This window comes from Hemitrygon akajei, chromosome 9 (genome assembly GCF_048418815.1).
Source record: "Hemitrygon akajei chromosome 9, sHemAka1.3, whole genome shotgun sequence".
Taxonomy (NCBI): domain Eukaryota; kingdom Metazoa; phylum Chordata; class Chondrichthyes; order Myliobatiformes; family Dasyatidae; genus Hemitrygon; species Hemitrygon akajei.
This window is the reverse complement of record NC_133132.1, coordinates 46,928,535-47,072,713: the sequence shown is the minus strand read 5'-3', so window position 1 is coordinate 47,072,713 and position 144,179 is coordinate 46,928,535. Positions and strand designations below refer to the sequence as shown.

At 46.0% G+C, this 144,179-nt stretch overlaps 1 protein-coding gene across 1 annotated transcript; it reads left to right on the top strand.

The window, feature by feature from the left end:
• The first annotated feature begins 28,233 nt into the window (after positions 1 to 28,233).
• Positions 28,234 to 142,015, top strand: mettl24 (methyltransferase like 24). Its single transcript, XM_073055903.1, has 5 exons — positions 28,234 to 28,757; positions 56,630 to 56,728; positions 82,369 to 82,508; positions 96,295 to 96,523; positions 139,698 to 142,015. Exons 1-5 carry the CDS (start codon positions 28,464 to 28,466, stop codon positions 140,016 to 140,018), a joined length of 1,083 nt encoding a protein of 360 aa, XP_072912004.1. The 5' UTR covers positions 28,234 to 28,463; the 3' UTR covers positions 140,019 to 142,015.
• The last annotated feature ends 2,164 nt before the right edge of the window (positions 142,016 to 144,179 follow it).

Sequence of the window (144,179 nt, the reverse complement as noted above, 5' to 3'; positions counted from 1 at the left end):
CATAGAAAGAATTCCTTTCAACTCCATGAGATCTAGTTCACTGGCTACTTCATCACAGATACTATAAGGAACCGGGATGGGCTTTAAATCCTTGGGTGGTATTTTCATTTAACACTATGTTACCCTTGATATGTTTGACTTTTTCAATGCCATCCTTCAGTACTGTGGCACCATCCAATACCTTCCTTAATTCGCTTTTAGTTGGCTCTTTCGCAGGGATTGTGGCATGCAAATGGTGGATAGATTTCCAATCAAGTTGGCATTGTCTCAGCCAATCATGACCTCACAATGCTGGTCCTGCTGCTTTTACTACGTACAAGCCCAATGTAGCTTGTTGTTAGTATGTTTCATTGTTACAAATCTAATTCCCACGGGAGTTATCTTTTCTCTTAGTTGGGTATATGTAGACTTCAGTCCAGTATCTTTGAAATTCCATTCAAAGTCATTTTGTGGAATGTCTGGAACAGCTGAGCCAGTATCCAATTCCATTTTAATTAATTTGCTGTTCACTCCTGGTGTAAGCCATATTGCTCGTCTCATGTTAGTTCTCACATTGTAGATCTTAAGGCTACACAGTGCTGTGTCACTCTCATCAATATCGGATCTTTCATGAACAACCTGCACATTAGTGCTCTTTCTGAAAATAGCAACTGGACTTTTTATCTTGTTCTCTCCCCTGTGCAGTCTATTTACTTTTGTCTGCCCAACATGCTCTTTGTATGTGTCCGACTTTATTGTATTTCTGCAAGTTTCACCTGCTTTGGTCTGGTGTATTTGAGCCCTTGCACAATGGTAACGCAATTTGCCTGTTCCTGTTTAGTCGGTGAAATTTTGTTCATGCTCACTTTTATCCCTGACTGCAACTCAGTTGCGTCTCTATCTGCTGCTTCCATTGATGCAACCATTTCAATTGCTCTTTTAAATGTAAATTGTGCTTCAGTTAGGAGTTATTTTGGATGCGTTATTGTAAGATTCCACAGACTAAATGATCTCTCAGTGTATCATTAAGCCCATCATTGAACTGATAATGGTCAGACAACTTCTTCAATTCAGCCATATACACTGAAATGGACTCTTCTTGCTTTTGATTCTGCTTAAGAAACCTAACACATTCTGCCATCCACAATTGTTTTGCTTCTAAATGTTCCTGCATTACTTTCACTGTATCAGTAAAGCTCATTTCAGCTGGTTTAGTTGGAGCAGTCAAACTTCTAAGCAAACTATATGCCTTTAAACCCAATGGACTCAGCAAAATTGACACTTGCCTCTTACAGGCTATTTCATTTGCTTCAAAATACTACTCAGTTTACTCAGTATACAACACCCATTTATCTCTTGTACAATTGAACACATCTATCTTTCTGATGTTGTCGGCCATTTCTGCTTTTTAAAAAATTATAGATTATCATTACCTAGTACTCACTATTTGTGATCCCATGAATTTATCTGTTTTCCGCCTATTTTTTTATCTCAACCGTCTTGCTGAGCCTTTTTTTTAAACAAACTGCACTTTCAATGCATTTCAACAGGTAGGCAGTTGTCTCGGATTCTTTTTAAAACTTACTCATAACCACTGTTGTGTTTCGTAACTCTAGAGCAAGAAGCTAATTGAAAGCAAAAACACGGAGCCAAGAACAATACGTCTTTTCATTTTCATGTTCAGCGAAGCATGCACTTATGAAATGGGGGGCAAGTTGATGTAAGCCGTTCACGTACTTCATACATATAACCCGTAATTAATTATTTAACAACAAAGAATGCTTAATCAAACAATGTATTTACAATATTACTGAAATATTAAATACATATCACTATCTATCTCTACTTTAAATACACCCAGTGACTCAGTCTGCATAGCCCTCTGTGGCAACAAATTCCACAGACTTACCATCCCCTGGCAGAAGAAATTCCTTCTCACCTAACTCTTAAAGTGACATTCCTTTATTCTGAGACTATGCCTTCAGATCCTGGACTCTCCCATTCGATTTCTATAAGGAAATAAATAAATACAGGAAGCATCCTCTCCACGTCCACTTTATCCAGGCCTTTCAATATTCAGTATGTTTAATGAGATCCTCCTTCATCCTTCTGTACTCCATTATGGCAGTGACACAGTAGCGTAGTGGTTAGCACAATGCTTCACAGTACCAGCGACTCATGTTCGATTCCCGCCACGGCCTGTATGGAGTTTGTAAGTTCACCCTGTGACCACGTGGGCTTCCTCTGGGTGTTCGGGTTTCCAAAGACGTACCAGTTGGAGGGTTAATTGGTCATCGTAAATTGTTCCCTCGTACGCTAAGCCTTTAGACCTCCTCTGGACCCTCTGCAGGGCCAGCAAATCCTTCCTTAGGTTGGGGGCCCAAAATTGCTCGCAATATTCTAAACATGTTTAATGTGCTGTACCTTTTAGATTTCAGGAACAGTGGGTGGTTCGTATGTAGAGACCATGGATTTTTTTACTCCGCTGATTCAGAGCAAAATGTGGTCTCTACAGTCCTGCACTCTCCCACCCTATGTCAACATTGGTCCGTACGTGGGGAAAAAGCAGCTTCTGACACCAGCATCTAGAGCTGTAAGTGGGAGTCCCAGCAATGCAGCTGGGAAATTTAAATTCGGTGATGACATAAATCTGCAATTATAAAGCTGTTATCCATTATGGTTAAAATATAGTAAACTCCTATCTACTTCATTAATAACCTTCAGTAGAGCACATCAGGTGTCATTACCAATCAAGGCTGTGTGCGACCCAGATCCACAGCAATCTGGCTGGCTCTGAAATAGACTCTCACCAGCTCCAACATGCTCCCAGACCCAGTCTGATTTTGATATCTTGCGACAAACCTTCATGACACAGGTGTCTTTGGAACAAGGGCGAGAAGAAAAACCTGGTGGTCTGGGCGTCTGAACATCTGCTGCTCTTCCTCACTGCTGACGATAACAATTTTGTTGGCAGAATTTCAGACGGTGACGAGCAGGCGTACAGGAGTGAGATATATCATCTAGTCGAGTGGCGTTGGGGCAACAACCTTGTTCTCAATGTCAGTAAGACCGAGGAACTGATTGTGGACTTCAGGAAGGGTAGGACGAGGGAAGACGTGCCAGTCCTTATAGGGGGATCAGAAGTGGAAAGGGTGAACAATATTAAAGTTCCAGGGTGTCAGTATCTCTGAGAATCTAATCAGATCCCAACATATCGATGCAGTTACAAGGAAGGCAGGACGGCAGGTGTAGTTCATCAGGAGTTTGAGGCGATTCAGTACGTCACCAAAAACAGTCGCAAGTTCTTACAGTTGTTCTAACTGGCTGCATTACCGTCCAGAATGGTGGGGAAGGGGCCACCAAACAGGACCGAAGCAAGCTGCAGAGAGTTGTAAACTTACAAGCCTCCCCTCTGTAGTATCCAGGACATCTTCAAGGAGCGATGCCTCAAAAAGGCAGTGTCCAGAACTAAGGATCCCCATTACCCAGGACATGCCCTCTTTGCATTGTTACCATCAGGGAGGGGTACTGGAGCCTGAAAGCACACTCACTCAACGATTCATGAATAGCTTCTTCCCCCCTGCAATCCGATTTCTGAATGGGCATTGAACCCATGGACTACTTATTTAATTGCACTACTTATTTAGTTTAACTATTATATGTGTATGAATAGAGAGAGAGAGAGATACTGATTAACATATATACTTACTGTAATTCATAACTTTTTTTAATGTATTGCATTGTACCGCTGCTGCAAAGTCAACAAATTTCACGAAATATGCTGCTGATATTAAACCTGATTCTGATTCTGGTGGGAGAAGGAAAATCACCTAATGCCATGCATCAACCAACTCAACCCCTGCGAACTTCGATTAAGTCACACTTTGAGGACACTGAAATTCAATTCATGTGAAGAAATGAACAAAGCAAACTGCTTTCTCTCCACCTGGCCGACTCCTGGCTGGCTGCCCTGGTTCTACTTTCTGTAAATAAAGTCATCCATAACACTGCTGCTGCCACCTGCCCTTACCCGTCCAGCTGTTCACTCTTCAGCCCTGTCCCTCCTAACCTGCACTGCTCCTTGATTAAACAATGCCTTTAAAACTTGCATCCTTGCTTTCCAATTGTTCCGTGGGCTTGAATTTCCCAATCTTTTTAATCTTATGCAGCACAGAAACCGTTCAAGATATCAGCAATTCTGCCCTCTTGAACTGGCTTAAAAATAATCACACTGCATTACCTCTGATAACAATATCTTTGCTTGCCAAAGCCCAGTCTGGAATCTCCTCCCTGAACCTCTGTCTCTCTACCTCTTTCCTAATTAAGATGCTCCTTAAATTACAACTCTTCGAACGATATTTGGTAAGTTATTCTGTTAGCTACAGTTCCAATTTTTTATTACACTCCTAAAGCTCAAAGTGAACGTTATTCTCAAAGTACACATATGTCACCATATACAACTATGAGAGTCAGTTTCCTGTGGGCATACTCAGCAAATCTATAGAATCGCAACTATGAGGATTGATGAAAGATCAAGCAGAGTGCAGAAGACAACAAACTGTGCAAATGCAAATATAAATAGATAGCAATAACATGAGATAACAAGATAAAGAGTCCTTAAAGTGAGATCATTGGTTGTGAGAGCATCTCAATGGATGGGCAAGTAAGTATAGTTGCCCTCTTTGTTCAAGAGCCTGATGGTTGTGGGGTAGTAGCTGTTCTTGGACCTGGTAGTGTGATTCCTGAGGTTCTTGTACCTTTTACATGATGGTAGCAGTGGAAAAAAAAGAGCTTGGCCTGGGTGGTGAGGATCACTGATGAAGGATGTTACTTTCCTACAACAGCACTTCATGTAGATGTGCTCAGTGATGAGGACGGTTTTACCGGTGATGGACTGGACTATATCCATACTTTTTGTAGGATTTTCTGTGCAAGGGCATTGGTGTTTCCATACCAGGCTGTGATCTAACCAGTCAATACACTCTCCACTACACATCTGTAGAAGTTTGTCGAAGTTTTAGATGTCAGGTTATTGTTATAAAATCATGGAATATTCAGCACAGAACCAGTCCCTTTGGCCCACTGAGTTCATGCTAACCATGAAACACCCATTAACTCTAATCTTCCACTTTTTTTTATTCACTCTACATTCCCATCAACTTCCCCTAGGCTCTGCTACCCATCTATGCACTAGGGATAATTTACAGTGACCAGTTAACCCACCAGCCCCCATACTTTTGGGAAGTGGAAGGAAACGGGTGAAACCAGAAGAAACCCATAAGAGATAGGAGCATGATTAGGCCATTTGGCCCATCAAGTGTGTTCTGCCATCTCATCATGGCTGATACGCTTTGCCTCTCAAACCCTTTCTCCTGCCTTCTCCCCTGATAAATCACGAAGCTATCAACCTCCACCTTCAATACAACCCATGTGGTCACAGGGAGAGTTCCACACAGACGGGTCTGGGGGGTCAGAAGCTGGAGGAGGTCTAGAGACTCGGTTTTTCAGCTATCCCAAGAGGTTAATTAAACAGATGAAAAGACTAGCAAAGTGCAGATCTACTATAATTCAGCCTGGCTTTCCTTTCCCAGTGCTTCTCTGATTCAATAAGGAGGATGAGAAGGCAATAATATAATGATCAGTGGTTGGAGTGAATTTTACTAAAACCACCCGATTGTGAAGCTGGCTTATAGACAAGTGGGATTTATTGCCCAATCCTGCTGAAATGCAGGCAGCTGGAGAATGAGGGTGAGCAAAGTCTGCTCGCATGAAGTATACTAATTATTTATTGCGTGCTTCTGATGTATAATACATCTGAGCTCCTTTCCTGAAACATGCTTGTGCAGTCTGGGAATAGATCTGCGGCAAAGGCTTTCCAGCTGATCAGTGTGTAGCTAAGCCTTCAGGCACACCGCGAGTTTCTCTTTTCCCTGACTGATGGAGGTGCACACGGGGTTGAGAATGTAATCTTCACCCATCTGAGATGCCCTGTGCTCATTCACATTGTTTTATCAGTTTATAGTACCCAACAGGACATTTTACTTACATTGCCTGGAGCTGAAGTTAGGTTCACGGAGCCGTTCGGCTTCCCTCTGAGTAAAATACCAAACGGAGTTGTCAATTGATCAAAACCGATTGACATGACTCTGCAGGTCCAAGACTTTGATGACTATAAAGTGCTTTGCTAACAGTTAGTCTTCTCACTTCCTATCATCTGATTTGTCTTTTGTCTTACACCTTACTCCTTCGGCCAAGCTCTGTTTAGAAAACTGACACAACTCCACTCTTCCCCGAGTTCTGGGGAATAATCGCTGGCCCAGAATGATAACTGGTTTATTTTCCCACAGATGTGTGATTGGTTGAGTTAGTGTCATGGAGTTGTAGAGAGACACAACATAGGAACTGGCTTTGTAGTCCATCAACTGCAAACCAACCACAGAAAACACAAACACAAGGAAATCTGCAGATGCTGGAAATTCAAACAACAACACACACAAAATGCTGGTGGAACACAGCAGGCCAGGCAGCATCTATAAGGAGAAGCGCTGTCGACGTCTCGGGCCGAGACCCTTCGTCAGGACACATTTACACTAATCCTTCACTAATCCCATTTTTATTCTCCTGACACGTTTATCAATTTTGCCCGCCTCACCCCCGAGGTTCTCCCATTCACCCACACGCTTGGGGAAAGTTACAGCTGTCCAATTACCTACCAATCTTGGTGCCTTTGGGGATGTAGGAGGTAACCGGACCATCTAGAGCAGGTGTTGCCAACCTTTTTTATGCCATGGAAACATACCATTAACCGAGGGGTCTGTAGATCGAGAGGAATCCGACACAGTCACAGAGAGAACATGCAAACCCCATGTAGACGTCGCCTTTGGTTTAATTAACCCTAGGACTCTGGCACTGTGAGCAGCAGATCCAACAGCTGTGTCACCGGGCCACCTTGAAGCATTTCTGTTTTGGTTACTACGTATAAAATAGTATCCAGGTATTAATGCACGTATCGTGTAGACGATCCGCCTTTGCAGTTCCAAGTGGTTATTTTGAGTCGGGGCATAACAATTGCAGATGCTGCTGATCTGGAGCAAAATCTGAGAATTCTGGAAATACTCGTCAGGATAAGCAGCGTCTGTGAAGTGAGAAGCAGAGAGATGTTTCAGGTTGATGGTTCTTCATGTGTTCTGATGGAGGGTCATTGGCTTGAAACCCTGGTTCTCTGTCAATACCTTATCTCCTGAGTACGCCTTGCTTTTTCTGTTTTGGAGTTGCATTTATTTTGAGGGCCTCTCTCTTTCCTGTGGATTTTGCCACTAAGAGGGGTAAAAGGGCCAATGTCTGAGGAAAGCCAAGCTCGTCTCCAAACAGCACCTAAGATTAACTCGTGCATCTACAGCTCTTCCTTTAACATCACTGGCTGTATTCCTGCAACTCCCACTCTTGTAGAGGCATCTCCACTGCAGACTGCTGTCGCTTGGGGAGAAACCATCACCTCCATCTGTACTAGAAGGAAGCTGTACTTGTAGCTTATAGACACAAGGAGTTACTGCAGATGCTGGAAATCTAGAGCAACACACACAATGAGCTGGCCAATGGAAGGGGATAAACAGTCGATGTTTTGGACCAAGACCTTTCACCAGGACTGGAAAGGAAGGGGGGAAAGGAGTCAAAATTAAGAAGGTGGGGGGGGGGGAAGCGAGGAAGAAATACAAGGTGGCAGGTGAGAGGTGAAAGCAGGAGAGGAGGAGGGGGTGAAGTAAAGAGCTGGGAAGTTGAGAGGTGAAAGAGATAAAGGGCTGGAGAAGGGGGAATCTGACAGGAGAGGACAGAAGACCAGGGGAAAAAATGAAAGGGGGTTGGAGCACCAGAGGGAGGTGATGGGTGGGTAAGAAGAGGAGGGGTGAGATGGAAACAAGAATGGGGAATGGTGAAGGAGAGGAGGAGGGCAATGACCAGAAGTTTGAGAAATAGATGTTCATTCCATCCAGTAGGACACTCCACGTAGCTGCACCAGCATCATCTCCATCCTGAGAATTTATATTTTATATATATTTCAGAAGTGGTAAGGATTTGTCACATACACAGCCCAAGGTGGATTCATTCAATAAACAGCTTGCATATTGACCTATCAAGCGGAGCTGTTGAAACCATTGAACTTGTTTTAATCAGATGGGAATGGAGAGGTTGACTGCAGTTCTAATGCAGTGGTAGAATTATCACTGTCCAGAGATAACCCTTCTGCCATGAATTGTGCTTTTCTAGTTGGGCATCGGTGCTTCACACTAAAAGGAAAAAGAAGCTCCAGGTGATTAACTTGCATGCACTCACAGTGGCCCCCTTGCTCTAACAATCTCTATACAAACTCTCTCTGCTGAAAGTTTCAAATGGTTGTAGTGCAATGGGGAACGACATTAGACTCTGAATTGGATGAACAGAAATCCTACCTCACTATATTTCTCTGTAGCTTTGTTTGAATTTGTTATCAGGGTCAAACCACTGGCCAAGAATTATTTTAACATGAGAAGCATTTTGTCTCTATGATCTCATTTTTGCAAACGTTCACAAGCAAATACTCACAGTCAATTCAAACGGTGGCGTTGACTCATAAAACGAACTGATAAAGTTCATCTGCTAACTGTGGATTAAATTTAATGCTTAACTTGTTTCCACTGGGATGAGTTGCTAAACTTCCCAGATCAGCCTTGCATCAGTTCATTGCAAGAAGTGCCATTTCCCACTTCCGACGCTGGACCTTGGGCTCATCTGTACAGAGACATGCTCAGTTCTAGATTCACGATTGCTTAATGTCATTTTCAGCACACAAATGTGAATGAGAAGAAAATAATCGTCACTGACCTAATCTTTGTCATAGACTCCTCGCCACGGAATCTTGCAGGAGAGAAAAGGGGCCTTCAGTTCAGCAGGTCTGGGATGATAGTTTTCTAATGTTTTGTTCTCTCCAGACTCTTCTCAACTTCCCTGCAGATTCCACCAGTCGCTGAAACACCAGGGCCAATTAATCTACCAGCCTTCACATCTTTGAGATGCGGGAGGCTACTGGAGCACGTGGAGAAACTCGGTGCAAACGCCGTACGGACAGGGTCAAACCTGGGTCACTGGAGCTGTACCACTGTGCTGCCCAATCTCACCTCTTGTCCATAAGGAACCTCAACCCAAGCAGGAACATTTCAAGCACACTGTGAGGACCACTCGCGAACTCTCAAGCGCAGGAATCACAGAGACTGCGGCAATTCAAACAAAACTGAAGAGTTATTACATAAATTAACCCGAAAAACTAACAGGAGCTCAGACAAGCCGTGCAGAATCTTGATGAACAGAAATCACTGATGATAGACGGAAGAACTTGGTCTGAATTTCACCCAACAAGGAACAACGTCCCAACAGAGAGAGGTTGGCACACCACCCCTGAAATACACCCTGGAGCATGTAGGAATTCCGGACGTTGAAAATAACATGCTAATTAAATTATACCAAATTAAAGAAAAGCAATTAACACAAAGAGCTTAATAATCCCCATGATCCCAAATGCAACACCTGCAAAACGTTGAAAAGCCAGAGCTAGTCCTAAGTCAAACAATTAGACACAAAAGATAAACAAGCCAAGGACAAAGCATATCCACAAGCAGACTCTGAGCAAACGCAGACCACACAGTAACTGACAAAATAAATCTTAAAAAAACGACCCCTGGTTGTGACACATACACAGGCATAAGAGATTCTGCAAAAGCTGGAAATCTTGGGTAAAGTGCTGGAGGAACTCGGCTGGCCAAGCATCATCTATAAAGGGCTAGTGTTTCGGGCTGAGGCCCTTCTTTAGGACTGGAATGGAAGGGAGTAGATGCCAGAATAACAATGTTGGGAGGGGAGGGGAAGAGTACAAGCTGACAGGTGATTGGTGAGACCAGGTGAGTGGGGGGGGGGGGTAGATGGGTAGGGGAGTAGGATGAGAACTGGGAGTGATAGGTTAAAGGTAAAGGGCTGAAGAACAAGAAGGAATCTGTTAGGAGAGGATAGTGGACCATGGGAAAAAGGGAAGGGGGTGCAATTTGTTAGTGATGCCCAAAGCATAATCCCACTCCTGCATTCTTATGAGCAGAGTGTGTTTAGAGAATGAGATGCAAAGCAGAAGATACTGCCTACTCTGCCAGTAATAACTTTCTGTCAGTGGTTTGCTGGGCACTGTACATAGCAGTGCCACAAAGGTCACACCACAGTGTGTGCATTGTTGAGACATTTTCAACAGGCCATAATTTTGTGGATGAAAGAATGATACTGTTCATTGTCACTTGGATCAAAAGATTCCCTTCCCACTGTTTAATTAATGAGGCTTGTCTTCCCAACTCCATGGTTACTGATGACAATGATTACTGGCTGCTGTTAGATAAAAGAGAGGCTGTTGTGGAGAGGAGAGGAGTGGGTGCAGTAATTGTAGCTGTGATATGAAGCTGATAAGAAGCCACCCAGCTGTAGGAGAAAGCTGAACAATTATCAGTGCCCTGTGTGAATTATGTAATTCTCAGAAATAACTTAACCAAATCTGTTTTAATTAATAAACTGCTGCTTGATGTGTTTGTTGGCTCAGCAAGAGAATTATAGGTTTACAAAGCTGCAGCCTTTTCAAATATGAATCCCAAAGTATCCGCAGTGCTCAAGGTAAAGTCAAAGTGTGTCTGGTGTGCACCTGCCAGTGAAGAAACCTGGTAGTGATGACAGCCATTCAGGTCAGTAAGGCTGAAATAACAACAGGCAGAGCTCACACTGTAGTTATGTTCAGTCTGTTCCAATTTACAACAGGCCTCCAGTGACTGTGGTGAGACAATGTTGACTTAAACCTGTCCCTTTCCCGGAGACACAAGAGGACTGCAGATGCCAGAATCTCAACTTGAAACAGTTGTTGTTTTCGCTTGAGACCTTTCATCCAGACTGATCTTTTTTAGTAGTCTCTGAAGCTGTTTTGTCACAGTCTGGGGTTTCTGTGATCTGACCCGAAACACCTATGCATTGTCCTCCACAGACGCTGCCTGACCTGCGGAGCTCCTTCAGTGTTTAGCTGTTCTTTTCCTATGTTGGATTTGGAAAGGTCAGGTCCAGGCCAGGGCGTGGCGGCGGGGTCCAGGCCCGGAGTGTATCGAAGCGGCAGGGCCCAGGTCCTAGGCCAAGGAGCCACCTGAGGTTTGAATGATTTAAACTTCAGGCCTGATGGACTGAAAGGCAGGGTGTTGGGACAAGAGGCGAGCGTTGGCCCAGTTCGGCTCACTGCTCCGTGATGTTTTCTCCACTCTTTGCTGCACTCAGGCTGAGGTAGTGGGCCTGATCCAGGCTTCGTGCCTGCGGGCTCCGTGATATTTACTCAGTTATGTGATGAACTAAGGTTGAAGCTGTGGGCCTGTTCCAGACTTCGTGTCTGTGGGCACCGCGACATTTACTCAGTTATGTGATGAACTAAGGTTGAAGCTGTGGGCCTGTTCCAGACTTCGTGTCTGTGGGCACCGCGACATTTACTCAGTTATGTGATGAACTAAGGTTGAAGCTGTGGGCCTGTTCCAGACTTCGTGTCTGTGGGCACCGCGACATTTACTCAGTTATGTGATGAACCGAGGCTGAGGCTGTGGGCCTGCTCTGGCTGCTCCAGGCTTCATGTCTGAGGACTCACTTTTGTTCTAAATGCTATTTGCCTACTTTTATTGTTTGCACGATTTGTTTTTTTCTTCTCCCTCTGCACATTGGGCGTTTGTTGGTCTTTTTTAAAAAATGGGTTCTTTTGGGTTTTTTGTTTTGTGGCTGCCTGTAAGGCGACGAATTTCAATTTGATAATACATGCACTTTGACCTTTGCACTTTGATCAGTATACCACTTCCCTCACTTGGGACCTTGAAAGGTTCAGGCCTATTTAAAGATATAATCAATTAATTGAATAAAAATCAGTGTTTAGAACCACCATCAATCCTCAGGTACATTTATACAATATCAGCAGCATTAACAATGGAGGAAAATAAATTTGGCCAGAATGTCACTGTGGTGAACTACATATACCTGTCTGGACACGCCCCCCACCCCCGCTGACTGCTCCTGTGGCTCCTCCCACGGACCCCGGTATAAAGGCGATTGAGGCCTGAGCCCTGCCCTCAGTCTCCAGGATGTAGTATGGTAGTCAATTGCTGCTTGTTCTTTCTTCCAGTCAATAAAAGCCGATATCTCGCCTCACGTCTCAGAGAGTTATTGATGGTGCATCAATCACTGAGGCAGCTAATCCAGTTATCTTGGACTGGGCTTCCAATGCATTTCTAGAGAAGTGGAGAAGGCTATTTACGACATCCATCTCTGTTCTCTGTTCAATGAGCAGATTCTAAAACAAACTGCAAGGCTTGCATGTATAATTAAATATTTTAATGAGGCTAGATGCTCTCATTTTAACGGTGATCTTCTTTATAACCACCAGGTTTTCTAAGCCTTGAGAAACACTGCAGCTGCAAAGAGGAGAGAAAGGTGGGTCTGTGAGGTAGAAGTTTATTCAGCACTGATTGTGGACTAGGAGAAACAAGGTATTTCTACTGAGGCAAACACGAGGAAATCTGCAGATGCTGGAAATCCCAACAACACACACAAAATGCTGGTGGAACACAGCAGGCCAGGCAGCATCTATAGGGAGAAGCACTGTCGACGTTTCGGGCCGAGACCCTTCGTCAGGACCTTCTACTGAGGCCCATGGTTTAACAGTAAACTGAACTTCCATCACCAATAACCCATCAGATCTCCAGCAACCACCATCTGATCACCAAGCAACCTGTGATCACACCACCAATACAATCAGACCTTATCACAGATACCCAACTTCACCTCTTCCCCCCAAGTGCTCCTGGCCCGCCTTCTTTCAACACAGCTTGAGCTGTGAGATTTCCCATCTGACAGGATGGATTTTGAGAATCCACTGTTCGGGAAGGTGTCAACCTTTTCTCCCCACTTCCGAGCTAATGTTCAGCTCAATATTCCAGTTCAGTGGCTTGTTGATTCCCTGCAACGAGCAGAGGGTGGGAAGGGCCCACTTGCGTTTTTAGTTTTGTTTTCAGCAGGGCTGAGGTCTGTGCACAAGAACAAGGCACTTTAATATGGGAGTCAGCGTTTCCCCCAAGGTAGGAGAAACTGTTCTTCAAAAGCAGCTGGGTTTCATTTGAGTGGGAGATTAAATAAGCACCCATATTTCTTCCTAGTAACAAAGCCCATCTCCCAGCTATCTACCGCTAATCCCATAGCCCTGATTCAATCACTCTACCTCCCACCACCAACCACTGCCCCTCCCATGATCGCTCTCTGTCAACTTCATCCTCTGCCTAGTCACATCTGACCTGACCTAAGTAAATCAAAACTGGTTTTATCTCTGTTCCCTGTACTTCCTGCTATCTCATTTAGCTCACTGAGGAAGATTGGGGAAACCTTACTTAAAATAACATGAAGTCTTTCTCATATCATTCCTGGGTGCACTTCAATATCTCTTTTTGAGTATGTTGCCCAAGTAATGTTATGTCCATCTGTTGAAGCTTTATTTCAATATATTTCCCCCCTTGCAGTCCTTTCAAAACAGAATCAATGCTACAACATTTGTCAGGTTACAATCAACAGCACCTAACCCCATCATCCCCTTCGACAGGCAGATAAAACATCACTTCTGTAAACTGGAACCTGCTTAAAGTGAGCCTGCTCTTTTTTCAACACAGCACATTGGTACATTTTCCTCCCGCACATCCCCAATCACAATATTCATCCCTCCAGTTTCGTAGATCTTACCGTTGTGGCTTTGAGAAAATGCCCTTTCAACAATTCACATGCTTCTGCTTTTTACATTGCAGACTGGTCTAGTGAGACAGCGCACATTAAAGGACTGCTTCTCATAACACTGATGAATTGTCCCATTAGGATGTGGACAGGCTGGAGGAGCTGACAGGCCTGTGGCAGATGAAATTAATGCAAGAAATGTGAGGTTTGCATTTTGATTGGAAGAAAGAGGAGAGGCAGAAGAGGCTAAAGAACGTGTGTTAAAGGGTTGCAGGAGCAGAGGAAGCCGGGGGTATGAATGCACGCGACATTGAAAGTAGAAGGGCAGATGTGGGACTGCAAACACGAGGAAATCTGCAGATGCTGGAAATTCAAGCAACACACACAAAATGCTGGTGGAACACAGCAGGCCAGGCAGCATCTATAGGGAGAAGCACTGTCGACATTTTGAGCCAAGACCCTTCATCAGGACTAACTGAAAGGAGAGATAGTAAGAGATTTGAAAATGGGAGGGGGAAGGGGAGATCCGAAATGATAGGAGAAGACCGGAGGGGGTGGGGTGAAGCTGAGAGCCGGAAAGTTGATTGGCAAAAGGGATATAGAGCTGGAGAAGGGAAAGGATCATGGGACGGGAGGCCTAGGGAGAAAGAAAGAGGGAGGGGAACACCAGAGGGAGATGGAGAATAGGTAAGGAGTGATAGTGAGAGGGGCAGAGGGAGAAAAAAGGGGAAGAAACAATAAATAAATAAATAAGGGGTGGGGTAAGAAGGGGAGGAGGGGCATTAACAGAAGTTAGAGAAATCAATGTTCATGCCATCAGGTTGGAGGCTACCCAGACGGAATATAAGGTGTTGTTACTCCAACCTGAGTGTGGCTTCATCTTGACAGTAGAGGAGGTCATAGATAGACATATCAGAATAGGAATGGTACGTGGAATTGTGTGGCCACTGGGAGATCCTGCTTTCTCTGGCGGACAGAGCGTAGGTGTTCAGTGAAACGGTCTCCCAGTCTGCGTCGGGTCTCACTGATATATAGAAGTCTGCATCGGGAGCACCAGATGCAGTATACCACACCAGCCGACTCACAGGTGAAGTGTCACCTCACCTGGAAGGACTGTCTGGGGCCCTGAATGGCGGTGAGGGAGGAAGTGTAAGGGCAGGTGTAGCACTTGTTCCGCTTACAAGGATAAGTGCCAGGAGGGAGATCAGTGGGAAGGGATAGGGGGGATGAATGGACAAGGGAGCCACGTAGGGAGCGATCCCTGCGGAAAGCAGAAAGAGGTGTGGAGGGAAAGATGTACTTGGTAGTGGGATCCCGTTGGAGGTAAGGGCAGATTAAGACAATGGTTACTAAAGGCATATATAATTCTGGGCTTTGTCACTGAGGCAGAGGGGCTGAAAACAGGCCTGTCATGGTGAACCTTTTCAAACAGATTCTAATCACCACATTATGGGAAAGGTATAAGGGCATTGGAAAAGAGTTATGAACATTGTTCTTGGGATGAAGAATTACAGTTACCAGAATCAATTCAAGAGGCTGGGACTGTATTCTTTAAAAGGGCGGAGGGAAAATTTGATAAGACTGGATAAAACTATGAGGCATCTAAATAAAGAGGAAACTGGGGGGCTGTTCCCATTGGTGGACGGGGTCAAGAGGCAGATGCCATGGATGTAAATAAGTAGCAATGGAATTAATGGTGTGTGGTTGGAATGTGGAGAAGTATAGCCTTCGGATGTGACGCAGGTAATTTCTGTTATGGAAGGAGTTGAATAAATATGAGGAAAAATTTGCAAGGTTACAGTAAAGTGATTAGGGATGGAACAAGTGAGTTGCCCTGGGAGAGAGCAAACACGAGGAAATCTGCAGATGCTGGAAATTCAAACAACAACAACACACACAAAATGATGGTGGAACACAGCAGGCCAGGCAGCATCTATAGGGAGAAGCGCTGTCGACGTTTCAGGCCGAGACCGAGTCCTGGCGAAGGGTCTCGGACCGAAACGTCGACTGTACTTCTTCCTATAGATGCTGCCTGGCCTGCTGCGTTCCTGATGCACCATCAATAACTCTAGGAGACTGGAAGTGAACGATAGGCTTTTATTAACAGCGAGAAAGGGAACTCGACCTTGTTGGAGACTGAGGGAGGAGCAGTGCCCCCAATCGCCTTTATACGGGGGGTCTGTGGGAGGAGCCACAGGAGCAGTCAGCAGGGGGTGGGGGGCATGTCCAGACAGGTATACATAGTTTACCACAGTTCCACCAGCATTTTGTGTGTGTTGCTTGCCCTGGGAGAGAACTACGATGGCCTGAATGGCCCCCTGTGTGAGTTCTTCTATTCTATCATCCTGTATATGCCTCATTCAAGATCCAAACTTTGTGCTTCTTGGGTTTGCATCTCTTGAAGACAGGTGTGTCATCAACTGCACCTCAACAGCTTCATTGAATCATGGTGGGATACTGTGGACAGCTAGGCCCTTTGGCCAATTATTCTGTGCCAACTTTCAGTACACATTTTGCACTCATCATAACCTGACCCATTTTATTCCCCACACATTCCCATCAACGCCTCCGTATAAACTACATCTCACCAATACTCTAGTAGTCACTTACACAGGAACAAGCCCTATGGCCCACGATGTAAATTAGTAATCAAATGGCCAACTAAACGAATCCCGTCTGCCTACACAATGTCTAAATCCTTCCACTTCCCTCACGTTCACACAACTACCTAAATGTCTCTTAAAATTCCCTAATGTGTGTCAGGTGGAGATGCGTCTCTACCAAAGGAGGTGTAAGGCTCTCCTTCCCTCCGCTAGCCTCCAGGTCACCCTTGGGCAAGGTGTAGCCCCTACTTAGCCCCCTGATCAGGGTCACGTGAAGCCATGTGAGCAGGTGGTGGATGGCTGTATGAGCAGCTGGTGTACATCACAAGTCCTGGTTATGCCACCACAGACACCAGGCAGACAATCTCTGGTGAGTATTGACAATGGCTGGGGTCACCCGTCTTGTAAAAACACTGACCAGAAGAAGACAATGGCAAACCACTTCTGTCGAAGAATTTGCCAAGAACAGTCAATACTGTTCCGTCAAGGTCACGGAAAGACCGTGATTGCACGTGTCATACGACACGGCACGTAACGAACTAACTAACGCACCTGCCCCTACTGCCACCCCAGGCACCATCACTCTGTGTAAAAAAAACTTACCCCTCACATCTCCTTTGAATTCACCCCCTCTCACCTCAGATGCATTCTCTCTGGTACTAGACATCTGAACCCCAGGAAAAAGCCACTGTCTGTCTACTCTGTCTATTCTTCTCACAATCTTATCAGATCGCTACCTTGTCTCTATCAGATCTCCCCTCAGCTTCCACTGCTCCAGAGAAAACAGCCAAGTTTGTCCAAACTCCCGTTATAGCACAAGCCCTTTAATCTAAGCAGCATCCTGGTAAATCTCTTCTGCACCCTTGCCAAACCCTCAGTATCCTTCCTATAATAGGACGGCCAGACTCTATGTAATGTGGCTGAACTAGAGTTTAATAAAGCTGCAACATAACCTCCAAATTTTTGAACTCAGTGCCTTGACTAAAAGGGTCAGTAAGCCATATGCCTTTGTATCCACCATATCAGCCTGTTTAGTCATTTTCAGGGAGCTGTGAACATGCACCCAAGACCCCTCTGCTCATCAAAACTGTTAAGAGTTTTGCCCTTACTGTCTCTTTACATCTGACCTGCCAAGGTGCAAATTTACTAACCTGCCCACCTATTTTCATCCAGGTCATTTATATACATCACAAATAGAATAGGTAACAGTACAAATCCCTGTGGAACTCCGCTAATCACAGACCTCCAGCTACAGTAAGTCCCTTCGACCACTACCCAAGCCAGTTCTGAATCCAAATGGACAATTCACCATGGATCCCATGCATCAATCTTCTGGGTGAGCCTCCCTTGAGGGACCTTGTCAGACACCTCACTACAATTCATGTAGACAACATCCACAGCTCTGCCTTCATCAATCACCCTCATCACCTCGTCGAAAAACTCAATCAATCTGGCAAGACGCGACCTGCCCCGCGCAAATCCATGCTGGCCCTCCCTAATTAGGCCATGGTTGTCCAAATGCTTGTAAATCCTACCCCTAAGAATTCTCTCCACTAACTTCCCTACCATGAGGTGAGACTCACATGTCTATAGTTTCCAGGGTTATCCACTGTTACCTTCTTGAATAATGGAGCAATATTAGTTACTGGCTTGTCCTCCGGGACCTCACTGTGGCTAGAGAGGACATGATGGTATTGGTCGAGGCCCCAGCAATCTCATCTCTTACCTCTCTCAATAACCTAGGGTATATCCTATAAGGGCCTGGTTCTCTTTAAGAGACCCAACACTACCTTCTCCTTTACCTTGAAATGCCCTGGTGTATCCTTACACTTGGCACTGATCCCTCTATCCTCTATGTCCTTCTCCTTAGTAGATACTGAAGTACAGTACTCATGAAGGACATTACCACATCAAATCTTCCCCCCTTTATCTCTGAGTGGTCCCGCCCTCTCCCTCGTTAACCTCTTGCTCGTTGATGTATGGATAGAATTCTTTAGGATTCTCTTTAATCCTGCTTGCCAAAGGACTTCTCATGGACCCCCCCCCGACATTCCTAATTCCCTTTTCGAGTTCTTTTCTGCCTTCGTTATAAACCTCAAGGGCTCTGTTTGCTTCTAGCTTCCTGACTTGTACATACTTTTCCTTTTTCTTCTTGACTAAGTTCATCCTCTCTCTCGACATCCAAGGTTCTCTTACCTTGCCATCATTGTCCTTCCTTCTGACTGGAACATAACTGCACTGTACTTTGTGCAATTAGTCTGTAAACTCCCTCCACGCGTCAGATATGGACTTGCCCAAAACAGCTGTTCTCAGTAAACTCTCTCTAGTTCCTGCCTAATGCTCTCGTAATTTGCCCTGCTCCAAATTAATAAACTCCTGCTTATCCTGCTTAAGGTCCATACTTATCCTCATATATAGGAATCTTAAAACTTATGGAATTATCAAGTCAAGTCAAGTCACTTTTATTGTCATTTCGACCATAACTGCTGGTACAGTACATAGTAAAAATGAGACAATGTTTTTCAGGACCATGGTGTTACATGACACAGTACAAAAACTAGACTGAACTATGTAAAAAACAACACAGAAAAAAAACACTAGACTACAGACCTACCCAGGACTGCATAAAGTGCATAAAACAGTGCAGGCATTACAATAAATAATAAACAAGACAATAGGGCAGTAAGGTGTCAGTCCAGGCTCTGGGTATTGAGGAGTCTGATAGCTTGGGGGAAGAAACTGTTGCATAGTCTAGTCGTGAGAGCCCGAATGCTTCGGAGCCTTTCCCAGATGGCAGGAGGGAGAAGAGTTTGTATGAGGGGTGCGTGGGGTCCTTCATAATGCTGTTTGCTTTGCGGATGCAGCATGTAGTGTAAATGTCGGTAACGGCGGGAAGAGAGACCCCACTTTTCCCTAATTGTTCATCCACTGAAAGGTTGGTCACTTGGCCAGGCTCATTGCCCAACACGTCCTCTTGTTGGACTATCTACATACTGATTTAAGAAGCCCTCCTGGATGCACCTAACAAAATATGCCCCATCTAAACCTCTTGCACTCAGGAAGTCCCAGTTTATATTTGGGAAGTTGAAGTCCCCCATGACAACAACCCTATTGTTTTTACAGCCTTCATTAATCTGCCTGCATATCTGTTCCTCAATGTCCCGGTGACTGGGGGTGAGGGGTGGGGGAGGTATCTCTAGTACAATCTCATCAGAGTGATTGCACCTTTCCCGTTTTTCAGTTCTACCCATATAGACTCAGCTGTCTCCATTACGTCCCTTCAGAGGGCAGCTGTTATATTATCCCTGAATAGTAACACAACCACCTCCCCCACACCCCCTTTACCCCCTTCTCTATCTTTTCTAAAACATTTAAACTTTGGGACGTTAAGCATCCATTCCTCATCCTCTCTCAGCTAAGTCTCTGTAATGGCCGCGACATCACGGTTCCATGTACTGATCCATGCTCTAAGTTCATCACCTTTACCCATAGTACTCCTGGCGTTAAAATACACACACTTCAGACTATGCCTAATTAACCCAGAAATCTGCACAATTTTAGGACGGTGGGGGGGGGGGGGGGGGGAGGATTGAAATAACCACACAGACAGCACCAGAGGTCAGGATTGAACCTGGGTTACCTGGTCTGCAAGGCAGCCGTGCTACTGTAACGCCCCTCAAACGCAATGGGATTCGCAGGCTAGCAAGAGTGTGAATGTGGCTGCCCTTGCCCTTCTGGTCTACAGTCCCTCAAGGGGAGGAAGAGCAGAGCCACACACACTCTATGGTCACTACATTCAGATCAAGGGAAAACTTGGGCCCTCACCCTCCTACACGTGGGGCAAGTTAGACAACTTGCCCGTACAACCTGCTTGATGCCCCAGATCACTTACAATGTTTTCCTTCCCCATGGGATCAAGAGCAACGAGACAGAAGGAAAATGCCAACAGCAATGGAAGAAAACGTAACCTTCAGTATTAAGGGCAAACTGTCGAAGTACGCGGGGGACAGAGGAGCAGGATGTTGGGCTGATAAAGTGAGAGGGACACTAATGCCGACAGAGTTCTGTACACAGACATTTGCGAGCTATTTCCAGATTTTAAATTATATGCAACTGCTGCAACTAGAAATTATAAAACATAAATAATGCATCTTAATGGATTGGTTCTTGCTTCTGTGCTTGCCAGATTGAGGAGGTAATGTTCCTGTTATAGTTATCTTCAGCAGATTTATTCCCTGCCTCCCGCTTTTCAGTGCTGAAGCATATCAATCATTACTCGTTATGGTATGTGCAGAATAATTAAAGTGGGCATTGTGATGAAGTGGCAGAAAAGGGCAAGGAAGATTCTCAATCTGAGGAAGAATAATGGAGACTGGAACTGATTAGACTGTCAAGGGAGATCAGGCAATTGCAAGGTCACGGTCCACGAATGCAAAGCCAAGCTCGCAAAACCCACTGTAGCACCTTTAGTGAACAAGGTGACAAAACTTTGGAGTCAAGTCTTCATAGACCCTCACAACATGAAAACAGGTCCTTCAGACCAATTCAGCCGTACCAATTGAGATACGCATCTAACCTAGTCCCATTCACCAATATTTGGCCCATATCCTAATCAACATTTCCTAACCATGCACTTGCCCAAAAATATCTTTTAAATGTTGTTATTGTACCTGCCTCAACCACTTCCTCCGGCAGTTTGTTCTTATATATGGACCACCTTCTGCATGAAGAAGCTGCCCTTTAAGTTTGTGTAACCTCTCACCTTAAAAACCCTCATGTTTTTGAAAGAACAAAAAAAAACCCCACTATGCATTCGCCCTATCTATGCCTCTAGGTCCCCCTTCGGTCTCTGCACTCCGAGAAATGAAATCCTAACCTGCCTAAATTCCTTAGACAACTCAGGCCCCTGAGACCTCTGCACATTCTCATAAATCTTTCTGCACCCTTTCCAGCATAATGACTTCTTTCCAATAATAGAGGAACCAAATCTGCACAGAATACTCTAGGTGTAGCCTCATCAGCATCTTGACAGCCTGTCCACTGAGGCAAAGAAGAGAATTTATCACTTGCAAAACAAAGGAATAAAGGTTTTCAACCTACCTGCTCCATCATCCAATAGTGAAGGTCTCCCATGAAATACTAGAAAATCTGGGGCCACCCGTCAATGAAGGCAAACACTAATAATGAAATTCACCGTTGCTTCGGTACACCACCTGTAACTTTGGCCATGTAAGGCAAGGAATGCTTGAAGATGAAGGCCTTAAACCTGGCACAAGACTCGTAGTCTACAGAGCAGTAGCGATCCCTGCATCTCTGTACATTTCTCAGTCTGGGATTACTGGAGAGATAACAATGATGTTATAGTCCCAAACTCCTCCATGTCTAATATCTAGATAACAAACTGATCCCAGTGTCCTTACCTAGTTTGACATCCTCAACAGAGAAGTGGTAATTATACTTTATTGACTCTGTTAGGCAGGCCACCTCATTCACGTGCCTTATTCCAGACTTCTGAAACAGCATGCTACTCTTTGGCAAGAACTTTCAAACCGGACCGGAAAGGTGATTTAAGGATATTCTCAAAGCCCTCTAAAAGAAATTAACACCTAACTGATGGCTGGGAATGCACAATGCACAACTGCACAAACTGGAGACGGCGTAACCAGTGTGATATTGAGAATCATAAACAGGCGACATTATCCAGGCACCGGCAGTTCAGAGCAACACACACGCGAGAAGCTGGAGGAACTCAGCAGGTCAGGCAGCATCTTTTGGAAATGAAGAAACACGGTCGACGTTCCGGGCCGATATCCTGAGAAGTTTGAGTTCGTTAATCCGGAGAATGCAGAAGTCCATCACAGCACCTCCTGCCCCACCCATAGCAGAATCTGAGAGTCCAGCACGAGGACACACAGAATTCCAGCCGATGGAAGCTGTGAAAAGCTGTAATGGTTCTGCTAAATCAGTCTGGCTTCGTAAGTAGGGTAATATGTCCACTGGGTGGCAGGGTGGAGATAGGTCTCTACCAAAGGAGGTGTAAGTCGCTCCCACCCTCCATTAGCCTGCTGGTCACCCTTGGGTAAGGTGTGGCACCTGCTTAGCCCCCCGATCAGGGTCACGTGAAGCTACGGGAGCAAGTGGTGGATGGTCGTATGAGCAGCCGGTGTGTATCACAAGTCCTGGTTATGCGACCACCGACGCCAGGCAGACAATCCCTGAAGAGTATTGATAATGGCTGGGGGTCACCCATCTTGTAACGATATTGCCCAGAAGAAGGCAAACCACGGTCAAAGACTATAATCACCCTCGTCATACGACATGGCACATAATGATGATAATGAATATGTCCACAGGACGCCAGCAGAACTGATTTTAAGTAAATCCATCCAAAAATCTGCAAACTCACCCCCTCTTTATAAAAAGATATTTTAAATTGGTCAAATACTGGGATACATTTTCACCGAGAAGTTTCTATATTGGAAGGAATTTTCTGCCTGAAAAACATCTTTGTGCATTCCAAGCAACACAAAATAACTTCTAATCATTGAGCTGCCAACTGAGTTGGTTTGTTTGGATGCTCCTAGCTCGCTGGACTTCATTTGTCAGCCCCAAGGGAAACTCTGACCTCTTTGATCTGCTCTTCAATGTTGTGTCTACTGAGGGAGAAAGCCAACTCAAACTTTGTTCGGTTCCCAGTTCTAGAAGAATGGAAAGTTCAATGGCTATATTGAAAAGAAAGTATTTTAATGTTCAAGCACAAAATAAACAGCCTAAAATAAAAGAGGAAGACCGGCAAGACTGGGAGCATTGGCTTTGTCCCGTTAGACTAACCCTAGTGATCCCTGTCACTACTCTAAACATGCTGCTTGGAAGTGAGAAGGCGGTTATGCATATTTACCCTCTGCAATATATTTTATGGCCTGCCCTGACAGAACGTCTCAGACTTGAAATGTTCATTCGCTTTCTTTCTCCAGGACATGGTGGTTAGCGCAACTCCTTTACGGCTCAGGGCGTTTCGGAGTTCCGAGTTCAATTCCGGCGCCGTCTGTAAGGAGTTTGTATGTTCTCCCCAGCGACCATGTGGGTTTCCTCCAGGTGCTCTGGTTCCCCCCCCCCCACAGTCCAAAGACGTACCGGTTGGTAGGATAACTGATCATTGTAACTGGTCCTGTGATTAGGCTGGGGTTGAACAGATGGGTTGCTGGGCTGGAGGGGCCCATTCGGTGCGGTTTGTCTAAATAAAAATAAATAAATAGAACAAAAGCTACCTGACCTGCTGATGATTCCATAATTTCTTTTGCTTTGTTTTGGATAGTTAACATTGCCAGGTTTCTCTAATCATTTATTACTTTATAAGTCTTCCATTAGCACATTTTAGAACCCCAACAACAATTGGGATAAAGGATCTTTTCTCTGGATGGAGGCACCACCGGGTTGGGCACTAATTGAAAATTCACAGTTTCCTCAGCCTTTCTGTGAACACCCCACCAACGTTGGAACTGTGTGTCTGTTTCCACCCAGCCCCCCACCAGAGGGGTATTGTTTACTCCTGGTTATACGTCTCACTGCTACCCCAGTGTCAGGAACACCACGGGTGAACAATCGAAAATCCCCAAAACTGGAAGTGTTGGAAACACCCAGCAACAGATCAGGCAGCATCCACAGAAAGACAAATAGGCTGAATCTGAAATACACTGTCACCCTGCGCAGCTCTCTCTCTCTCTCTGCAACTTAGGAGATTCAAAGATTGAAAACACACTTATTATCAAAGAATGTATAAATTATACAACCTTGAGATTGGCCTGCTTACAGGCAGCCTAAAAGCAGGAAACCCGAATAACCAAAAACCCCTGTGCAGAGGAAGAGAGAGAAAAAACACACACGTGTGTCACGCAAACCACAGAAGCAAGCAACCAAAGCAGATTGAGTTCCCAGATCCGCTCCTGGAGCAGCCTGAGTAGGCCCAAGCCTCAATCCCAGTTCATCATACCAGCAGGGCAAAAACGCACGGTGCCGGATAAAGCTAACTTATCATCTCAGTTCTGATGATGGGCGAGCAGCTGTGGCACAGGTCAACTCAAGCAGCACAAAACTGTATTTGAGCCCTTTAAAATGGAGACATTTCTGCAACAGTCTACGGATATTCACGAACAACAAGGGTTAGGGAAATGGAAGGCAGAAGCCAACAGGTGATCATAGAGAGACAGTGATTGGGAGCAGGAAAGGAATAAATGGTAGTTGTCAGGTTACACAATTGAGAACTCGGTTGGCTACAGAATGAAACAGGAAATGAGAGGTCGAACAAGACCTGAAGAGATTGGCAGCAAGCACAAAATGGAATCACAAAAGTATTCCATGGGCACACAGGCAGGGAAAGGATTGTAAAAAGAGGAAGTGGGGATGACCAGAAATCAAGAAGAACACCTACTCTTGGAGGCAAAGGGGATGATTAAGGCTTTAAGTGAGTACTTGACATCAGCTGTTTCTCATCAGAAACACCTGTTTCTCATTGGCTTTCAGCCTTAAGTTGTGTGTCACATCTCCTTCGTTGCAAAGAGGTCCAATATTAACGTCACCTTATCAGTTCTGATGTCAGATCACCACACTGCCACTCTTTCCACCAGCACTCAGCTTTTTCTTTAAGTCTGGGTTCCAAACATCTCTTACTGTCACGCTGGGCGTTGGCGACAACTGAAACCAGATGTGGAGCACCAACAGGCTCCCGTGCAGAGACAGAAGCAAGAGTTTATACGTGGGAATTCCAACAGAACATCGCCGGCTCGACCGAGCAACGCCACGAGATAAAACATTCTCAGAACTAGGACCCCGCAACAAGCGCTGATCGTGAGCCTGCTATAAGTGGTCACAGAACACGGAAAACCCGTGCCAGTCAAAATCAATTTAACAAGATTAAACAGTAAACACCATGAATTAACGACTCTCAATATGACAACAACTAACAATTCAGGTGCTCATAGAAACCTTCCGAGCCCAATGCTATCTGGCTCCCCGCACAGGCCAGCTCATTAACTCACAACCTGTGCACATTTGGGTAACGCACGGTGACCAAGTAAGCTTCCAAATCATTTTCAGGATTGTGGGAGAAAGCCGGAGTGCCTGCGGGAAACCCATGGGGGTCACACGGAAGTGCGTGCGGACTCGACCCAAACAGAACCGGCAGAGTTCAAACTTGGGTCCCTGTGACTTGGAGGCAGTATCACTACCAGCCACACCACTGTGTTCCACCCCCCCCCCCCCACACACACACAGGGTGACACAGGGGCTACAACAGCTTGTTTCTCAGATCAACATCTGAGAAAGGGATTTGCGGGCCAATGCTGACCTGACCTGCAAATATCCAGCGAGGAGACTCAGTAAAGGCTGTAGTACTTGAAGCTATCCCAAGAGGGCATCTGTTCCTAATATTTTTGATCTCCTAGGAGGGCATCACTTTGTAGTTATTTTAACAAGCTGAACTTTCACCCTCCCAGTGGACCACAACCTTGCCGTGGTTTGGAGGCTTGCGTGCCTCAATGGCCCAGAGAGCTACGTCGGCTTTGTGCTTTGGCTCTTGGCAGGGTCACCCATGCCAAACAGGTCAAAGGGTAAGAGGCCCGACTAAGAGTGGTCCACCGGTCCTCCAGGCTCGGGAGTTCAGCTCAAGGCTGACGGTCCTGCTGGTCAAACAAAATTGTTATGGGAACAGCAATGGAGAATCCTGCTACATCCCAGTTTCACCTGCTACTTCCATGACTGACAGTAGTGAAAACTGAGAGGAAGCTACTGACACGATGAGGGAAGCCCTGAAACACCACCAGAGATGGAGGACTTTCTCGCTGCCCTAAATGCCACTGGCATAACCGGCTGTAAGTAATTAAGTTTTCAAATTACAGGGTAGGAAAGCATCCTTTGCAGATTTTTAATGTTTTGATTGTTGACCTCCTTTAGAGGACGTCAAGTAGCGAAGTAATTTGTGCACTTTCAGGTTGATTAGTTATCAGGAAATACTGCAGCTCTCAACAGTAAGAGGTAGCAGACTGAGGATGGAATCCAGGTCACGGGAACTGCGAGACGGCAGTACTACCTACGTGCCAACGCGCTACTCATTTTACCGGTTCAGCTTTTGAACCCCCCCCCCCCTCCCCACAACAAAAGCACAAAATCTTTCAATACTGCCTTCAAGCAGGGGCATTTATCCTTTGCCCCAACGAGAAGCCGTCAGGCACTTAGACACTAGGCTGACCATACTCTCAAGGCCTGCAGCTTTGGGTCTTCTGCAGCTCACGTGGCTGGTGGCCAAGTCTACGTGGGGACACCATGTGGTCATGAGGTAGGTGTTTCAGCTGAGGACCGGCTGAGGCACAGGAACAGTTTCATGGGTGAACGGAGACTGGATCTGATAATCTGGAATGAGTCCACTGTGCTCAGATCTTGTGATACAGCCAGCTGCAGCCCTTCCCAAGAGGAAGACAAATTGGGAACGATCTCAGATTCTTATCTCTGTTTGCTTTTGCCATGCAAACGTTGGTACTAAATCTTCAGATGTAATTTTATAAACTTACAACTTTAAGCAAACAGCACAAACACAGCAAGGCCTGTGTTCTGAAAAGTCAATATTTGCCAAGGCAGATTATGCCATTACAAGTAGCAGGTTGGATGGTAAATATCCACATTCATAATTCTGCCTTCTGAAATTTAATTTTCACTCGAGAAGTGGTATGCTGCACGTTCCTAAGGCACAAACCCATAGTTAATTCCAGGAGAGATTCTAGAATCAAAAATACATATTTCTGCAGCATGGGCAGCATTAGTAGAATCTAGGACACTGTGTTTTCTCTCGCTCTCTAGGCGAGCAGAAACTGGCAGAGAGTTCAGCGATGTTCCTTTCCACAATGGGTGCTGTTAACGAGCAGAACTGGCTGGGTCTCATGGATACAGAAGGAGAACAGACGGCCACTGTAGAGAGGGAGTGAGGAGGGGAGGAGATAGATGGGAGGGAGGAGGGAAGGGTGGGAGGTAGGAAATGTGGGGAGATGGGTGGGAAGGAGGGGGAAGATTAGGGAGGAAGACAGGGGAAGAGGGCAATTGGAAGGGAAGGAGAGAGGGAGGGGGAGATGGGGAAGAAGGAGTGAGGGGGGCTTCAGGATAGAGTATGGGAGTGAGGGAAGGAAGGAGTGGGGGAGAGGGGAAAGAGTGAATAAAACAGGGAGGGAATGAGGGATTAGAGAGAGTGGGAGGAGAAGGGGGGAGTTAGAGAATGGGGAGGGGGAGTGAGCGATGAGGGTGGGGAGGGGGAGGGAAGGAGAGCAGGGGAAGGACTGAGAGCCAGGGAAGGTAAAGGGAGAAGGCAAGGAGATGAGAAGAGGGTAAGGGGCGAAAGGGGAGAGGCTACGGGAGGGAGTGAGAGGGTGTAGGAAGGAAGGGAAGGGCCGAAAGGGTAAGGGAGAGGAGGAGGTGGGAGAGGAGGGGGCAGGAGAGGGGAGAGCAAGAGGTGGAAGGGAAGAGACTATGGGTGAGGGGGTGAGAGGGTGTAGGAGGGAAGGGAAGGGGCCGAAAGGGTAAGGGAGAGAAGGGGGCGGGAGAGGGGAGGGCAAGGGGTGGAAGGGAAGAGACTATGGGTGAGGGGGTGAGAGGGTGTAGGAGGGAAGGGAAGGGGCCGAAAGGGTAAGGGAGAGGAGGGGGCGGGAGAGGGGAGGGCAAGGGGTGGAAGGGAAGAGACTATGGGTGAGGGGGTGAGAGGGTGTAGGAGGGAAGGGAAGGGGCCGAAAGGGTAAGGGAGAGGAGGAGGTCGGAGAGGGCGGTAGCTGAGGGAGGGAGGGAAGAGAGTGCAAGGAAGAAATGGTGGGAAGGTGAGGAGAGGGAAAACAAAATGCGCTAAGTGGAGGGAGCTGGGGTGGAGTTTGAACCAGGAGGAGGGAGAGGGGAGCTGGACTGGGGCGGTTCAATAGGCGTCCCCGGGGAGGGAGCTGGCAGGCCGGCCATCTGTGATCGCTCGCTACCCATGGAGCTGTCAGTTCGCGGGCAGGCGGCGATCCCAGGCAGAGCAAAGCCGGGGCCAGCCCGCGGATCGGCTCCGTGCACCCTGCCATGTACAGGCGGAGACTACGCCTCCCACTGCCTCTCGGCCTCTGCTCCGTCGCCCTGGTGCTGCTGCTGCTCGGGGGCTTCCGAGGCTCCTGGTGCCCCCGCAACCCGCCGCTGAGCCGGGAGGAGGCGCTGCCGTCCGCGGGGGCAGGGGTCGCCGGCAGGTCGGAGATCGCCACCGGACGGGTGACCTATGTCCGGAGTCTGAAGAGGGACGGTCCAGCAGCCCGCGCCCGGGATGCCGAGGGTTTGGGGCCGGACTGCTGCCCTAGCCCTCTGCTGCAGGGCAAACGCAAGGTGAGGGAGACGCAAGCGGGGGTCGGGGTCAGCCCCTTCTGGGTGCACAGGGAGAGGTAACTGTCAAGACAGCTCAAAAAGCCAACCAGTCCCAGAGTGAGCAAACCCTCCTCACGGTCCTTACGACGCCGAAACAAAACTCTGCTTTTCAGAGTTGGGGAGTTTATTGCAGTCTGGCAATTCCTTTACCCTTGTTGGAAGGACGGGGTAGCTCACGGACTCGGTGAGTTCGGCGGGGAGCTGCGGTTAGACAGCTACCACTGTGCCTTGTTAGTCATTGAATGGGAAGCACTTTCTGGCACGTGTGCCTCTAATAAAAGTCTTTATATATTAAAAAGTGAGGACTGTACTTCATAGTGAGAGGCCCCCCTATCGGAGTGACAAACTCTGCACATGGGACGGTTTTACTGAGCGGGGTTAGGACTCAATGTATTTAAGTAAACTACTTAAGAACTTTTTAAAAGCTATTATTAATGCTTTTTGAGAGGGTGATTTTAGATGCATATCATATTTTTACTGAGTTAAGTATTGTATGTAATTAGTTTTGCTACAATAAGTGTATGGGACATTGGAAAAATTGTTGAATTTCCCCATGGGGATGAATAAAGTATCTATCTATCTATCTATCTATTTTGCGCCCGTTTGGAAGGGTGGACTGGGAACCGGGCACAAAGGGTGGCTGAATATCTCTGTGGAGTTGTGTCAGTGAGAGTACGAGCCGGGCTCTTTGTGCTTGTGCAAGATACCTTTATTTTGTAGGATTCCGCTCAGTCATGTGAATCTGCCATAAGGTCTCCTTTTAAAAAAAATTAAGTCTTTGCATGCAGGGCAACAAACGTCGTTTGCTCTGTGCACGACTTTGGGGAGTCTCTTTAATAGGAGAAGGTCTGCTTGGCATCTGACGTGGACTCTGAAGTTTGTGGTGTTCAACTTCCCCGCAAGGGGAAAGCGGGTAATGCGATCTGTGAACGTCCCTTTCTTTGTGCAGAGGCGAGGGGGTGACCGCTTACGGCTCGAACCATAGGCTGATCTGTGATTGAAGGAGACATATGGGGCACGGCTTGTAAAAGAGCTACGAACCGTGGGGGCGGTCAAAATTGTCAATAGAATGCCAATGAAGGGAAAGAACGGCGTGTGTACGTTGCTTTAGTTAGGACGCTAAGTTAGACAATGTAAGTTATTTAGATGTTACTGTTGTGCCATAAATTGAACCTGACCACTAATTTAATAGGTCTCTTATTAACAGACCGATAAAAAGTACCCTGTTTGTTTTGAAGAAATTACTGATGGAGACACCGCGTGGTAAATAGTGAAAAGCTGGTGGGTTGACTGCAAAGGGACTCGGGAACGCGCGCGTTTTATAAATATCACTTCAATAGGCCGGGGGCTTGTTAAAATGGAACATATCTGAGGCAAGACCCGTGCAGCCAACGGGGGGGGATAAGCCCAGGCAGGTGTCAGCAAACAAAAGGAACCGGAGAGCGTCACCAGCAGGTTCATGACCTCCACCAGCTGGAGCTCCCCCCCACCATCACCCAATGTTTAATGTTTGTTTCCCTCACTTCACACCCAAGCCTGTTCTCGCTTCGTGACTTCTGTCGCCTTCTCCTGGTCACGTGCGGCCTACCGGCAACCCGGGAGCAGGGAATCCGATTATCGATAGACCGGGAGGAGCAGAATGTCGCCGTGCGTATTCATACTTCAACCTTTCTCCGCATTTGTTGGTAAAAACGACTTTCTGACACATTTGCTTCTACTGTGTTGACACAAAGGTTCTGTACAAGTGGTGCGTGCAAGCTCGAGGTCAGCATTTAAGAGGAGTTTGGAGAGGCTCATGGATGGTAGGGGTATAGACTAATGATTTGGCATATGGACAGGAGGGCCTGTTTCTCTGCCGTACTTTTCTATGACTCTAACAGGAATCTTGCTACTCGGTTGATAACAAACTTGGAGCTGTGTTTAAGCTATTGATTTTTTTGCCCCCAGCTGCAGTCTATGCTGCGGCATTGAAATTTCATCGCTGATTCCAACTTCACTGGAAGCAGCTGCCAAATTTGGGAAGCCGGCCTAATTACCCAAAGTCTTAACATGGGCCACCATTGTCAGAGGGTGGTTTTGTACAGGGGCTCGGGTTTGTGCAGAACCTTTGTCTGAAATAAAAAATAAATGATTCTATTCCTTTATTCCCTTTGTAATCATGGAATAACAGATCTATCCGTTCACTTTGTCCTCTTGTCCTGCATAAGATTCAACAGTTGAAAGACTCTTGTTACGTACCCCGTAACTGGGTCACTTACCAGCAAAGATAGAGAGGTCCATTGAAGTCTGATGGTACTATTTTTAACAGTATTTATTGATAGAAATACACAAAAGTAATATCAATGCAAACACACAGATAATATACGTCATCAATACTAAATCTAAAAGCGCGGGTATAATAATAATCAATAAGAAATAAGCTGTATCGTTGTCTAGGGGATAATGTATTGTCCGATGGAAATATATAGTTCGTTCAGTTCATACAGGCTGCCGCCATTGGGGACCCTGTGTGGCAATTGTTGGAGAGAGAGAGACGGGTTAAAACTTGCCCATTCCGTTTATGATGTCAATCCTTCGAGAGTCGTTGAGAGTTGAGTTCCCCGTTGTTAGCTAAAAACCGTTTTTCCGTGGCAAAGGCCACCGATTCCGGGCAAATGGAAGCGGATGCACGTGGCCTTCCACCGGCTTTCGCTATTACGGGATCGCTAGCATTTCTTCTGGTGCGTCTGAGGGGCTGTTCCCCCAGACCCTCTTTTTATCCTGACTCACAGGGTCTCAGGTGTCAATCAGGATGGGGATGATGCAATCCCTCCACCAACCTCCTCCTTGGTTCATTGCCTGGGGCTTTGATTGCATCGTCCAGGATGCAATACACAAGTCCGTCTCCAAGAGACAATAGCCGGTATCAATGGGTCCGCCTTTCGGAGGCCAAGACACATTCCAACGCCTTGTGGATTCGGCATGTCTTTCTCTCATTTCCTGTGTCTCCTGAATTGACTCAATAGTGATCTTGCGATTCTCACAAAGGAGGAGGCTACCCCCGCACCCTTCGGCCCCTCAGAGCTGTGGTACATTCATAACACTCTGAACGTCAGAGCTCTGATGCCTTGACCAAGTGACAGATTTCTGTTTTGCTGTTTGATGATTACTCTCACCCGTAGGAGCGTTGATAACTGGAAAACACAGGTTTAAGATCACCGTCTGTATTGAGCTCTTCGGGTTTGTGTGGGGAGCCGTAGAGCGTCGGGATCCGCAGTGTCTAAGAGCAGCTGAATTGGTTAATTGTTGCTTGATGAAAGTTGTTAATTGTTTAGTGTTCCTTGCCATTTTTCTTGAGCGACTCGCTCTTTGTAATGCGGTCTCCTGGTGCTTTCTGTTTAAACTTGTTGAGTATATTCTGACAGGCTCAGGGATTCCATGTAACTTGTATTATTTAAGCGGGTGCCTGATCACCATTAATCGCGGGGTCCTAGTTTTGAGAATGTTGCATCTCGCGGTGTTGCTCGGCGGAGCCACTGATGTTCTGTTGGAACTTTGGTCGTCGTCTCCACGTCGGAGTCTGCCTTTTCTCCGCACTTGGGTTCCGATATTGCCAGTGCACGTCGTGACAGTTGTCAAAATAACCAGAAGGAGATTCAAAAAAAAAATTAGCTCAGCAAACTCTGTGTCAGCATTGGAAGGGGAACAAAGAAAAATGGAAGCAGAAGGTTGCTTGAAGCCTGCTTCCCTCGTTCAATAGAGTTAGTAGTGATCCTCTGTCACATTATCTATTCCTGTTTTCCCCACATTCCTTTGGATGTGCTTTGTCTTGAAGACAAGGAGAGACTTTTCCCCCAGTGTGGTGAACCTGTGGAATTCTCTACCACAGTAGGCTGTGGAGGCTAGGTCACTAATTAATACGAAGGAGATAAAACTTATCAAAGTCAAGCTTGTTGTCATATGGATAATTGCATGTATGCACAGGTGTAACGAAAAACTCACTTATGCATGTGATGCCGCTGCAAGTAAGCTTTTGATTGCACCTATGTTGACAGTGAAAATCTCATCACTTTTGCAGCCAGTTACTGCAGGGCTGCTACTTTCACCCACATCACAGAGAATGCTTCAAACGGACTAAATGGGAATTTAAAGTGGATTTGTTTCATGCGACTTCCAGATGGGTGAGGGAAGCGTAGTGTCTCTTTCCCTGCTGAATTAATGGAAAAAAAGTCAAATAGAAGTAACTGCAGCTCGAACCACCTCAACCAAGGCAGAGTGCTGTCCCGTAACATGATATCCACCGCAGTTTCTGTGCTACACCAGCCCAGCAAGTAGTTGGAAAGGCTGTCCAACATTTAATAAATGTTAGGCCTTTAAAGCAGCCTGCTGAAGCACTGCCAAGGAACAGAGAAACATTTCTGGCAGAGAGGATACCCTGCACTGGGAAAGCCTGCTTGGTGACCATCCTCAAGAACTGGGTCACCCAGTTTTTTTTTAATTAAACAAAATATACTTTATTATTCAAAAATAAAATTATGTACAATAAACCATTCAATGTCTCTCAATCCTTTACAAATGTTTCCATCACGGTCTTTACATTTCCACACTTTTAGCCACCCAGGTGGCACTCCATTGTTCCATATTTACGTACCATTGTTGAGGGGCATACTCCCCACCACCCTACTACCCCTCAGCTCCCACGGGGGAAGAACCCTAGACTGTGGTCCTTCCCCACTGGGCCCTTGCGGTGGCTGCACCAAGTTTGAGTGTGTCCCTCAGCACGTACTCCTGCAGCCGAGAATGTACCAGTTGGCAGCATTCCCCCACGGACATCGAGTTGTGGCAACTACAGAGGTATCTCCGGAATGCCTGTCATGCAGGGCTTTATTGGCAGGTTCCTCTGTAACACCAGTGGTGGAAGAGCTGTTCCTGGAGCTGCAGCGCTCGTTTCAGTTGTCATGGGTGATGATCTTCATGTAATGTTTCCGGGAAAAGCACAGGAAGCAGAAAAGACCAACCTGTTTGGCTCTTTTCGACCTTGCAAAAGCCGTTGACTGTCATCTGAAGGGGATTATGCAAATCCTTACAAAATTTGGCAGAAATTAATCTGCACCTGTGAGCACAACTAATATACAGGTGTCCCCCGTTTTATGAAAGTTCGCTTTACACCACTTCGCTTTTACGAAAGACCTACATTAGTACCTGTTATCGCTAAAAAGGCACCCGCTTTAAACTTGTGTTTACCCTGAGAAAGACTACCATGACCGTGAAGCCTTGCGCGGGCAGGTGTGTGTGCATGCGTGTACATGCCGATTTTTTTTCTCCTCTACAAATTGGTTTTGGTTAAGTCTTCCCGATTCTGTTAAGTGAAACTACACTGTACATACATTATTTCTATTTTTTATAGGATGTGTATTTATCATTTCATTCCTGCTTTTACTATATGTTAATGTTATTTTAGGTTTTATGTGCTGTTTGGTATGATTTGGTAGGTTATTTTTTGGGTCTGGGAATGCTTGAAAATTTTTTCCATATAAATTAATGGTAATTGCTTCTTCGTTTTACGCCATTTTGGCTTACGAAAGGTTTCATAGGAATGCTCTACTTTCGGATAGTGGGGAAAACATGTACTTAATACACTCATAACACTGCCCTCACATCCTCCTCCCTACCCACCTGCCAGTTACCACCCATCCCCCGCGAACATCTGCAGTACTTGTGACCAGCAATATGACCCTGGAAATTTGAGGATTACTTTTGCACCTCAGGAGCTTCCACTCAATAAAGTCTGACTTCAACATTGAACTTCACTATCGTGTCCCGAGCACGGACACAGTCATTGGCAGTCTGATAAAAATAGCTTTTCCAAGACCTCAAATCTAGCATGAAACTCATATCTACCAGGCATCAGCTATTCCTGGTGTAAGTCTGACTCGCGGACGACGTTCAGGAACCCTGTAAAGCACTTGGTGGTTACCACCAATGTCGTCTGTGGAAGTTCATCCAAAGTGATTGGCAGGATTGGTGCAGGTGTCCTCTCCACGGCCAACACACCCAACATTGAGCCTCTGACTGCTCTGTCAGCTGTGATGTCGGGGCGCCATTGTCCATGTCTGACATCACTCCCCAAAACAGACACTGTACTCCCAGCTTAGTCATAGGAACAGTCTTCCAGCTGCCAGGCCGTAATCAAAGTCTCCTGAGGAATATGTAACCACTGGAGGATTCCTAGCCTATAGCCACTCAAAATGCAGGAGCATTTGGGAAACTACTGGACATCTCATGTCTTAGGAATGGGAACATAGGGCGGCCCTTTGCAAATGGCAGGAGGACCACCACCCAGGGCACCTTCCCTCTGCCATCTTGTGCCTCCTCACCCGCCCGTGCCTCAGACTGTGGATCTCACACTGGAACTGGAAAGAAGCAGAGCACGTTCAATTCTGGTGCACTGCCTGAGAAGTGGAAGACAACTTGCAGTCCTATGGACCAATGGCTAAACTATGGGATTAACCTGAAGTTAATGGAGATGATGGCTGAATGTCCTACGCTGCAAATTCCACATGGCTGTGTCCAAGAGGTTGTCTCACCACCACCCCCTCAAGGGTAGTTGTGGTGGTCATTAAATGCTGGCCTTATGAGTGTTGCCCATATCTTGTAAGTAAAAGCAAATCCTTTGCAAAACCTGGCATTTTAATTCTCTGAGGTCTTGATCTCTCAAGCTTATTACGGCTATGAACTTGGTTTCTTTCTTCGAATCCCACTCCACCCCACTCTGTGCACCTCTCAGGTAAGCAAATCAAGTCAGGCAGTGTTTATCCACAGAGAAAGGCAAGAAGAACAAGATCTCAATCGCTGGATCTTGGGGTATTTGGAAAATGTGTATGTGTGTGTGTATTTCTGAGAGCACTTTCATTACATGTTTCTTTATTATTTAAACATATTTTATAAAACGGTGAAGCACGAGGACACAATGTCCACAGGATCATTGCTTTATAGTCCTTGGCACAGAAAAACAATGAGTAGAATATTTTGACATATCAAAGTAACTTAAGCAAAATAGTTTCAACATCTTTAATTGGTGTGATGCTGCTGCCTTCTGTTCTGACAGCCAGTCAGGAAGGTGCCATCTCAAATGCCATCTATAAATTCGTTGACAACACAACTATTGTTGGCAGAATTTCAGATGGTGACGAGGAAGCATACAGGAGTGAGATATATCGGCTGCTTGAGTGATTTTGCAGCAATAGCCTTGCACTGCATATCAGTAAGACCAAAGAACTGACTGTGGACTTCAGAAAGGGTAAGACGAGGGAACACACACCAGTCCTCATAGAGATATCAGTAGTGGAAAGAGTGAGAAATTCCAAGTTCCTGGGTGTCAATATCTCTGCGGGAGCTATCCTGTGTCTAACATATCGATGCAGCTACAAAGAAGGCACAACAGTGGTTATATTTCATTAGGAGTTTGAGGAGATTTGGTATGTCACCAAAGACACTCGCAAATTTCTACAGGTGTACCATAGAGAGCATTCGAACTGGTATGGGTGGGGGGGGGGGGGGAGGGGGCTACTGCACAGGATTAAAAGAAGCTGCAGAAAGTTGTGAACTCAGTCAGTTCCATCATGGACATTCGCCTCAATAGCACCCAGGACATTTTTAAGGAGTGATGCCTCAAAAGGGCAGCATTCATCATTAAGGGCTCCTATCACTCAGGAGGTGCCCTCTTCTCATTGCTACCATCAGGTAGGAGATACAGGAGACTGAAGGCACACACTCAATGATTCAGGAACAGCTTCTTCCCCTCTGCCATCGGATTTCTGAATGGACATTGAACCCTTGAACACCACCTCACTGTTTTTATTTGCACTACTTATTTAACTATGTACTGACTGTAATTCCCAATTTTTATTATAATATGTTGCAATATATTGTTGCTGCATAACAACAAATTTCATGACACAAGCCAGTGATATTAAACCTGATTCTGATTTTGTTCCGCACTGTGCCAAGCTTTAAGTGCACCGCAGCAACAGGAAAGAGACACAACTTACCAAGGACTTAAAGAAGTAGTTGTTGAAGTTCACAAGTCAGCAGAGAATCTTCTAATCAAGGCAATTTTGTGAAGTATACATGTTCCCATAACATTCATTGAAAGAAAGCTCTGCCGGGAAGGGAACACCGCATCCTGCTTCTTTTGGGCTGATGGTTTGTGTACTTGTCACCAGCAGCCTTCAGAGCTCAGTGCACGAAATGAAGTGGGAAGTGGTCCCATTGAACCCAATGGTAAACTCCGTACTTGAGAAACTTGCATTTTAAGAAACCTCTTTACGATCACCCGAGGAAGCAAATGACCAGCATGTTCCGTCACCGAGGCTGCGATTTCACTTGCTTGGGGGTTGTCTCTTTTGCATTGTTCTATTCGGCAGAGTAGCTTTGACAAATTTCGGTAGACGGACGGCGGGGAGCATTGTGGCCGGCTGCATCACAGTCTGGTATAGAACCTCCGATGCAAGATTCACGCAGCCCCATCGTGGGCATACCCCACCCCACCATTGAGGGCATCTTCAAGAGGTGGTGGCTGAAGAAAGTAACATCTAGGACTTGCCCATTTCACTTTACTGCGGTCAGGAGCCTGAAGACCCACAAGACAGCTTCTTCCCGTCCGCCATCAGCTTCCTGAGCTATCCATGGGTCACTGATTCATTATTCCTAGATTTGCATGATTTCTTTTTGTAATTTATAATAATTTCATGTATTTGAACTGTACTGCTGCAATAAAACAGCAATATGTCATCTAAGACAGTAATAATAAACCTCATTCTGATTCGTTGTCTCTGGTATTTTCATTATTACAGGGGAGCTCTAGAGAGCAGCTCATTTTAACGATTCAATAGTTGAATATTTCATCTTACCTGATAATAATAGAAATCAAAGACAAACCTTTCGATGCTGGAAGTCTGAAAGAAAAATTGAAAATGCTGGAAACACTCAGCAGTCGGGCAGCATCTGTGAAGAGAGAAAATAATTAATGTTCCAAGTTAAGGAACAGTTTTTCTTTCCGCAGATGTTGCCTGACCTGCTTGTTGTTTAAAGCATTTTCTTCTTCTTGGTGTAAATATTAAGTCTTTATAATGACATAATATTTTAACACAGAACATACAACAGTACGGTACAGGAACAGGCCATTCAGCCCACAATGTTGTGTTGAACTAGCTAAAAAGCAAATCAAAAACACCCAAACACTAATCCCTCCTACCTACACAACGTCTGTATCCCTCTATTGTCCTTGCATCCAAGTGCCTATATAAATATTTCCTAAAAGCCTCTAATGTGTTTGCCTCTATCACCATACCAGGCATCAATTACGCTCTGAGTAAAAAATTTACCCCTTTCATTTCGTTTGAACCCCCCCCTCACCTTCAATGCATGTCCTCTGGTATTAACTATCTTTGCCCTGGGAAAAAGTTACTCCCTGTCTACTCTATGCCTCTCATATTCTTATAAACCTCTATCTGCTCTCCCCTCAGCCTCTGCCACTCCAAAGAAAATGACCCAAGTTTGTCCAGCCTCTCGTGATAGCACATGCCCTCTGAACCAGGCAGCATCCTGGTTAGCCTCTTCTGCACCCTCTTCAAAGCCTCACCACCCTTCCTATAGTGGGGTGACCAGAACTGTGTGCAGTACTCCAGATGGGGCTTAACTAGAGTTCTATAAAGTTGCAACATAACCCCTTGACTTTTGAACTTAATGCCTCGACTAATAAAAGCAAGCATTCCAGTCATCTTTTTAACCACCCTATTGACCTGTGCAGCCACTTCCACGGAGCTGTGAACCTGGATCCCAGGATCTCTCTGCTCAGCAACACTGTTAAGCATCTTCACACACAAAATGCTGGTGGAACGCAGCAGGCCAGGCAGTCCTGACGAAGGGTCTCGGCCCGAAACGTCGACAGCGCTTCTCTCTATAGATGCTGCCTGGCCTGCTGCGTTCCACCAGCATTTTGTGTGTTGTTGTTGTTTGAATTTCCAGCATCTGCAGATTTCCTCGTGTTTGCTGTTAAGCATCTTGGTTCACTGTCTCCTTGCGTTTGCTCTACCAAGGCACAACACCTCAGATTTATCTGGGTTAAACTCCATCTGGCATTTCTCTGCACGTATCTGCAGCTGATCTATATCGTACGGTATTCTTTACCAGTTCTCTACACTGTCTACAACTCCACCAATCTTGGTATCACTTGCATACTTACTAACCCAACCGTCTCCATTTTCATCCAGGTTATTTACACACATAACAAACAGCAGAAATCCCAGCACAAATCCCTGTTTATTTTCCCCATAAATACATGGCTACAGTTTGCATGTGGTGACTGGTTAGTGCACCCTTGCTGTTTCTTATCCGTCAGTTCCTAGTTGAACAGTGGAGCTGTGTTTCCTGTAATTGCTCTCACCCCGTTCAAACCATTTAAAAGGGCATAGATGAAGGCTGTAGATGGGACCTGCCATGTCATGTAGTTTGGGCCATGCGGTATAGAGCACAGTGCTTTAGGTTATATAATCGAATGGTCTATATCACTAATCCTGTGTTGAGGGTCCATCCCCAGTGCTTTGCCTGAGGTTTACCATACAGATTCTGGTAGGATAGAGTGCTGTTGAATGACAAGATCTGATGTTTCATGTTCAGTCTTGTACATGGCAAGCATTAGACTTGAAAACATCGACCTGGTTTGCTGTTGTATGGCGTTCGCAATGGGTGGTCACATCAGAGATGGGGAACTGATGTATTTTTTTTCAGGGTTCGTTGGAAAAGTAGCAAATTTTATTACAAAGCTGGAGAAACCTTTGGACTATAATATATAACCATATAACAATTACAGCACGGAAACAGGCCAGCTTGGCCCTTCTAGTCCGTGCCGAACGCTTACTCTCACCTAGTCCCACCGACCTGCACTCAGCCCATAACCCTCCATTCCTTTCCTGTCCATATACCTATCCAATTTCTTTTTAAATGACAATGACGAACCTGCCTCTACCACTTCTACTGGAAGCTCATTCCACACAGCTACCACTCTCTGAGTAAAGAAATTCCCCCTCGTGTTACCCCTAAACTTTTGCCCCTTAACTCTCAACTCATGTCCTCTTGTTTGAATCTCCCCTACTCTCAATAGAAAAAGCCTATCCACGTCAACTCTATCTATCCCCCTCATAATTTTAAATACCTCTATCAAGTCCCCCCCATCAACCTTCTACGCTCCAAAGAATAAAGACCTAACTTGTTCAACCTTTCTCTGTAACTTAGGTGCTGAAACCCAGGTAACATTCTAGTAAATCTCCACTGTACTCTCTCTATTTTGTTGACATCTTTCCTATAAATTGGTGACCAGAACTGTACACAATACTCCAAATTTGGCCTCACCAATGCCTTGTACAATTTTAACATTACATCCCAACTCCGATACTCAATGCTCTGATTTATAAAGGCCAGCATGCCAAAAGCTTTCTTCACCACCCTATTCACATGAGATTCCACCTTCAGGAAACTATGCACCATTATTCCTAGATCACTCTGTTCTACTGCATTCCTCAATGCCTTACCACTTACCATGTATGTCCTATTTTGATTAATCCTACCAAAATGTAGCACCTCACACTTATCAGCATTTAACTCCATCTGCCATCGCTCAGCCCACTCTTCTAACTGGCCTAAATCTCTCTGCAAGCTTTAAATCTTAGATTATTCTTTTTATTAAAGACTGAAGCTGAGAAAGGCTATTAGATTATTCCTTAGCATTCTTTTTACAGTTCATTTCATTGAGTAATTTAATGGGGGACCAATTAAACATGAATCCTTGACTGCACCTCTTTCCAATGGTAATTTTTCCCCGCCTCTTTCTCTTTTTCTGTTCCTCACTCTAGCTCCCCTCTTCTCCTCACCTCACGATCACCTCCTGCTGGTGCCCCGCCTCCTTCCTCTTTCTCCCATGGTCCACTCTCCTCTCCTATCAGATTCCTCCTTCTTCGACCCTTTACCTTTTATCTATCACTTCTATCACCTCCCAACTTTGCACTTCATTCCTCCCCGCCCCCACAACTGACTGGCCTCACCTATCACTTTCTAGCTTGTATTCCTTCCCCTTGCCCCCACTTTCTTCTTTTGTCTTCTTCCCCCTCCCTTTCCAGTCCTGATGAAGGGTCTCAGCTTGAAATGTCGACTGTTCATTCCTTTCTATTGTTGCTGCCTGACCTGCTGAGTTCCCTCATCATTTTGCGTGTGTTGCGCTGGATTTCTGGCATCTGCAGAATCTCCTGTGTGTATCAGTGCAATTAAGTATCTCCTTCCGTATGTGGCTGTTAGTAATTTATTTTTGGCCATGATTATGCCACCTTCAATAACGGTTCTAAGTATGACTTCTTATCATAGTTTTTTTTTCCCCTGACAGCTATAATCATCTTTTCATGTAAATGTGAAATCAGTCCTCTACCGCTCCAGCTTCCAGTGACACTGAAAACAAGGTTTCGGGAAAACCTTGCATTATGAATCGACATGGACAGTTTGCGTTAGATAACTAGCTCGTGCCTTGATCTAGCATTGGTATCAGTAAAGCTTACCACACTTCACTGAATATAATGAGGACTTGTGTAGCTTGACGGTTTGCCTGATGATCTATGAGAAGTCTGGTACCCATTTAGACTCTTCCACTTGGCTACAGTATGAGGTTGCATTTCCTAAAAGGCAGAGAGAAGAGAATGCCTGAGATCAGTTCATACTCTGTGGTCAGGGCACTTTTGTACCTGTGTGCTTGTTATTGTCTTATGACATAACATAACGTGAAACAGAAGAATTGACAGTAAGTTAACATGGAAGTAAAGTTAATGTGTGACTGTCATGGAGACATGACAGTCCTCAGGAACAGATCAGTAGTGGAAAGGGTGAGCAATTTCAAGCTCCTGGGTGTCAGCATCTCTGAGGGTCTATCCTCGGCCCAACATACCGATGCAGTTACAAAGAAGGCACAACAGATAAATGGGCAGGTGTTTGAGGGGATTTGGTATGTCGTTGAAGACTCCTGCAAATGTTTACAGATCTACTGCGGAGAGCATTTTAGCTGGTGGCATCACTGTCTGGTATGGGTTGGGGGGAACTACACAGGATTGAAATAAGCTGCAGAAGGTTGTGATCTCCTTGCTAGCATCCAGGAAGCAATGCCTCAAAAAGGCGGCATTCTCTACACTATCTACAACTCCAGTGCCTCAAAAAAGGTGGCGTCCATCATCAAGGACCCCCACCACCCAGGACGTGCTCTCTTCTCGTTGTTACCATCAGGGAAGAGGCACAGGAGCCTGAAAGTACATACTCAATGATTCAGGAAGAGCTTCACCCCTCTGAATGGGCACTGAAACCATGAATGCTACCTCACTATCTTTTTGCACTAATTATTTAATTAAACTTTTTAATATATAGATACACTGACTGTAATTTACAGTTTTTATTATTATGTAATGCAATGCACTGCTGCCACAAAACAACAAATTTCACCACATATGCCAGCGATGCTAAACCTAATTCTGATTCTGATGTTGATGCTCTGAAAACTGGATTGATGCTTTCCCTGCTCAAAGGTGTTGAAGCAAGTGATGGTTGGTCATCTCAAAGTCTTACCAAACAACAAGCCTAAAGCTTACACAAAGTACACTGCAGATGCTGTGGTCAAGTCAAGACGTACAAAAAAGCTGGATGAACTCAGCAGGTCGGGCAGCATCCGTTGAAAGGAGCAGTCAACGTCTTGGCCCGAAACATTGACTGCTCCTTTCAACGGATGCTGCCCGACCTGCTGAGTTCATCCAGCTTTTTTGTAAGCCTGAAGCTTGGTGGAGAGTTTGGTTTCAGTTTTGGTTTATTGCGTACTGAGATACAGTGAAAAACTTGTCTTATATAATCTTCATACAGATCAGATCATTCGGGTAGATGGAGCTCATCAGCCTGGGAAGGCAGTCCACCTAAGAGAGGGAAAACTCTGATTTCAAACCTCCGCTGCCTTGTGGCCATACCCACTCAGGGGAAAAGCTTCGGGAGTAAACCCTGAGGATAAATCCGGAGCTGGAGTCCCCAAGGCAGTCCGACGTTGTCTTCAACCTTGCTCTGGCAACTCCTGCGACGTCACTGGTGCCAAGCTGTGTCGGCCCTTGCCCTTCCCTTGGACAACATCGGTGGCGTGGAGAGGGGAGACTTGCTGCTTGGTCAACTGCCGGTCTTTCATACAACCTTGCCTAGGCCTGTGCCCTGGAGAGGACGACTGAAGCAAGACTTTCCAGGCGCAGATCCATGGTGTCGCGAGACTAAGGGATGCCATCACAGATCAGATCATTATACGGTGCAATGAAGTAGACCAGTGACAGTGCAAAATAAAGTGTAGCAGCTACAGAGAAAGTGTATTGCAGGTAAAGAATGAAGTGCAAGTTCATAAAAAGGTAGATTGTGAGGTCAAGAGTCCATCTTATCGTACTAGGGAATCATTTAACCATCTTATTACAATGGGGTAGGAGGTGTCCTGGTGGCATATGCATTGTATCTTCTGCCGATAGGAGAGGGCAGAAGAGAGGCTGTTCAAGTTGGTTGGGTCTTTGATTATACTCACTGCTTTACTAAAGTAATGGGAAGTGTAGGTAGAGGCCATAGACAGAGGCTGGTTTGCATAAGTTCTGAGCTGTGTCCACAATTTTCTTCAGTTTCTTGCAGTCAAGTGCAGAGTAGTTGCCAAACCAAACCTTTATGCATTCAGATAGGATGCTTTCTATGCTGGATCGATAAAAGTTGGTGAAGGTTGAAACGCATGTGCCAAATTATTTTAGCTTCCTGTGGAAAGCATTGGTGAACTTTCTTGGCTGCGACATCAACTGGTTGGATCAGGATAGGCTGTTGGTAGTGTTCAATCCTCAGAACTTGAAGCTCTCAACCTTTTCAAAGACACCAGTGGTGTAGCTGGGATCAGATACACTGCCTCTCTCATTTCCCGAAATCAATGACCAGCTCTCGGGGGGGGGGGGAACAGAGTTCTGTACTAAAAGCAGAAATTGCTGGAAATGCACAGCAGGACGGGCAGCATCTACACAGAAGAGAAGCAGATAAATGATTCGGGTTGAGGAATTTCCGTAAGAATGCTAGATCTAGGAGTAGGAAATCTGGTAGGGTGGTTGACAAACTGGAATTACATAACAAACGAGGTGAAATTTCTAAGCAAGGGAATGTAGTAATGCAGCTGGGAAAATGATAACGTAGATTCGGAGGAGGTGCACTTTGGAGAAGCAAAATTATTATTTGAAATTTAAAAAGGGAAAATAAACTTAACACTTCGAATTTATGCTTGGACTTGTAGGAGCTGTGCAAAGCCAGAGGCAAAGAGCTCAGAGAGGAAATAGCTTGAATTATTAAAGTGTCAGCAACTGGAAGCTTGGGGTCATGGCTGCTGGTTCCACAAACTGATTTGTTGACTCTACAAACTGGCTAGACATTTAGATGCCTGATAGGAAGGAGGGAAATGATTCTTTCTTAAGTCTAATCTGTGTGACAAGAACAAATGTCACTGACCTTAGTGTTTTATGCTGTTTATGGCATCCGATGACTTACGAGTAATTCTAAAAACCTCAAGGTCTTTGAAAGTTTTTGTGTATTGACAGGCCTTGAGGTTAATCTCAAGAAAACTTCCGGATCTTATATGAATTCTAAAAACAAAAGCTTTGTTTATTAAAATCATTCATAGTTGACTGTTTAATAAGGAACAAGTTAGTTTTATCAGCCGTGGTGAGTAAGGGGAGTATCTTGGCATCAGGATTGATTCTTGGGTTATTGGAACATTTTAGTATGTCTCAAGGTGTCTGAAAGCCAATGTGTTTTTGAACTGTGGTATTAATGCAGTCCAGGAAAGAATGAGCCAGTTTATGCAGAGAAAGTTCCTAATATTAACAATGTGATAATCACCAGATAATTTTTTTGTGATCTCGATTGAGGGATAAATACCGGGGCAGGGTACAAGGGATAAACTTTACACTTCAAAATGGCATTGTGACAAATATTACAATATCCTGCATGTGCAGGCAATCCATTTCTGACACCTCCCTCCCCTTTCTCAATCTCACTGTCTCCAGCTCTGGAAAGGGACAAACTGTTGACCAACATCTTTCATAAATCTACCAATTCCCACAGTTATCTTGACTATATCTCTTCCCACCCAGCTTCCTGTAAAAATGTTATTCCCTTTTCTTCTTTCCTTCACCTTTGCTACATCTGTTCCCAGAATGAAGCTTTCCTTTCCAGGACATCAGAGATGTGCTCTTTCTTCAAAGAACGGGGTTTCCCTTCCTTCACCATTGATGCTGTCCTCACCCACATCTCTTCCATTCCCTGCACATCTGCACTCACCCTATCTTCCCACCACCTTAACAGTGATAGAGTTCCTCTTGTCCTTACCTACCACCCCATGAGCCTCCAACACATCATCCTCCACAACCTCCACCATCTCCAAAGGGATCCTACCATCAAATATATCTTTACCTCCTCCAGCTTTCTGCTTTCTGTAGGGATTGTTGCCTCTGTGATTCCCTTGTCCATTTTCCCTCCCAGTACTTAACCCAGCAGGCGACCAAAGTGCTACACCTGCCCATTCACCTCCTCCCTCACCTCCATTCAGGGCCCCACACAGTCCTTCCAGGTGATGCAACACTTCACCTGTGAATCTGCTGGGGTTGTCTATTCTGCCTGGTGCTCCCGATGTGGCCTCTTCTGCATTGCTGGGACCTGTCGTAAGTCGGGGAACTGCTTCGTCGAGCACCCCTGCTCCATCCACCAAAAAAGGAACTTCCCAGTGGCCAAACATTTCAATTCCGATTCCCAATCCCACTCCGGCATGTCAGTCCATGACCTCCTCTTTTGCCACGATGTGGCCCCCTCAGTGTGAAGGAGCAACGCCTTGTATTCTGTCTGGGTAGTCTCCAGCCCGATGACATGAATAGCAATTTCTCCTCCCTGTAAAATTTTTTCCCTTCCCCTCCCCTCTTTCATTCTCCACCCTGGCTTCTTACCTTTTGTCCTCAACTGCCTATCATCTCCCGCTGGGTCCCCTTCTTTTTCTTACTCTTATGGTTCACTCTCCTGTCCTATCAGATTCCTTCCTATCCAGCCCTTTACCTTTCCCACCCAACTGGCTTCACTTATTCACCTTCCACCTATCCTCCTTCCCCTCCCTCCACCTTCTTATTCTGGCGTCTTTCCCCCTCCCTTTCCAGCCCTGAAGAAGAGTCTCGGCCCGAGACTCTTATTCATTTGCACAGATGCTGCCTGAGCTGCCAAGTTCCTCCAGCATTGTGTGTGTGTTGCTCTGGATCTTTGTGTGACGTCCTTCTCAATGGTGGAATTTTCAGCACCGTGGCTTTGTCTTCTGCTTGCAATCTGCTGGGACGCCAACTCCAAACTCAGATCCCAGCCCCCCGATACAGAGCTGACAGCTGAGCCACGGCTTACAGTTTTGCCTAACCACGTTCTCAATTTCCTGCTGACAGCCGCATCACTGTGTCTCCTAATCTACATTAAAAAAAATTCTCCAGCTCTCCGTTCCTTAATCTGAGGCGTGAGGAAGCCCGGAGGAACGCTGAGCTCCTAGTTCTGAACCCTGGCCTCGAGCCATGGGGAGAACCAATTTAAACAATATGAGCGCAAGTACTTTACAATTGAGGAAGTAATAGGAATTCATTCAGGAAATGAATGGACAGGAATATCCTGTTTACTGTGTTCTCACGGAAGAAAGATTCATTGTCAGAGTCACAGAGGCAGCATCTCTTCATTCTGGGCTAAGACGTGCAGTCCGTGGAGAATGAAACGGGTCTCATTCCACATTCTAGTCCAGTCTGCCGCAGTGCACTGGCCCTTTTATTAAGCTGCTGCTACAGGCTAATCAGTGTTGAGATACCAATCACATTTAATCACCCAAGCAATTTATTGCAAAACTCTCCGTTCTTCGCAAAAGCAGGAGGATTTCTAACAAAGGCAGCTGTCTAGAATTTAATCAACCTCCTCAGACCAATAAAGCCCAGCAAGTAAGGTGACTGACCCATAAAACCTGGCGGCCTGCATTGAGTATTCGAAGCAATTTTTATAATATGTGTTGCGAAGATCATGAATGAGATGGGGCTGCGAGGTCAGTGTAGAACAGGCTGATGTGCTGGAGCAAGTTGACGTTAAGAAAGAGGAAGCACTGTAACTTCTATAAAGCCTTCGGATAGATAAGTCCTTGGGGTCAGACAAGATATAGCCCAGGTTACTACGGGAACCAAAGGAAGAGGTGGTGGTGCCTTTGCTGATGATCTCTGAGTCCTCACTGGCCACGGGGGTAGTGCCAGATGATTGGAAAGTGGCAAATAATATTCCTTTGTTCAAGAAAGGTACTAGCAATAATCCTGGGAATTATAGACCAGTGAATCTTGCATCAGTGGTGGGCAAACTATTGAGAGGATTCTTAGAGACAGGATTTATGAGCAATTGGAGAAGCATAGTCTGATTAGGGATAGTCTGCATGGCCTTGTGAGGGGTAGATGGTGCTTCACGGACTGATTGAATTATTTGAGGAAGTGACAGTACATGTTGGTTAAGGCTGAGTGGTAGATGTGGTGTATATGGATTTTAATAAGGCATTTGACAAAGTTCCCCATTCAGAAAGTCAGGATGTTTTTCCCACTGAGATTGGGTAGGACTACAACCAGAGGTCATGGGTTAAGGGTGAAAGGTGAGAAGTTAAGGGGAAGCATGAGGGGAAACTTCTTCACTCAGAGGGTTGTGAGATTGTGGAATGAGCTGCCAGCACAAGTGATGCATGCAAGCTCGATTTCAATGTTTAAGAGAAGTTTAGGTAGGTAAGTGGATAATAGGGATATGGTGGGCAATGGTCCTGGTCCAGGTTGATGAGTGTAGGCAGTTTAACTGGGTTTTGGCATGGACTAGATGGGCTGAAGGGCCTGTTTCTGTGACTTTCTGACTCTATAACAGGAAATGAATACTCTCTACAGTGACACAATCCACTGCCCCCATCCACCTTCATTACTGTGAAGAGACTCTTAGCTCCTCTACCTGAAAACACTGGGGCTTTGTCTTCAAATAAGATTGTGGATTGTGAATGTTATTTCGCCATTATTAGAAGCCATATGTTCAGCTGCCAAGCCCTAAGCTCCAAAAGAACCTCCTTACTTCTCGCTCCTACCAAAGACATTCCTCATATCCCATGTCTCTGACTCAATGTCACATTTTAATTGACAGCCCTCCTGCAAAGTGCCTTGGGATATTTTGCCACTTTAAGTAAATATTATATTATGTTGATTTGTTGTTGATACGTAAGCAGATCTGTGTGAGCGCGGGAGTGTACAAGCTTCCTGCGGGGTCACTGGTATCAGCTGCACATCCTTCGCTACGTTATTTGTTATTCCTCTTCCCTACTCCTAGAGGTAGAGAGATCAATGCTGGTGCTCAATTTTTGAGCCAAGAGATGAAATTGGAACCTCTCTCATTGAGTGGAGTTGAATTCCACTCTACGTGGGAGCTTTCCGACAACTGGTTGTTTCAGTACGTTTGCGTAGCTTGGGATGTTCTCAGCTGGGGAGGGCGCTGCCAGTTTGTCCCGTGTGCAAACTGAAACATGGCCATGTTTTAATCTACCTTTACCTCAAAGTTCAAAGTAAAATTTATTACCAGAAGAGATACATGTCACCACATACAACCTTAGGGGTTCACAGTTGGTTTAAACTAGTGCTGTGTCATGGGAAAATGAAGCAACAATACTGCACATTCCTTCCAGAGTATTATTAAGAGATCGGGAATGTTTATTGCTAATTGGTTTAATATTGTCCCACATAGCGAGAAGTCTTTGTCTTGCCTGTTATCCATACAGATCGTTTGTGTTACAGTTACAGGAAAGTGCATGGGTGGTAGACAGTAAGGTGCAAGGGTCATGACGAAGAAGGTTGAGAGGTCAAGAGATCATCTTTATCATGCATGAGGTCCATTCATGACGTAGAGGATCAGCCATGATACTGAGTGGGAAAGCAGGGTTGAAGGGTTGAATGTCCTCTTCCTGCTCCTGTTCTTTATGTTTATGCAAAGCTGAAATCACCTCTGATATAAAACAGTGGGATTCACAGGTTCAAAGGCAAATATCAATGTAAGTGTTTTGAACACCCCACCAGTTTTTCTAAGATCGCCTGTGTGGTGAGATTGAGACCAATCGCTCAGCACTAGCATAAACAACAATGCCAAAGATGATGTTCTTCTCTTTTTGGAGGAAGCTTTAGGAGCCATATTTCTTGGGCATTTCCAAACCCAACATAAACCCTGCACTCCTCACCACCCCCCACCAAACCCCACCCTCATTGCCCAACCTCGACCAAGCTGACTGAATACCCAGTTGCAGAGCTAAGAGAGTGGTGCACCATTGAAGATGCCATCTTTGGGGTGTTCCAGTGATGTTCCATTTTGTGGTGCTGTTTTTAAAAAAGGCAGTTGGATTGCTTTGATATTTCAGCATTAATCTTTCATTTCAGATCACAAAAAGTTATCGGATTATCTGGTGATGAAGAGCGTGTGGACTCTTGCTGTACGTGTTACCAGCATTATTTCCAACGCTGCAATTCAAGAAGCAGTTCGTTGGCTGTTTGAGGTCATGAGGCTCTGGATAAAACACTAGCCTACTTCTCAGTTAATTCCCTTCACCGTAACTTGGTTCAGTACTGGCTTCTTCTCTGTCTATGCCCTTTCACAGAACCTAGAACAGTACAGCACAGGGCCAAAATGTCTCTGCTGATCACGATGCCTGTCTAACACCACGTGATCCATACTCTTCAATCACATGCCCATTGTGAATACTTTCACCACCACCCCTGGCAGCATAGACCAGAAACCTATCATTCCGTGTGTGTGTAATAAAAAACTTGCCTTTTCACTGTAAACTTCCCCCTCTCTCTTTAAAGCTCAGTCCTCTATTATAAACACAAAATTGTCTGGAGGTGCTGGAAATCCAAAGCAATATACACACAAAATGCTGGAGGAACTCAGCAGGCCAGCCAGCATCGAAGGAAGTGAATGAATAGTCAACGTTTCAGCCCAAGACTGTTCTTCAGGACTGGCTCTATTATATGACATTCCTATCCTGTCAGAAAGACTACCTACCCTATCTATTACTTCCCCGTAATTTTATAAACCTCGAGCAGGTCCCTCCTCAGACTGCGAAGCTCCAGAAAGAACAATCCAGATTTGTCAAACGTCTCCTTATACCAAATGTAATTCAGCGAGCATTCAGCCTAGTGGAGGCAGGAGCTGAGGCAAGGTCTCAGCTCCAGGACCTATTGCAGGAGGTGCTGTAAGTAACTGCAGTCCTGGTAGGAGCAGTTCCTTTCACTAGCCTGTGTGTGAGATAAGATCCCGTGCTGACATTCACACCCTGTCACAGTAGTATGCTAGTATAGGCCATCTGGTTTTAAACTCTTAGTCACGGATTCTTAAGATCTGAGCAACAAACCTGCTGCTAAAACAGAATTATTAAACAGTCTCTGTTCAAGAAGTTGTGTTACTTCTGTTTAATGCCTTGCATATTAAATAAACTGCCGTTAAAATCTGTTTTCTTTCTATCAATGATAAAAACAGATTGTTATGGCACTGGAAAATTCCTGCTCGCTTTTATTTCCCACATCTGGCGGACTTGGCGTGCCTCACGCGGATGCAAGCACCGCTGTCCTGTGATTGTGCCATGGGCATCTTGCAGCAGGTTCTCACCCAGCACTGCATGGTCCAGTCACTGGCTGATGTACCTGTTCTGTCAGGTCTTGGGCTTCATGGACCCGCAGCGCACACATTTGCTTGGGCTGCGAATCGGAATGGCGCTCTACCATTAATGCCACGTCTTTGTTGCCCGGTAGCCACACTCAGCTTTGGTGGCTCTATAAACTGCTGCAGAATGATGCCATCGTAAAACGTAGGAGCAGAATTAGGCCGTTTGCCCATAGGGTCTTCTCCGCCATTTCATCATGGCTGTTTATTATCCCTCTCAACCCCGTTTTCTTATCTTCTTCCCGTAACCTTTGACACGCTTACCAATCAAGAACGTGTCGACCTCAGCTTTAAAAATACCCAATGACTTGGCCTCAGCCATCTGAAGCAACGCATTCCACCAGTTCACCACCCTCTGGCTAAAGAAGTTCCTCCTCATCTCTGTTCTGAAAGGACGTCCTTTTATTCCGAGGCAGTGCCCTCTGGCCCTAGGCTTCCTCCCAACAGGAAACATCCTCTCCATGTCCACACCATCTAGGCGTTTCAATATTGGACGGGGATTCCCGGCCGTCGACAGGATGCTTGGCTTTGACGTGCACACGTGCTGCCTTTGGTATCGCACAGAGCACGTGGATGTGTGATGATTAGGTGATAGTCTGCACTGTGGGGAGCACTGTCACGGGCAAGGCAACATCCAACTTTACGAGCGGTGAGAGGGACTGAAGCGTAGCTCCCTCTGAACAGAAAGCGTCAGTACAAACGTAGGACATCACTGGACGGGAAACCGCAAGCTGCCACAAAGATCTTTGACTTGGAAGGGTTCGGATACGTCAACGCTGATTTGCTACGGTCACCCTTGCCGCCCTTGGCAATGGAGTCCCTGCCCTGCGCAGGAGCCGCGTTATGTTTTGAGCAGGTGACAGATTTCAGAGAGGACATCCGCTTCAAAGGGAGTCAGTATCCATCACTGAGATTCAATAAGGCAAGGGACCCACTGAATACCTGGGAAAGAATTTGGCCTTCTGCAGCAAGATCTGCCTCTCCTCCCCCTTCGAGATTAATGACTGACTGCGCAGTGTCCCAACCCTGCAACACTCAGGGTTAATGCCTGGCACCTCATTACTGTCTTCTAAAGCATTATACTGTGTGACCCAGCTTTCTATCATATCCTTCCTTGAGAGACCTCCTGATAAAGTCAATGCTTCCTGTAAGGTGTGGAAGTTCCCACAGAGTCTCTGCAAGGTTCACATCGACATGGCTAAAAAGGCTGCTATTGTGGACTCATCTTTATCGAGGGGTGGGAGCCACCATGAGGAGCAGTCCAGAGGCACGGTACGTGTTGACACTGGGGAGGGCACTGGAAAAGGTGAGTGGTAGTGTCACGTCAGTGATTAATTGGTTGCTGACACTGTTGGACTCCTCATCAGATTTCTTTACTGATGCACGTTGATTGGAGCTGGAAGGAGCTTGCCCCTTGACAAGAGGTAATTGACAGTGTTCAGCAGCGAGAGACTGACAGACTCCTCAAATTTACTCTGCTGAATGTGAAGCCTTGCCAACCCAATCACACTGACAGCGCCCCTGAACTTTGTCAATCCAAGCCCAGAGGAGAATGTCTGTGACACCCCTGCCCACACTGAAGTGGAGCATGCTGTGAGAAATCAAAAGCCTACACAGCTCATAGACTCTTGGATTGATTCCTCGTGACAGGCGATCATTTAGCCCATCAGCACTCTGCTGAGTTCTTGAGAATGATCCAGAGTTCATTTTCCCTGTTGATACACTGTCCCTACACACCTGTATTCTTGCTTTAAAGCCCAGACACTCATCAATTTATGAAAGTTCTATTTACAGATTTTCCCCATGACGTCATTAATTTCTGATGTCTTTCACTCTGAAGAATGACTCATCATTCTCTATCTGTAGGAATGCATTGCGCTGAAACACCAACAATACATTTGGCCCAGCCTTTTCCAGTTATAAAATTACACTAAGGAACCCCTTCTTCTAGGAATGATGTCTTTCCATCAATGGCAAAAGACTGCATTTGTTCCATGCCCTCGCAAATTTCTACAGATGTTCCGTGGAGAGCATTCTAACTGGTTGCATCGCCACCTGGTATGGAGGGGCCACCGCACAGGATCAGGATGAGCTGCAGAAAGTTGTAAGCTCAGCCAGCTCCATCATGGGCTCCAGCCTCCACAGCATCTGGGACACCTTCAAAAGGTGGTGCCTCAAAAAGGCAGAATCTGTCATTAAGGACCCCTATCACTCTTCTCATTGCTACTATCAAGGAGGAGGTACAAGAGGCTGAAGACACACATTCAATGATTCAAGAGCAGCTTCTTCCCCTCCGCTGTCAGATTCTTGAATGGACAATGAACCCATGAACACAGCCTCACAATATTTTTTCCTTTCTTTTTGCATATATATATATAATTTATAGTTTTTATTATTATGTATTGCAATGTACTGCTGCCACAAAACAACAGATTTCATGACATAATGCCAGTGATATTAAACTTGATTCTGAAAGTTACTTGTAGATCTGCAACTTTCCACTTTTAGCTTGAGAATTTCAGTAACAGCAAGACGATGTATTGGTTAAATGCCCTAACAGAACAGAACATCACTAACTGCTTTGGGGCGAAACGATCCTCTGAAGTGAGATGTCTAGCCACATGTCAAGAAGTTTGGACAGGCGACCTAAAGCTTGGTCCAAAAGATAAGTGGAACTAGAAAGAGGCAGGGGCTTAACAAACAATTTCCAGATTTTCTCATTGCAGGATGAAATGAGCAATTAGATTAGGATCTGATCAGGAGCCAAGATTTGGAGCAGATATACAGTATATACAGAAAAAAGACTTTTGTGACAAAGTGAAAATAGATCTCTACAAAGTGATCTAAATTAATTACAAATATAAAACACAAAATAATTGATTGCAAAAGCATTCACACCCTTAAAGCCAGTATTTAGTAGATGCACCTTTGGCAGCAATTACAGCCTTGAGCCTATGTGGATAGGCCTCTATCAGCTTTGTACATCTGGACATTCAATTTTTTTCCCCCATTCTTCTTTACAAAACTGCTCAGGCTCTGTCAGATTGCATGGAAATTGGGAGTGAACAGCCCTTTTTAAGTCCAGCCACAAATTCTCAATTGGATTGAGGTCTAGACTCTGGTTTGGCCACTTCAGGACATTAACTTTGTTGTTTTTAAGCCATTCCTGTGTAGCTTTGGCTTTATGCTTGGGGTCATTGTTTAGCTGGAAAACAAACCTTCTCCCAAATTGCAGTTCTCTTGCAGACTGCATCAGGATTTCCTGCAGGATTTCCCTGTATTTTGCTGCATTCATTTTACCTTCTACCTTCACAAGCTTTCCAGTGCCTGTTGCAGTGAAGCATCCCCACAGCATGATGTAGCCATCGCTATGCTTCACAGTGGGGATGGTGTGTTTATAATGACGTGTGGCGTTTGGATTATGCCAAACATGGTGTTTAGTCTGATGGCCAGAAAGCTCAATTTTGGCTTGAACAGACCATAGAACCTTCTTCCAGCTGACTTCAGAGTCTCCCACGTGTCTTCTGGCAAACTCTAGCTGAGATTTCATGTTGAGTTTTTTCAACAGTGGCTTTCTCTTTGCCCCTCTCCCATAAAGTTGTGACCAGTGAATCACCTGGGCAACAGTTGTTGTATGTGCAGTCTCTCCCATCTCAGCCACTGAAGCTTGTGACTTGTCAAGAGTTATCTTTGGTCTCTTTGTGGCCTCCCTCACTCATCCCCTTCTTGCACAGTCACTCAGTTTTTGAGGACAGCCTGCTCTAGGCAAATTTACAGCTGTGCCATATTCTTTCCATTTCCTGATGATTGACTGAACTGTACTCCAAGGGATATTCAGTGACTTGGAAATTTTCTTGCATCCATCTCCTGACTTGTGCTTTTAAATAAACTTTTCATGGAGTTGCTTGGAGTGTTCTTCTGTCTTCACGGTGTAGTTTTTGCCAGGATACTGACTCACCAGCAGTTGGATCTACCAGACACAGGTGTATTTTTACTACAATCAACTGAAACACCTTGACTGCACACAGGTGATCTCCATTTAACTAATTATGTGACTTCTAAGACCAATTGGCCGCACCAGCGATGATTTGGTGCGTCATATTAAAGGGGGTGACTACTTATGCAATCAATTACTTAGTGTTATATATTTGTAATTAATTTAGATCACTTTGTAGTGATCTGTTTTCACTTTGACACCAAGGAGTCTTTTCTCAGTGATCATTGTCCAAAAAAAAAGCCAAATTAAATCCATTGTGATTTAATATTGTAACGCAACAAAATATGAAAACTTCCAAGGGGAGGGTGGGTGAACACTTTTTATAGGCACTATGTATATATAATTTTAAAAAAGATTTCTCACTCCTTATAAGCAGTGCATCTTTTTCCATCAACCTTGGGTCCTTTACCAGAGGCCTGGGAGCCTGAGTGTTTGGCACGGCATCCTTCTGTTCCTAGTAGTGCGCTCTTCTATCCGTGATCTCAGATGTTGTTTCCAGGATTTGTTTGAGCCACTCTCTCACAGCTCCCAAGTGCTCCCATCACCACCGGGATTACTCTGGCGTTCGCCTTCCACATCCTTTCTATCTGCTCTTTCAGGCCCTGGTATTTCTCCAGCTTCTCGCGTTCCTTGAATGTTACAGTCATTCGGGATTGCCTCATCTACTGCTTCATCTACCAGTAGTTGGTGCTTGGAGCCCCTGGTTCCGTGACCAATCCCCCTCTGAGCTGGGTCAGGAAGTTACACGCATGTTCCTTCAGCTTGGTGGCTAAGACGCCTGCCTGAAAGGAACTTCCATGTTGTTGACAGGAAGGTTACAGGCCGGTAGTTTGATGGTGTTGTCCCTTTGTGAGGGTCCTTCATTATGATTACTGTCCTTCCTTGAGATAAGCAGTCAGGGTGGGAGCCTGCTTCAAGCAGCTGGTTCATTTGAGCTGCCAGCCCTGTATGTAATGCTGTTAGTTTCTTCAGCCAGTAGGTGTGGATCATGTCAGGCCCCTGGTGGTGTCCAGTTCTTCATACTTTCTCCCTGTTGCTGGACATCTGCTGCTGTGACGGTGACTGGTTCTTCCTCTGAGAGATTGCAGAGGCTTGCTTGTAGGCCTTCCAGCAGTTGGGTACTGGTGTTACGGGATGCTTCTTCCTTCCATATACTCTTCCAGTACTCCTCAGTTGATGTTTTGGTTGGTCCAGGTACCGACATGTTGTTGCTCCGGAATTGTACAAGTACCTCTCCTGGTTCTGGTGCATTTATTCACTTGGCCTCTCTACCCTTTGTGTACCTCTGTAGTCTGGTAGGATGAGTTGTTAACTGTTGTTTGGCAGTTTCCAGGGCTTTGGCTATAGACATACCTCTGTACTTCATTGGTAGCCGAGATGAGTCTTTGATCTTCATACCTTTCAGTTAGGCGGTTGACCTCAGCCCTAGTGGTTTTTCAGTTCGGCTTCCAATCGTCGCCCCCGGGGGTGGGGGCTGTGACTGTCCCCACCACTGTATTTCATTTTGTAGCTCAGCATCTCTAGGATGGCTGCTGCTGATGCATGTGTCAGGTTATTGGTTTCAGTTACGTTGGAGGTGGCAGTTGTGAGTAGTGCTTCATTGGTTGCTTGGAGCATGCTGTCTGGGGAGCCTATTCCAATGATTGACAGTCGTCAATGATCTTCTCTCTGATTGCATGGCCAGTGTTGATAAGCCCCGATGTGAGAAGGTGGTGAAGGCAGCTTCTCTCAGAATGCTTTAAGAAATACTTGAATCACCAAGTCATTGTAGTGTACGGACCAGGTGCTAGAAACTGTGATTGCACTGTTGGAAGAGATGTGGTGAACCGTAGGACTCTGAGAATGCAAAGCTGACTATCAGTAAACTAACCTTTGAAGCTTAAGTTCCAGGTAGCCATGATTATGCTTTGGGTGATGAATGGGCTGCAATGGGTGGGGGGGGGGGGGTGAGTGGGGAATGGTGGGTGTTCATGCCCACTAACAGTAATTTGCTTTTTTCCAGTCGCTTCGTTGGCACATTGAACTCCAGCCCTGGGTCAGTCCACGACATTCCCTGGAGGAGGAAGCGGCTCGGTTCCTGGCCTACATCAGCCATTCTCAGGTGGGTCTAGAGCATAAGAAAATGGGAGCACGAGAAGGCCCCTTGGCCCCACCGTTCGGTGTAATTATGGCTGAAATGGCCTCACCTCTTCTGTGCCGGTTCCCCGTAGCCCTCAATTCCCTGACTGGTTCATGGGAGCGTGAACCAAAGTGAAGTGTAGCAACAGGGACAACCATTGCTGTCAGGGAGGAAACCACTTACGTGGAGCCTTACATGTCTTCTGGCTACAGCGAATGCCGTGCTTATAACGATTTGCTGTGTATTTTGTGAGGATTGCAGCTGCTGTTCTGGGACAAGGCCAGTCCGACAGCACTGTGGTAAGCAGCCAGCGAACTGATTTCGGTTGTGTTAAGGATTCTCTTGGAAAACTCTGACCATATGTTCTACACCAACAGTGAGAGGCATCTTCCCACATCTGAACGTGCTCCTAATGCCCAATCCCCCTGTACCTGCCTGGCTCTCTTACCCACCTCAGGTTCGTGTTCGCTCCAACTGCGTCCATTGCTGGTTCTGCCTGGCGCCCACCTCCTCCTAATCCGGAGGTACAAGCCTTAACCTTGGGATCTTCTTCACCTCACTGCCTCTTTTCGGCTGGCAGCAGGCAGGGAAATCTCAGTGCAAAACCAGAAAGCCTGCCCCTACCCTCCCTCCCACCCACACGCGCAGACACAGGCGGAGCGAAGCTGATGTGGTTCCATAGGTGTGGGGCACCCGGCCATGAGACTCTGCAGCAGAGTCGAGATGTGGCCATGTTCCTCACTGTGTACCTTCCTCCTCCTCCTCCTCCTCGGAGCTGAAAGCGCTGTCAGGCAGGCCGCGGACACAGGTGGCTTACTTGTGTGGGTCTTTCAGGGTGAGGTAGCAGATGTCAACAAGGGCAAATGCAGAATGTTCATACTAATGGCATTGGTAGAAAGGGGAACAAAATCCTGCAAAATAAGTTTAGGAAGCCAGGCAGGAGATCAGAAATCAAGAGCTCTTGGGTTGTCGTCTCAGGATTGCTTACTATGTCCTGCGTGAATGAGGTAAGACAGATGAATGCTGGGTAAGGAGCCGTGCGAGAGTGAGGGCTTTGGGCCCTTGGTCATTGGGGTTGCTTCTGGGGTAGGTGGGACTGTACAGGAAGGAGTTGCTCTTCAACTAGAAAGGGACCAATATCCTTGCTGGGAGGTCTGCTCTTACTATTGGGAGGGTTTAGATTTATTTTTCGGGAGGAGTTGTAAACCCAGTCAGCTCCATCATGAGCAATAGCCTCCCCTGTATCCAGGGCATCTTCGAGGAGTGATGTCTCAAAAAGGGGGCATCCATCATCAAGGACCCCCATCACCCAGGATATGCCCTCTTCTCATTGCTACCCTCAGGAGCTTGAAGGCACACACTCAATGATTCAGGAATAGCTTTTTCCCCTCTGACTCCTGAATGGACATTGAACCCATCAACACCACCCCTCTACTTTTCTCTCTTCTTGCCCTATTTATTTAATTTAATGGATATATTTACTGTAATTTAGTTTTTCTATTAGTATGTATTGCAGTGTACTGCTTCCGCATAACAACAAATTTCATGACGTACGCCGGTGATATTAAACCTGATTCTGATTCTGAGTTGGAAGAATTGTATCAGGTTGTTTGCGAGATTGATTGTGTGAGAATTGATCGCAGGATGAATCGGTTATGCCTCCTACATGTGGGGAGCTCTCTCTTTCGGGCCTAGGGTGTCAAGAGCACGTTGGGTGCAGGTTTGTAGCTCCCACGCTGTAATTTGCCCGTCGTGAAGTGTTACTCACGCGACTCAGTAATCACACTCATCCATTGTCGCTCCCGTCATCATTGTCGCACAATACATAACAATAGTAGCAGTGCAACAGGTTGGGAGAAAAATACAGAGGATAAATCAAGCAAGTCCACTGGGCTGAGCTTATCTACGGGCCAATTAATCTTATGTAAGTTCTAATGAAAGTATTGGCGAAAATCCTATCAGATGGGATTTATATACATTTGAAAAGGCAAGAGGCCAATCGGGGATGGTGGTTTTGTGCTGGGAAATTCCATTTTACTAATCTATTGAATTTTTGAGAAGGTTACTATGAAGATTGATTAAGGTAGTGAGGTAGACTATCTAGTCAGGCATTTGGCAAGGTTTTGCATGGCAGGGTTGCTCCTAAAGATTACGACACTTTGCATCCAAGGAAAGCTCGCCCATTGGATTCAAAATTAACCTGCTGATGGGGGGTAGAGGGTAATAGTAGAAGAATACTTTGCTGATTGGAATTCTGTGATCCATAGCTCACCACAGAGATCTGTGGTGGGATCTTAGTTGTTTGTGATACAGTATGTATTAATGACTTGTACTGAAGGTGGGAAACACGATTTGTAAATTTGCAGATGACCAGTGCAAGTGGTGGATGCGATTTTGATTTCAACGCTTTTAAGAGAAGTTTGGATAGGTACGTGGATGGGAGGGGTGTGGTCCCGGTGCAGGTTGATCTGAATAGGCAGCTTAAATGGTTCGGCGTGGACTGGATGGGTCGAAGGGCCTGTTTTTGTGCTGTAGTTTTCTATGATGCAGTGACTATGACAAGAAAGTTGGTGGTGTTGTGCATAGCAAGAAGGGTTGTCTCAGGCTATGGCAGGATGTAGATCAGATAGAAAGTTGAGTGGACATTACCAAATAGAATTTAATCCCGACAAGTGTAAAGTGACGCATTTTAGAATGTCATGCATGGGCTAGGACATTGAGGAATGTTGATAACACAGTGTCTTTGGGGTTCAAGTTCATGTTTTCCTGTAAGTGGCAACACGAGTAGATAGGGTGGTGAAGATGGCATGTTTGCCTTTACATCGCAACATTACAAAATACTTGTTGGACCACGCCTGGAGTACTGTACGCAGCTCTGGTGAGCGGAGTATGGGGGGAGGATGTGGTTGTGCTTGATATTCACCTGGATGTTACCTGGATTGGAGGACCTTGGGTACGAGGACGTTGGATAGGCTGATCTTGTCTTCTGAGGAGCAAAGAAGCTGATTTAGAGGTATGCACAACTACAAGGGGCGTAAATAGGATAGATAGAATCTTTTTCGAGAGTGGGTATCGAAAGCAAGAGAGCCATAAGCTTAAGGCGAGAGGAAGGAGTTTTAAAGAGGATCTGAAGGGATGGATTTCATATGGAGTGTTGATATCTGGAGCTCACTGCCAAAAGTGGTGGAACGCAGTGCAATCACCACATTTATGAGAGATCAATACAAATGCTCGAATAGGAAAGGCATTGAAAGATATCGACCTAATGCAGATAAATCGGACTATCAGAGATGAGCGAAAAGTTCAGCACGAACCTGGTAGGATGAAGGGCCTGTTCCTGGTGTGAATGATGATATGACTGTGTGACTCTATAACTTTCACCTATGAGAAACCTGGTCATGATTGGAAGAACGCAAGAGCGAACCTGGGAAGATGCCGGGATACCAGGAGGACACAAACAGTCGGCAATGCTCAGCTGGCCAGGGAAGACCCCTGCAAAGCGAAACTGTTAGCATTTCAGGCCAGTGACCTTTCGTTCGCTGGAACCTTGGAGCGAGCTGGTGCCTGGAGGCGAGGAAGGGGAGAGGGAGGAAGCCAGAGTAAATCTCGCGTGGGTTCAGAGCCGTGAAATCTGAAGCTGGCTGGGAGTTGCAAAGGGTTCAGAGCAGGTGCGAGCGTAACGTAAGGTTGGTGGGAAAATAAATACGTTGGCAAAATTTAACTTTTATAATTCCTTGCAATTCATCAGAGAGTGGATTGTATTCCCCAAGCAGCTGTTCCTGTCCAGCTGCAGTGCGATCCTGAATCCTGGCGATGTGTGGGACAGCTGCAGTACCCTCACATCCACATCTACACTCCACCCTCCTTTAGTCGTTCACAGGGCGCAGGAGTGAACCCTGATTGCCCCTGAGGAAGCGAGAGGCACACTGCAAATATACCCGAGCCGACCACGTGAGAGGACCCATTGCCTCTCGTGCTTGCAGAGCTTATCGATGGAGAGCGAGATGTGATTGTGTCTGAGGAGGCCAAGATTTTCTCCACCGTGTGGAGAGACTGAAAACTATTCACCTGACGTGAGGAAGACACAGCAGGTTGAGGGACTGTACCAGTTGGTTGCTTCGGTTACTGTCTGAGCAGGCACTAGACCCAGAGTGTTAGGCTGACTCACGGGTAAGCTGATTTATTACCAAGCTCCAGAGAAAAGCTTTACTCTGCATGCCATCCGTACGGAGCACTTCACCACCTCGAGGTAGCACAAGGTAAGAGCAGCATCAGAATGCAGATCGAAGAGTTATGGTGAGAGAGAAAGTTAAGTGTGGGTGGACAATGGGGTGAAAGGCCATAGAAAGGTAGATTGTGGGTCAATGAGACATTTTGTTGTACTTGGGAACCATTTAATAGTCTTGTAACAGCAGGATAGAAGTTGTCTTTGAGCCTGGCGGTATGTACCTTAAGGCTTTTGTATCTTCTACCTGATAGGAGACAATATCTTTAATTATAAGACCATTAGATACTGGAGCAGAATTAGGCCACTTGGCCCATTGAGTCTTCTCTGCCATTTCATCATGGCTGATCCATTTCCTTCTCAGTCCCAATCTCCTGCCTTCTCCCCGCAACCCTTCATACCCTGACTAATCAAGAATCTATCAAATTCTACCTCAAATACATCCAAGGCTCTGGCCTCCACAGCCGCCTGTGGCAATGAATTCTGCAGATTCACCAGCCTCTGGCTAAAGGAATTCCTCCTTATCCCTGTTCTAAATGGATGTTCCTCTATTCTGAGGCTGTGCCCTCTGGTCTTAGACTCCCCCACCATAAGAAACATCCTCTCCACATCCACTCTCTTTCAACGTTCGATAGGTTTCAATGAGATCCTCCCTCTTTCTTCTGAATTCCAGGGAGTACAGTTCCAGAGCCATCAAACACTCCTCATATGATAACCCTTTCATTCCCAGAATCATTCTCGTGACCTCCTCTGAACCCTCTCCAACGTCAGCATATCTTTTCTTAGATAAATACGTTGGCTGAGTTACTGAGGCAGCAAGAAGTGTTGACAGAGCCCATGGAGAGGGAGGTTCCATGGTCCTCAGGATGACAGATCTCTTTCACATTTATTATTTTATTTTGCCAGGATTTTAGTTTTTATTTCCTGTGCTAGCTATGTCATTTATCATAGGTTTAAAGTGGAAGAATCCCGCAATGGCTGAATTTTCTAATCTGTAGCACACAGCCGATTCAAATTAACAGTAAGATTCTTTTTTTAAAGTAAATCCTGTGCATAGAGTTAAAGTGGAAGGGAGAGACTTATAGAGTCATACAAAAGTGCCCCTCAGAAACAGGCCCTTCAGCCCATCTAGTCTGTGCCGAACCATTTAAACTGCCTACTCCCATCAACCTGCACCAGGACCATAGCCCTACCACCATGTACCTATTCAGACTTTTCTTAAATGTTGAGATCAAATTTGCATGCACCACTGTGTTAGCAGCGTGTTCCACACTCTCACGGCCACCTTCTGAGTGAAGAAGTTTCCCCTCATGTTCCCTTTAAACTTTTCACCTTTCATCCTTAACCCGTGACCTCTGGTTATAGCTCCACCCAACTTCAGTGGATAAAGCCTGCTTGCATTTATCTTATCTATACCCTCATAACTTTGTATACCTCTATTAAATCTCCTCTTAATCTTCTACATTCCAGGCAATAAAGTCCTAACCTGTTCACTCTTTCCTTATAACTTTCCTGGCAACGTCCTTCTAATTTTTCTCTGTTCTCTTTCAACCTTGTTTACATCTTTCTTGTAGGTACACAATACTCCAAATCAGCCTCACCAACTTCAACATGCAATCCCATCTCCTCAATACTTTGATTTATGAAGGCCAATGTGCCCAAAATTTTCTTTACAACTCTATCTACCTGTGACACCACTTTCAACAAATTATGGACCTGCATTGCCAGATCACTTTGTTCTACCACTCTCCTCAGTGTCCACTTGTTCGCCGTGTAAGACCTACCCTGGCTGGTCCTCCCAAAGTGCAACACCTCACACTTGTCTGCATTAAATTCCATCTGCCGGTTTTGCAGCTACTCCAGATGCCACTGCAGGCCATGATTGTCTTCCCCGATGTCCACTTCATCCCCAGACTTGTGCCTGTCCCTCCTTGGAATCCCAGAATCTCTCCCTAAAGGCCTAGCTCGGCAGATGTATCTCATTGCGCTGTGGACCAGATAAAGAATGAATTATTTCAACAACTGCATTCTCAGTTTGCTGGACTTGGATTCTGGCTCAGGACTCTCTGTTAGCAGTGGTCTTCACATCTGCATCTTCACTGTCTACGTGTTGTGTATAATAACCTCATCACTGGGACGTGTGCCATCGTCTGCTCTGCTCAGGATTCCTCAGTGAAAAACAGTGGTGGATTTGGCTGCTGCCAGGACCATTTAGTTAGCTAATGGCCAGTCTGCAGCTCAGGGTAATTCCTCTCCGATCCACTGATACTCTGTAGCTGGCAAAGTGTTCAATCTCTGCCTTGCTGACTGTGTGAGGAACTAGCTGGAATTTTATTCTCCCTGTTCAAGATCTCGTCGCCGGGGGGGGGTAATAGTTTTTGTGGGTCTGCCCTTATTTTTGATTATAATCACCCTCTTCTAAACTCATGGTGCAACCGATCGCATCTAAACAGCTTTTCGCGATGACCTAATCCTGTTGAGTCTTGTATCATTGTGAGGTTGCAGTGCGGTTTCTTGTGGCCAAACCTTTTAACTCTGATTCCCATTCTCGTTCCAACATGCCGGTCCGTGGCCTCCTCGTGTGCCATGATGAGGCCACCCTCGGGGTGGAGCGGCAACACCTCATACTCTGCCTGGGTAGCCTCCAACCTGATGGCATGAGTATTGATTTCTCCTTCCAGTTAAAAAAAAACTCCCTCCCTCTCCCCTCTTCTTCTATTTCCCACTCTGGTCTCTTACCCCTTCTCACCTCCCTATCACCTCCCCCTGTGTCCTCTCCTCCTTCCCTTTCTCCTATGGTGAACTCTTCTCTTCTATAAGACTCCTTCCTGTCCAGCACTTTACCTTTCCCACGACCCTGGCTTCACCTTTCACCTTCTAGCTATCCTCTTTCCCTTCCCCCCCCCACCCTTTTATTCTGGCCTCCTCCCCCTTCCTTTCCAGGCTTAAAGAAGGGTCTCGCACGATACATCGACTGTTTATTCATTTCCAGAGATTCTGCCTGGCCTGCTGAGTTCCTCCAGCATTTTGCGTATGTTGCTTTGGATTCCCACCATCTGCAGAATCTCTTGTGTTTATAGTTTCTTAGTTACCGCCTCAAAAAAAACTCACAGTTGCCTGCAATCACCTGACACCATAAGAAAATAAGAAATAGGAGCAGGAGTAGGCCATCTGGCCATCGAGCTTGCTTGACCATTCAATAAGATCATGGCTGATCTGGCTGTGGACTCATCTTAGGTTTCCCCTTTGGTCCCTCAGGAGACCTGGTCTTCCCCTGGCGCTTGCATCAGATTTCCAACATCTGTAGCTTTTTTGAGTTTCAAGAATGTGAAAGGCCCTTAGGACTATCACTTCTGCAGAAGTCAGACCAACTTGTCTTAAGACCAAATATTACGTAAAGTCGATGTGGCCTCAACATTTATTTTAATTGTTCCAACATAGTCCCCCAAGAAGCTTTCACAGGCAGCTCGTTGTTCGCTGAGCAACGGCGTGGAGCCCTCAGTGCTCAGAGCTGAGCTGATTGTTTTATGATACTTGCTGAAGACTCACGGAACTGTAGAGAGATACAACATGACAAGAGGTCCCCCCCCCACTCCACCAAGTCTGTGTCTATCCTCAGCCACCTATTTCCACTAATCTTTCATGAACCCCATTTCCCCAACATTGTCAACTCCCTCCCAGCCCTTCCAGCTTCTACCACTCACCTACACACTAGGGCAGAGGTGTCGAACTCAATTGCACATGGGGCCAAAGCACACATAATTGTACGCCAGGCCTTGTGTTTGACGCCTACACACTAGGGCAATGAAGCTGCAAAGCCGCGTGCCTTTAGGACGTGGGAGGAAATCCACGCCATCTCAAGCAGGATGCAAAAAAAAATTCCAGTGCACAGAGCCTGAGGTCAGGATTGAACCCAGGATGTAGGTGCTACGAGACAGTAGCTCCACTGGCTGTGCTACTGTGCCACCCCTCTCACCTGGGCTGTAATACCAACACCCACACTCATTTACCAGGTTACAATTACAGTAGCTGGCATCCCTCTCATTGGCTGTACTGGAATTACATCAAAACCAACCATTTAGCCCAATCAATTATTCTTACAGTCTGTGTACGACGGGTTCTGATCAGGTTCCCACAACCCGTTCTCATGTAGAGCAGACTTGATGGGCCAAATGGCCTAATTCTGCTCCTGTACCTTGTGGTCTTTTGTCCAATATTGCCTCCTTTTCCTTACCCCCTCCCCCTGTCTTTATCTTTCTGCTCTAACTTGCGATCTCTCCCAGCTCTCCTGTTTGAGCTGGGATGACTGTATGTAACCCTACCCCACCCCTCTCAACTACTGGAAGGGGTCATTATGCACTGTATGGTGCTCTCTGCCTTTGGTATTTTAAACCCTTGGCCCTATCGTGAAGCAATCAGTATTGTTAATTGAAATGAGCTAAACTTTTCCACCCATAATGTTGAAAGCCACCCTCCTCAGAACTGACCAAGCCCTAAATGCTTCATTTCCCTTGGTTCCCCTTGAGCAAATAGAGGGAACCATAATCGTATGGTGACTGGATCAATTCCACTTTCACAGCTCCAGCCAGGGAATTAAAAAAAAACACATTTTGGCAAGAATAAGATGACAAGGAACAGTAAGAATGAAAGCCAAATTGAAGTGATTGCCTTCAGTGTAACAGAGATTCCAGGAATACATAAGAGTGAGCAATGGGAGGACTGTAGAAACTCTCTGACCTTGGTATGAACCCGTAGAATGAACTCCCGTGCACCGTCCTTCACAGTTATGCTTTCTGTTCCAGTAGGAGACGAGTTCCCAGCCGTGGGTCAGAATTACAGAGATGCCCTACTGCCTCTGGTAGTGGAGTGGAGAGGGACCTCCGAATGTCTGTTAACTACAGGGATGGATCCTATTTTATCACAAACATTCTTATTTTATTTATTTACCGAGATACGGTGTGGAATAGGCCCTTTGAGCCACACTGCCCAGCAACCCCCGATTTAACCCTAGCCTAATCATAGGACGATTTACAATGTCCAATTACCCACTAACCCGTACATCTTTGGAGGAAACCGAAAACACCCAGAAGAAACCCATGCAGACGCAGGGAGAACCAACAAGCTCCTTACAGGCAGCGGCGGGAATTGAACCCAGGTTGCCAGTACTATAAAACGTCGTGCTACCACGTCACCCCATTCAGCCCTTCCACTCCCTCCACCATCACCTCAGGGGTGCAGTGTGCTCCACCTTCCGATACAGTGAGAGGCTTCTTTAAAATCATTTCTCAACACAGAGAACTCTGCCCCTTGAATGGACAGGGGCAGTAGGCATCTGAGGGTATCTCCCCCCCCCCCACCTAAGTCGTTCCAGGTCACATGCTGTCCTGACTCGCAACCGTTTGCTGTCCAGTCGTCAGCACATGCCCAGAACTTCCTACTTAACTACGTGGCATTTTAAGGGACTTTTAGAGAGACACGTGAATGCGTGCAGGCAGAAGAGATTTACTTTAATTTGGCATTGCTTCACAAAGACACCATGGGCCTATGGATCCTGTACTCTGTGTACTAACATCAGGAGAAAGGGTTTCAGGTTCTTGGATCACTGGGACCTCTACTAGGGCAGGGCTAACCTGTTGCATCTTGGATCACTCTCAACCGGCTGACCACTGGCGTTTAGAGCGGCAATGAAGGTCCTCCTGAAACAGGAAGGGGCTGAGAAGTGGCAGATGGAGTTCAACCCAGATAAGTGTGAGGTGGTTCATTTTGGTAGGTCTAATATGATGGCAGAATATAGTATTAATGGTAAGGCTCTCGGCAGTGTGGAGGATCAGAGGGACCTTGGGCTCTGAGTCCATAGGACACTCGAAGGCTGCTGTGCAGGTTGACTCTGTGGTTAAGAAGGCGTACAGTGCATTGGCCTTCATCAATCGTGGGATTGAGTTTAGGAGCCGAGAGGTAATGTTGCTGCTATATAGGACCCTGGTCAGACCCCACTTGGGTCACTGTGCTCAGTTCTGGTCACCTCACTACAGGAAGGATGTGGAAACTATAGAAAGGGTGCAGAGGAGATTTACAAGGATGTTGCCTGGATTGGGGAACATGCCTTTTTTCCTTATGAGAATAGGTTGAGTGAACTCACCCTTTTCTCCTTAGAGCGACGGAGGATGAGAGGTGACCTGATAGAGGTGTATAAGATGATGAGAGGCATTGATTGTATGGATAGTCAGAGGCTTTTTCCAAGGGCTACAATGGCTAGCACAAGAGGGCACAGTTTTAAGGTGCTTGGAAATAGGTACAGAGGAGAAGTCAGGGGTAAATTTTTTACGCAGAGAGTGGTGAGTGCGTGGAATGGGCTGCCAGCAACGGTGGTGGAGGCGGATACGATAGGGTCTTTTAAGAGACTCCTGGACAGGTACATGGAACTTAGAAAAATAGAGTGCTATGGGTAACCCAAGGTAATTTCTAAAGTAAGAACATGTTCGGCACAGCATTGTGGGCCGAAGGACCTGTATTGTGCTGTGGGTTCTCCATGTTCTATCTCTGGCAGTGTTCTTGGCTTCCACCATCTTGTCTGAAGCTTCCTCTGGGTTTTCACTGCTGTCAGTCATGCAAGTCCAGGGTGGAGACTCGGGAATACCGTCACACACAAACATAGAAGGATACTTCATTACTGTTACTGGAACAATTTTGTTTGACCAGTCAGGGTTGTTAGCCCTGAGCTGAACCCCCCGAACCTGGAGGACAGGTGGGCCACACAGTCTGGTCTCTACCCTTTGACCTGTTTGACATGGCTAACCCTGCCAAGAGTCAAAGCATTAAGCCTTGACTCCAGCCAGAATAGCTCTCCAGGTCTCTGAGGTGTGCAAGCCTCCAAACCATTGGAGAGTTGTGGTTCTCTTGCAGGACTTTGACTGGAAGGGATCCAATGTACTGGTTGGGTGGTTCGTTAGGCTAGTTTGACAAGAGGGTGGGAGCCAGAGCTCTATGTCAGAAAGTGGAAGGATTGAGAGGATGGTGAGGCCATGACCAGGAAGAGCAGGCAGGAATGATGTAATAGATGGACAGGCCATTTGTCCAATAAATGGATGTTGGCCATTTGGTAAACAGTGTATATTTGAAATCCTGATTTGTAAAATCAATTGTCATTCACAATGCAGGTGTTAAATGTCAATGAAAACCCCAAACTAACACCCGATAATATTTTGAAATTATTAAAGTAATTGTCGTAGAGCAGAGGAACAGGCCCTCAATCCCAACATATCCTTCCTGTCTGTGTACCCATCCAAACTTTTCTTAAACGTTGAAATCGAGCTCAAATACACCACTTGTACTGGCAGCTCGTTCCACACTCTTACGACCCTCTAAGCAAAGAAGTTTCCCCTCATGTTCTCCTTAAACTTCTCACCTTTCACCCTTAACCCATGACCTCTGGTTGTAGACCCACCAAACCTCAGTTGGAAAAGCCTGCTTGCGTTTACCCTATCTGTACCCCTCATAATTTTGCATACCTCTATCAAATCTCCTTTCAATCTTCTACGTTCTGAAGAATACAGTCCTAGCCAGTTCAGTCTTTCCTCAAAACTCAGGTTCTTCAGACCCGGCAACATCATCGTAAACTTCCACTGTACTCTTTCGAACTTATTTACATCTTTCCTGTAGGTAGGTGACCAAAACTACAGACAATTCTCCAAATTAGGCCTCACTAACATCTTATACAACTTCAACATAACATCCCATCTCCTGTACTCAGTACTTTGATTTATGAAGGCAATGTGCCAAAAGCTTTCTTTACGACCCTATCTACCTGTGTTGCCACTTCCAATGAATTATGTACCTGTATTCCAAGATCCCTTTGTTCTACTACACTTCTCACTGTTCATTGTGTAAGACTGACTGGTCCTACTTAAGTGTAATACCTCGCACTAGTCTGCATTAAATTCCATCTGCCATTTTTCAGCCCATTTTTCCAATTGATACAGATCTCTCTGCAAGCCATGATGGCCTTCTTCACTGTCCACTACACCCCCGGTCTTGGTGTCATCCACAAATTTGCTGGTCCAAATATCATCCAGATCATTGATATAGATGACCAACAACAAAGGACCCAGCACCGATCCCTGCGGCACACCACTAGTCAGACGGTAGGCCTCCAGTCAGAGAGGCAACCCTCTACTACCACTCTCTGGCTTCTTCAGCAAAGCCAATATCCCGTAGCCGGTGTGAGAGCTCCTTGCATCCTTTGATAATATCCATATCTTGTCTCAGAAAACCGAATGGCTCTGGTAACCTGACTGTAAAAAGGGAAGCTGTGATCGTCAAAGGCCTCTCTTTCCCTGGTTATACGCACTCGATCTGCAATCTCTTCTTGCCTAGGCATCGTGGTAAAGCTAGTCTTTTTGCAATTTCCACACTATCAGTATTATGGGTAAGGATGATGCCTTTAGAGCATGGATCAGTACATGGCCATGACAGAGAATTGATGGAGAGAGGGACAGGAACAGACACTTCAGTGTTCCAGGACTTCATTGTTTGAGAGAGGATAGAGAAGGCGGTAAAGCAGGGAGGGGGGGAGTTGCGCTATTAATCAGGGGCAATACCACAGCTGCGCTCAGGGGACGTAATGAAGAGCTCATACACTGAATGCACACTAGAAATCAAAAGTGCTATCATTCTGATAGGATGATACTACAGACCCACTGATAGCCACTGGGACTTTGAGGAACTGATATGGAGGCAGATTAGGGAAAGGTGTGAAAACAACAGGGTGACAGTGGGTGACTTCAACTTCCCTGAGATGAAATTGCTGGGGCCTTGACCAATATCTTTGTGTCTTCTCTAGTGGCAGGCAAGATCGAGTAATTAATGTTACTCCAGTATTCAAGAAAGGAAATGAAGATAATCATGGAAGCTATAGAGACTCTAGAACCTATAGAGTGGTGGAGAGGATTTATGACAGTGGCCTAATTAGGGATAGTCAGCTTGGCTTTAGTTGTGTGTTACTAACTTGATAGAGTTTTTTGTGGTGATAACGAGAGTGATTGATGAAGGTAGAGCTGTGGATGTTGTCTACATAGTAAGGCATTTGACAAGATCCCTCATGGGAGGCTCATCCAGAAGATTAAGTTTGATGGAATCCATGGTGACTTGGATGAAAACACATGTTTATCAAACCATTGAAGCGTAGAGTGAAATGCGTTGTTTGCATCAACAACCAACGCAGTCTGATAAAGTGCTGGGAGCAGCCTGCAAGGGATGCCGTGCTTCCAATGCCAACATAATGTAGTGTGGCGACAACTTGCTAACCATAGCCTGAATGGTTTTGGAATTTGGGAAGAAACCAGAGCACCCGGAGGAAAGCCACGCGGTCATGGGGAGAACATACAGACTCCTGGCAGAAAGTGGTGGGAAATGATCCTGGAATCACTGGCATTGTGGTGCATTACACCAACCCCTAGCTACCGTACTATCAAAGTCTGATAAAGAAAGCATATAGTAAATTTGCCCTTATTTGTTGAGGAATTGAGTTCAAGGGTCAGGAAGTTATGTTGTATAAAACTCTAGTTGGAACCCATCTGGAGTAACGCATACAGGCCCAGTCACCCCAATATAGGAAGGATATGAAGAAGACATTTAGCATGATGCTGCCTGGATTAGAGGGCATTTGCTTTAAGGAGAGGTTGGATAAACTTGGGATGTTTTCTCTGGAGCAGCGGCGGCTGAGGGGAGACAGGATAAAGGTTTATAAGATTACGAGAGGCACAGATGGAGTAGACAGCCAATATCTTTCTCTGAGGGTTGGAACACCTAATACGAGAGGGTAGGCATTTAAGGGTGAGGGGCGTAAATTGAAAGGAAATGCGTGGGGGGCAAGGTGAGAGTGGTGGGTGTCTGGAATGTGCTGCCAGAGGCAAATACAATAGAGATGTTTGAGAGGCTCTCGGATGCTCACGAGGCACATGAATATGCATAAAGTGGAAATATGTGGACACTGTGTATGCAGAAGGGATTAGTTCAGTTTGGCATTTGATTACTAATTGAATTCATTTGTGGGCTGCTGGCTCTTCCCCTGTGCTGTACTGTGCATGCTGTGTTCCAGCACCAAGAGCGATGCGTCAATGGCCTGCTGAAATAACGTCAAGCAGCGAATGCAAACTGCGACCACATCACTGGAATGTATCTGAAAGGTTGGGACAGGAGAGCAGTTGACCCCTCAAGGGGGATCTTTCACCTGCTTCTACTTAGTTTTTTTAAAAAAATTCCCTACCCTATCTCAAAGAGCAGCTCTTCTTTGGGGGGGAAGGGGAAACGATTCTAGGAATGAAATGTAGGCTGAGTGAAAATGGCCCAAGGGAGCAGTGGGGGATGTTCTTCCAACTCTTCCTCCTTGTAATGCGTTTGGATTTTCAGAGGGCTTCCCGTAGGGTCTCACACACGAAATTGGTCAGTGAGCTTAGAGCTCAGGAGGTTGGGGCTACAACATTGACATGGATTGGAGCATAGAAATATATAAATTAGGAACGGGAGTGGACCTTTCAGTCCTTCAAGCCTTTTCCATCATTCAATGCAACCATGGCTGGTCCTCAAACTCGATGGCATATTCCTGCTCACTTTCCATTGAGGTGTTGCATTGAATGGTTGCATTGAATGATGGAAAAGGCTTGAAGGACTGAAAGGTCCACTCCCGTTCCTAATTTATATATTTCTATGCTCCAATCCATGTCAATGTTGTAGCCCCAACCTCCTGAGCTCTAAGCTCACTGACCAATTTCGTGTGTGAGACCCTACGGGAAGCCCTCTGAAAATCCAAACGCATTACAAGGAGGAAGAGTTGGAAGAACATCCCCCACTGCTCCCTTGGGCCTGTTTATTGGATGGGAAGTGTCCCAGATCCAGAGCCTGGTAATGATATAAGAACTGGGTATACCCCGCCTGATAAGACTGATGTAAAAAACATCCACATATTGGAAAAATCCAAAGATGTTAGTTAATACGTAGATTTTATAATTCTGTTACAAGGTGACTCTTGGAAACTGAGTAGAAGAAGGCAGATATTTATCAGTAATGGCCTTCTACAAAGTATAGATGAAAGAAAGATGCTGGAGTGGGAAGGTGCGATCTTGTGTGTATGGTTTGCACAGTTCCTCAGGTGCTCTGGTTTCCTCCCACATTCCAAAGCTGTGTGTGGGGAAATGCCGAGCGGCACTATAGGTGTACAGGTGGCTGGAGGACACTGGGAAGAGTTGATGGGAATGTGCGGAGAATAAATGTGGGATTAGAGTTAACGGGTGGTGGTTAGTCAACAGGCCAAAGGGCCTCTTCCTGTGAAATACGACTCTTTGATTCTATTGAATGGCAGGACCAGAGGACTTATTGAACAGGACAGAATTCCCAAGGTTTCCCAGGAACTGTCCCACATGCCCTCTCACTGGCTGGTATGATGGGGTGTGGGGGGTGGGGGGGGGGGTGTGGAAGACCCTTCCGTGTCCTAATAATCTCAGGTTGTCAAGTTTGTCAAAAGTGAGGTTGAAACCATAGAACCATAGAACATTACAGCACCAAAACAGAAACTATGCACTGTCATTTCAATTATGTGTGGCAGAGATCACAATTCAAAATCTAGAAATGGAGCATTGAAATAACCCACTTTGCCTCTTAAGACAAAAAGGAAAACCTGAGATCATCTTGGAAGTGTGATGGATGCAACAAACCCTTTCCTTTCCATTTCAAAGTAGGCCAGCGTTGTGTATAATTACCTCCCATCCCAAGGACTGCTGAAGAAGAAGTAATTAATCATGCTTTGGATCAAATTAATCGCATATGTGTGTTCCGGCAGACAGCTGGCTGGCCATTGTGTAAGCCTTGATTTTAAAGCAGACGTGAGGCTAAATGTGGAGCAGGAGCTGTTGGGGGGTGGGGTGGGGGGAGGAGGGGGTTTGGTGGAGAGAGGAAGTGACCTGACTTGTATATTAAAATGCAAAGCTTAATGCTCGGGGATTTGACTGCCGGAGACTCAGAGGCGGAAGAAAAGATGAAGCAAACCAAGAACATGATGACCTGAGTAATTTTATGTTTCAAACGTACTGTTACCTGAAGTGAGCACATAACACGCTGCAAGGTGTCACTAGTCCATAGGCTCAAATTCCAGTCAGGCACTGAGAGTCTGACTGCCAGTGCTAATGCCTCACTCGCTCTAATGAGCTGGTGTTCCTCTTTATGTAAAGACATGCTCTCAACATATAAAAGAACTCACTTTGCCAATTCCACCTTGGAGGAATTAACCTAAAGCATCCAGCAAACGTAAACATAATAACTTACGGAGCAGAATCAGAACAGGGTCATTGAGCCACCGATACCTGCTCTGTCACGGTGATCTCTCACCTCGTTGCCACTCTCGTGCACGTTTCGAGCACCAGGATCTGTGAGGATGCAGCAACTGAAAAGCGGAGGGCAATTACAATGAGAGGGACTAGTTGCCGGCCCAGCTGTGCCTACCCATTCTGTCCCCACTGTCACAGCCGTCAACCAGCTCTTCTAGAAATGCATCAGCAATTAAGGCTGTTGCTGCGTAGATAGACCCAATTAGTTGTCACTGTGTTGAAGTTTCTGGCCAGTTAGTTCTCTCACACACACACACACACACACACACACACACACACACACACACACACACACACACACACACACACACACACACACACACACACACACACACACACACACACACACACACACACACACACACACCAGGTGTGTGTGATGTATATGTCGGGAGAAGCAGCAGTTTCTGATGGACTGTACACCATGGTCTCTCTTCAGGGCTTTGCATGGTGGGAGGTGGGAATACTGATGCTTTCTGCTAGAAGAAGAGGTGGGGGGGTGGCGTTGATTGATGTTGCTTGCGTGTGGGAGGGTAGGGAGTTTGGGCTTCTTGCGTTTCTTCTGTCATTCATTGTTTAGGGGTTTTCTTCTGTTTCGAGGATGTCTGTGGAGAATAAGAATTTCAGGTTGTATATTGTATACATTCTCTGATATTAAGTTGAAGCACTGAAAATGGGATTAACGCAAATGGGATTAGTGTGGGTAGCTAGCATATGCACGATGGGCTGAAGAGCCTGTTTCTATGCTTTATGACTCCCAAGATTCCGTGACTCTATTTCAAAATATTTCACCCTTCTGAAATCTTGATTAGATTTCTCTCTCCTTCTGAGGATTTTTTTGGCTTCAAGTAAAGAAAAAATTGCCCTGCTCTAACTGGCTCAAGCGAATGAACTTTACCTGCTTCACCGTTGAATTAATGTGGTTCCTCTCTTTCGATGGTAAAGAGTAACGCTGATGTGGTCCATTGAGGGTTCATGACACCCTCTCCTGAGATCATGCACTATACCTAATACCTGGTATATTTGCAGATTTAGATTACCTCTTGTATTTTGTTGACTCATTATAATCATCACATTCTCATTATACCTTTCTTTCCTGGCAACACAGCAAACAAATGGACTCTGTATGTCCTTCGAGGAAAACACAGCATTCCTTTACTAGGGAGCTGGCTGGAATTTGATTTATGCTCCATCAAAGCCAACATTTAGAAACTCGGAGTTCTGAGGGGAAGGCTGTCTAAATTTGAGCCAAGGCCATTCATTTAGTATTTTACATTATTTTACCAGATGCAGTGACACCCATTTGACTGTGGGCAATGTTTTGACTAATTGGTAGGTAGGTTTACTTGTGTGAGTGTCATTACACACCATGGGGTGCTAAGCATTTGTCATTTCTACTAAAACAAACATTGTAGGTCTGATCTTTATAGCTCTCACAGGACGGAAGAGTTGCCCTTGAGGATAAATCTGCATAAACGCGGGGAATCGGAATCCGTGGAATGGCAACACAAGAGACAGCAGATACTGGAATCTGGGACGGCAGAATTTGCTGGAGGAACTCAGTGGGTCAAGCGGTATCTGTAGTGAGGGAAGTCTTGCATCTGTACAATAATCCGAAATGTTGACCGTGCCTTTCCTCCCACAGCTGCTGCTTATTCCACTGAGTTCTCCCAGCAGATTGTGCGTTGAAACAATGGAAGTCTGTCTGCCTTGTTTTAAGGAGAAGTCCCATTGTGATCCTTCAAGCTTGCAGGGGCCATGATTGAAACCTGGATGACGGTGCCCGCCTCCCGAACATGATTGACAATGTCAGAATGGAAGCTCTTATACTTCCTTTCGATTGCACTCAATCCCACCCTCCCAAATCCCTTAACTGTCGTACACTTACTGATCATCATTATGTGCCATGTCATATGACCTGGGTGATCATGGTCTATGACCACGATTGTCTTGGGCAAAATATTCTACACAAGTGGTTTGCCATTGTCTTCTTCTGGGCAGCGTCTTTACAAGATGGATGACCGCCAGCCGTTACCGATACTCTTCAGAGATTGTCTGCCTGGCGTCAGTGGTCGCATAACCAGGACTTGTGATATGCACCGGCTGCTCGTACGACCGCCCACCACCTGCTCCCGTGGCTTCACATGGCCCTGATCTGGCGGGGGTGTTCTAAGTAGGTGTTACACCTTGCCCCGAGGTGACCTGCAGGCTAGCGGAGGCAAAGAGCACCTTACACCTCCTTTGGTGGAGACATACCTCCACCCCACCACCTTTGACTTACTTGGGCACCTACATCAGAGGAAAAGGCTCTTCAGTCCAACAGGCCCATTTTGGCTTTTCAGTTCCTTATACACCAATTCTCTTTACTTCAGCGGTAAGCATTGGCTCTATAACACCTGAGTGTGCGTGACTAGCTCAAACCGGAAGAACATCTCCTCGGGTATTCTAACTAGCACTGTTCACCAGCATAGGATGTTTTTAAAATATAGGAATATTTTGTTTACATTCAAGGAAAGGGGATCAAATTCTTACAATCTCTTCACTGTATTGCTAGCTAAGGAAGAACCATTTATATAGCACCTTTCTCTAGTTCCAAAGAGCTTAATCAGAGCTATTTCTCCACCCCCCCCCACTCCCCTTTCTCTCCTTTTCTATTCCCCATTCCAGCTCTGTTCTTACCCTTTCCCTTTCTTCCATGGTTCAATGTCATTTCTTAACAGTTTCCTCCTTTTACCCCTTCCACCTATCACCTCCCAGCTTCCTACTTCATCCCCCTCTCCCTCACCATCCACCTTTCTCCCCCTCATCTGGTTTCACCTATCACCTGCCAGCTTGTACTCTTTCCCCTCCCCCACCATCTTACGCTGTCTTCTTTCCCCCTTGCTTTCCAGTCCTGAGGAAGTTCCTTGGCCAGAAATGCCGACCATCTGTTCCTCTCCACCGATCCTGCCTGACCCGCCGAGTTCCTGCAGCAGTTTGTGTGTGTTGCTCTGGATTTCCAGCACCTGCAGAATTTCTTGTGTTTGCCAAGTTGTGCTGTTGCCCTACAGGTTTATTTACCAGTTGTGTGGCACCCAGCTGACAAGCAAGAAAATCCAGCAGAGTTTACTCACAGCTGTTATTTTACTACCTGGCGTTGGTATGCCAGAATCCGCACTGGTGTCTGATGAACTGCTTGTGTTTAGGCGATAGATGTTATGTCCGGCCTCCCCACATAGCACATGCTGTCCAATCCAAGCAGAACAGTCACAGCGGAACTGCAGTGCAGGCAGACTAGATGGTACAAGGCCATAACCGGGATGCTGGAAATCCAAGCAACGCACACACACACAAAGCTGGAGGAACTCAGCAGGCCAGGCAGCATCTTTGGGAAAAAGTACAGCCGACATTTCAGGCCGAGACCCTTCAGCAGGACTGGAGGATAAAAAGGATGAGGAGTAGATTTACAAGGTGGGTCGGGCAGGGGAGAGAGAAACGCAAGGGGATAGGTGAAACTGGTGGGAGGGAGGGGTGAAGTAGAGAGCTGGGGAGTTGATTGGTAAAAAAGATACAGGGCTGGAGAAGGGGGAGTCTGATAGGAGAGGACAGAAGGCTATGGCAGAAAGGAAAGGGGGTAGACTTGGAACAGGCTGCTCCACGTAGCCGATGAAAAGGCAGGCATAGCTGGAACCCATGCGAGTGGTCACGGCTACACCTTTTACCATCCCCCACTCTTCCTATGCTATGTTAACGACTGCATTGGTGCTGCTTCCTGCACCCATGCTGAGCTCGTCATTTTCATCAACTTTGCCTCCAACTTTCACCCTGCCCTCAAATTTACCTGGTCCGTTCCCGACACCTCCCTCCCCTTTCTCAATCTCACTGTCTCTATCTCTGGAGGCAGCTTATCTACCAATGTCTATTATAAACCCACAGACTCTCACAGCTACCTCTTGCCACCCTGTTACTTGTAAAAACACCACCCCCTTCTCTCAGTTCCTCTGTCTCTCCCGCATCCGCTCTCAGGATGAGACTTTTCATTCCAGAATGAAGGAGCTGTCCTCCTTTTTCAAAGAAAGGGGCTTCCCATCCTCCACCATTGATGGTGCCCTCAACCACATCTCTTCCATTTCACACAAGTATGCTCTTACCCCATCCTCCCACCACCCTACCAGGGATAGGGTTCCTCTTGTCCTCAATTACCACCCCTTTAGCCTCTGCTTCCAGCACACAATCTCCAGAACTTCCACCACCTCCAACGGGATCCCACCACCAAGCACATCTTTCCCTCTCCCCCACTTTCTGCTTTCTGCAGGGATCGCTCCCTACGCGACTCCCTTGTCCATTCGTTCCTCCCCACCGATCTCCCTCCTGGCACTTACCCTTGCAAGTGGAACAAGTGCTACTCCTGCCCCTACACCTCCTCCCTCACTACCATCCAGGGCCCCCAAACAGTCCTTCCAGGTGAAGCGACACTACACCTGTGAGACTCCTGGGGGGTCATATATTGTGTTTGGTGCTCCCGGTGAGGCCTCTTGTAAATCGGACAGACGTGACGCAGATTGGGAGATCACTTTGCCGAGCACCTCTGCTCTGTCCGCCAGACAAAGCGGGATCTCCCCGTCGCCACCCATTTTAATTCCACGTCCCATTCACATTCCGATATGTCAATCCATGGCCTCCTCTACTATCGCGATGAGGCCACACTCAGGATGGAGGAGCAACACCTTATATTCCGTCTGGGTAGCCTCCAACCTGATGACATGAACATTGATTTCTCAAACTTCTGGTAATGCCCCCCCCCCCCCCCCCCACCAATCCTCATCCCCTTTCCCCTCTCTCACCTTATCTCCTTGCCTGCCCATCGCCTCTCTCTGGTGCTCCTCCCCACCCTTTTCTTTCTTCCATGGCCTTCCTTCAACCTGCTGTTAATGGGGCAAGTAAATAGAATAGGGCTTCCTGCTGAACCTCTTTAATTGATGGCGAAGATAAGGGTATATGAAACTAGGAGAAGGCTTTGGCCAATTGACCCTTCACTCCAGTCCCATGATCCTCGTTGGTCCAGTCCAGGCCTCATCTCCTTTTCTGTGTCAGCTCCACATACAAAAGTCTTAGGGACCCGAGCAGTATATAATTACAATTCTGTATTTGTCATGTGGAGCGGAGAGCGTGTTTGTAAATCTGGCGGGAACAGAAGACGTTGGGAATGGGGAGGGTGGAGTGCTGGGAGGGGTGTGGGACAGGTGGCAGAGAAGGAGTGCCAGGAGCGGGGGGAGGGGTTGGCATGTTTTTAAACACACCCTGCCCTGAGATGCCAGGTAAGGTAATTTGATTCCTGAACAATTGGTTTATTGATCATTACAGAATGTCTCTCTGGTGCTTTCCGCTCCCTCCCCTCTCCCTTCTCCCACCACAATTCCCCCTCTCCCTGCCTCCTTCCCACTCACAGTCCACACTAGAGACCCATATCAGAATTAGGTTTATTACCACTCACCTCTGTCATGAAATTTGTCTTTTTCTGAGGCAGCAGTACAGTGCAGTACATAAAATTACTACAGTATAGTGCAAACGTCTTAGGCACCCTAGCTGTAGATACAGTATGTGCCTATGACTTTTGCACGATATTGTACCTCTCAATTCCCACATCTTACAAAAATGATCGACCTCTCCCCCAGAGATCTGGCCTACGCAAGGTAGAGAATCCCAGAGATTCATTACGCTCTGTGAAAAGAAATTTACCTGCACCTAAGTTTCTAACTTTGTCCCTTAGTTCAAGGTCTCTCAATATCTACCCTGTCATGACCCTTCAGGATCCAATACATTTCAATATGATCACGCTCCATTCTCCTAAACTCCGAAGGATACAGGTAGATTTTTGCTTTTGGTGCCTCTGACACAGTAACACCCTCATCACAGGAGTGTAGTGAATCTCATTAGGAAAGACTTCAATGCCGGTATGTTCTTTCATAAGTAAGGGTTTATTTTCACAAATAAAACAGCGGAGGCATTTTATGTTTCAGAAAATCGTTTATTGAACACCGAAAAAACTGAACACAAAGCGCGGTAAAAGTCCTGTATGTGATTACCTCATGACGTCAGACCAGCCTCTAAAAGAGACCCCCCGCCCCCCAGCAACCCAATGTCGGTGGTTGTGAACTCTGTACGATTCTACCAGTTACATTACCCCACAAGGGAACCAAGGTTGTGCGCAGCTCGCATTGATAATGTATTCAAAGGTGCACCCGATAGGATACATCATCTTTGAAGATATAAGCAGACATTATATAGTAAAATCTGAAGTGAATTTCTCTTGCTATCGCAGTTTCTTCTTTTGCAAATTTAATGCAATCGTGCTTTGCGACAGTAGCAGCATTGACTGCCATGGAAATTTCCTGCAGATGCCCGTTTGCAAGTTAGAGCTCGAAAACAGTCACAAATGTACAATTCTCAGTGGTTGGAGCTTTCATATTTGATTTTTCTGATGATACAAGGCACCAGATCAGTTGTGTCTAGTTTGACAATTCTCTATTGTACGGTTAGAAACGTGCCACCTCTGTTTTGCCGGCCTAGATCTAGAAACAACAGGCTGATCTAGAAACAACTATTTCAAAATAGTTCTCCAGTCACAGGGGATGAAAAAAAGGCGTTTGCTCTAATATTTCTAACTGCTTGCTTTCTCAGGGTTTGGCATTTTTATTTCCTGCAAGATTTTCTCTCTGCCTTTGATAAAAAATTGGACTTGGGTTTACCGCCCTGTTAACGTTGTACATCATTGCTTTCTGCTCAGCTGTGGGTCTTTGTAGGATTTCTGATGAGGATCTGTCACCTCTGCATCCTCCAGAAAGCCTCCTGCAAAGGTGCAGGCTTATTATTTCCAGCTAAATCTAATAAATATCTGGTCGTGATCGAGGGCAGTCTCTCAATTCAGTGACCTTCATGCTTCGCTCTCGGAGTCTGCAATTTCATTGCAACTGTCTGATTGAATTACCGCCCGGGTCATATTTTACATTCGGCGCTGAGGCTCGGCGGCAGGGAATACAGATTTGCAAAGGAAAATGCTCACAAAAAAACGAGTAGCTTCAGAATTCCCCCACATTGGCGCAATATTTACTTGCACCATGCAGTCAGACTCTGATGCATTCATTGCATTCACAACAGCAAGTAATTGGTTACTTCCTGGTCCACCGTGGTTCGGTGTTGTGACACAAGAGGTGGCTGGACATACATACCGATGCCCAAGAGCTTTCAACCTCTATTTGAGAATCACCTCCATGAGATTTTCTTTGCCCTTCGGGGCTCCATCTTGTATGGAGGCCGTCTTCTGCGTGAGTGGCCAAACAGGCAACATAAACTTCGTGGAAGTGGCTTTCAAAGGTGGGACAACTCCCTTTCCCGAATGTGTGAAATGTATCCAGGTCATTGGTTTTGTCAGCTTCTTCATTTGGGATAATTTAGATAAGACGCAACGAACCAGTTAAATACAAATAGGAAGGATGTGGAAGCTATGGAGAGGGTGCAGAGGAGATTTACCAGGATGTTGCCTGGTTTGGAGAACAAGTCATATGAAGCAAGGTTAGCAGAGCTGGGACTTTTCTCTTTGGAGCGTAGAAGAATGAGAGGGGACTTGATAAGAAGTCTACAAGATTATGAGAGGCATAAATAGGGTGGGTAGTCAGTACCTGTTTCCCAGAGCACCAATAGCAAACACCAGAGGGCATATGTACAAAATTAAGGGAGGGAAGTTTAGGGGAGACATCAGGGGTAAGTTTATTTACACAGAGGGTTGTGAATGCCTGGAATGACTTGCCAGGGATGGTGGTGGAGGCTAAAACATTAGGGGGTATTTAAGAGCCTCTTGGACAGGCACATGGATGAAAGAAAAATAGAGGGTTATGGGGTAGTGTGGGTTTAGTACTTTTTTTAAGGATTATATGGGTCGGCACAACATGGAGGGCTGAAGGGCCTGTACTGTGCTGTAGTGTTCTATGGTTAAGTTCTTCCTCGTACGTCCCAGTTTTGTCCCTCGCTCATCTCTGATCCGTGTGTATCGGATAAGGAAACAAAGTCCAGTCTTCTTCAGCTGTTCTCTAAGCAGCCGTGTCCTCTCCCAAGGTGAGCTTCCTCCTTGCCAAAGGCAGCAGCCAGTTGGGAAGCTGACCTCTGTGGGTCGTAGGCGGGATAAAGTTGTAAATAAAGTTGATTGTCCCGTCCAGGACTCTTAAACGAGCAGGGCACGTTTAGGGCTGGGTTCAGAGTTCAGGGTTCACATTTGATGTTAACTAGCTAACCCTGGGGATAGCAAATGAGGCAAATGGGACCATTTAATCAGATTTGATCCACCTCACTTTCCCCGCCATTTTCCTGGAAATTCAGGATGTTTAAGAGGCACCCAGGGTTTGGGTCACTTCATCTGGTGAGTAACATGTACAGTAACTGTGATCTGCTTTTAAGTAACAATGTAAATGTGAATTGGTGTTTTGTCATGGAAATGATGTGATGTTTAATTAATTCTGGAAGTGCGTGTGAGAAAGTGAACGTGGGTGCGTGTGTGTGTGCGCGTGGATGTCTGGTGTGTGCGTGAGTGTGTGTCTGTGGAAGAGAGACTGAACGTGGATGGCTCTGTGTGTACGTGTGTTTATCGCCTGTTCTGAGATACAGCATGTGGAGAAACTAATGATGCTCTCTGCTGCGCTGATGTAATGCATAGTCTTGCTATCCAACTTCGCTTTTAATACACCAAAGGACTGGAGTCACAAGAGGCCCAAACTGGTTTTGTGCTGGTACAGGGTTTAACTGCTGGGGTCTTGATTATTACACCAGGAGTGTAACCTCTGTGCATCCACAGACTTACCGACAACCTACTCTCTGAGGCTGCTGATAACTTACTGTTTTAACTTCATCAAGTTTATATTGAATTTACAGGAGGCGATAGCCATGTATGGGCAAGGCTTCCATCCTTTCAAGCAGCAGACGCGAGAACTGTTTATTCAAGATCCGCAGTTGAGAAATATAAGCTACCCTGAGCTTTTGTCACCGAACAGGTTCCCTGCACCAAGGTGGATGGAACGGTTTTGATCGGCAGCTCGGAGAAGACCCAGGAACCGTGGGCTGTCTGCCTGGACGATACATTTCACCTGGCTCGACAGATCCACGCAGGGAAGTGCCGGATTTACTCAGTGGGGTAGGTGTAATTCTCACGTGTTCAAAATTCTCGTTTCAAACCAATGGGAATCGATAGACATCAATCAGTTGGCTCAAAGTATTGTGTTTCTTTAAGAAAGGGGCAGAGGTGTGTAATTGAATCACGATGGGTCTAATTTCTACGGCAGCACTCTTGTCTCTTGAGTCTAAAACTCGAGTTCATGTCCCACCACAAGGGCTCAGCACTTCAATTTTCTGATAACTCTTTAGTCTAAAATCTCCCAATGGCATCTGTCAGAAGATCTCATGGAGTAATTCTGAAGAAGCGTTCAGGAGTTCTCCCCAGCGGCCTGGTAGTAGTTACCGCTTACTCTGTTCACCCGACAGCTTGTGTTGCAGGAAACGAGAGCACCCGGAGGAAATTGACGCAGACTCGGGGAGAACACCCGAACTGCGCACGGACGCTGGGAGTCGGGAGCTGCGAACCTGTGGCTGAACCACTGTGTTGCTCCTGTGCCCGGGTGCACAGGAGAAACACCCATCAGTCTGGCATCCTGACCCCCAGCTGCAATCCTGCACGTCCCATCTTAGCAGAAGAAGGCAGCGAGCTTTAAAGGGGTTAGAAAAAAAGCCAATCTTTGCCATGGCGACCATTACGCAAAGCCCAGAACAGGCTGCTTCACAGCACTGATTGAAGCAGTTTGCTTAAAGCCTCCTCTACTTTGGGGAATCACCTCGTCTCACACCTTTGCTCCCGTTCACCACAAAGCCCGGAGGCCACCCTTTTTAACGTCACTTCCCATTCCCATTCCAACATGTAGGCCCATGGCCTCTATTGCCATGATAAGGCCACTCTTAAATTGCGGGAGCAACAGCTCATGTGCAGTCTGAGTAGCCTTCAACCTGATGGCATGAACATTGATTTCTCTAACTTCTGGTGATTTCTGCCCCTCTCCCCTCTTCCTTTATCCATTTCCCCCTTTTACCCTTTCACCTGCCCACCACCTCCTTCTGCTGTCTTTCCTCCTTCCCTTTCTCCCATGGTCCACTGTCCTGTCCTATCACATTCCTTCTTCTTCAGCCCTTTACTGCTTCCACCTATCATCTCCCAGCTTCTGACTTCGTCCCCTCTTTCCCACCCACCTACCTTCCCCCTCTCATAATTTCACTTACCACCTGCCGGCTTGTACTCCTCCCCCCTCCCCACCTTGTTATTCCGGCTCTCTCCCCTTTCCTTTCCAGTCCTGATGAAGTGTCCACGCCCGAAGCATCAACTCTTTTATTTCACTCCATAGATGCTACCTGACCTGCTGAGTTTCTCCAGTGCTTTGTGTGTGTCCCTCAAGATTTCCAACATCTGCAGAATCTCTTGTGCACAGGATAAAGTGTTACAATTACAGAGAGAGTGCAGAGCAGGTAAATGATAAGGGGCAAGGCCATAATGAGATAGACCATGAAGTCTTGTCCATCTTACCATACCAGATCTTACCATATGACAGTGGGATAGAAGCTGTCCTTGAGTCCGGTGGTTCATATTTTCAGGCACTTGTATCATATGCCTGATCGACCGGGTGGGTGGGTGATTATGGCTGCTACACCAAAAGCAGAGAGTAGTGTAGGCAGAGCTGATCATCTGAATTTCTCATACCAAAGTGCATGGGCTCACACTTTCCCATATTAAGCTCCATTTGCCACTCACTCAATGTATTTATGAATTGTCCCCGGATACCTTGATAACAAATGTACTTGGAATAAACGAGTTCGATTTTTTTTACAGATGTCCGTAAGTCAATTTTGTCCACAAGTCAGAAAATACACAAAATCACTTGATAAGGTAACCATTTCTTCACAGTTATAATAAATTACATCAAAAGCACACAAGGCTGATTAGAAAGAGTAATTGCTAAAAGTGGAGAGAAAGTTCTGTCTTTCGTAATTATACCTCAGACTTTTGAATTTAATTTACCTATTGAGATACAGCGCAGAACAGGCCATTACGGCGCTTTGAGATGCACGGCCCAGCAATCCCCCGATTTAATCCCAGCCTAATCCTGGGCCAATTTACAATGACCAATTAACCTACCAATTGGTATGTTGTTGGAATGTGGGAGGAAACCGGAGCACCCGGAGGAAATCCACACAGTCACGGGGAGACTGTACAAACACCTTACAGGCATCGGGCGGGATTTGAACCAGGGTCACTGGTACTGTAAAGCGTTGTGCTAACTACCATGCTGCCTTATTCGCTAATTGAACCGTTAAGGTTATAGGACCTTATTCATTCTTAAGTCAGGCGTCTTAGCCCAGGGACGGCCTGTGTGTCCTGTTGCAGAATCGTAGTTATCTTTATCACAACTTGCCCTCCCACCTATTTTCTTACTGCAGCAGATTTGGAAACCTCGTGGAGAGTTTCCTCCTCCAGTTCATTAATGTAGCAGCTGAGGACCAAGGACGGATGCCTGTGGCGTTCTCCTCGTTGCTTCCTTCTCAGAGGAGTTTGTAGGAGAGTGGACTGTTGGTGAACTCATGCCCCTGACCTGAGTTATTATGTGGAGCCAGTGACAGCTCGTTTGCAGTCAGCCGAGTTTACGGACAGCTGGGTTTACCGTGCAGCTGGCGACGCGACTCAGCTCTTGGAATCAGCTCACAAGTTTGCAGCTTTCGGCTGTTGGCCAGATGTACGTCGCCAGTCACTTTTCAGTTCCTTTGCAGCTTGTCAGCATCAGCTCTTGTTTACATTGCAGTTCTGGTGAATCTCAGCAGAGTTTAATGTAAACTTCGGACTCTGCCGGGTTAAAAGAGTTTATGTGGAGCTGGTCCAGGGTCCAGGAAATCGGTCCCTTGTTCTCAAGCGACACTGGAGGTCTGTGGCTGGAAGGTCAAACTCGTTTCCGGACACCGTGCTAATAGGAGGACTGACGGACCTCAGGAGAAATGTTGGCGTGGTGACGGGAATGTAGGAGTTTAGCTGAGTTGAGAGATTTCGCAAGCTGCAGGTTAAGGAGAGAATTAATGAAGATGTCCAGAGTTCAAAGTTCATTTATCATCAAAGTATGTGTACATTGTACAGGTTTGAAATTTGCCTCCTAACAGGCAGCCACGAAGGAAAGAAACCCAAAAGAATCCCGATTTTTTTTAAAAAGCTGTCAAGCACCCCAATGTGCAGAGATAGAAAAAAAAATCACGTGAACAACACTCTGAACAGAAATCCACAGAGAGTCTGTCCCCAGACCCTTTGATCAGCTCAGAGTGGAGTGAACATAGTGGAGCAGCAAGCTGAACTGGCCCGTCCATCGCCCCGGGCCCTGACATTTTCAATCCGGAAGAGACTGAGGAGGCAGATTTAACGTATTTTGATTCATGGTCATCGAGCTAATCGGTGGGGAAGCAGGCTATTCGGCCCATTTTCACCATGCTAACCAAGGTGCCCAACTGAGCTAGTTCTATTTGCCTGTGTTTGGCCCACATCTATCTAGACCAGGGGGATCCAAACCTTTTTAATGTCACAGACCCTCACCATTAACCGAGGGATCCGTGGCCCCCAGATTGGGAACCCTTGCTCTAAACCTTTCCGTGTCATATACCTTTGCCGAATGTCTTTTTAAGTATCGCAATCGTACCCACCTCCTCTGGCAGCTTGTTCCATAATACCCCTCACCCTCTCCATGAGAGAGTTACCCCTCAGGCCCCTGTCAGACCTAACCCCTCTCATGTTAAAACTGCGCCCTCTAGTTGTAGACTCATTTACTCTGGGGAAAGTCTGTGGCTGTTCCGTGTAGCCCTCGTGGTTTCATAAACCTTGCAAGCTATTCTTGAACCTTTTCTGGTTTAATGACATATTTAGGGAGGTAACATGCAAAAGCAGCATTTTCCTGCACGTGGGTTGAGAATACAGTGCCTGAACACGTGATAAAAACAGGTTCAGTAATAACTTACTGCAGACCATCGGATAAATAATCAAAGGGGAAAAGGATTTGTAGCTTATGGGATGAGAAAGGCAGGATATATAATCTTTACATTATAGGAAGGATGTAGAGGCTTTGGAGAAGGCACAAAAGAGGTTTACTAGGATGCTGACTGAATTAGAGGGCATGTGCGATTAGGAGAATCTGATCAAGCCTGGGTTGTTTTCTCTGGAATGGTGGAGTTTGAGGGAAGCCTTGATAGAAGTTTATAAGACATTTTTGGCAAAGAAGCCTTGATAGAAGTTTATAAGATCACGAGAGGCATAGACAGACGGCTGGTATCTTTTTCCAGGGTTGAAATGTCTAATACCGGAGGTCATGCATTTAAAGAGGGGTGAGTGGGTTCAAGAGAGATGTGTGGGGCACGTTTTGCTTTAACACAGTGAGTTGTGGATGACAGAATCCATAGCAAGAGGCAGTAGTAGAGGCAAATAAGATAGAGGCATTTAAAAGGCAGAGTGTGCAGAGATTGGAGGGATATGGACCCGGTGTAGGCAGAAGAGATTATTTCACTTGGGCATTTAATTAGATTGGCACAGCATTTTGGGCTGAAGTGCTTATTCCTATGCTACACGGTCCTACGATCTATGTTACAGGAGTACCGGGAACTACTGGAGACACCCTTGAATGATTCGGTTCATGATGGGTGGCATTCCCTGCTATAAATATCATCAGTGCTGGGCACTCTTGTCAGAACACTGACTGAACCAACCAAGCGTATCACACCAACCTTGCTCTGCGCCTTCGGGCATCTGGCAGAGATTTACTTAGGAAAAGTAACCCAATTAGTTGCCCCTACAGAGGTTGCCTGCAGCGTTATTCTGTCTGTTTCATATTTCCAGCTCCTGGAAATTTCCAGGAGCTTAAAATGTTTTTTTTTTATCCTGCCTGAAACCGAGCACGTCCTCCCTCACCTGCAATCCTACTTTAGGGATGACTTCTGGAAAAGCACTCTCGGCTTCTGGTATTTGATGCGGAGAAAGTTCGGAGTACAGCACACACTGAAGTTGAGATGATATGCGAGTTATTTCCTGAGATAAAGGGACTTGGCTGAAGTTTCGTGCTTGGTGTTCCAAAGGACAGGAAGTATTGATTTAAAAAAAAAACTTCCAAGTCAGTTTGGATTCTGGTCAAATTTTGAACACAGGAAGACGCTTTTTCATAGCAACCTTACAGATCTTGATCAGTTGAGATAAAGTGGGGCCAAGGTCCAAAAATAACAAATTCCTAATCTTCCAATAACTGAATGATGTTTTATTGTCTCAGGCTGGACTCCAAGGGGGCAGAGCAACCCCAAGCCTGAGGAGATGAGGCACTCTGGGCTGTCACAGGCACAGTGAGACCGAGCTTAACTATCAGCTGCCCAAGGTCCAGGAACTCCTGTCCCCAGCTCCCCTCCTTCCTGCATAAAGCTCTTGAGAATATCTTTGTCAAGGACCCCGGGGTGGTGGGGAGAATGCTTCACTATGTTAAAGGCACAATACAAGGCCGGTTGTTGAAATGTGCGTCACAGCAAGACAATTCTTAATGACAGCACAGCGGGAGAGCACAAGTGTGACTCCACATACACTGCCTAGGAAAAGTATTCAACCCCCTTGTAAGTTTTAATGTTCTGTTGTTTTATAATATTGAATCTCAGTGGATTTAATTTGGCTTTTTTTGACACTGGTCAACAGAAAAAGACTCTTTTGTTTCAAAGTGAAAACAGTTATCTACAAAATGACTTAAATTAATTACAAATACAAAACACAAAATAATTGATTGCATAATTACTTATCCCCTTCAGGTCAGTATTTAGTAGATGCACCTTTGGCAGCAATTACAGCCTTGAGTCTGTGTGGATAGGTCTCTATCAGCTTTGCACATCTGGACACTGCAAATTTTCCCCATTCTTCTTTACAAAACTGCTCAGGCTCTGTCAGATTGCATTTGGATCACGAGTGAACAGCTCTTTTCCAAGTCCAGCCTCAAATTCTTAATTGAATGAGGTCTGGACTCTGACTTGGCCACTTCAGGACATTAACTTTGTTGTTTTTAAGCCATTCCTGTGTAGCTTTGGCTTTATGCTTGGGGTCATGGTCTTGCTGGATATCAAATCATCTCCCAAGTCGCAGACTGCATCAGGTTTTTCTCCAGGATTTCCCTGTATTTTGCTGCATTCATTTTACCCTCTCCCTTCACAAGCCTTCCAGGGCCTGCTGCAGTGAAGCATCCCCACAGCATGATGCAGCCACCACCGTGCTTCACGGTAGGGATGGTGTGTTTTTGATGATGTGTGATGTTCGGCATTTGCCAAATAGCATTTAGTCTGATGGTCAAAAAGCTCAATTTTGGTTTCATTAGACCATAGAACTTTCTTCCAGCTGACTTCAGAGTCTCCCACATTCCTTCTGGCAAACTCTAGCTGAGATTTCATGTGAGTTTTTTCAACAGAAGCTTTCTCTTTGCCACTCTCCCATAAAGCTGCGACTGGTGAAGCACCCGGGTAACAGTTGCTGTACGCACAGTCTCTCCCATCTCAGCCACTGAAGCTTGTGACTCCTCCAGAGTTGTCATAGGTCTCTTGGTGGCCTCCCTCACTAGTCTCCTTCTTGCACGGTCACTCAGTTTTTGAGGACGGCTTGTTCTAGGCAGATTTACAGCTGTGCCATATTCTTTCCATTTCTTGATTGACATAACCGTACTCAAAGGGATATTCAGTGACTTGGAAATTTTCTTGCATCCATCTCCTGACTTGTGCATTTCAATAACCTTTCCACAGAGTTGCTTGGAGCGTTCTTCTGTCTTCACGGTGTAGTTTTTGCCAGGATACTGACTCACCAGCAGTTGGACCTTCCAGATACAGGTGTATTTTTACTATAATCATTCGAAACGCCTTGAATGCACACAGGTCTCCATTGAACTAATTGGGTTCTCTTTATCTAGTTTTTGGACTTGCATGAAGATTTGATCACATTTTAGGTCATATTTGTGCAGAAATAGAGGAAATTCTACAGGGTTCACAGACTTCCTAGCGCCACACCATGTGGTTTCTGAAATCATTTGGCTGCACCAGCGATGATTTGGTGTGTGGTATTAAAGGGGGTGAACGCTTATGCAATCAATTATTTTGTGTTATATATTTGTGATTAATTTATATTGCCTTGTAGAGATCTGTTTTCACCTTGACCAGTTTTCACTTTTCACTTTTTCCGTTGATCAGTGTCAAAAAAAAAGCCAAAAGATTAAATCCTTTGTGATTCAATGTTGTAAAACAATAAAACATGGAATCTTCCTGGGGGGGGGGAGGGGTTGAATACTTTTTATAGGCGTTGTAGTTTGAGAAACAAAAATGAAGTTGAGAGTGCCAAGGACTCGGCTGCTGTCTCCTTCCACGTGAGCGGGCCGTTGCTGTAACGTCAATGGCTGATGCCGAGAGCAGGAGAATGGAGGGCAGCCACGAGGAGCGAGGGATCTGCTCCAGCAAAGTGGCCCTCCCACGTGTGGAGGATCAGTGAAGCCGACTGGTAGTTGCCCATTGATAGCGTTCAACACTCCAAGGAGGTGCACGCCCGCAATTGTCGAGAAACAGAGCCAGTGATTGTCGGTGAGCTGGGCCTTGAGCGCGACCTGCCAGCTTGCTGCTCGTGCTTTTGATGTGATGATCATTCCTTTGCTTAGATGAGCAACATTGTTGATTTCCCCTTGTTAAGCCAGTTGTCAATCCCAATACCATCGGGGGGTGGGGGGGGGGGACGTAGCTGTTTGAAGCTGACCTGGTTTAATGAAGTGAGTGGAACTGTTTTGGAAGTCAGTCTGATGTAACGTTAATCCATTTAACGGCTAATCCTTCTTAATCCAATTCACTATTCATTTCGGCAACCTCATACGTTCACAGTTCTGTCTGTGAATAATCCTAACCTGTTTCAGACAGAGCCTCAAGATTCGGGGGAGTAGATTTAGGATGGAGATGAGGAGGAACTGCTTTTCCCAGGGGGTGGTGAATCTGTGGAATTCTCTGCCCAGTGAAGCAGTGGAGGCTACATCAGTAGATATATTTAAGACAAGGTTGGATAGATTCTTACATAGTAGGAGAAATAAGGGTTATGGGATAAAGGCAGGTAGGTGGAGACAAGTCCATGGCCAGATCAGCCATGATCATAATGAATTGGCATAGCAGGCTGGATGGGCCGCATGGCCTACTTCTGCTTCTATTTCTTATGTTCTTATAGATGGCTCATTTAATAGTTCTTGGGTCATTCATTCCTTTCCTTTTGGGTGAGGGACTTAAGGCCAAATTGTACCAGTAGAGGAAGATGCCGGCATATATTGTCCCTGACTTTAGTGACATCACTTCAATTTCATTGATGAGTCTGGAGTCACATGTAAGCCAGGTTAGGGCAGATCCCTTTCTCATGACATAGAAAGGGGCCATTTGGCCCATCAAGCTTCAGGATATTTTCATTAGTCTCATCTGCTTCATATTTCTCTGTAACCCATTCTCTCTCACGTGCCCAGTCTCTGCATCCTGACTCTCCTACCGTTTAGCTGCACTGAAGGACTGCCTGCAGTGACCAATTGACCTCTCAACTAGGCACCAGAGCACTCGGAGGAATCGCACGTGGTCAAAGGGAGAACGTGCAAACTCCACACAGAGAGTACCAGCTCCATCAGTGTTCCATCATTCCTTGCAATAGTGAAGCAGATTTTTTATTGCAATGGTCTAAACATTAATTATTGATGCTACATTTAAAACTTAAAAGTTATTTAATTATTTTAAATTTGACATTTGAATTGGCATCTCCAAAGAAATAGTCTACTTTATTGAACTGAAAATCAGTGATTTAACCACTATGCTAGAGGCACAATGTGAGATCATGGTTAATCTATGACCTGCTTCTCCAGACTGAATCGGTCTAATTCAGGGGCTGAGATCCTTGATTTGGGCTGACGTGATGCAGCTAAATTAAGAGGAACACAAAACGCCACTGGAGGTATTCTGCAAGTCAGAAGGCATTTATGGAGGGAGCTGGACAGTGGACATTTAAGGTTGTGACCATCATCAGATGGGAAAGAAAGAGGGGGAAAAGCCACTGAAGAAAGGTGGTGGGAAGGGCTAGTAGATGATATAGATATCCTCCTTCTTCAAAGAACAGGGTTTCCATTCCTCCATTATTAATACTGCCCTCACCCGCATCTCCTCCTTTTCCTGGACATCTGTGCTCACCCCGTCTTCCTGCCGCCTTAACAGTGATAGAGTTCCTCTTGTCCTTACCTACCACCCCATGAGCATCCAACACATCGTCCTCCACAACCTCCACCATCTCCAAAGGGATCCTACCACCAAACATACCTTTACTTTCCCCCTCCCCTGCTTTCCACAGGGGTTGCCCCCACTGTGATTCCATTGTCCGCACATCACCCCCCCCAATAATCTCCCTCCCAGTGCTTATTCCTTCAAGCAATCAAAGTGCTCCACCTGCCCATACATCTCCTCCCTCACCTCGGTTCAGGGCCCCAAACAGTCCTTTGCAGGCGAAGCAACACTTCACTCGCAAATCCTGCTGGGTTGTATATTGTGTCTGGTGCTCCCGATGCGGCCTCCTCTACGTTGGTGAAACCGTCAGAAATTGAGGGACCGCTTTGTTGAGCACCTCTGCTCCATCCACCAAAAGCAGAACTTGCCGGTGACCAAGCACTTTAATTCCAATCCCCATTCCCATTACGACATGTTGGTCCATGGCTTCCTGTTGTCCCATGATGAGGCCAGCCTCAGGGTTGAGGATCAACACCTTGTATTCTGTTGGGGAACCTCCAAGCTGATGGCATGAATATCGATTTCTCCTTCTGGTAAAATTCCCTCCCCCTCCCCTTTCCTTCTATTCCCCATTCTGGCCTCTTGCCTCTTCTCACCTCCCCCTGGGTCCCCTTCTCCTTCCCCTTCTCCTGTGGTCCACTCTCCTCTCCTATCAGATTCCTTCCTCTCCAGCCCTTTACCTTTCCCACCCACCTGGCTTCACCTATCACCTTCTACCTATCCTCCTTCCCCTCCCCACACTTTTTTTAGTTTGGTGTCTTCCCCCTTCCTTTTCAACCCTGAAGAAGGGTGTTGGTCTGAAACGTGAGCTGTTTATTGACTTCCATGGATGCTGAGTTCCTCCAGCATTTTGCTAGTAGGCGATAGGTGAGTGGAGGGGGTGATAAGCGAGAGGGAGCAGGGAGAGTGGGAGTGATTTCAGAAGTTTGGAGGGACAGGTGGAAGTGCTGAAGGTGATGGAATCTGTTAAGGAGAGGATATTGGAACATGAAATAAAGGGAAGGAGGTGGGGAGAGGAATCAGTGGGAGGAGTGTGTGCGTGAGGGGTAGATGGGGAGTGAGGGGAGCGAGTTGAGGTGATGGGAGCCAGCTGGATCAGGATGAGAGAGGAAAACAGAAGGGGTAAAGGGATGGGGGGTGGGGGAGCAATTGGAAGTTTGGGAAAGTAGTATTCGTGCCATCTGGTTAGAGGCTGCTCCTAAACTAAGAGATTAGCGTCTGTCAGAGGCAACTGTCTGCTGACTTGGTATCCTGGTCAACGAGTAACCTTCAGCAGTAAGACCGAAACAGATCATTGGATATAAAAACAGAGAATGTTGGAAAAACTCTGCAGGTAGGGCAACATCTGTGGAAAGAGAAACAGTTAACGACCCTTCTTCAGGACTCAAATGTGTTGATTTTCATCGCTATTGGTTCACTAGGGGGAGCCTGCTCGGGACTGAGTTACGACAATGGACTCCTTTAACTAGGGGGCACTCACAGTAAGCCTCATCTACACAGAGCCTTTAACATTGCTAGACTATTACAAAGCATTTCATAAGAATGTTACCGTACAGAACACCGTCTTCAGGACTGGAAAGGGAGGGGGAAGAAACCAGAATAAAAAGGTGAAGGGGGTGGAATGAGGGCTCGCCAGAAGGTGATGGGTGAAGCCAGGTGGGTAGGAAAGATGAAGGGCTGGAGAGAAAGGAATCGGGTAGGAAAGGAGAGTGGACCATAGGAGAAAGGGAAAAAGGAGTGGACCCAGGGGGAGGTGATAGGCAGGTGAGAAGAGGTAAGAGGCCAGAATGGGGAATAGAAGAAGAGGTTTGGGGAAATTTTTGCCGGAAGGAGTAATCAATATTCATTCCATCATCCCAGGGTGTTGCCCCTTCACCCTGAGGGTGGCCTCATTGGAGCACCAGAAGAGGTTTTAGAAGAGGTAGGTTTTGGGGAAAGGCTTAAAGGAGGAAGGGGAGCTCTGTATAAAGGCATGTTCTGTCTTCCTCGTTAAGTGGCTATCCATAGGCTGCAGTTGCCAGTGGGCAAAGTCCTACAGAGGCAAAGTGATGCGGCTGGTGGGAATGCCGCACTGACGGAGGATCAGTCCCACCCCCTGGAGGTGCAGGTGTGAGGTTAGCTGTGCTCTGGATTCATCCCACATCCCAAAGCCGTGCCTGGTTAATTATCCACAGCAAATCGTACTTAATTTAGGCGGCTGGCCGCAGAATTGGAGGGGGTGGGCGGAGGTGAATGTTATATAAGACAAGGTGGGTTATGGGGGAACGTGGGTAATGGATCTGACTGGAATGTTCTGAGGATCGGCAGAGACTCCGTGGGTGAAACAGCTTTCTTTTTCTTTAAGAAATAACCTTTGTTTTTTAGTGATATTGGCGGAAGAATGAATATTTCATTCATTTATTGAGATACAGTGAGGAATAGACCTTTCCAGTCCTCCGAGCCTCACCCTGATTTAACCCCGGCCTAATCACGGGACAACTTACAATGACCAATTAACCTACCAACTGCTACGTCTTTGGACTGTAGGAGGAAACCGGAGCACCCGGAGGAAACCCACGCATTCGTGGGGCGAACGTACAAGCTCGTTACAGACATCGGAGGGAATTGAACCTGGGTCACTACATAGCATTGTGCCCACCACTACAGTACCAGGCCGTCCCAGGGACTCAGTGTAAAGGGACAGTGCTGTAGTACAGAGGGATCTTGAGGTTCGTCCAAGTAGATTCACAAGTCGATAAGGTGGTGGAAAACTTGGCATATGGCTTTGAGTTCAAGTTATGCTGCAGCTTTATAAAACTCCAGTTAGGTCGGATCAATATAATTACGTTCAGTTGTGATCGCCCCATTACAGGAAGATTATGGAGTCTTTGGAAGGGATGCAGAAGAGGTTTACCAGGATGCTTGCCTAGATGAGAGTGGACGTGCTATAACCAGTCACAAACAAGAGAAAATCTGCAGATGCTGGAACTCCCTAAGGGACTCCCTTGTCTGTTTGTCCCTCCCCACTGATCTCCCTCCTGGCACTTATCCTTACAAGCAGAACAAGTGCTGCACCTGCCCCTACACCTCCTGCCTCACCACCATTCAGGGCCTCCAAACAGTCCTTCCAGGTGAGTCTGTTGGAGTCATTTACTATCTCCCTTGCTCCCAGTGAGACCCGACGTAGGTTGGGAGACCACTTTGCCGAGCAGAAGAAGCAGGATCTCCCTGTGGCCACCCATTTTAATTCCACTTCCCATTCCCATTCCGATATGTCAATCCATGGCCTCCTCTACTGTCGCGATGAGGCCACACTCAGGATGGAGGAGCAACACCTTATATTCCGTCTGGGTAGCCTCCAACCTGATGGCATGAACATTGATTTCTCAAACTTCTGGTAATGCCCCCCCCCTCACCATTCCTCATCCCCTTTTCCCTCTCTCACCTTATCTCCTTGCCTGCCCATCGCCTCTCTCTTGTGCTCCTTCCCCCTTTTCTTTCTTCCACGGCCTTCTGTCCTCTCCTATCCGATCCCCCCTTCTCCAGCCCTTTATCTCTTTCACCAAAAAACTTCCCAGTTCTTTACTTCAGCCCTCCCTCTCCCAGTTTCACCTCCCACCTTGTGCTTCTCTCTCCCCTCCCCTCACCTTCTAACTCTGACACCTCAGCAATTTTTCTCCAGTCCTGATGGAAGGTCTCGGCCCCAAACGTCAGCTGTTTACTCTTTTCTGTAGATGCTGCCTGGCCTGCTGAGTTCCTCCAGCACTATACATGTGGACAAACCTGTATTGATTTTTCTGGAGCAGCGGAGGCTGAGAGGACACCTGATGGAAATTTATAAAAATTATAGGGGTCATAGATAGAGAAAAGCAGATGGTATCATTTTTCCAGGGTCAAAATGTCTAATATTAGAGTGCGTGCATTTAAGGTAAGAGAGGGGATATGTGTGGCAAGGATTTTATGCAAGGGAGTGGTGTGTGCCTGGACTGCACTGCCAGGATTGGTAGGGGAGGCAAATGTGATAGGGGCATTTAAAAGGCTCTTAGGGAGGCACATGAATACGCAGGGGTGGGGGGGGGGGGGAATGGAGTGAAATGAACGTTGTGTAGGTAGAAGGGATTTGTTTAGTTAGGTATTTAATCACCTGATTAATTGGTTTTGTTACAACATCGTGAGCCTGTTCCTGTGCTCCGTAATATTCACTAGGGGACAGGTATGTACTCCAACACTGCCATGATGTCTTTTACCTCACCCTCAGTTATTTTGACAACTGGAAGTCGGTGTCCCTAATGCTGCAGTCAGTCTGGACTGCTGAAGGAAAGGGAACGGAGTTTGAGAAGTAGTTTTGTTTCTTAAAACACAACAGTGTGAGTTTTGAATGAAAGCTGGAGCCATGGAATCTTGAAGGCTGTACCTCTGCCGTCCCGATGTCTGCAGCTGGTAACGTTCTGCAGAGGATGCAACAGGGATGTGTTCGGGGGTGACTGGACCATTATTTCTCTGCAGTGATTGGCTTAGTGACGATTCTTTCTTCACAGCATCACTCCGGGCAAATAGCTTATTCAGCTTTTCACTTTTTGCTTCAGACTGGGGAGCGGAGACAAACACTTTGAAGAGGAAATGGCCGGAGCGGGCTGTGAGGTGCACTACTTTGATCCCAGCGTCCGAGAGGCTCACGTTCAGAAGAGCAAGGGGTACTGGCACCACCGCATATCCATCAACTGGCGAGACCCCAACCCAGCCATGGCAGCCCAGCAGCAGCCCACAACCACAAAGAAGCTGGGCGTGATAATGGATCAGTTTGGTCACAGGAAGGTGAGTCTTACGGGAGCTGAAGGAAAGAGACACTTCCCTCACGTGACTGCTTGCACTTTTAATCACTTTAGGTTTCTGCACTGCAATGAGAACCTGCAGATTTTCTGCCTCCGTCAAAGTGCCACGGCTGTTCCGTGTGCAGTCTGACCTGCGGAATTGTAAAGGGGGAGGTGGAGAGAAAGTGGGACGTGTCGCCTTCGCTGTGGATAAGACGATCGTTAGAGAGCTTGGGCAGGGCTGGAGGATGTAATTTATCAGTACCCGGTTTGAGGATTGTGTACACTGCTCTCACCGCCTGGGGATTTCCACCCACTTTCATCAAGTAAGGCCAAGGAGATGAACAGATTGACAATTCCCACAAATCCCGTGTCCTCTGGTAACTGACCGTCCCACAGTTTCATCACATTAGACAGCCTGAGCAATAAGCCCTCACCTCTGACAGGACCTCGAAAGTCTGTCCGGAGATCTTGAGGCAGGTTGAGTAGACCTGAGCTTCCACCCATCTCCTGCTCTCAGTGAAGAGAAGGCCTGACGGGACCCAGTGCAAGAGGTCAGGCTATGGGGGGGAATGTTGGCTTCCCCACGGTGACCCTGCTCTCTCGCCGCATGCCCGGCCACTGGCTGTCGTGGTGGCAGAAGGCAGTGCAAGATGAGGAGTTTAACCCAACTGGCTGGCAGTTGGATGCACCCTCCAACTGCAGTTGATTAAAACCGAATTGTGGTCGTGGACCTGGATGAGGGGGTAGAAGGGTGGATTGGCAAGTTTGCAGACGACACAAAGGTTGGTGGTGTTGTGGATAGTGTAGAGGATTGTCGAAGATTGCAGAGAGACATTGATAGGATGCAGAAGTGGGCTGAGAAGTGGCAGATGGAGTTCAACCCGGAGAAGTGTGAGGTGGTACACTTTGGAAGGACTAACTCCAAGGTAGAGTACAAAGTAAATGGCAGTATACTTGGTAGTGTGGAGGAGCAGAGGGATCTGGGGGTACATGTCCACAGATCCCTGAAAGTTGCCTCACAGGTAGATAGGGTAGTTAAGAAAGCTTATGGGGTGTTAGCTTTCATAAGTCGAGGGATAGAGTTTAAGAGTCGCGATGTAATGATGCAGCTCTATAAAACTCTAGTTAGGCCACACTTGGAGTACTGTGTCCAGTTCTGGTCACCTCACTATAGGAAGGATGTGGAAGCATTGGAAAGGGTACAGAGGAGATATACCAGGATGCTGCCTGGTTTAGAGAGTATGGATTATGATCAGAGATTAAGGGAGCTAGGGCTTTACTCTTTGGAGAGAAGGAGGATGAGAGGAGACACGATAGAGGTGTACAAGATATTAAGAGGAATAGATAGAGTGGACAGCCAGTGCCTCTTCCCCAGGGCACCACTGCTCAGTACAAGAGGACATGGCTTTAAGGTAAGGGGAGGGAAGTTCAAGGGGGATATTAGAGGAAGGTTTTTTACTCAGAGAGTGGTTGGTGCGTGGAATGCATTGCCTGAGTCAGTGGTGGAGGCAGACACACCAGTGAAGGTTAAGAGACTACGAGACAGGTACATGGAGGAATTTAAGGTGGGGGGTTATATGGGAGGCAGGGTTTGAGGGTCGGCACAACATTGTGGGCCGAAGGGCCTGTAATGTGCTGTACTATTCTATGTTCTATGTCTATGGTCCTGAAGCTATACAGAGCAGGCGATCCAGCCCTTGGTGCCTATGATGGAGCTTCGAATGAGCTGACAGTGTGACGTGCTGCAAGGTTTTGATGACCCCTGCCCTCCCACAGAGGCTACTTGACCTGTTGAGTTCTCCCAGCAGAACGCTTGTTACTACAAAATGATCACACTCCCTTCCCCCGCGCCCCCTAATTCCATCTCTTTCAATTCTTTATCCACTGACCTAGTGAAAGTTCAAACAGCGCTTTGCAGATCATGGAAAAGGTGTCTTCTGCCTCATTGACAATTACCGTTAACCTGTTTCCTCTGGTAACTGACTGAACCATCAGTTTCATCGTCACTTCTGTAAATTGCATAGCATGATCCCGTTTTGTTTGCATACAGGGGGCTCTGTCTAATTTCAATCGGGCTCAAACTGTGCCAGTGTAATGCCCAGATAAAACATTGGCCAGTGCTGCTGGCAACAGGCTGGGCCGTAAAGTCCTTACTTGACCTTGCCAGCCTTCGTGTTTCAGGAAATGTAGAAGTGGCTTGACACAAAAGCAGAGCAGCAGAGATGATTTAGCATTAAATGCTACTTTACTAATAAACTGTAAAATGACAAGGCACGAGGAGCCACAAAACAAGGGAGAACAGACACTAAACACCACAGGCAACGAGGTAACTGAGGGCTAGGAGCAAATGACTGAGGCCGTCTGGGTGAACACGGACTGTGGATGAGAGCTGGGTTTAAATAGGCTGCAGGTGACGAGTTGGAAACAAGTGGCGGGTGACTCCTGTTGTTTGTGTGGAGACTGGGAGGAGCCTGCATGTACTGCCCTGACATCTTGTCCCATTCCCATTTGGTGTCTTTCCTAATTCTGACCCCCTCCACTTGTTAGAAAATCAACATTTTAGTGGAGAGATATTGTAGAATGTCTATGCATTGCAGGCTTATTTCTTATTTGCTGTCTATGTTAAGGAGGTTTATTCAGTGTCAGAATATTTTAAAAGGCTGGACTATTTTGAGGCAATATGCAGCATCAGAGCTATGTGAGGAAGTCAATGTGCTCCCAGTCGGTTCTATAAGGCATTGCAATATATTATGTTCCATTTCCCTTTCTTTCCCCCTGTGGGTCGAGCAGTGCCCGGGTGGGGGAAGGAATTGTCGACATGCGACTCTGGCCCCCACCGAGCTCCCGCAGTGAATTGTTTCACCCTCCGCAGTCTCTTGTGTCAGAGCAGGCAGGTCGATGACTGCCGTGCACCATCCCCCACGTCACTCCTTCAGTTTGTCACTAATATCGGGAAAACGTCATGAGGCCCTGACGCTTCTTCAAGCTCGACGTGTTTCCTCGTCCAGCTCCGATCGCGGGAGTCAGCCCAGCAACCAGGTACACACGACTTCGGCAGCCTCCAGCCGGGAAATTTATCACCTTCCGTAAAATGTGCTTGCAATCCTCTGCAGAGATGTCACTTATTACTTACAGTATGGCTGTGGCGCAGCACGGAAGGAGATTGATACTCGGTAAAGCCATGCAGACAGCTTCGTGGGCCCAGGTTGAAATACAGCAATACAAAGTCAAACCGCAAATGGCTGCTGACTCCTGGGCTTGTGAAGGGGATGATATAGTTATTTCTGCCCAGGCAGTCCCAGAATACTGTGCAGTCAATGAACCGCCATGGAATTGCGCTCGCCATTGCAGGGAAACGGTGGGTGCTGATGTGTGCACAGCAAGATCCCAACAGCAGGAATGAGATTCTCCGTCGCCAGTAATGTACGTTGGATGTGAGGGGGGGGGGGGGGGGCGGCACCTGCTCCCGAGCAAGGAAGAGCGAACACAAAGCAAAGTAGTACATCAGGGACTTGTCAGAACAGAGGCTGGGGAGCGAGGTAGAACTGGGGCTCTGATTCCGACAGCTGACCTGATTTATGGGCTCGGTGTTCCGTGCTGACTGCTGTTTGAATATTGAAGACTTCAGGAGTCACGGTTTGCAAGTTCATGATGAATACTTGAGCCTGCTTATAGGGGTCTGCGAGGAAATACTCGCAGAATGGGCTGCTTGCACTAGAGCGTTCCCTTTCCAAAGTCAAGAACTGCAGTGAAAAACAAGGCCCGGCACTGGAAAATTGAGTTCAAAGTACATTTATTATCTATGTATATATACATTACACAATCTCGAGATTTGTCTCCTTACAGGCAGCCACAAACCAAAGAAACCCAATAGAGCCCATTAAACGCCCAATGTGTGTGCAGGGAAAAAAAGCAATAAAATTCAGCAAATAACGTTCTGAGCTGAAGTTCACAAAGGTGAGCCCACAGCCATGACAGCAGTCATCACTGCAGCTGGTCCAGGCGCCCATCTGTCGCAGGCCACAGCCTCAGTTCAGTAAACCTCACAGAGCAGCGAGCCGAACACTGGCCCATCCCTCGCCTCTGGCACCGACAGCCCGACCTTTATACCGTCTGGCTCGGCCCAGCCTTGGGTCGTTCCTCGGTCTCAGACCCAGGCCCTGCCCCTTCGATAAACTATTGGGTGGGAAAATTACCTCAAGGATAATGAATGCAGTTAGTAATACGTAATAAACTGGTGCCGGGAGTCCTCCAGAATCCCCTCACCAAAGACAAAGTAAACTATTCTTGTTACAAATAGCTGCGTTTTGCTAAATAAATAGTTTTCTTTGTTTTTTCCAATTGCTTTGCTCCCTCCCGCATGCCATCTCCCTTCTCTACAGGTGCAACTGAAGGAAGCTTGTTCACTTCTCCAAGTTGTGAAGCTGGCTGGGAAGGTGTGGAGGGGAGGGTGGAAGTGAGCCGGTTGGAGGAGGCTTCCATTTCAGTAGCACCTTTCCTCATCTCCGGTGGCTCAGAGACCAATGGAGACAGCTGATGTATGGTTGGTGGGACCATGAAGAAAATGCGGCCTCTAATTTGAGCACAGCAAGTGCACTGGATGATAATGACTCTCTCTAATGCTATTGGTCGAGGGTAGATACTGGGTAAAATAGTGAGAATCTGGGGCCCAGTGCCCGAAAGGATGATTGAGGGGGAAATCCTCATCACGATTATGGAGCTTAGAAAAATGGAGGGCTATGGGTAACCCTAGATAATTTCTAAGGTGGGGACATGTTCGGCATAGCTTTGTGGGCCGAAGGGCCTGTATTGTACTGTAGGTTTTTCTGTGTTTCCACAATTAAGGTGTGTTTGTTTGTTTGTTTGTTTATTGATTGACTGAGCTATAGTGCAGAATAGGCTCTCCAGCCCTTCGAGCTTCACCGCCCAGCAGTCCGCTGATTTAATCCTAGTCTACCAATTAACGTACCAACCGGTACATCTTTGGACTATGGGAGGGAACTGGAGCACCCAGATGAAACCTACACAGTCACGGGAGGAATGTACACACAGGCAGCGGGCGGGCAGTCACCTGTACTGTAAAGCTAACCACCTCACTACCGGGTCGCCCCAACAATGGGCCAAGGTCAGGGGCAAGAGCTGAAATCAGTTTCCATTGCTCACCTCTGACCTAGTTGGGGACCGGCTTAAAATATTCAGCAACAATGGCGGTGTTCTGAATGATGAATTTCTCACACGGTATAAAATCCTGGCTAACGCTAGGAACCGCTTTGCATCAGCCTGAGAGTGCGGCCAAAGCTCACTTCAGCACAGGGATTGTCTCTGCTCAGTAAACCCTACACTGGGGCATTAAGGCTGTAATTGCTCTTAAATTGGATTCAAGGCCTCAAACATCTGACACGGTTACAGCAATGCTACTTGCCAGGCTTACGCAGCTCGCTGCAAATCACGGGGTCCACGTCTGTATCAAGCGGTTCTCTCAACGTCCTGCTTTACTGAGGGCTCTGAGGTGGATGTGTACGCCCCTGCACAGGAGTTACTGACAGTCACAAACAGAAATGCTTGATTATTTTATTTTACAAATTATGTGATGAAGTGGTTTTTTTCCTTAATAGGATATTGCCTAAAATAATTAATTTAAATCCTAAACATGCAAAAATCTGCAACACACACACACACACACACACACACACACACACACACACACACACATACCACACACACACACACACACACACACACACACACACACACACACACACACACACACACACACACACACACACACACACACACACACACACACACACACACACACACACACACACACACACACACACACACACACCTGGAGGAACTCAGCAGGCCAGGCAGCATCTATGGAAAAGAGTAAATAGTTAATGTTTCAGACGCAGACCCTTCTTCAGGACTGATGAAGGGTCTCGGGCCGAAACGTTGACTGTCTACTCTTTTCCGTAGTTGCTGCCTGGCCTGCTGAGTCCCCCCCAGCAGTTTGCGTGTGTCATTTCAATCCTGTTTAGTACAGGCTCTGAGGGTATATGCTCAAATGACCATTCACACTTTGTGGCAAGTTACAGTTAACCGAAGGAAAGGATTTTCCTTCTGGAGGTGTCGATGTATAAAAAAAAGGGAGAAATTTGATGTTGTATAATCCAACCTAAATATTGAATTTGAAATGGTAAGGGGACAGTAGCAGGAATATCTCAAACTCTCAGCCAACCCGGTTTGAAAAGGGTTGGGAAACTGAAAGATCGCTCTTTCAAGAAGCCATGTGATCACATTGGGCTTTGAAGCCTCCCTATTATGGATGCTGATTACATGATTCTGACATAGCTCTATGACCTTATACTAACCGGTGGAAAGATTTGAAGGCAGTCCAGTGCAAGATTATGTCACCCAGAAGGAATGCTTTTGGTGTGGTGTAACTACGTGGGTGCTGCTGTAAATGCCAGACTTGCCGCTAATGAATATTAGCATTGACAAGCTCTCAGTTCCATTAGAAACTAGTCTGTTTCCCATTGTGTTCTTGTTGGGTCAGTTGGCTGCAACATGGAACATTGGGTTGGAGGGAGGACGGGTGGCTCCAGATTTGGGTTTGGAGTGATGGAATGTGTGGAGTTCGTCGATGGGGAAATGTACTTACCCCCCTAGTACTGAATATGGGAAAATGTACCAGTTTTTAAGAGGGTGCAAAAGAGAATTACTAAAGTGATTCCAGGATTTAGGGATTTTGGTGATGTGGATAGCATGGAGAAGTTGGAATTGTTCTTCTTAGAAAAGACAAGGTTTCTAGATGCATTTAAAATCATTTAAAGATAGAGTAGGTAGAGGGAAGTTGGCTCCATCGGTGGAGGGGTCAAGAACAGAGGATGTAGAATGGAGATTGACAGAGACTAACACGAAGGAATGGACTGACAGGATAGTAGTGTCGGCAGATTCGGCTGCATTGTTTTCAAGGAAACTGGATACGTAGCTGAAGGGAAGGAATTTCAGAGAGTCATGGTGTCACAGAGTCACAGAACAGAAGCAGGCTCTTCAGCTGAACGAACCCGTGACGGCCACAGTGTCCGCCAGCTAGTCCCAATCTTCTGCCTTCAGGGTGTGCTTTTCCAAGTGCTTCTTAAATGACACTACAGTAGCTGCCGCGACCACTCCCTCTAGCAGCTCGTCCCGTAAACTCGTGGCAGGGTTTTGTTGGGTCTGCAGTGGGGTGAGAGCGGCTGGACTTCCCATACATTGAATCAATGTGGGCTCAGGGAGCTGAATGGGCCCCTCCTGGGCTGAAGCCATCTGTCATTCGGTTTCAGATCTTTTCCTCACCGCTTTAGCTTTAGCTGGAGTCTATAATCTGCAAGGATTTGCAAGGGTTAATTCAGCTCATAACTATATTCCGATGACTCGTGCCTATTTAGCCAAGTCTGTCACCCACATGCTACCATGGTCCTCTCTTAGCAAGCTACAATGGGGCAATGGACTTTATCTCAGCCAGCTTTCAATCCCTGCTACGCTCCTGACCCCTGTGCATTGCTCCATCATATATCTCACCCACAAAAAGCGGCACCTAGCTCCGGTCACTGGCCAATGCAAGACAAGTTGGATCATAACATCAAGGTAAAGAAATTGGGTGACGGGGTGGGGATATGTCTCTAACAAAGGAGGTGTAAGGAGCTCCTTCCCTCCACTAGCCTGCAGGTCACCCTTGGGCAAGGTGTAGCACCTGCTTAGCCCCCCGATCAGGGTCACGAGAAGCCGTGGGAGCAGGTGGTGGATGGTCGTATGAGCAGCCGGTGCATATCACAAGTCCTGGTTATGCAACCACTAAAGCCAGGCAGACAATCTCTGAAGAGTATCAATAATGACTGGGGGGGTCACCCGTCTTGTAAAGACACTGCCCAGAAGAAGGCAGAGGCAAACCACTTCTGTAGAAAAACTTGCCAAGAACAATCACGGTCAAGACCGCGATCACCCACGTCATACGACACGGCACGTAACGAACAAACGGAATTCACAAAAGATAATTATTCGGTGTGCGGCAGATCATTCTGTCCAAAGCTGCCCTTGTAGATGCCCCCTGTACCAGAGAGCTCACCACTGCTGGAGATGCTTTGCTGTGGGGTAGATGGGTAGTGCTCCAATTACCTAATTACACCTAATGCAATGGAGGTGACAGTGGAAGAGTGCAGTATCACGAGCAGCAACACCACAACCGAAGTGAGCTGGCTCCTGAGCTGTATCCTGTCGAGATCCTCCACACTAAGATCAGGCGATGGCACATTCAATCCCGGAAGAAGATTCACGATACCCTGACCCCCACGTCCCAAGGTAAAGGAATTTCTTGTTGCTGCTGCTCTGCACTGCAGTGATATCTGCTCTGAGGAGGTTTTATGAATGAGGGTAGAGCTTCAGCCAGGGGACTGTGTAAGTAGAGCTTTTGTTCTCTTGGTCTTGTTGACCTACAGGATGGCAGCTCAGAAATTCTCCCACGGGCAGTCCGCAGGCTCCCAACACATGTCAGCTGCAGGGAGCATCTCAAAGCAAAGAGGTTATGCTGTTTGTTTAACAGAAAGTCATTTTGATTTGGATAGATGAGAGGCCCTTTCTTTAGCCTGATTCTCTGGCAAGCTTTTAGCTCACTTACCATCCCTACTGGGTTTTGTACTTCCTGCCTGTACTTGTGTTTGGACTGATCTGTCTGGACTGCAGACAAAGTTTTACACTGAACGAATCTCGGTGCGTAATGGCAATTGCAAATTAATTCATCTTATTCTGCATCAACCGGCAAACTGTGAGAGCTGAGAGAGCGGCTAGGGCTTGTTAAAAGCAGAATTAGGCCATTTGGCCCATTGAGACTGCTGCTGTCATTTCAGCTTCTCCCAGTATTACTACAACAGAATTTTTAGGCAGATTCTCTTGGGAGTAATCTATCATCAATGGCGATAAACTAACTTACTACAAAGACTGGGAGGTGACGTGATACACAAAATCATGCAAGGCCTGGGTAAGGTAGATAATCAGAGCCTGTTTTCTATGGAGGGGCTGTCGAGTGCATTGATCTAAATTGAGAGGGCAGAAATTTATAGGAGGTTTGGGAGGTAAATATTTCCTTCACAGTGTGGCTGATATCTGGTATGAACTAGCAGAAGGGTTGGTGGAAGCAGAAACTGTATCAACATTTAAAAAGTGTCCGAATAGGTACCTGAGTGAGCAGGGCATAGAGGGATAGGAAATTAACGTAGGCACGATGGTCAGTATAGGGTCTGCGAGGAGAAGAGGCTCCTTCTATTCTGCAAACATGAGGAAATCTGCAGATGCTGGAAATTCAAACAACAACACACACAAAATGCTGGTAGAACACAGCAGGCCAGGCAGCATCTATAGAGAGAAGCGCTGTCGACGTTTCGGGCCGAGACCCTTCGTCAGGACTAACTGAAAGGAAAGATAGTAAGAGATTTGAAAGTAGTGGGGGGAGGGGGAAATGCGAAATGATAGGAGAAGACCGGAGGGGGTGGGATGAAGCTAAGAGCTGGAAAGGTGATTGGCGAAAGTGATACAGAGCTGGAGAAGGGAAAGGATCATGGGACGGGAAGCCTAAGGAGAAAGAAAGGAGGGGGGGAAGCACCAGAGGGAGATGGAGAACAGGCAAACAACTAAATATGTCAGGGTTGGGGTAAGAAGGGGAGGAGGGGCATTAATGGAAGTTAGAGAAGTCAATGTTCATGCCATCAGGTTGGAGGCTACCCAGCCGGTATATAAGGTGTTGTTCCTCCAACCTGAGTTTGGATTCATTTTGACAGTAGAGGAGGCCATGGATAGACATATCAGAATAGGAATGGGATGTGGAATTACTTCTGACTTCTAACATTGACTTCTCTAACTTCCGTTAATGCCCCTCCTCCCCTTCTTACCCCATCCCTGACATATTTAGTTGTTTGCCTGTTCTCCATCTCCCTCTGGTGCTTCCCCCCCCCCTTTCTTTCTCCTGAGGCCTCCCGTCCCATGATCCTTTCCCTTCTCCAGCTCTGTATCATTTTCACCAATCACCTTTCCAGCTCTTAGCTTCATCCCACCCCCTCCAGTCTTCTCCTATCATTTCGCATTTCCCCCTCCCCCCTCTACTTTCAAATCTCTTACTATCTTTCCTTTCGGTCAGTCCTGACGAAGGGTCTTGGCCCAAAACGCCGACAGCGCTTCTCCCTATAGATGCTGCCTGGCCTGCTGTGTTCCACCAGCATTTTGTGGGTGTCCTTCTATTCTGCACAACTCTGATAACACAGCAGTAGGCCATTCAATCATTCACTCAGTGTTGGCTGAGCAGAGAAATAAGTCCCATCAGCACCGTTCTACCTCTCCTTACTTCCCCATAGCTGTGTATTCTCTCGCACATGTGCACCATCTTTCTATTGATTTGTTTTGCCGTGACTTTACATTGAAGCGGGGGTTCCCAAACTTTTCTTTATACCATGGACCCCTGCCGGTAATCAGGTGGTCCTTGGACCCCAGGTTGGGAACCCCCTGCACTAAAGGGTATCTTACACTAGCCAGGTAACTTATGGATACACCTTTGAGCTGTGGAAGGGCAGCTGCAGGCAAATAGCAGCTGAAATGTAAAAGTGTGAACGTGAAACACTTTGGCAGGAAAAAAATTGTGTGAATCAATGTAGACTAAATGCCCAGTTTTAAAGTGCGGGACCTGAGTATACATGTATATAAATCCTTACATGGAAAGGGCATGTTTATCTGGTTTGTAAAACATATGGGACCCTGGGATTTGTAAGTGAAGGGAAGTCAACAACTGCACAGACGCTGAAATTCCGAGATATAAAAAAAGGAAATGGTGGAAACCAGAAGCAATTTGACGGAGCAACACAAACAAAATGCTGGAAGATCTCAGCAGGTCAGGCAGCATCTGCAGAAGTGAACGAACAATCGACGTTTCAGGCTAGAAAGAAAGGAGGAAAGCGCCAGAATGGAAAAAGAAGTAGGGGGAGGGGAAGGAGAATAGTTGGAAGGTGATGGGTGAAAGCAGGCTGGTGGGAAAGGTAAAGACCTGGAGAAGAAGGAATCTGATGGGAGAGTAGAGTGGATTGTGGGAGAAAGGGAAGAAGGATGGGCACCAGGAAGAGGTGATAAGCAGGTGAGGAGAAGAGACAAGAGGCCAGAGTGGGAATAGAAGAGATTTCTCCATCTGTAATTCTCTCCTTCCCTCTGTTCTATTCCTTATTCTTACCTCCCCTCATCATTTGCCTCTCACCTCCCCTGGGTGCTGTTTATGCTCCACTCTCCTCTCCTGTCAGATTCCTTTTTCTCCAGCCCGGCTTCACCTATCGCCTTCTAGCTTCCCTCCTTCCCCTCCCCCCTCCCTTCTATTCTGGCGTCTTCCCCCTTCCTTTCCAGCCCTGAAAAAGGGGTCTCGGCCCGAAACGTCGACTGTATATTCATCTCCATAGCTGCTGAGTCCCTCCAGCATTCTGTGTGTGTCGTTCAGCATTTTCCAGCAGCTGCAGAATCTTTTGAGTTTATAGTCCGCTGGAGTAACTCGCTGGGCTGAGCAGTTAGTAACGGGCAATAAAACACGCTCCCAAGAAACAAAGGCAACATCCCAGTGCATGAATAATAAAAACCTCTTATGAATAGACTGAAACTCAGATACAAACATAAAGAGGAATCGGTTCTGAGCTTTCAAATGCAACTATTGAAAGTATAATTACACTGTACGGTTTGGATGATCCTTGACAAATGGCCCTTGAACGCCTCCCAATTATTAGTTTACAAACATCAGCCCTCATAAATCTTTTAATTTTTTTTTGTTGGTAGAATTTAATGAAGATTACATGCTTCAGAATTACAAGGCTGTTCGTTTAATGGTGATTGCTTCCAGTTTGTTGCAGGCGGTGGTTTTTATCCCTGAAGGCTTGTGTTCGTTGTCGTGTGTGCAAATGGTGATGGATGCTGTCTCTGTGGTGGTGCTCCTTATTTACATAGTACTAATCTGGTTGCCACGGTAACGGGTTGTAAAGCAGAAGTGATAAATGGTAATGATCCACTGACTGATGCCCCTGCCTCGTGGAACGATGAATACATTATACAATAAGAGCTTTTAAGGATTGTTGTTCGGCCTGGATGAGTGCACTATGTCTGATGGCTGTCTCCGTCAGCTTTCAGAATCACAATCAGGTTTCATATCACCGGCATATGTCGTGAAATTTGTTGTCCTTGCAGCAGCCGTACAAAGCAAGCAATGCATGACAAACAGAGAGGAAAAAAAATCTGAATTTCATTAAGGATGTGCGTGTCTATTAAATAGTTAAATTAAGATAAGTAGAGCAAAAACAGGGATTGTTTAAAAACAGTGAGGTGGTGTTCAAGGGTTCAATGTCCATTGAGGAATCGGATGGCAGAGGGGAAGAAGCTGTTCCTGAATCGCTGAGTGTGTGCCTTCAGGCTTCTGTACCTCCTACGTGATGATAACAGTGAGAAAAGGGCAAGGTCTGGGTGCTGGGGGTCCTTGATAACGGATAACGCTTTTCTGAGACACCACTCCTTGAAGATGTTTTGGATACTATGGAGGCTAGTACCCATGATGGAGCTGACTAATTTTACAACTTTCTGCAGCTTACTTTGATCCTGTGCAGTAGCTACCCCCCCTGCCCCCCCTCAACCCCACATATTAACATATAGACAGTGATGCAGCCAGTCAGGATACTCATCACAGTGCATCTGCAGAAGTTTTCGAGTGTTTTAGGTGTCAAACCAAATCTCCTCAAACTCCTGATGAAATATAGCCACAGTCTTCCCTTCTTTCTAGCTGCATCGATACGTTGGCATGAGGTTAGATCCTCAGGGATATTGACATACACGGAAAGCGCAGGACGTTTTTACCTTTGTGAGGAGGTGGCGGCTTCTGTGATCTTCCGGATGCATGGGTATCAGTCATGTATTATTACCATCCATCTCTGAGATTAGAATCAGCATTCAAAGCTGCTTCTGTTGAAAGTGGCACAGAACCAGAGACGGCATAGGCTCAAACATCTCCATGGAGATCGGTGCCAGTGGCGTTATTTTACCCCGATGCATTAAAACATGGCTGGCCAGTGGTGTAGTGGCATCCACACCAGACCTCGAGGCGAGTGTCCTCGGTTCGAGTCTGGCTGGCTCCTTGCACGCTTTCTGTCCGTGCCGGGTTGAGCATCGAACTAGCAGCTCGGCCTCGTAAAACAGTCAGGCGCTAAAAAACCGGCAAGGTTGCTGTCCGATGCGCCAGTGAGGCGCAGCAGGATAATAATGATTGCGTAACGCATTAAAATGCTCTGGAATTATCTTGCATTCAGAGGGTAGTGGTCGATGGGGACTATTCTGGGATGATGGCCCATGACGAGTGGTGTAGGGACTCACACTAGAACCTCTGCTGCAAGTTTCCTCTGCATGAGAGAGCAGTTTAAATGTTACAATTGGGTCCTCCATCCTGGTGTGGAAGAGGAAGATCAGCTGGGTTTTCCAATCCTAAATCACTCACAACTGACCACTGGTTATTGTTCACCTGCAGTCATCCTATCAGATTCTCTGCTCTGCACCCCATTGCTATTTGTGAGTCTTTCTTTGCGCCGAAGATAAAACATTCTGATGCACCATCAATAACTCTTGGAGACGTGAGGCGAGAGATAGGATTTTATTAGCTGGAAGAGAGCAGTCAGCAGCAAGAGACCATCACACAACATCCTGGAGACTGAGGGAGGAGCAGTGCCTCCAATCGCCTTTATACAGGGGTCTGTGGGAGGAGCCACAGGAGCAGTCAGCAGAGGGGCGTGTCCAGACAGGTATATATAGTTCACCACACATTCCCATTGGTTTCCCGGGATTGCTGGCCCAAGTGAGAAGGAGTTTCCGGGATGGTATTGAAAACCTGAAGGTTACGGTCTAGGAGCACAGTAAACAGTAGTGGGAGAAGGAGAAAATCGCCTCATAAACTACGACCCTGCAGCGACTACCTGCCCTACTCATCTGTGGAGGAGTCACATTGGGCTGATCAGACTCCCCCCCCCCCCCCCCCCCCGAAGCCTCAAAACCAGAGACTGGCATCGCTGACCCAAGTCAAGTAATGTGAGAAGTTATGGAAGGTAAATGTATGTTCTTTCTTATCTGAACATTTCAAACTATTGACTCATTCCTGCACATTCCTTTTATTGGAGTGGTTAAACCACCAGAGCAGTGATCTAGAGATGAGTGCAGATTCCGACGTGGCAGCTGGGAATTTTAAATTCAGTAAGTTAAATAGATTTGTCATTTGGTAAAACAACACTATCTTAAGTCCTGGTTACCATGAACTTCTGAGAGTTTTCGAAGCCTGCCTGGTTCACCAGTGCTCAGTGATGTCAAACCACTGTCTTTGCCTCATCACATCTAGTACATATTTTAATCTATTGGATGTTATTGCGACTAGGCAGACTGGAATTAATTGTTCTAACCTGACTGGGTGTCTTGCTGGCCCATCTCAGACTTTGATTAAGGTCAATCACGTCACCATTCTGGTGTCACATCTAAGCCAGGCTGGAGAAGGGGCTCACAGCAATCCCAAGTTCTTACCATTGCTTGGAAACCTTTTCATAATTATAAAATTATGCTGCTGCATAAATTTCACAACATATGCCAGTGATATTGTGATACGGCATGAAATAGGGCCTTCTGGCACTTTGAGTCTTACCGCCCAGCGGTCCCTCAATTTAATCCTAAGTGACACAATTTATAATAACCAATTAACCCACCAACTGGTATGTCTTTGGACTGTGAGAGGAAACCCATATAGTCACGGGGAGAACATACAAACTCCTTACAGGCAGCAGCGGGAATTGAACCCGGGTCGCCTGCACCATACAGCATCGTGCTAACCACTACGCTACCAAGCAGCCCCACCTGATGCTGGTTCTGTTGTCTCTATTCCGGCCTCAGGATTTCTCATTTGAGCCAATGAACTAGTTTGAAATGTGACACCAGCTGTAACACAGGAATTTAATCCGCGGTCTCCCTTTTACAGCGCAAGCCCACATCTTCTCATTCCGGAGCAGGATGCCACGGCAGCCTGGAAGTTCTGCTCCCGAGCCTGTGCTCAGAGACAGAGGGCAATTTAAGCTGATGGATCCAGGTATTCTGTAGACCTGTCGCAGTGCTTGTCACACAAATAGGAGAGCCACAGGGCAAACAGCTTAATATTTTTTTAAAAACTCCAGACGCTGGCAAGCTGAAGTAAAACTGCTGAAAGCACTCAGCAGGTTAGTCAGCATCTGCTGGGTGAGAAGCTGACAGTGATGCAGGTGGATGCTTCCCTGGTGTCATGGATTATTGATTACCTGACTGGCAGACCACAGTACGTGCGCTTGCAACACTGTGTGTCAGGCAGAGTGGTCAGCAGCACTGGGGCTCCACAGGGGACTGTCCTGTCTCCCTTTCTCTTCACCATCTACACCTCGGACTTCAACTACAACACAGAGTCTTGCCATCTTCAGAAGTTTTCTGATGACTCTGCCATAGTTGGATGCATCAGCAAGGGAGACGAGGCTGAGTACAGGGCTACGGTGGGAAACTTTGTCACATGGTGCGAGCAGAATCATCTGCAGCTTAATGTGAAAAAGACTAAGGAGCTGGTGGTGGACCTGAGGAGGGCTAAGGCACCGGTGACCCCTGTTACCATCCAAGGGGTCAGTGTGGATATGGTGGAGGATTACAAATACCTGGGGATATGAATTGACAATAAACTGGACTGGTCAAAGAACACTGAGGCTGTCTACAAGAAGGGTCAGAGCTGTCTCTATTTCCTGAGGAGACTGAGGTCCTTTAACATCTGCCGGACGATGCTGAGGATGTTCTACGAGTCGGTGGTGGCCAGTGCTATCATGTTTGCTGTTGTGTGCTGGGGCAGCAGGCTGAGGGTAGCAGACACCAACAGAATCAACAAACTCATTCGTAAGGCCAGTGATGTTGTGGGGGTGGAACTGGACTCTCTGACGGTGGTGTCTGAAAAGAGGATGCTGTCCAAGTTGCAGGCCATCTTGGACAATGACTCCCATCCACTCCATAATGTACTGGTTCGGCACAGGAGTACATTCAGCCAGAGACTCATTCCACCAAGATGCAACACTGAGCGTCATAGGAAGTCATTCCTACCCGTGGCCATCAAACTTTACAACTCCTCCCTCGGAGTGTCAGACACCCTGAGTCAATAGGCTGGTCCTGGACTTATTTCCACTTGGCATGATTAACTTATTATTATCTAATTATTTATGGTTTTATATCGCTATATTTCTTCACTATTCTTGGTTGGTGCGGCTGTAACGAAACCCATTTTCCCTCGGGATCAATAAAGTATGTCTGCCTGTCTGTCTGTGTGTATCTGCAGAGAGAGAAACAGTTGATTTTTCGGTCAAAGACCCTTTGTCAGAATTAAAGGCATAGGATACAAAACCAGGGAGTATGTCAGACATTGGTTTGGCCACAACTAAGGAGCCAACTGTGTTCGTCACACTTTAGGGAAGCCCTAGAGAGGGTGTAGAAATCAGGTAGGATGAGGTGAGTGTAGCTGGTTGCAAGGACCCTGCTTCTCATTGTCTGCCTCATTGCTCTAGAACTGTACGATACCAGGGCTGCTTCACATGATGCATCAGATGGGTTTCTAGCCCTAGTTTGCTCTTTGCTCGAAGGGTGGCAAGAAGAATCTGACCTCTAGGACAAACTAATGGAACAAAGGGAAGTTATTGGACCTAAGATGAAATGCAGAATATGATGCATTCTGGACTTGCATATTTCGGAATAAATGAGGAATTCTGATTGTTTCAAATTTTATTTCCAACACTTTTTGGCAGACTCCCTGCTGAGCCATTAACTGCGGACACACCATAGCCTCTGGGCTGCCTCTAGTGAAATGAGTAGATTAATTACTGCTGGCTACTGACCTGTTGCGTTTCCTCTTTGAAGCTTTCATGTAAAAGCTAAGGAACTGGTAATTTTAATGCATCAAAGCGCTCCAGCCTGTTACCCACACGCAGAACATCCAAAATTAGAGTCAGAATGTGCTTGAGATCACAGTTATTGAAGAGGGCATTAAGTGCAGGGAATCACAGGAGGCTGTGCCGCTGAAAGACATGAGTGATGGGATAGTGAGTCAAACACAGAAACAGGGCCTTTGGCCTAACTGGCCCATCCTGACCAGTCTTAGCTAGTCCCATTTGCTCCTATTGCACACTTATCCCTCCAACCATTTCCTATCCATGTCTTTTAAATGTTACTATTCTACATGCCTCAACCACTTCCTCTGGCAGCTGATTCCATATACTGTCTGCATGCTGGACAAAGAAGTTGCCCCTTGGCCTCCTTTTTAAAATCTGTCCCTTCTCATCTAGTTTTGGTTCCCTTTCCCATAGGAAAAGGGACTGCAGGCACTTTACCCTGTCCGTGGCCCCCATGATTTTTTTAAACCTTTGTAAACTCACTCTCGGTCTCCTACAATCCAGGGAATAACGTTCTAGGCTGCACCCCCCCTCCCCGTAACTCAGACCCTTGAATACTGGAAATTTATTATTTATTGAGATACACTACAGAACAGGCCCTTCCAGCCTTTCGAGCCACACCTCCCAGAAATCCCCCTAAACATGGGACAATTTACAATGACCAACTAACCTACCAACCAATGTGTCTCTGGACTGTCAGAGGAAGCCCATGTGGTCATGGTACGAACTCCTTACAGGCAGCGGTGGGAATTGAACCCGGGTCGCCTGCACCGTAAAGCGTTGTGCTAACCACTACGCTACTATACCATAAACCTTTGCACTCCTTCCAGCTTAACGGCATTTTTTCCCTGTAGGACAGTGACAAAAACTGTGCAAGATACTCCCAAGTGCGGCCTCGCCAATGTGATCAAGGGAGTTTGGGGTAGGTGGGACTCGGTGGGCTTACAGGAAGAGTGCTGTGCAAATCAGATACCGAGGCGGCAAAGATGTACCCCAGTGTTTGAGTGGTGGGAGGCGATTGGAGCTGAACAATGCTTCATGTGAACTGGTAGTGGGGGGGGGGGGGGGTGTTTCCTGATATCCAACCCAAGCTGCTTCTGAAAATCATGGGAAGTTAGTACTTCGGCATTTAAGATGTTAATCATTTTAATAGCTTACACTTAAGATTGGATTGGCAGTTCTTCAGGCAACTTATTCTTCACACCTACATAAGACGTTTCATCCTTATCGTCTCGGTATGTGTCTCCGGGTTTATTTGTGTTTGCACTTCCTAAACACGAGGCGCCAAATGGTACAAATGATCTGATCGGCCATCTGATATGGGTTCAATTCCCAGCGCTGTCTGTAAGGAGTTTGCACGTTCTCCCCGTGACCACGTGGGTTTCCTCCTGGTGCTCCGGTTTCCTCTCACAGTCCAAATGAATGGGTGTGGGTTAGTAGGTTAACTAGTTACTTGTGTGTATTTGGGCAGCATGGGGTCGTTGGGCCGGGAGGATCTGTTACCGTGCTGTATCTCTACATAAATAAGGTAAACGATCCATTTAGTTCTACGGTCCATTCCTTTTCACGTTCTGCCTCAGCTCAGCAGAGCATCGAATTACCAAATCAGCTGTGGCAGCAACCCGGGCTCCAGTTTCACCTCGGCTTCAAGTGGAACCAAAATCAAAGTGCTGGAGGAAGCTGGTAGATCAAGCAGCATCTGTAGAGAGAAAGAATTTGTTGATGTTTTAGAGTTGACACCCTGGCTCAGGACTAAGACAAGAGAAAACCATAGGACACCGGAGTATATTGAGCCCAACAAGTTTGCTACACCATTCCAGCATGGCTGATTTACTATCCCTCTCAACCCCTTTCTCCTGCCTTCTCCTAAGTAACTTTTGATGCCGTTACTAGTCAAGGACCTATCAAACTCCATTTTAAATATATCCAATGGTTTGCCCTCCGTAGCAATGAATTCCACAGATCCACCAATCTCTGACTAAAGAAATCCATCCTTTGAGGAATCTGAGGAGACTTAGTATGTCCCCAAAGACTCTAGGAAATTTCTACAGACGTATTGTGGAGAGAATTCTAACTGGTTGCATCACCGTCTGGTATGGAGGGGCCACTGCACAAAACTAGAGAAAGCTGCAGCAAGTTGCCAACTCAGCTAATTCCATCATGGGCACTAACCTCCCAGCATTGAGGAAGCCTTCAAAAGGCAATGCCTCAGAAAGGTGGCGTCCGTCATTAAAGAACCCCGTCACACAGGACATGTCCTCTTCTCACTGCTACCACCAAGGAAGAGGCACAGGAGCCTGAAGGCACACACTCAGTGATTTAGGAACAGCTCTTCCCTTCAGCCATCAGGTTTAGATAGATAATTTATGGATCCCAAAGGAAATATTAGTGTCACAGTGGCATTACAAGTGCATGGATGTACAAATATACAATTATTAGAAGAGAAGTAAGAAAGAATTTTTAAAAAGTTACCTTAAACAGCCTAACAGGAGTGGGGTTATCATTTCCCCGGCTATAGGTTGACTCACTATAGAGCCTAATGGCCGAGGGTAAGAAAGACCTCATATAACGCTCTTTGGAGCAGCACTATTGTTCTGGTCTATTACCAATAGTCTTCCTCTGTTCAGTCAAGGTGGAATGCAGAGGGTGAGAAACATTGTCCAGAATTGCCAGGATTTTCAGTAGGGTCCTTTGTTCTACCACAGCCTCCAGTGTGCCCAGTTTGACTCCTATAACAGAGCCAGCCTTTCTGATCAGTTTATTGAGCCTGTTGGCATCACCCGTGTTGATACTATTGCCCCAGCACACCACCACATAGAAGATTGTACTGGCAACAACAGACTGGTAGAACATGCGAAGGAGAAGGCTGCGCACTCCAAAGGATCTCAGTCTCCTCAGGAAGTACAGGTGACTCTTTTTGTACACAAATGTGACACTAAACCCACAAACACTACTCCAGTATGTTTTTCTTTTTTTTTAGGTCACCTTTTAACTGATATGTGCATTTTCTTATTGTAACTTATAGATTTTTATGATTATGTCTTACAATGTACTGCTGCCGCAAAACCACAAGTTTCGCAAGAGAAGTGAGTGATATTAAACCCTGATTCTGACCCCTTTTAGCACTGCGGCAATTAGCACTCCCAGTCCTGGGAACGTCTCCTGTTCAGTAAGCAAGCTATGAGTGTATCTTACTTTTTTATCTCATTTCTTCTTCCTCTCAAGCCAGCCTTTTGTTTCCTCTCTTTGTTTCTCTTTCTGCAGTGATCTGGAGAACAAGTTATCTTCACTGTCACTCTCACCACTCCCCACCCCCCCCCCCCCCCCCATCCAGACACACTTCCCCGCACTCTCTGCTTCCCACAGGGATCGTTCTCTCCGTGTTTCTTTTGTCTATTTGACCCTCACCGGCGGTATCACTCCTGGCACTTGTCCCTGCAAGCAGAATAAGTGCTACACCTGCCCACTCACCTCCATTCGGGACCCTAAACAGCTCCTCCAGGTGAGGCAACACTTCACCTGCAAATGCGCTGGGATCGTCCACTATATCCAGTCCTCCTCTACACTGGTGAGACCCAACGTAGACTGCAGGTCTGCTTTGTTGAGTGGCCTCGCTCCATCCACAGCCGCAGTGGCCAACCCTTTTAATTCCAATCCCCACTTCCACTCAAATGTGTCAGTCCTTCTCCACTGCCATGATGATGCCACGCACAGGTTGGAGGAGCTTCACCTCATATTCCGTCTAGGTAGCCTCCAACCTGATGGCAAACACATTGGTTTCTCAAACATCTGGCCATCTTCTCCCTCCTCCTCTCCCTCCATCTTCCATTCCCCTCTCCGGCTCCCTCACTTGCCTCTTCTCCTCTCATCTGCCCTTGGTGCCCCTCCTCCTTCCCTTTCTCCCATGGTCCATTCTGCTCTCCTATCAGATTCCTTCTTCATCACCCTCTTTACCTTTTTGACCTATCACCTCCCAGCTTCTCACTTCATCCTCCTCCCTCACCTATCACCTTGTAGCTTGTTCTCCTTTCCCTCCTCTCATCATCTTATTCTGGCTTCTTCCCCCTTCTTTTCTGGTCCTGATGAAGGGTCTCAGCCCAAAACGTCAGTTGTTTCCCATAGATGTTGCCCGACCTGCTGAATTCCTCCGGCATTTTAACTCTGACTTCCAGCATCTGCTGAATCTCTTATGTTTGTCATTCTCCTTGCTGTTATGTTTTTCACCAATAGAGGAGATAATCCACTTTGTGAAGTGCCAGTGGCTCTCCACACGCAGCAGTGTGACAGGCACGAGGAAGAAAATTCAAGCCACTGCTCTGAATGTGAAATCCCTCTTCTAATATTTTCTGGGCCTTAACACATTCCTGGTTGGAAATCACAGATCTGCTTTTCATGCTTCACCTTCCCAGATGCCTCTTGAATATGTTCTGCTTATAATTAATATTTTGTCAGTGACATTACTTTTGAATGCAAGTTATTGGTAGATTGTTACAAAAGAAATCTTCAAATATCCAGAAGTTCAAATTGCAAATCTCTCAGTCACTGTGTTCAATCAAGTATCCTTCAGTAATATTTCATTCCCAGTCCTGAAGAAGGGTCTTGTCCCAAAACACGCACTGTTTGTTCATTTCCACAGATGCTGCCTGGCCTGCTGAGTTCCTCCAGCATTTTGTGTGGGTGTTGCTTCGGTTTTACAGCATCTGCAGAATTTCTCATATTTCAAAATTTTTTTCCATTTGACAGTTTAATCTTTAAAGATTAATCATTGTTACGGCTCTTTTTCTAACATAGCTGGCTAAATCACTTAGGAAAATAAAAGGTTTTGGTATACAAATATTGTTCTGTTGCGGGATTATATCCAAATTAGATTGTGCTAATGACTAAATTCAGGTATCTGGATTATCCAGTATCAACTACACTCACTGATCTGTCCAGTATCAACTACACTCACTGATCTGTCCAGTATCAATTACGCTCACTGATCTGTCCAGTATCAATTACACTCACTGATCTGTCCAGTATCAACTACACTCACTGATCTGTCCAGTATCAATTACACTCACTGATCTGTCCAGTATCAATTACACTCACTGATCTGTCCAGTATCAACTACGCTCACCGATCTGTCCAGTATCAACTACGCTCACCGATCTGTCCAGTATCAATTACGCTCACCGATCTGTCCAGTATCAACTACGCTCACCGATCTGTCCAGTATCAACTACGCTCACCGATCTGTCCAGTATCAACTACGCTCACCGATCTGTCCAGTATCAACTACGCTCACCGATCTGTCCAGTATCAATTACGCTCACCGATCTGTCCAGTATCAATTACGCTCACCGATCTGTCCAGTATCAACTACGCTCACTGATCTGTCCAGTATCAATTACACTCACTGATCTGTCCAGTATGAATTACACTCACAGATCTGTCCAGTATCAATTACACTCACCGATCTGTCCAGTATCAACTACACTCACCGATCTGTCCAGTATCAACTACACTCACTGATCTGTCCAGTATCAACTACACTCACCGATCTGTCCAGTATCAATTACGCTCACCGATCTGTCCAGTATCAATTACGCTCACCGATCTGTCCAGTATCAATTACGCTCACTGATCTGTCCAGTATCAACTACACTCACTGATCAACTACACTCACCGATCTGTCCAGTATCAATTACGCTCACTGATCTGTCCAGTATCAACTACGCTCACTGATCTGTCCAGTATCAACTACGCTCACTGATCTGTCCAGTATCAACTACGCTCACTGATCAACTACACTCACCGATCTGTCCAGTATCAACTACGCTCACCGATCTGTCCAGTATCAACTACGCTCACCGATCTGTCCAGTATCAATTACGCTCACCGATCTGTCCAGTATCAATTACACTCACTGATCTGTCCAGTATCAATTACACTCACTGATCTGTCCAGTATCAACTACACTCACAGATCTGTCCAGTATCAACTACACTCACAGATCTGTCCAGTATCAATTACACTCACTGATCTGTCCAGTATCAATTACACTCACTGATCTGTCCAGTATCAACTACACTCACTGATCTGTCCAGTATCAACTACACTCACTGATCTGTCCAGTATCAACTACACTCACTGATCTGTCCAGTATCAATTACACTCACTGATCTGTCCAGTATCAATTACACTCACTGATCTGTCCAGTATCAATTACACTCACTGATCTGTCCAGTATCAATTACGCTCACTGATCTGTCCAGTATCAATTACACTCACTGATCTGTCCAGTATCAATTACACTCACTGATCTGTCCAGTATCAATTACACTCACTGATCTGTCCAGTATCAATTACACTCACTGATCTGTCCAGTATCAACTACACTCACTGATCTGTCCAGTATCAATTACACTCACTGATCTGTCCAGTATCAATTACGCTCACCGATCTGTCCAGTATCAATTACGCTCACTGATCTGTCCAGTATCAACTACACTCACTGATCAACTACACTCACCGATCTGTCCAGTATCAACTACGCTCACCGATCTGTCCTGTATCAATTACACTCACCGATCTGTCCAGTATCAATTACACTCACTGATCTGTCCAGTATCAATTACACTCACTGATCTGTCCAGTATCAATTACGCTCACTGATCTGTCCAGTATCAACTACACTCACTGATCAACTACACTCACCGATCTGTCCAGTATCAACTACGCTCACCGATCTGTCCTGTATCAATTACACTCACCGATCTGTCCAGTATCAATTACACTCACTGATCTGTCCAGTATCAATTACACTCACTGATCTGTCCAGTATCAATTACGCTCACTGATCTGTCCAGTATCAATTACGCTCACTGATCTGTCCAGTATCAATTATGCTCACTGATCTGTCCAGTATCAACTACACTCACCGATCTGTCCAGTATCAACTACACTCACTGATCTGTCCAGTATCAACTATACTTATGATCTATTTCCAAGCAAAAACCATATTTTTTTCATACTCTCTTAACCTTGACATTAATGCGGTGCCTTGTAAAAGTTTTCAGCCCGCAGCCCCTTTTGATCAATTTAAGTGAGAATTTTTATTTGTGAATCACATGGTCCTTTTTTCACAGTAGAGCCCAAAATACAGGGAAAATTTTAAAGCATGAAAAGCTAGAAGTTCAAAAACTGGAATATCAGGATTTGAAATGTAGCCATCTCCTTTGCTCAGTATTTATTGGAACTACCTCCCACAGCTATTACAGCCAGTAGTCTTTTTGGATAAGTCTCTATTAGCTTTGCACAATGTCATGGAACAAGATATCCCCTATCATGTTTTTGAATTTTTAGTTTTTCATGCTTTACAATTTTTCCCTGTTCTTTTTGTGCTCTAATGTGGGGGGTGGGGGTGGGGGTGAAGGAACGGAGCATGTGATTCACAAAAAAATTCTCAGATTGATTAAAATCTCTGGTTGGGGGCTGAATACTTTCACAAATAACTGTATATTGCTACAAGAATCTTCTGTTGTTAGTTTTGAAGTCCAGAATTTTCCTGAACCAAATATCATAATTTCCTGTAACAATCAAACGATTCCCATTCCATCTTACTCAGTTTGTTTTGGTTCTCTTCAAGGAGAGCCTTGGCTGCCTAGAGGTTGTCACTGTGCTTCTGAATGTCTTCTTGAAAGCTTTAGGTTGATAGTGTGTGACTAGTACAGAGAATGAATAACTAATAGATCGAGCAGAATTTGTTCAGTGTGCTGAAGAAAGTTTTCTCAAGCAATATGTCGATGGCCCTACCAGAGAAGGGTGCAACACTCAACCTCTTCGTAGGAAATGAGGCTGAGCAAGTGGCTGAAGAGTCAACGGGGGAGCAGTTTGGGACCAGTGACCATAATTCAATCCGTATTAAAATAATTATAAGAATAGGGCTGATCCACAAGTTAAAGTTCTAAACTGGAGGAAGGCTGATTTTGATGGCTTTAGACAGGAATTTGCAAAGGTTTACTGTGAGAGGTTATCACAGGTAAGCAGATGTCTGGCAAGTGGGGGCATTTAAAAGTGAGACCAGGAGAGTTCAGGGCCAACTTTGCTGTTAGAGTGAGGAGCAAAGTTGGCAGGGTTAAGATAGAGAGGCACTGGTCAGTTAAAAGAAAGAGACAAATGACAGGGAGAGGTGGCTGTGAATTCCTTTGAAGAATATAAGGGATGTAGGAGTGCACTTGGAAAGGAAGTTAGAGGGGCAAAAAGACATAAGGGGAAGGAGAATTCTAAGAGATTTCATAAGTATATTACCAATAAAAGGATAGCTAGGAAGGGTTCTTTAAGGTTGTTTATAGCCAGGGGAAATAGTGGGGAGAATCTCCCACTACCTGCTACATGCTCCCAGTGGTGTGTGCCTCAAATCACCTCTGACAACCAAATCCAGCTCCTGGCCCTCAAGTGCGGATTAGCTACTGAGCCTGGCAGAACTGTTTCTACTGACAGGAGAAGGGGCAAAGGCAGGTTATGGGCATCTTAAAACTAGTCGCTTTGTCCAGATTGGGCTTGTCAGCTGTGATTGGCAGTTCATCTAAGCGAAGGAAGACTCTCTGCCTTGGGGCCATACCCACTCATGGAGAAGGCTTTGGGATAAACCTTGAGGAAAAGTCTCGAGCTGGAGTCCCTAAGGCAGTCCGACGTTGAGTTCAATGATGACTGGCAACTCCTGCCGTGCCAAACTGTATCGGTCTCTAGTGTTCCTTTGGATTCATCAGCTGCGTGGAGAGGGGAGCCTGCTACATGGCCAACAGCTTGTTCTCCATGTTGCATTGCCCTAGCTTGCATATCGTATAGACAGGGGGAAACTATGGTCCACGGCTGACCCCGACCACAAAGAGCCTTCTCCGATATCTAGGGAGAGATTAGAGTCTCTTAAGGATCAGCGTTGTGATTCATGTGTGGAGCCACAGAAGATGGGCAAGTTATTTCGCATCTATTTATTTTCTTTAAAAAATACAGTATTTCTCATCTCATTTGCTGTGGATAAGGTCACGAAAGATATGGAATTTGGGAAAGAGGATAATAATGTCCTGGAACATTTCACTATTGTGAAAAAGGTGTTGTCAATCTTGAGTCACCAAGGCTCATCAAAGTGTTTTCTAGGGTTCAGTGGGAAGCAAAGGAAGAAAAGGCTTGTGTATCTTCCTTAGTCACAGCCGAGGTACTGGACAATTAGAGGGTGGCTAATGTTGTGCCTTTATTTAAGAAGTTCTCCAAGGACAAGCCAGGATCTACAGACAGGTGAACCTAACATCAGTGGTGGATAACTTGCAAGGGGATCTTCTGAGATAAAGTTCCGCTTTGCATTTGGAAAGCTAAGGACTGATTAGGGATAGTCGTCCTGGTTTAGTCCATGGGAAATCCTGTCTGACTAATTTAATCACAAGTGAAAATCTGCAGATGCTGGAAATCCGAGCAACAATGCTGGAGGGACTCAGCAGGCCAGACAGCATCTGTGGAAAAGAGTACAGTCGACGTTCTGGGCTGAAACTTTTTTCCATAGGTGCTGGCCTGGCCTGCTGAGTTCCTCCAGTATTGTGTGTGTGTGTGTGTGTGTGTGTGTGTGTGTGTGTGTGTGTGTGTGTGTGTGTGTGTGTGTGTGTGTGTGTGTGTGTGTGTGTGTGTGTGTGTGTGTGTGTGTGTGTGTGTGTGTGTGTGTGTGTGTGTGTGTGTGTGTGTGACAAATTTAATTGAGTTCTTTGAAGATGTAACCAAGAGGATTGACAAGGGCAGTGAGGTAGACATTATCTATATGGACTCTAGCAAGGCTTTTGACAAGGTATTGCATCGTAGACTGGTTGGGAAGGTGAGGTAACAAGGAATCTGGGGTAAGCTAGCCAATCGGATGCAAAATTGGCTTGGTGGAAGGATCTAGAGGGTGGTAATGGAGAGCTGTTTCTCAGACTTGAAGCTTACGGCCTGTGGTCACAGGGATCGGTGCTGGGTCTCCTGTTTTTTTGTCGTATACAGTATGTTAATAATTTGGATGAGAATATAGGTGGTATGATTAGTAAGCTTGTAGATGACACCAAAATTAGTGGTGTGCTGGACAGTGAACACAGTTATCAAAGGCTGCAGCAGGATCTATGTATCAACTGGGAAAATGGGCAAAGAAATACCAGGTGGAATTTAACTCAGATAAGGGTGAAGTGAGACATTTTAGGAAGCTAAATCAGAGCACGATGGTCACCTACAGGAAAAATATCAGTAAGACTGAAAGAGTACAGGGGAAAAAAATTACAGGGATGTTGCTGGGAGTTGAGGACCTGAGTTATAGGGAAGGGTTGACTAGGTTAGGACTTTATTTCCTGCAGCGTAGGAGAATAGGTGAGCGATTTGATAAAGGTCTACAATATCAGGAGCGATATAGACAGGGTAAGTGCAAGCAGTCTTTTTCCATTGGGGTTGGGTGAGACTACAACTAAAGGTCATAGGTTAAAGGTGAAATGCTTAAGGGGAACATGAGAGAGAACTTCTTCACTCAAAGGGTGGTGAGAGTGTGGAACGAGCTGCCAGCAGGTGTGTTCGAATTCACTACTTAAGAGAGGCTTGGGTAAGTACGTAATAGGAGGGGTATGAAGGGCAATGGACTATATGGGGGTCGATGGGACTAGGCAGAGTAACAGTTTGGCATGGACTAGATGGGCCAAAGGGCCTGTTTCTGTGCTGTATGACTTGATGACTACGACTTGCACAGTGAATGACAGGTCGCTGGGGAGTGTTGTAGGATAGAGAGACCAAGGGGGTACAACTACCTAGTTCCCTGGAAATAGGCAGGCAGGGCACGGAGCACAAGAGTTGGGTTGGCATGTTGGTGAGATCCCAATATTGTGTGTAGTTCTATAAGAAGGACGCCACTGAGCTGGAAAGGATTGATGCACCATCAATAACTCACTCTGAGACGTAAGAAGCGAGATATCGGCTTTTATTGACTGGAAGAATGAACAACACTACATCCTGGAGAATGAGGCCGGGCTCAGGCCTCAATCGCCTTTATACAGGGGTCTGTGGGAGGAGCCACAGGAGCAGTCCAGACAGGTATGTGTAGTTCACCACAAGGATATAGAAAGGATTCACAAGGATGTTACTGGGACTGGAGGGCTTGAGCTATAGAACATAGGACAGTATTACACAGGAACAGGCCCTTTGGCCAATGATGTAGCACCAGGCTAATTAAACTGTTAGTTAAGTGCCTAGACCTGCTAGCTACACAAATCCATATCCTTCCATTGTCTGCATATTCATTTACCTATCTAAGGCTACATCCACACTAGACCGGATAATTTTGAAAACACCGGTTTTGCGTAAAAACGATAGGCGTCCACACTATGCATTTTTGAAAGCATCTCTTTCCACATTGAAACGGAGATTTCAGCGAATCTCCTCCTACTGCGCAGGCGCGGGACACATCTACCGAAAACAAGCGACATGTTTGGTGTCGAATCTCGCCGTAAAAGTGCGCGTTTGTGTAGTTACAGACTAGAAAAACTTAAAACGACGGACAGCTGTTGGCTCTCACACAGGAGAACTTAAAACTAAAAAAAATCAAATACTGGAGTGTACAGCGGCAACCGACAGGGAGTTCACGGACAGATTGACCCGGCTGACGACGAACATTGAAAAACTGACTAACTCTGTTGCATTAATAAAGCCCCTTGTTAAATGTATAAAACATGTCTGCATCAGTGTTATCTTGTATTTCCATACAATGTTACATTAGGCTGTTTCACATCTATTGTCAGAGAAGTATTTGCATAAATAGGTAAATGACCTTCACACGAGCATGGCAGAAAACAGGGCAAAGTGAGTATACTTATTTATTCAGTAAGTTATGAGTCAAGGTATTTGGTGAGTACATTTCTAGCTCTTCTGGCTTCAGTCTCGTTGCCGTCTGTTCTGAAATTGTTAGGTTACGTTCAAGAAAACAATGAAATAGCGCGCTGCTGTCTGACAGCATTTTCAAAAGTCTCCGGTTATCCTGTCCACATTGATCTGCCCGAGCAGCGTTTTCAAAAATACCCACCCTGGAAAGCGTTTCTGAAAAGCTCTGGTTTCAGGGGGCGAAAACACCGTTTTAGTGTGGACGGAGGGTAAAAACGAAGAGAAAAAGCTTCGGTTACGGATTTATCCGGCGTAGTGTGGATGTAGCCTAAGAGCCTCTTAAACACCTCTATTGTATTTACCTCCACTACCACCCTTGGCAGTGCATTTCAAAGACCCTACCGTTCTCTGTGTAAAATAAAACATCCTGTACATCTCCTTTGGATTACCTCAACCACCACCCTCAATGCATAACCTCTACTGTTAGACATTTTGACCCAAAGAATAATTTCACCGCAGTCATAAGGAGAGATTGGAAAGGTTGTTTTCTCTGGAACAGTGGGGGCTGAGGGGTGACCTTGTAGAGATTTATAACATCATGAGGGGCATGGAAAATGTGGATGTCAACAGGTTTCTCCCCCAGGGTAAGGGAGTCTTAAGCAAGATACATACCCCTCCAACTCTCTTGTAAAAGACTTGCCTACAACATCTCCTTTGTACCTTCCTTCTCTCACATGTGCTCCGGTACTAGACATTTCAATCCTGTGAAAAAGATATTGGCTGTCTACTCTATACCTCATGTAATTTTATGAACTTCGGTCAAATTTCCCCACAGCTTCCACTGGTTTAGAATTCAATGGCGACCGGTTTACAGGCGCCAAGCATGGGTCCATGGTGCAGAAGGGGAAGAGAGAGCAGAAGGGAGCGGTAGTGATAGGGGAGGGGACTCAGTGGTGAGGGGAACAGACAGGAGATTCTGTGGATGAGAACGGGACACCCGGATGGTATGTTACACCCAGGTGCCAGGGTCAGGGACGTCTCAGATCGCATCCACAACATTTTGAGAGGGAAGGAGGGCAGCCAGATGTCTCGGTACATTTTGGTACCAATGACATAGGAAGGAAAAGCAAAGAGGTTCTGAAGAGGGAATTTAGAGAGCCAGGTAGAAAGCTGAGAAGCAGGACCTCCCGAGTAGTAATTTCTGGATTGCTGCCTGTGCCATACGCCAGTGAGGGTAGAAACAGGATGATTTGGCAGATAAATGCGTGGCTGAGAAGCTGGTGCGGGGGGCAGGGCTTCAGATTCTTGGATCGTAGGGATTTCTTCTGGGGAAAGTATCACCTGTTCAAAAGTGACAGATTGCACCTAAACCCGAGGGGGACCAATATTCTCATGGGCAGGTTTGTTAGAGTTGTTGGGGAGGGTTTAAACTAATTTGACAGTGAGGTGGGAACCAGTTTGGTGGGTCTCAGGATAGGATGAAGGTAAAAAAGTGAACATAGTGTGCAGTCAGACTGTCAGGAAGGGCAGGCAGGAGATGGGATATAGTTACAGCCAACAGGCTGAGTATCAGATCATTAGGGATGCAGGATCAGAAAGGATAGCAAATACAGTACTCAAGGTGTTGTATCTAAATGCACAGAGTGTAAGAAATAAGGTGGATGATCTTGTTGCACTATTACAGATTGCCAGGTATAATGTAGCCATCGCTGAATTGTGACTGAAGGATGGTTGTAGTTGGGAGCTGAATGTCCAAGGTTACACGTTATATCGGAGGGATAGGAAAGTAGACAGAGGAGAAGGTGTGGCTCTACTGGTAAAGAATGATATCAAATCAGTAGAAAGATGTGACATAGGATCAGAAGATGTTGAATCCTTGTGGGTTGAGTTAAGAAACTGCAATGGTAAAAGGACATTGATGGCAGTTATATACAGGCCTCCCAGTGACTGGGAGGTGGAACACAGGTTAAAACAGGAAATAGAAAAGGCGAGTCAAAAGGACAATGTTATGGTAGTCACGGGAGATTTTAACATGCAGGTTGATTGGGAAAATCAGATTGGTAATGGATCTGAAGAGAGTGAGTTTGTTGAATGACTAAGAGATGGCTTTTTAGAGCAGTTTGTCATTGAGCCTACTCGGGGACCAGCTATACTGGATTGGGTGTTATGTAATGAACCAGAGGCAATTAGGGAGCTTAAGGTAAAAGAACCCTTAGGAACCAGTGATCACAATATGATTGAGTTCAACTTGAAATTTGATAGGGAGAAAGTAAAGTCTGATGTATTAGTATTTCAGTGGAGTAAGAGCAATTACAATGGTATGAGAGAGGAGTTGACCAAAGTAAATTGGAAGGAGCTGCTGGCAGGGATGTCAGCAGAGAAGCAATGGTGTGCATTTCTGGGGAAAATGAGGAAGGTGCAGGACATGTGTATTCCAAAGATGATGAAATACTCAAATGGTAAAATAGTACAACCATGGCTGACAAAGCTTATAGAGAAACAAAAGAGAGGGCATACAACAAAGCAAAAGTTAGTGGGAAGGTAGAGGATTGGGGAGATTTTAAGAACCTACAGAGAGCATTAGAAGGAAAAAAGTGAAATATGAAAGCAAATAATATCAAAGTGGATAGTAAAAGCTTTTTCAAGTATATAAAAAATAAAAGAAAGAGTAGAGTGGATATAGGACCACTAGAAAATGAGGCAGGAGAAATAATAACAGGGGACAAGGAGATGGCTGATGAACTAAATGAGTATTTTGCGCCAGTCTTCACTATGGAAGACACTACCAGTATGCCTGATGTTGTAGTGTGTGAAGGAAGGGAAGTGGGCGCAGTTACTGTTACAAGGGAGAAGGTGTTCAAAAAGTTGAAAGACCTAAAAGTACATAAGTCACCCGGACCAGGTGAACTGTACCCTAGGGTTTTGAAAGAGGTAGCGTTAGAGATTATGGCAGCATTGGAAACGATCTTTCAAGATTATGGTGCCAGAGGACTGGAAAATTGTAAATGTCACTCCACTCTTTAAGAAAGGAGAAAGGCAGCAGAAAGGAAATTATAGACCAGTTAGCCTGACCTCAGTGGTTGGGAAGATGTTAGAGTCAATTCTTAAGGATGAGGTGATGGAGTACTTACATAGAAACATAGAAAATAGGTGCAGGAGTAGGCCATTCGGCCCTTTGAGCCTGCACCACCATTCAGTATGATCATGGCTCTGAGTTGATCCAACTCAGAACCCTGTACCTGCTTTCTCTCCATACCCCCTGATCCCTTTAGCCACAAGGGCCATATCTAACTTCCTCTTAAATATAGCCAATGAACCGGCCTCAACTGTTTCCTGTTGCAGAGAATTCCACAGATTCACCACTCTCTGTGTGAAGAAGTTTTTCCTCATCTCGGTCCTAAAAGGCTTCCCCTTTATCCTTAAACTGTGACCCCTCGTTCTGGACTTCCCCAACATCGGAAACAATCTTCCTGCATCTAGACTGTCCAATCCCTTTAGAATTTTATACGTTTCAGTAAGATCCCCCCTCAATCTTCTACTTGGTGACACAGGGCAAGATAGGACAAAGTCAGCATGGTTCCCTACAGGGAAAACCCTGCTTGACAAGTCTGTTGGAATTCTTTGAGGAGATTACAAGTAGGATAGATAAAGGGGATGCAGTGATATTGTATATTTGGACTTTCAGAAAGCCTTTGACAAGGTGCCACACATGAGGCTGCTTACCAAGTTAAGAGCCCATGGCATTACAGGAAAGTTACTAAGATGGTTAGAGCATTGACTGATTGGAAGAAGGCAGTAAGTAGGAATGAAAGGATCTTTGTCTGGTTGGCTGCCAATGACTAGTGGTGTTCTGCAGGGGTCAGTTTTGGGACCACTTCTTTTTATGCTGTTGTGGTGAACTACATATACCTGTCTGGACACGCCCCCCCCTCCCCCGCTGACTGCTCCTGTGGCTCCTCCCACAGACCCCTGTATAAAGGCGATTGGAGGCACTGCTCCTCCCTCAGTCTCCAGGATGTTGTGTGGTGGTGTCTTGCTGCTAACGGTGCTCTCTTCCAGCCAATAAAAGCCTATCTCGCCTCACGTCTCCGAGAGTTATTGATGGTGCATCAGCTGTATATCGATGATTTAAATGATGAAATAGAAGGTTTTGTTGCCAAGTTTGCGGATGATATGAAGATTGGTGGAGGGGCAGGTAGTGTTGAGGAAACAGGTAGGATGCAGATTAGGAGAATGAACAAGGAAGTGGCAAATGAAATACAGCGTTAGAAAATGCATGGTCATGCACTTTGGTAGTAGAAATAAATGTGCAGACTATTTTCTAAATGGGGAGAAAATCTAAGAATCTGAGATACAGAGGGACTTGGGAGTCCTTGTGCAGAACACCCTGAAGGTTAACTTACAGGTTGAGATGGTGGTGTGGAAGGCAAATGCCATGTTAGCATTCATTTCAAGAGGTCTAGAATACAAGAGCAAGGATGTGATGCTGAGACTTTATAAGGCACTGGAGGGGCCTCACCTCGAGTATTGTGAACAGCTTTGGGCCCCTCATCTTAGGAAAGATGTGCTGGCATTGGAGAGGGTCCAGAGGAGGTGGTGAATCTGTGGAATTTGTTACCACGGGCAGCTGTGGAGGCCAGGTCATTGGGTGTATTTAAGGCAGAGATTGATAGGTTCTTGACTGGACATGGCATCAAAGGTTACGGGGAGAAGGCCGGGAACTGGGGTTGGGGAAGAGGTAAAAAGGATCAGCCATGATTGAATGGCGGAGCAGACTCGATGGGCCAGATGGCCGGATTCTGCTCCTGTGTCTTCTGGTCTTACTTGTTGTTGCTTATAGGAGTACAGTGCTCTTTGAAACACATGTGGGTGTCACGGGAGGGGGGGGGGGATCAGTGAGTTACTGAGGGGTGCCAGTGGCTCTGCAGAGCAGTAATTACTGCTGCTTGTGATCAGTGTCAAGGTCTGACCTGATTACGGCCTAATCAGTAACGTGGCTTGACGGGAAGATTAAAAAAAACTGCACACACACTGCTCGCAACATTAACCCCAGAGCGAAATTAACCCCAGCTGCTGAAAGGATCAAGAGAAAAAAAAACAAATATCATAAAAACCTGCAGATGCTGGGAACCTGAAGGAAAAGTGGAAAATGTGGAAACTCTCAGGAGGTCAGACAGCATCAATAGGAAGCTTACACATTTCCCCTGTGAACATCCCATTTCTCACCAAATGCTCCTGTTTCCTTCCACACCCCAAAGACATTCCAGTGGGTCAGTTCTTTACTATAAACTCCCTGGTGTGGGTGCGTGGCAGGAGAGTTGGTGGGGCGGGGGGTAGGTGGTCAGTGGTTAGTGCTTTAGGAGTCAGCATCAACTTGATTGACCAACTATCATCAGTAAATGTGGCAGCTGTGAAGGATTGATATTGCTTCTATAATTTATTTATTTATTGTTTAATACATTTATTTAATCTTGCTCATGCCAGCATTGTTTCTTCCCCATTAGAAATCATGGTAACACAGCCCTCTCCGATGTTCAATGCAATTTCCTCAGCTTATCCATACAGTGGATGAAGCTATATGTACCTCAAAACAATGCCATCTTTCCCGTTTGTAATCTGCAGTGACTTGGGTTCCTCCCTCACCAAATAATTTTCTGCAGGGGTTCAGAGACCTGCTTGGGATCAAACCTTACTCCTTCCTGATTTCAGATATCATTGGTCATTCCTTCCTGATTTCTGACATCATCACTCATTCCTTCCTGATTTCTGACATCATCGCTCATTCCTTCCTGATTTCTGACATCATCATCACTCACCCCTTACTGCTCGGGACATGTCCTTTTCTCATTACTACCATCAGGGAGGGGTTTAGGAACAGCAAATCATAACCACGAGTGTGGCATGGTAGAGTAGTGATTAGCACAACGCTTTTCAGCGCAGGCGACCAGGGTTCAATTCTGGCTGATGCCTGTAAGGAATTTGTACGTTCTCCCCGTTTCCCCCGGTGCTCTGGTTTCCTCCTACAGTTCAAAGACCTACTGGTTGGAAGGTTAATTGGTCATTGTAAGTTGTCCCGTGATGAAGTTTGGGTTAAGTTGTGGAATTGCTGGAGGGCCTATTCTGCACTGCGTCTCAACAAACAGACAAACAAACAAACAGATAGACTCTGCAGAAGCTGGAAATCCAGGGGAGCACACAAAATGCCGAAGGAACTCAGCAGGTCAGGCAGCAACTACGGAAATGAATCAACAGTCAACATTTCTGTCGAGACCTTTCTTCAGGGCTGTGGAAAGGAAGTGGGAGGGAGATGCCAGAACAAAAAAAGGTGGGGGTAGGGGGGAGAGGATAGCTGGAAGCCTGAAGACCCACACTCAACGCTTGAGAAACAGCGTCTTCCCCTCTGCCACCAGATTTCTGATCGGGCCGTGAACACTACCTCGCTACTCGCCTTTCGCGGTATTATTTCATGTAACTGATAGTAATGCAATGTCTTGCATTGTGCCGCTGCCAGAAAACAACACATTTCACAGCACGGTCCGTGATGATAGACCTGATTCCTTCCTAAAGACGTTTGTGCTCCCAATCCATGTGTCCGCATCGGATTTCTGAATGGACATTGAACCCATCAACACTACCTCACCGCTTTTTTTTTTTCTCTCTTTTTGCACTATTTAGCCTAACTTCAAAAATATATAAATACTTACTGTAATTTACAGTTTTTATTATGCATTGCAATGTACTGCTGCAGCATGACAACAAATCTCACAAAGTACTTCACGCCAGTCATACTGAACTTGATTCTGATTCTGTAGCTACATAACAGTCTTCAGGCGCTTTATCCTTAAACACTTCGGCAGCATTGCAGTTCGTGTGTTACTGGAGCAACACACAGATTTCTGGATCCCAGAACAGGAGTTTGAATCCCACCACAGCAGCTGGGTACTTTAAAAATAAGTCATTAAATGGATTTGAGGCCAAGCAGAAACGGATGGGCTGGTTAGAAACGCATCTGGTTCACAAATGTCCTTCAGGAATAAAAATCGAAATATTGGACTCCAGACCCACTACTGCGGTTGACTTAACTCTCTCTTCAGGTGAGAGGCAATTTGCCATTGGGCAAGAAAAGGGATGCAGAGCATCACTATATACAGATAGAGATGGGGCAGATAAACTCTTGATGGGTATAGAGAGCTCTGTGGGGACCTGGGTCTGAGGGAGTTAGATTGAACCTGAAAGAAAGGCCAATTCGATAGTGCCTATGTTGGGATTCTGGGGATAAAAGGAGCAGATATCCGTGCTAACTCCGCTGCATTTTACAGCTGCAGCGAGCTGGTGGAGGGCAGAGAACTGACAGGGGGTGTCACATGGAAAACATGCCCCACCACTGAAACCCTGGCTGGAGGCAGGATCAGTGGGGAAAAGGCACCAGGTGTATAGTCTCCAGATCTTCAGCTTTCCACGGTCTGAAATATAACTGAACACACATTTCTGGATGACAAGGTTAAATCATTAAATACTTCCCCTTTAAGATCACCAACTTGACCATGTCCCTGACCTAGAAATTGTTTAGCACTTTAAAACACAAACTAAATGCACAGATCAGGGACCCCTTGCCTTTATTCTGCAATATTCTAATGCATACACTTTAGAATTGCGTATCCAGAGCTTTCTGCATGATTACAGGTAGAATTATACATTACTCCTTAATCATCTAAGAAGCCTGAGGCCTTAAACCTAACCTCGGCCATGCTGAGGCCTTTGAAAGTCACAGGTTCCATTAGGGCCAATGAGGTAAGTTTGCCTGTGAGTAACAGGTGATACAGAATCGTTATGGGAACTACTAAAAACGCTACTGAACACCAAGTCTTTGCTTAAAACTAAATTGGACTGGTACTCGATGGAGTTCAGAAGGATGGGGGGGGCGGGGTGGATCTCACTGATCAGATATGAAAGGCTTGGATAGAGCGCATGTGGAGAGGATGTCTCCAGCAGTGGGAGAGTCTAGGATCAAAGGCACAACCTTGGAATACAGGGACAGCCCTTTAAAACTGAGATGAGGAGGAATTTCTTCAGCCGGGGGTTGGTGGGTCTATGGAATTCATTGCCACAGAGGGCTGTGGGGGCCAAGTTATTGGGTTTACTTACGGCAAAGACTGATGGGTTAAGGGTTACTGGGAGAAGGTGGAAGAATGGGGTTGAAAAATGACCAGCCAATGGTGGAGCAGCTCGATGGGCCAAATGGCCTAATTCTGCTCCTCTGTTTTATGGAATCTTTAACAAACTGCTTGGCCAAGGCCTCTGTGTAAAGTGAGCCCCCAGCAGGGCATCTCAGTGATGCCTTGGCCAGACTAGTCTTAGAGAGGGTCTTTTTCTTACTTCATTCAGAGATATCCTTCCACTTCATCCAGCTGACAAAAGAAAAACAATGATGCTTATGATTTATTTTAGGACAGGAGTCATCCGCTGCTGGAGTTTGTCCAGCTCATTATTTTCTTACTCCTTTGCTGTGGGAGGTGCGAGTCCCTGTTTCCATGACAGTACACTGTGCAGGCTTGCCATACATAGGCTGTTTACTGTGAACTCCAAGAGCTGGCAGGGCCATCATAATTATGCAACTTCCCTCGATCCGGTCGAAAATGTGAAATAAAAACCAAACACACACACACACAGAGAACAAAGTAACCACTCTGCTCAGCATCATTTCAGCGAGCTGCACATTTTAGTGTGTCTTGTTCAAGTGCTGCTCTGTTTTAATCCGAGTGTTTCATGTCGGCCAGTTATGTTTGCAATGTCACCCCTCCCTTCGGTGGAAAGGTGACAGGGAACGTGCTTATTTGGGCCCATAGAGATCAGATTTGGTTCATTTCAGGCTTTGTGTAACATGTGGAAAGGAGCCCAAATAATTTATTTTCTTTAGTAGATAGGTACAATTTGTATATCACTGCATTCAGAAGCTGCGATAGATCCCTGTAGATATGTACTAATTGCCACTCGCTCCACCAAATTCCATCAGCATCTGGTTTGTACCTGCCTGAGCATTTTCAACCCCATTCTTCTACCTTTTCCCTGTAACCTGTAACCAATCAAAAACTTATCAATCTTTACTTAAATAAACCTAATGACTTGGTCCCCACAGTCATCTGTGGCAATGAATTCCACAGACCCACCAACCCCTGGCAGAAGAAACCCTTCCTCATCTCCGTTCTAAAGGTTTGTCCCTTTATTTTGAGGCCTGTGCCCTCGATCCTAGACTCTCCCACTACTGGAAACATCCCCTCCACATGCAATCTATCCAGGCCTTTCACTATCTGGTTGGTTTCAATGAGATCTCCCCACCCCCACCCATCCTTCTGAACTCCATCGACAATTTGGTTTTAAGAATGGTCTTGGTGTTCAGTACTGTTTTTGCCTTGCAGTGAAAATAAACCCAAATTTACAAATCATTGCTATCTCAAACCCTTCTCGATGAGAAGGCTCTGCTTTTCTTAAAAAATGTTTTTGGGTTGGCCTCGGACTTTCACAACCTTGAATGCTGTGTCTGAGATATCCGAACGATACTCTGAAGTAGATGCAGAAGGGTTGCTGATTCCATTACTGTAGAGTGCAGAACATGGTGCCTCATCTTCTGACGAAAACTGAGACCACGGGGAACGCCCTCACACAGAGATGCAGTAAGTTGGGATTCAGGCCCCCCAGAATTGCAGCAAGTACTGAACACACACAGCTTTCAAGACTGCCACCAACTTTTCTCAAGTTTTGAGGAATATGAATAAAAGGATCCTTAAGAAGTTAGGACACGTGATCTCATCAAAGTGTTTGGTGCTGCCACTAGCGCTGCAGGGTTACAGATCTAGTAACCCGGATTTGATCCTGACCTTGGACCCTGTATGAAATTTGAACATTTTGAATGCCGGTCCTCTGGTTCCCTCCCAAGGATGAACTATTTGGTGGCCAACTTTCCAGTGTTGCCCCTAGTGTAGTTGGCTGAAGAAGCAAGAGATGTTAGAGGGGGTGTAGTGGAAGAAATCACAGGGAAATAAGAGGTGCAGAGGGAGAATGGGACCTGCACTAAAAGGCCCTATCGTTTTCATGGGCAGATAGTCTCCTTTGTCACAGGAAATACAAAAATAAAGAGACAAATAGAACAGCAGATTCACTAAACCAAACAGGTCTCTTTCCTTGGCCCTACACATACAGTGTGTTTGTGCAGATTTACACAGATTCTTTTGACTGAACAATTTAAGAATTGATTTGAGTTGCTCACTGCTGGGTTATGAGAGTTTAGGAGGCGGGGTGGGGGCTGCTGACAGTGATATTTGGCTTAACCGATGGTGTCCTTGGCTGAGACCAGTGTCTTTGCCCTGCTCTTAATCGGTGTCTTTCTGTTTTAATCAGCTTTTGCATCCTCGGAGATGGCCAATATGACTGGGAAAAGGAAAATATTATTACTTAAGATATTAAGTTCTTTGCTTTTCAAAAAACAAGTTTGCTTGCGTTTAGCCCGTGGCAATATCCACAACATGATGAATTTTATGTGTCGATGGAATCCAGAGCCCTGATTTGCATGGATCAGTGGATGCTGGCTTGGTCTCTTTCCAAGTACATCCTCACAGCGCCCATCCTCCTTACCCGGTTCCACACATAAAATACGGACAAAAAACATCCTGGGCTCTAGATGTCAGCACTTGCACCTCCTGGGAAAGTTGGACAGAGTCTCTCTCCTCCCTGCTCTTACGTATATTCTTGTGGCCGAGAGTCCTTAATAGAGGATTGGTTAGTGGCTTTTTCAAGTTGTTTAGAGCTGATGTACCATCTGGGAAATAAGTTGGCACAGGGAACAAAATATGTTGATCTTCTCAGGAGAAAAAGGTATTGACTTATTATTGTTACATGTACAAAGATACAGTGAAAAATTGTCATGCAGATAAAATGATTACACAGCGTATTGAGCAAGAATAGGTAAAACAGTAACAATGCAGATTAAAGTGTAAAAGCTACTGAGAAGATACAGTTGGGTTAGACGAAAAAGTGCGGGATCATAACGAGGTAGATTGTAAGGTCAAGTGTCCATTTTATTGTACAAGAATCTGCTAACAATGCGATACAGTATCATAAGCTTTCCGTAATCCCAAGCCAGGTTTCTCCAAACCTACTAATTACTGTTATATTTTAGCGAAACCAAAATTAGGAAGTGCAAAGTAAGAATTAAGTCATTGAAAAGACTGAACTCACTGTCACCAATATTCAGAAAGCTACTGTAAAGCAGAGGAAATCTCCTTGAACTGCTGGCCATTTCATGCTTGTAGGATTGTGCTGACATTGGAGAGGGTTCAGAGGAGGTTCACGAGAAAATAGCGGGAATGGAAAGGTTATCGTATGAGCAATGTTTGAAGGCTCTGGGCCTGTACTCGCTGGAATTTAGAAGAATGAGTGGGGATGCCATTGGAAATGTTGAAAGGCCGAGGTAGAGTGGATGTGAAGAGGATGTTTCCTTTGGTGGGTGGTGGGCGGGGGGGGGGTGGTCTAGGACCAGAAGATACAGCCTCAAAGTAGAAGAAACTCTGTTTAGAACAGAGATGAGGAGGAATTTCTTTAGCCAAAGGGTGGTGAATCTGTGTAATTTATTGCCACAAGTGACTGTGGAGGCCAGGTCACTGGGTGCATTTAAAGCGGAGGTTGATAGGTTCTTAATTAGTCAGGTCTTGAAAGGTTATGGGGAGAAGGCAGGAGGATGGGGTGGAGAGGGCAATGGATCAGCCATGATGAAATGGCACAGGAGACTTGATGGTCTTGTTCGGCTCCTATGTCTTATGGTCTTAAAGTCGTCCAAATGATGCACTTTTCTGAATATGGAAAATGGTGGGTGACCAGTGGCTGAATATTACATTTCTATTGAGTTGTGCTTGGGACATGTAATGAGTTATCTTCCTGCGATTATCTTCACTATAGCAGTTCAACAATGTGGCTCAACGCCACCTTCTTGAGGGCAACTAGGGATGGACAATAAGCACTAGCTTAGCCAAGGATGTACACATCCCTGGAAGTGAGAGTGCTCTGGAAAGCTGTAAAAGAGGAATTATCTGGGGAAGGTTCAAGACATTTCTAAGCCCAAGCTATCCAGAGCTTGGTATCAGTCACTCCTCAATTACTGTTGTCAGTCAGGGCCCCTGCAAAGTTGGTTTGTGTGGGAGAATAGAAGCATGTAGCAATAGTGTAGTCTGGGGAAAAGCAGTGAATTCAGGCAAAGTATTGAGAAGATTGGTCTGAATTGAATGGAACTTTTGTCTGATCAGGATGAGCTCTTGTCCTCACAATCTACCTTGTTGTGATCCTTGTACCTTATTTTCTGCCCGGACTGCAATTTTGCCCTGTCTCTAACGCTATATTCTGCATTCTGTTTTTGCCTTTCCTCTTGTACTAACTGGATGTACTTATACTTTGAAATGCTCTCTATGGGTGGCAAAGTTTTTCACTGTGCACGTGCCAATAACGAAGTTCAAATTTCAAAGTAAATTTATTATCAAAGTAGGTTTCCCCTGCTGTCCGAAGGTGGAGCGTTCCTATGAAACCGTTTGTAAGCCAAGATGTCGTAAAGCGAAGGAGCAATTAGCATTAATTTATATGGGAAAAATTTTTGAGCGTTCCCAGACCCAAAAAAAACCCTACCAAATCAAACCCACTAACACACAAAACCTAAAATAACAGTAACATATAGTAAAAGCAGGAATGATATGATAAATATACAGCCTATATAAAGTAGAAATATTGTAGGTACAGCGTAGTTTCACTTAGCAGAATCGGGAAGACAGCGAGCCAAAATCAATTTGGAGAAAAAAATCGGCACTGACACGCATGTGCACACAACTGCCCGCACAAGGCTTCACGGTCATGGTAGTCTTTCTCGGGGTAACCACACGTATAAAGCGGGCGGCTTTTTTCTCGTAAAAGCAAAAATCCTCTTGGGTTAGCGAAAACAGGTACTAATGTAGGCCTTTCGTAACAGCGATCTGTCGTAAAGCGAACGTTCGAAAAACGGGGGGGGGGGGGGGGGCCACCTGTACATATATGTCACCATACCTTACCTTGAGATTGACTTTCCTGCAGGCATTTACAGGGGAAAAAAAGAAATGAAATCAAATTTTAAGAAGGACTGTGCATAAACAGACAAACAACGAATGTGCAAAAGAAGCCAACCTGTGCAAATAAAAGTAGTGCTGTGAACATGAGTTGCAAAGAGTCCTTGCAAGTGAATCTGTTAGCCATAGAATCAGTTCAGAGCAGTAGTGAATGAAGTTATCAACACCTTTTCAGGAGCCAGATGGTTGTAGGGTATTAACAATTCCTGAATCATGCAGTGCGGTTCCTAAGACTTCTGTATTACCCACCCCCTCCCCCCCCCCGCCCTATGGAAGTTAACCAATTACCCAAAAAAAAATCCAAAATAGAACGGTTTCCCAAGACAGAATCTATCACTTTACAGGAGACAAAAGTAAATCTGCCAGTTTTGAAAAATATGTTGGCTTCCCCTTATACTGAAGCATCACTTTGAGAAATTATTTTTGCTTGGTGCAAGAAGTCCTCGTGCTCATTGTCACCCCCATGTTCAGATGGTGACCCTTATGAGCCGGCCTTCGCTTTCTACCTGATTCACGACAGTCCCCACTGGATAGTCACCAAGCTGTGTGGGCAGCTGATCCACCTTGTACAGACGTAACTTCTTGTCGTAGCACAGTCTGGAATCCGATTTGGCATTGTCTTGCCAGGTAGCCTGAGACCAGACATGAATCCCCTGATAGTATACAGGCTGAGGGTGCCATAAAGGGGAGACTCTCTGACATTTCCAGTACCGCATAGCTACCTCCATCTCAAGATGAGCCACTAAGGAAGAAAAGGCTTATAATTACCATGACCTTACCGTTTCCAGCAGTGCGTTACAGCTAATAGAGTGCCTTTTGAAGTTTGCCCATGCTTAGCAAACTTGCATACAGCAATTTCCCACGAGTAGCAGAAGAAAATGACCAGAGAATGTATTTAAGTGACATCAAATAAAGGAAAAATTTACCCGAACTCTAACAAGAACCCACCTTCAATAATTGCTGTGGGACCCTCAACAGGAGGATTTAGGTTATATTGTGGTCTTGCCTCACTTCCACATTCAGCACGAGAATGCCAGGCTAGATGTTGTGGACAGTGCTGTAAATGAAGGTCAATAAGCTGTTAGTTTGGATATAGTCCTGGATCATTATGCCTGTGTGGCAGACAATTTAAAAATGCTCCAACCAATCTGTTTACTCGTTCCAGATTGATGTTCTCAAGGCAGACTTGGAGAGCGCAGAATGGAAGATTCTGGAAAACCTAATTCTGGAAAACGTCATTGAAGAAATTGGACAGCTAGTCTTCGCAATACATCTACACTGGCCCGGGTTCGAGGTCAGCGGGGGTGACAATGATGTGGTTCGATACTGGTACAGCCTGCTGAAGGAACTGGAGCTCACGGGGTTCAAACTTTTCCGGAGTTACAAGAACGTAAATAAGCCTCAGATCTTCCTACAAAAGCAGGTTTTCAATGCCAGTAGCAGCTACGTCCTCAGCTGGGTGAATACCCGGTGGGGACAGCATTGAATCTGGAGATAGCTGCTGGTGCCTTGTGCCCAGTCCAAGCCTCCCTGTAATCGACTGGTGAAAATAATTGTGAATTCCTTCAGAAGGATTAAACTATTCCAAAGAAAAGCAGTTTGAGACTTCACAGCAAGAACTGGATACATTGGCTGCTTATTTCCTTGCCTATTGGTGGTAAACTGAACTGATTCGGACGTGATTGGCACAGTACTGGCTATGTGACCTCATGGACAAGATTAGGTTTTTGGCAAACTAAAGGCCAGACTGAACATTACGTTGTGTGGGATGTAGTTCTCAGGGTTGACAGTTACCAACGCTGGTGACAACCTGATAAATGTTACCGAAAGAATTAAAGATGTTCAGGTATATAATTTTTTTCAATAACTTGCCTCCATTTTCTTCCACCCCAAAATTTTCACTTACAAATAGATGTCACAGATGTCAAAATTGTTTTTGTGCATATGTGAAATGGGTTGAAATAAGCTGCATTTTATGACCGAGGAACTAGACGTTTGTGAAGTACTTTGCTCACAGAGTATGAATTCAAATTACAGACGTTGTCCTGGAGGAAATTTAAGAATCTGTTTATAAGTACAAGGTCTGGGACTAGGGTACAGTGAGGGAATAGGGCTGATGGGGTTGCTATACGAGAAGCTGACTCAATGGAATGAACAGCCTTTTTCAATGCTGCAACAATCCTATTGTTCTATAATCTTATAGCAGAGAGATACATGGCCAAAAATTCTTAATTAACCTTGTAAGAAGAAAAGAAGGGCTCTGATAAGGAAAAATAGTTAATCCCAGTGGTTGCAAGGCCAGTAATTAAGTTGAAGATGGCGCTGAGGCAAGGAGAGAGTTTGAACAAATCTAACAGCTGTTCCTGGCATAATGGCCAGAACGGCCATGGCACATAAGACACTGGGAAATGGAAATAGTACAAACAGGTATTTGATGACCAGCATGGAAAAGATGGGGTAAAACGTCTGTTTCCCTTTTGAGAACATATGATTTTCTTCCTGCATCTATCTACAGAATGCGGCAGGGAAAAAGTGCAAGGACATTCAATTCCTGAATAAAATGTTATGTGAAATAAAAACAGAAAATACTGAAAGCATTTAATAGATCAGGCTGCATCTGTGGAAAAAGAAACACAGTTAAGCTTCAGATCCATAAAACATGGGAGCAGCATTATTACATTTGCTGACGATACTGATCTCAAATAATAACGAGGCAGCCTACAGAAGCAAGTCATCACCCTGACACAGTGGTGTCATGAAAACAACTTCTCTCTTAATGTTGCAAAAACAAAGAATCTGGTTGTGGACTACAGGAGGAATGGAGACAGGCTGACCCCTATTGACATCAATGGATCTGGGGTTGAGAGGGTGAATAGCTTTAAGTTCCTTGGCATAAACATCACTGAGGAAATCACGTGGCCTATACATACTGGCTGTGTTGGTGAAAAAGGCACAACAGCGCCTCTTTCACTTCAGATGGTTGAAGAAGTTTGGTACGGGCCCCCAATCCTAATCACTTCCTGCAGGGGCACATTTGAGAACATCCTGACATGCTGTATGGAAACTGTACTTCCCTCAATCACAGGACTCTGCAGAGAGTGGTGTGGACAGCCCAGCAGATCTGTAGGTGTGAACTTCAGGACATTTACAAAGAAAGGTGTGTAAAAAGGACCTGAAGGATCATTGGGGACCCAAGTCACCCCAACCACAAACCGTTCCAGTTGCTACCATCCAGGAAACGGTACCACAGCATAAAAGCCAGAACCAACAAGCTCCGGGACAGCTTCTTCCACCAGGCCATCAGACTGATTAATTCCTACTGATACAACTGTATTTCTATTGTTATATTGACTGTCCTGTTGTACATACTATTTATTATAACTTACTATAAATTGCACATTGCACATTTAGATGGAGACGTAATGCAAAGATTTTTACTCCTCATGTATATGAAATGCAAGTAATAAAGTCAATTCATTTCAATTCATTTGGCCAATCAAGTCTGCTCTGCCATTTCATCATGGCTGATCCATTTCCTTCTCAACCCCATTCTCCCGCCTTCTCCATGTAAACTTTAACACCTTGACTTATCAAGAATCTATCAATCTCCACCTTAAGTATACCCATTGACCTGGCAATGAATTCCACAGATACACTACCCTCTGGCTGAAGAAATTCCTCTTTATTTCCATTCTTAACGGACATACCTCTATCCTCAGGCTGTGCCCTCTGGTCCTCGATTCTGTCAGCATAGGAAACACCTTTTCCACACCAACTCTATGTAGACCTTTCAACATTCAGTAGGTCTTAATGAGATCTCCCCTCATTCTTCTAAATTCTAGTGAGTAAAGGTCCAGAGCCGGCAATCGCTCCTCATGCAATAAGCCTATCATTCTTGGGAACCTCCTCTGAACCCTCTCCAATGTCAACACATCCTTTCCTAAATAAGGGGCGCCAAACTGCTCACAATATTCCATGTGAGGTCTCACCAGTGTCTTATAAAGCCTCAGCATTACATCCTTGCTTTTATATACTAGACCTCCAGAAATGAATGCTAACATTGCATTTGCCTTCCTCACCACCAACTCAGCTTGCAAGTTAGCATTAGGGACTCACAAGACCCCTTGCATCTCTCATTTCTGAATTTTCTTTAAGGAGTCTACCAAAGCGCATGACCGTACACTTCCTGACACTGTATTCCATTTGTCATTCTTTTCCCATTCTCCCGCTCTGTCCAAGTCCATCTGTAATCATCTCTGCTTCCTCAATGCTACCTGCTCCTTCACCTATCTTTGTATTGTCTACAAAGCTCCAATTCCATCATAGTCACTGGCTCCTTTCATTCCCACTCTTTGCCTCCTGCCAATTAGCCAATGATCTATCCATGCTAGTATCTTTCCTGTAATACCATGGGCTCTTAGCTCGTCAAAGGCCTTCTGAAAATCCAAGTACACAATATCCACCAATTCTCCTTTGTCTCTCCTGCTTGTTATTTCCTCGAATCATTCTTACAGATTCACCAGGCAAGGTTTCCCCTTAAGGAAATCATGCTGACTTTGGCCTATTTTATTATGTGCCCAATCAGTGAAAGAGCATGAAAAGAAGCAAGACTTTCATTGAAGTCTGCAGCTGAACATAAAAAAAGGTAGCGCTTCCCAGCAGTTTTCGGAGTTATTTTGCCCAATCAGTGAGCAGAATTCATTAGAAAGGGTGAATAAAAATAAGGCGGGGACAAGCGGAGCGGCCATTTTGTGAGCGGGCCGGTGTTGGAAGAGCTCATCAGACTTCAGCGAGGTAATTATCTGGTAAGCTTCTTATTCTTTATTCTTCATTCCTCATCAGTTAGTGCAGTGAGAATGGCTCCAGGGGCTGCGTTTTGTTCTGTGCGTGAGATGCGGGAAGTCTAGGAGACCTCCAGCTTCCCAAATAACCACACCTGCACCAGGTGCACCGAACTGCAGCTCCTCAGAGAGCGTGTTAAGGAACTGGGGCTGCAGCTCGATGACCTTTGGCTCATGTGGAAATGACAGGAGCTAAAGGGAGCTAGTCACCCATAGGTTGCAGGAGGCAAATAACTGGGTGACTGTCAGGAGAAGGAAGAGACATGGGCAGCTAGGGCAGAGTACCCCTGTGGCCATTCTCCTCAGTAATAAGTATACCACTTTGGATTCTGTTGAGGACAATCTACGAAGGGGGAGCCACAGTGGCTGGGTCTCTGGTGCTGTGGCTCAGAAGGGAAGAGTGATGAAGAGGACTGCAGTAGTGACAGGAGATTCCATAGTCAGAGGAACAGGAATGAGATTCTGTGGACACTAAAGAGATACCCAGATGGTATGTGGCTTCCCAGGTGCCAGGGTCAGGGATGTCTCGGACTGGGTCCATGGCATTCTAAAGGGGGAGCATGAGCAGCCCGAAGTCTTGGTGCAAATTGGCACCAATGACATAGGTAGGAAAGGTGACGTGGTCCTGAAGAGAGATTTTAGGGAACTAGATAGAAAGTTGAAGAGCAGGATCTCCAGCATAGTCATCTCTGGATTGCTGCCCGTGTCACACATCAGTGAGGGTAAGAATGGGATGATTTGGCAGATGAATGCATGGCTGGGAAACTGATGTAGGGGGCAGGAGCTCAGATTTATGGATCATTGGG

Excerpts from the sequence above, each read along its gene's own strand:
- mettl24 (XM_073055903.1), top strand. The coding sequence starts at position 28,464 with ATGTACAGGCGGAGACTACGCCTCCCACTGCCTCTCGGCCTCTGCTCC. Across the intron at positions 56,729-82,368 it reads CCTACATCAGCCATTCTCAG|GTTCCCTGCACCAAGGTGGA; the intron begins GTGGGTCTAGAG and ends GTCACCGAACAG. Across the intron at positions 82,509-96,294 it reads TGCCGGATTTACTCAGTGGG|ACTGGGGAGCGGAGACAAAC; the intron begins GTAGGTGTAATT and ends TTTTTGCTTCAG.